The sequence below is a fragment of the Pelophylax lessonae genome (genome assembly GCF_965119305.1).
Source record: "Pelophylax lessonae genome assembly, chromosome: 3".
In the NCBI taxonomy this organism is placed as follows: domain Eukaryota; kingdom Metazoa; phylum Chordata; class Amphibia; order Anura; family Ranidae; genus Pelophylax; species Pelophylax lessonae.
In genome coordinates this window covers 48089541-48230038 of record NC_138770.1, presented here as the reverse complement: position 1 = coordinate 48230038, position 140498 = coordinate 48089541, and the positions used below count along the sequence as shown (strand labels likewise).

General features: G+C 41.9%; 1 protein-coding gene across 1 annotated transcript; it reads right to left on the bottom strand.

Moving 5' to 3' along the window:
- Positions 1 to 34088: 34088 nt before the first annotated feature.
- On the bottom strand, positions 34089 to 77697 carry LOC309550304 (WAP four-disulfide core domain protein 12-like; the record flags this gene model as incomplete). The annotated part of the gene is made up of 3 exons (XM_082250706.1): positions 34089 to 34093; positions 39416 to 39571; positions 77592 to 77697. The coding sequence occupies 3 exons, from the start codon at positions 77695 to 77697 to the stop codon at positions 34089 to 34091; spliced, it is 267 nt and encodes an 88-aa protein (XP_082106832.1).
- Between the last annotated feature and the right edge of the window lie 62801 nt (positions 77698 to 140498).

Below are 140498 nucleotides of genomic sequence, written 5' to 3'. Positions count from 1 at the left end.
TACATCTCTATTCGCAATGTTATATTGTTGCAAACATGATACAACCTGTTTATTGTTTTGTATGCAATTTACCGCCAACCTGGCGGATTTCTTTATGACTTCACCTATGTTATACTTATTTCATGCTGATAAAAAAACTACCTTTAATAAAATTGCTTATGGAAAAAAAAAAAAAAGTGTAGTAACGCACTGAAATATACTGCAGGAAACCTGCCCTGACAAAATAAAATGACACAAAAGTAAAAATAAAAGGTCGGACTACACTCACGCTGCACTATCAGTACAGTAGATTCACAGTAAACTGACACTTAACCACTTAAGCCCCGGAAGATTTTACCCCCTTCCTGACCAGGGTTTTTTTTTGCGATTTTTTACTGCGTGACTTTAACGGGCAATTGCGGGGTCGTGCGACGCTGTACCTAAACGAATTTCACGTCCTTTTTTTCCCACAAACAGAGCTTTCTTTTGGTGGCATTTGATCACCTGTGCGATTTTTTGATCATGCGCTATAAACAAAAAAAGAGCGTAAATTTTGCAAAAATAACAATATTTTTCACTTTTTTTTATATGAAATTCCCCCCCAAAAAAATGTAAAAATCAAAATTTTTTAACATTTTCAGCCAATTTGTTTTATGCTACATATGTTTGGTAAAAAAAATTGCAAAAAGCGTATTTTGATTGGTTTGCGCAAAAGTTACCGCGGTTACTAACAAAGGGAAAGATTTTTGTCATTTTTGGTGTTTTTTTTTTAACGAGTAATGGCGGCGATCTGCGATTTTTTTGCGGTACTGCGACATTGCGACGGACAGATCAGACCCTTGACTGACATTTTTGACACTTTTGGGGGTACCAGTGACATTACTGCAGTAATCAGTGCTATAAATATGCACTGTTACTGCAAAAATGACACTGGCAGTGAAGGGGTTAACTGTATTGGACAGGGAGGGGTTAAGTGTGTCCTAGGGGCATGATTCTAACTGTAGTGGGACATGGCTACCAGTGTAAAAACAGAGATCAACGGTTCTACATAGCAGAACCGTCTGATCTCCATTTTTACACAGGGGATAATGACAGGTCGGCTTGTTTACATAAGCCGCTCTGTCTTTCTCCCGCTGTACCAGCGATCGTAGTGTGACCGGCGGACATCGGGTCCGCCGATCACACGCCCGCATTCCTCCGTGAACGAGCCTCAGCAGGCGCGCGCTCGCCCGCTATTGGCTCTAAACCTAGTGACAGGCGAGCGACGTAGACCTACGTCACTCTGCCTGGCCGGGGCTGACTGCCGCATCAAATATACTGTGCGCAGTCGGCAACCGGTTAAGTAAATATTAATGTGTATACAAAGTTAAACCAGCGCTGGTAATGAAACAAAAATGAGTAAATATCTCAAAGTGCAAAGTGATCTGTGCAAAATAGCTATTGGTATTGCATCTAAACATTAAAATAGCCACCAATATATTTAAAGTCCTTAGTCCTTAGTGCAGATGGCTGTAAACATAAAATATAAAGTGCTCAAGTGCAAGACGATCGATCCAATCAATTGGTGCAAGAGACGATCGATCCAATCAATTGGTGCTCCAGTGAGTGTCCCGACCCGCTAGGTCCCCTACTCACCACAAATATGGTCTTTAAGTGCCTGAAGGGATCAGTTATGGTCACCGAGCTCCAGTGTATGATACCATGAGAAAAGCCTTAGTGGGATCACTCCAAGAAAGTATCCGAGGTATCCAAATATATGGAAGAGAGAGAATGGGGCCAATAGTGTAGTATGTTTAAATAATTTATTCCCCCAAATCGTTAAAAGGTACTTACAAAATTGAAGTAAAAAAACGGCATGTAGATAACAATCAGGAACGCCGCATTAGCGTGCGTTCCACCAACTCCAGGAAGTAAACCGGAAGTGACGCCTCGTGGTAGTACACCGGAAATTACGTCAACGCGTTTCACCCAATCCGTGGGCGTTTTCAAAGACCTCATTTCCGGGTACGGTCGGCTTGTTTATATCCCGCTCGGATCTCATTAATATCCGGGGTAATCATGATATCCGGTTTTATAATTCTTTATTCTAATAACGTAATAATCTAAAAGCTGCCTATTAAGGCAACTTAAGAGTAATACTAACTTGTTGATGGCGCCATAATATAAATCTATCAATAGAAATATTATAACAAATCCGGTATTGCGGTATTACTTCCTGTTTACATATATGTTCATTTCATAAACAATAAACCACTAATTATATATCAAATGGTGAAAAGTGCAATAGAATTTAGTGAAGTATGTGAACGAATACGTGTCATATAAAAACTTTATTATTATGGTGTGATTTAACTTCCTCAAAGTGAGAGAAAAGAAAAGTGTTCATACATAGATGGATGGCTAAAAATATGTGATCATGAGTGCTATGAATAATAAATTTATATGTGAGTTTCCTAAATATGTTGAGTATATTGTTATTGAAACAACCCAGAATGTAAAATCGGGGGAAATGGAATTTATTATGAGTGTTACAAATATTTATTAATTCATTATTAAAACGTATGTTTAAAATAATTTATTATTTAATTAAAAATATTTTAAATGTAAATATAAATAAGTGACATTAAAAATAAAAAATAAAATCAAAATTGAAATATAAGGGGAAGGGGTATTTTTACCAATTAGTTAAAAAGCAATTCACGTCTAGATTGACGTTTAGCCCTTTGGGTTTAAAAGTATCCATCCGGTGGATCCATTGGGTCTCATTCTGCGAAATAGCCTTCTTTAAGTTACCCCCTCTCCAGTGGGGTTCAACTCGATCTATAGCGCAAAAGGTGAGGAGGCTTGGGTTTTTGTTATGTGCAATTTTGAAATGATGAGAGAGACTGTGGTTCTTAAAGCCCTTTTTAATGTTCAAGACATGTTCCCTTAGTCTCACTCTCAATTCCCTGGTGGTCCTACCAATGTATTGGAGGCCACAGGGGCATGAGAGGAGATAGGTTACATGTGTGGACGCGCATGTGATAAATTTCTGAATTTGATAAGTTTTCCCATTGAAATGGGATTTGAATTGAGTGGTTTTCCTCCTTCTGTGTTTTGAAGTCCTGCATATCATGCATTTTCCGCAGCTGAAAAACCCCACTTGGTCTAAGAATGTGCAGGTTTTTTTAGGGGGGTTCACCACATTATGGGCTAGTTGTAACCTTAAAGTTTTGGGTTTGGTGTAAATAAATTTGGGTTTAGGGGGTAAAAAAGTTTTTAAAATATCATCTTTCAACAGTAGAGGCCAATGTTTTTTAAAAATCCTTTCCAATTCTGAGTGTTGCCTAGAGAAACCGGTTAAAAACGCTACGCTGAAATCATCTTTATTTTTGGTTTTCTTAGTGAAAAGATCTTTCCTTTCCATATTTTTCACTTTATTTTTGATTTTTATCAGGTCTTTGTTCTTGTAACCCTTTTCTTTGAACTTGTCTATCAATAAATCTGCTTGCTTTTCATAATCCTGATTCCTGTTGCAGTTTCTTCTGACTCTCATCATTTGTCCTTTTGGGATGGCGTTAAGCCATTTCGGATGATGACAACTTCCTAACGGAATATAGCCATTGGCATCAACTTCTTTAAAAAATGTTTTGGTATAGAGTCTGTTTTCATTTTTAAAAATAAATAAATCTAAAAAGTTTAAACCCTCAAAATCCATGGTGTGTGTAAAAGATATGTCATATTGGTTTTGTCCAATGTAAGCTAAAAAGTCATCTAATGAGTTTTTTGTACCTCTCCATACTATAAAAACATCATCGATGTATCTCTTGTATGTGATTAGTTTGGGGGGTGTATTATTAAAAATTGCTTCATGTTCCCACTTTTGCATGAATATGTTCACTATAGAGGGGGCATATTTTGCCCCCATAGCTACTCCTTTCTTTTGGCGGTAAAATCTTTTTTCATGCCAAAAATAATTGTGGCTCATGGCCAGATCTAATCCTTGTAATAAGAACTCTTTCTGCTTAGTTTTTATTTCAGTTTTATCCAATGCCCATTTTGCTGCCTCCAGGGCATGTTTTTGTTTAATGTTGGTGTAGAGGGAGTTGACATCCACACTGACAAGGATGTCACTCTCCTCTACCTCTAAATCCATGAGGATTTCCATCATGTGTTTGCTATCTTTCAGGTATGCCTTCCCTTCCTGTGCTAGGGGCTGAAAGAAGCAGTCGAGGTATTCTCCCAACCTGGATAGGAGGGAGTCTACTCCACTAATGATCGGCCTTCCAGGTGGGTGTTCCCTATTTTTTTGGATTTTTGGCAATTGGTATATAACTGGTAGTCTTGGTGCATCTGGAATTAAATATCTACTTTCTTTTTTATTTAGTATGCCCTCTCTACTGGCCCATTTGATTAGTTTGGTCGCAATATTAATGGTCGCACTACACTCATGCAGCACTATCACTAGATTTACATTAAACTTATACTTTACACTCACAATAGAATCAGAATAGCACACTATAGCACACTAACTCACAAGTAGCACTGATAAGAGCCCTGTTCTATCTCTCTTCACGCCAATATCACGCTACAAATGGCCGCAATGGGAAGATTATTTTTATAGTGTGGGGTGGGACTAAGAGCAATGAGCCATAATCAGATAGAGTCATCGTCACAGTGTCCAGTCATGGCTCTGACAGTGCTCTGTGCCCTGATTGGGCAAAGCTTTGATTGCTTTAGCCAATCAGGGCTTCCAATGCACTGTGTAGGGGCGCAGTGCATGACTGCTGAGGCGCATATGCCGAAGAAAAAATGACTATAATGAAATAACCCTGAATAGACCCCCCCCCCCCCACCCAATCGGTGTGTGTTCCAAACGCCGACATGCGCTCCAATTACCGTAAGCACATCAACTAGAAGGACTGGACCAATGAGGCAGAAAGTACCCAAAATAGCGGCAGTGCCCTCCTGCCACCGGATATATGCCCTGGACACAAGAAACCAGCTCTAGCATGATCACAAACAGTTCGATCAGCAAATAGATAAAGCAGCCTAAATCATTTTTCATAAAACTTGAAAAATAAAAATAGGAAAAATGTTTTATTAATATACACCTATTATAAGAAACATCCCATAAAAGCAGACTGCGCATATCAGACAGCACCATGTCATGGTTGGTTAACAAAAATGCTTCCTAACTCTAAATAAATTACATAAAACAAGATACAAATAAAAGTTAAAAAAATGTTTCATGCATATGATGATAAATACCCAGAGCCGGGACAAGGTCATCCAGCGCCCAGCGCAAAGATGCCAAACTGCGCCCCCCCCCCCCCTTTCCCTTAGGGTTAGGGTCAAGGCGCCCCCCCCCCATCCCTGCAATAAATAATTGTGCCCAGGGCAACCTCCCCTCCTGCCCACCCCTTGCCCTGGCCCTGTAAGTACCTCTTAAAACCTAAAATTTCATCACAAAATGCCTATTAAAAATTTATATTGGTAGACTCGTTAACTATTGTTAATAAAGGCGTTCACATCCCATTCTGTATTAAGTCCATATGGGACATACTTGGCCTATTCTCGGAAGATGTCTTGGTAATGATGAAATGCATCAGGGAGTGGCCTACCAGTAACGACATCTTGTCCGCCTTACCAGCAGTAGTGTTTGAAGCTGACAGCCTACTGCTCTTCTGTTATACAAAACAAATGCCTTTTATGTTTTGTATAAAGTTAATTGAATTGTAGCCATCTTTTAAAATAAATCCTTTTTATATCATGATGGGCTTCACTATGGGAGTTTTCCTTTTTTTTATCATTGTGAGTCTCCCCTATATGATCTGTGATCCATATGATGGTTACCCTCCTAAATTACCCTCCTAAATTTAAATTTATGGTCCTGGACATCTGGTAAGAAGCTTGAGTGTGAGGATGCTGCTGATGAAGGATCCCTTTACTTTCACTCTGCACGGATCATTCCTTCATTGGATTGTTTTGCACTTATGGACTGTTTTTGATTTTTGGTGTTGCATTATTAAAATTGAGTTCTATTTTGCACATGGAAACTTTTTCACTTTTTATTTACAACTGAATGTTATATATTGTTGCACTATGTGGACCGCTGCTTTTTTTCCCTTTATAATTTACTAACTGGTATCACAGTTTGCTAAATGGCTGCTAGTTTTCCCTATTTACACCGAGCGCATGCTTTACATGCTTTTATCATATGGGACATACATTTTCAATAAATAAATCCATCTGGTCTCTAATCTTGAAATGTATGCCTAGTGCGGTTACCTCTCCAATTAGGGGTGAACTTATCTATAGTTAGGAATAAGGTCCCTTCCGGGTTTTTATTGTGGTGTAACACATACTTTTTTCACATACTGTGGCTAGGAAACCCCCTATGTGTGTTTATTAAATCTGGTTTGCAACATGCGTACTGTGCGTCTGACATAATGAAGGCTGCATGGACATGGTATTAGGTAAACTATATTACGTGTGGTACATATAATAAAGGGTTTTATTGAGTATGATCTGGAAGTACATTCAGATTGAAAGGTATCAAATTTCTTACACATGGTTAGTATCCTCTAAGCTCCTGAAAATATACAATTTTTGTAGGGGGTTCCACTTCATTGGGGGCTACAGTAAGCCCCAATGGGGGAACCCCTCTATATACAAATGCTTGGACCTCAGGCAACAGAGGGCCAAAAACATTGTCATTTTTAAGAATTCCCCAATGTTAACGCAAAATCCTCTTAATGGCAAAATGTTGCGTTGAGAAAATAGTAAAAATGCATGGTTGAAATTAGAATTGGGATCAGTCTCCACCGCTGGCTTGGCCTGTAACATATCCACCCTATTCTTACTATCAATTGCCAAAAAAGCCTCATCTAGATCTTTGTCCCAGTAGCCCCTATCTACGACTCTCTGTCTCAAGTGGCCAGCTTCCCAAAGGAAGTCATTACGGTTTCATTAAAAACCTAAAAAATTGGCTTTTTAGTACAGATTTAAGCCAAGCGGAATGGTGACAGCTTTTAATAGCAATGAACCCATTCTGGTCCATTTCTTTGAAGAACATAGACGTCACTATATATTTGGCCATCTAAGATTCTAATATTCAGATCCAAAAAATGGATCTCTTCCCTGCTTGACTCATGTTGCAAGGAGATTTCTCGATCATTACCATTAAAGAGTTCCAAAAAATCATTCAGAGTCGAGGTCACTCTCCCACAGGAGGAGGATGTCATCTACATACCTTTTCTAGAGCACCAGCTCAGGCCTGTTCACCTTTTAGATGACATCCTACTCCCACTTAGCCATAAACAGGTTGGCCATACTGGGCGCAAACTTGGCCACCATGGCAACAACTTTGTCCTGAAGATAGCCATTAAACCAAAAGTAATTATGTCTCATAGCAAAGTCCAACAACGAGAGAACTCCCGCTGTGGACCATGCAATGTGGCAGCTGATTATTATTTACGAGGGGATGCCACATGTGGAGAAACCTTTGCACATCCACATAGCAGCAAGCCTTACCAGATATGTAATTATGTGAACTGTAATACTGAATATTGTGTATACCTTTTGAAATGCCCATGTTCACTGTTATATGTTATTTAGACGATTGGCCCCTTTAAGCAGAGATTGCAGAGACACAGGAGTGACATCAGGACAGCCTTGGCTAAGACAGCCATGATGCTTCTATTGACCTCACCAAACCAGTGGCTGTACATTTTGTGACAAAAAAACAAAAGGTACACAAACTAAGGGGCATGGTAATTGAACATGTCGATCACCTGGTAAGAGGGAGTGACCATAAATGCCACCTCTACGGCAGGGAGGCTTACTGGATTTACATGTTAAATACTGTACAGCCCAGTGGCCTTAACTCTAACTTATCCTTCACCTGTTTCCTTGATTGGAGATGATCTGTTGTTGGATGAGTTCAAGACAAAACTTTGTAAATAGTAATTTACAATTTAGTAATTGTAAATAGTGTTTATTCTTCAGATTTTTCCACTTCTCAACCTTTGATTCCTTTTTGTTTCCTACTCCTTCTTTATTTCCCTCCCCTTTCTAATTTCTCTTCCCACTTTTTCTTTTCCTGTTCTCTTCCTGGTTCTGTTCTCTCTCTACCTCACTGATGGCAGTACTGATGGTGGTTCTGATGGCCTGTGTGACAGGCCACTGATGGCGGTACTGATTGCCTGTCTGACAGGTCACTGATGGGAGTACTGATTGCGGTATTGATGGCCTATGTGACAGGTCACTGATGACGGTACTGATGGCCTGTGTTACAGGTCACTAAAGGCAGGGCCATCTTACCGAAAGGACACGCTGGTCAGTTGCCCGGGGGGCCCACCTGCCGAGTGACCCAGCCCCAGCCAAGCATTAGTCCTGATTCCCGTGTGTATCCCGCCGCCGAACGTAACACAGGACAGTCGAGTCTGACTCCCAGCCGCCGAACTTGGAAGCTGTCATTAGCCTGGCACTGCTGTACCAATAAATATTGCCTTATCGATAATTTGCATTTTTTTTCTCGTGGGTGATTGTGTAGGCAGGGCCCCAGTGCACTGCATTGCCGGGGCCCTTTAATGCTCTTAGGATGGCACTGACTAAAGGCGGTACTGATGGCCTGTGTAACAGGTCACTGATAGCAATACTGATGGCCTGTGTGACAGGTCACTGATGGTGGTACTGATGGCCTGTGTGACAGATGGGCTGTGTGACAGATCCAGATGGCCTGTGTGACAGGTTCTCTTTATTGGGGGGGAGCATGTTGTGCACAGTAATGTGTGTAGTAATTGAAAAAAGTCAAACACTCACTGATCCCTGCTCTCCTCCTCCTCACACGATTGGCGTGTGAGAAAAAGCTAGGATCTCCTGGTAACGGCTCTTCAGTTGTGACCGGTTGTGATTGGACACAGCCGATCATGTGGTAAACAGCCAATTTCATTGGCTGTTTACTATGATCAGGAAGGGCTGTGTCCGGGAGACATGCGTCACCCCCAATCGCCACGGGCCGTGCCCCCGGGGGCGCGCATCAGCAGCGCATCCTGCTGGATGTCACATGACACCTAGTCAGGATAACTTACCCCTTTTGCGGCTGTCATTTTGCTATATGAAGAATGGGAAGTGGTTAAAGGGAGTCTAATGCCCATACTAACGCTATAGGAGTGTTTGTTAAGCGTTAGAAATTTAGTCAAGTGTGAACAAGCCCTAACACAAATTAATTTTAAACTTTAAAAAATTACCAGCATCTTTCTTCATAGGTTCATTGCCTACTGTAGTTTTTGATTGCTATTAATTTACTGATTACAGCTTTGCTTTTGGCAGTTACTATATGTCATATATCTAAACTGAGTGTAATGCTGGGTTTATGACTTCATGTTGATGTCAGCGGGCAGGGTTGGGCCGCAATTGTTTGCACAGATTGGTGGATTATCTGTTAAATACTTGGTGATCGGTACTACTTTGTCAGACCCTGTGTGGCTCCGATATGTTGCTGTATGTGTACCGCGTGACCATGTGAATAAAGCTTTGGACCCTTTTGAGGAATCCTTGGTGTGCTGATGAAATTTCTTCACTCTGATTATCTACGGTTTCCAGCTGGTGGTCACTGCAGCACCCAACATTACTACAGCCATTTTCAGGAACGTGTGCCAGGGGAATATTGCAGGGTGGTTGTAAGTGTAGTGTTACCCCCGTAGGAGTCGCTTGAGTATATTTGGTTCTGTACTCTGCCTCTCCACAGTGTCTCTGTATCTCTGTAAAATGGGCAGGTGCCTGCTCACCAATCCTGCGATCAAGGTCCAAGCAAAGTGGCCTGGATCAGGCAGGTTCTTCAGGTAGCCCCACCGGCTATCTCACAATTGGAATGCTTCACGCCGTCTATAGAGGTGCCAAGAGAATGCACCAGGGATCCCCTTCTCAGGCAGGATGTCCCTGACCGGCCGTGGATCTGTGGGAGGATTGGCACGCCAACCCGGGAGGCAGCACCTCTCCTTGTGTCCAGTCTTCCCTCTTCCAGGCAGCCTCTGGTGTAAGATTCCTCTTTTCCCTAAAAGCATGCTGGGGTGTGCAGTCCTGTCCCCATAGAAGGCTATGGGGCTGTTTTGTGATGGGGACTATATATCCCAAGATTAATTTCTGCTCTTTCAGCTTTTTAGCTTTGGCTCCTGATTGTGTGTGTGTCTCTCGCTCCCTGCCAACATGAAAACAGGGGAGGGAGCAAGGCAGACATACTGTAAATGTTCAGTGAGGAGTGCTAATAAATATATATGTTAAATAATATCAAAAAGTATCCTATATTCAGTGTCCTTTCAATCCAATGGTCTGTGTCAGTGAAAACACTTGACGAAACCCACAGTGCTCTACATAAACTCCTCTAATGGTGCTTATCCTCCACCAGGGGAAAAATCTTCTCACCCAAAACCAAAAAAGGAAGCGGATATATCTTAATGTGTCCTTGGTACTTCTTCGGCATAGACCAGCTCCCTCCTATTCCCGATAACTTTTTCAGCTGCCTTGTCCTCTGCTCTACCAGTGTGATTATATACTCTCTACAGGTATAATAGAAGACATAAGCGGCAAAGACATAGTGCACTCCCATTTTAAAATATATTCACACAAAGAAAATGGTACTTGCAAAAAACTAAGATGTTAAAAGAATTCAGAATCATATTTCAAATGCCGGCACAGCTCCCAGGTAAAGGCGCAGTGTGACATCACAGGCTTGGCTTCTCCTTATACATGTAGAAAGAGGGTAGTAACCGCGCTGAAGGTGAAATAAATATAGAGCAGCGACTTCAAGTGTGACCACACCCTTAAACAATATCATTACAATAAGTCGCGCTGAGTGATAAAGAACAAATAAATGTCCAACAAAAATAAAAACAAATGTCCCAATAGTGAACGTGAATAAATAAATATGTGGAAAACGTTGAAAATCTTGAACAGTCTCCAAGGTCCCTTAGGAAATGTGCTTACCAGAAAGACAATCTGAATCTGCTCGATACAAATGCTGAGGTAAGATTCACAAGCCAAGGAGATTGCGTGAAGTTCTTGCGTTGGATACTCGATGTGTAATGTATTGAACCATATAAAAAAGAAAATATTCCATAGTGTGATACCGTACAGAAAAAATAAGTTATTTTCAGATCTTATTCCACCACATAATGTGTGAATATCCTTCACCGATTGTGAGGCAGCTTACCAGACATTAAACACAACGTGAATCACGTGAATAACTGTCCCAGTGATAAATTAGAAGGGGAAACCACCACCAACGTATAGCCTCTTACAAGATTGGAAAAGAAAACAGCAGAGTTCAGGTATTCAAACCACCTATGCCAACGAGACACCCAAAGACACTTAAGCCTCTTACCAGACCACAGATGAATTGTGCAGTATAGTCACTGGATGCACTCCCCCAGCGTATAAGCAGACAGCCTCAGGGACCCGATGACACCAATAGGTAAACCACAATGGGTACTCTGTGGCCAAGATGTAACAGCAGACCAGCCCATATAAAAAGAAAGCCGCCAATAGTGTAAAATCCTTGACACACTTTATTGTTAAAAGAAAGGCACTTACAGACAAGCAGTAGATGTATCACGAAAGGGATGTGAAGCCGCCGGCCGGACGGCAAACGCATCCGTTCCCTCGATAAGCTTCCGGGTGATGACGTCAGCACGCCGTGACCTAATGGCGTTTCGTCCGAGGAGACGTTATCATGTTATACATGTTGCACCCTATGGTCCTACTGAAAAATCCCAATAATAGAGCATAACATGTATAGGGAGGAGCCGAGCCTGGGACGTCATGTCGTGCCTTTACCCGGAAGCTGTACCAGTGTTTGACATATGATTCTGAATGCTTTTAACATCTTGGTTTTGTGTAAGTACAATTCTGTTTGCATGAATACATTTTAAAACGGTAGTGCACTTTTTTCCTCTTATGTCTTCTATTGTACCTGTGGAGAGTATATAACTCACGTTGGTGGAGAGGAGGATAAGGTGGCTGAAAAAGTTATCGGGAATAGGGATGATCGAACTTTTGAAAAGTTTGGTTCGACCAGAACACCCGAACTTCCCGAAAGTTCGGCCTGGATTTCAGAACCCCATTGAAATCAATGGGACCCGAACTTCGGTAATCAAAAAACACAATTTTGAAGCCCTAAAACCCAATAAATGCCCCTAAAAAGTGCCTAGGGTTCTGGGTCATCCCCCAGAGACTATTAATCACACAAAAAAAAGTTCTTAAAAATTGTCATTTTTGATAGAGAGACAATTATTGAAAAAAATATTGAAAAAAAAAAAAAAGAGATTTCTTTGGATTTAGTGTCTGGGGGGACTAAAAAGTGTACCTGTGAAGTTTCATCTCTGTAGCATGTCCATAACCAGAAAAAAAAGTTTGTTTGTATTAGAATTAATATAGAACAGGCATATGGCTCCGCTAATTTTACACCCGGCTTTTTGTTGCAGACGTTTTATTGGGCTTTTTTGAGGACATGTTTGGAGTCAGAAATGACATCAGAACTTATGTGTAGGGGTATATATACACACACACATGTATGTATACATACATACACATATATAGGTGTGAAAGGAGCAGAAACATATGCTTGCGCTAAGGAAAAATTAACACCCATATGGCTTCTCTCCTATCACACCTATATATGTGTAAGTGTATAAATACATATAAGTATGTGTGTATATATACCCCTATACACAAGTTCAGAAGTTATGCCTGCCTCCAAAGACCCCCAAAAAATGCCTGCAACAACACACCTGGGGTTTTTTTTTTTTTGGCGCTAGCGTTTTTTTGGGCATTTTCTTTGGCATCTTTGGAGGCAGGCATAACATCTGAACTTCTGTGTAGGGGTATATATACACACATACTTATATGTATATATACACCTACATATATATAGGTGTGAAAGTAGCAGAAATCTATGCTTGCGCTAATGAAATAATGAACACCCATATGGCTTCTCTCCTATCACACCTATATATGTGTAAGTGTATAAATACATATAAGTATGTGTGTATATATATATATATCCCTATACACAAGTTCAGATGTTATGCCTGCCTCCAAAGACCCCAAAAAAATGCCTGCAACAACACACCTGGGCGTTTTTTTTTTGGCGCTAGCGTTTTTTTGGGCATTTTCTTTGGCGTCTTTGGAGGCAGATATAACATCTGAACTTCTGTGTAGGGTTTTATATACACACATACTTATATGTATATATACACCTACATATATATAGGTGTGAAAGTAGCAGAAATCTATGCTTGCGCTAATGAAATAATGAACACCCATATGGCTCCGCTCCTATCACACTTATATATGTGTAAGTGTATAAATACATATAAGTAAGTGTGTATATATACCCCTATACACAAGTTCAGATGTTATGCCTGCCTCCAAAGACCCCAAAAAAATGCCTGCAACAACACACCTGGGCGTTTTTTTTTTGGCGCTAGCTTTTTTTGGGCTTTTTTTTTTTCAGCCTGCTTTTTGCTGCAGGTGTTTATAGGGCTTTTTTGAGGACATGTTTGGAGTCAGGCATGACATCTGAACTTGTGTGTAGGGGTATATATACACACACACATGTATATAAGGTGCAATAGAGCAGCGCTAAAAACAAACAAATAATCCATTGGATTATGCATATATTTGTTTTTAGATGTCATGCCTGACTCCAAACATGTCCTCAAAAAAGCCCTATAAACACCTGCAGCAAAAAGCAGGCTGACAGATGAGAAGCCATATCCCTGTTCTATAAGTGACCTAAGAGAAACAATCTTTTCTCTATAGCGGTCACCCTGACATGGAAGGGTTTGGTCACCCTGCCATAGCAGTCAGAGTCAGTTCACCCTACACTACACTACAGTCACCCTGGCACTTAACACTTTCCCTACAGAAACTAGATTTTTGAATCTAACTAAAGTGTAAAGGAGCACTCTAACTACACTAGATATCCCTTTCCTCACACTAATAAATGCTAAATGACACTTTGAAGCAGAAGTAACAGAACTGCTTCCACTCTCTTCCATGTCCCTTTATTACAATGCTAGGAATTTGGCGGGGCTATCTAATATACTGGGGGGCGTATTCACTAATGATTGGCCTCTGGACCCCCTAGTCACTCCAATCACATTCCTAGCATTCTCCTGCCCCCTCAATTGGCTTTTACTGATGATTCTGGTCCAATCACTGACTTTTCAAGCCCATTTCTTGTCCCATTGCATTTTGGTCGGTTTTGGTTGCCGAATTCCGAACTTTTTCAGCAAAAAGTTCGGAATTCGGCCGAACCTCGTTCGATCATCCCTAATCGGGATTAGGAGAGAGCTGGTCTCTGCAGGTGAAGTACCGAGGAAACATTAAGATACATGGGCTTTTTCTTTGGTTTGGGGTGAGCAGGTTTTTCCCCTTGTGGAGGATAAGCACCATTAGAGGAGTTTAGAGCACTGTGGGTTTGTTCAAGTGTTTTCACTGACATAGACCATTGGTTTAAAAGGATACTGAAAATAAGAGACTTTTTTATATTACTTAATATATAATATAATATATTATAATGTGAAGGTTGCGCTACACTTTATTATATGTTTACAAAAACTTGAGTTTCTGATACCCACTTCCAGAGTACATTGGAGTATCCCTCTCGCATTTTGACACAAAGTCTACCAGGGCCGCGAAGAACTCTGCCCCAATCTTGGCCAAGGAAGTCGTGGAAGGGACTGCGCCTAAGTAGCCTCAGCTTGGCTAGAACCTGCTGGACACATGTCTGGCGTACTTGACTGACCCAGACAAGACTCAGTCTTGTCAGCCAACCGCATACTGGTTCCTTGTAAACTGTCAGGGATTCCTAGATTCCATTCCAGAAGTGAATAGGTGTGGGAGGTCTCTGGGTCTGGTCTGACATCAATCACCCACGCCTTTCTGTCTAGGATCAACGTTTTCACTGCCTGGCTGATCTACTTTTCAGTTCCGGCCTCCCCAGGGAACTCGATTACTACGCTTGACTCTGGGCCGTCGCCTTCTTCACCACACCACTGGGTCACAGTAGCAGGGTAAATATTGGTGCTTGCAAGGGTGCTGTCTTGAGGAGTTTATTGCAGAGTAAGATATCCCAGACGAGCCTCCACATGTAGCACTACCACTGCAGGAGTCGTTTGAGTCTATTTGGTTCTTTACTCCGCCTTTCAACCCCAAGAACAGTCTCAGCCCCTCTGGCACACCTGGCGTAAGTGTTAGTGCGAACACCACCAATAAAAGACACAAATTATAGTAAAACACAGAAATGGTCTTTACTGTGAATTTTCTTAGAAATAGAAACAAACAGAAGCAATATAGCTCAAAAAAATCAACTGTGTAATACTGACTGAAATCAGGAGCAATAGATCTCAATAGTACTGAAAGCTGCTTTCAGGGGACTCCTCAAGGCGAGTAACCCAGAGAGCAGAGGCAAAACACTTTAACAATTGATAAGTCACAAAATGGCAAACTCTGTAATGGATTGGTCACCACTCTACTTAAATTGGGCTTTATGAATCCAGGCAGGAGGAGAGCAGAGGAATGACCCTCTCTTATGTCAGACTTCTCCCTTCTCTGACACCACATATTGACACCACAGGCCCACAAAATTATAAACACTGCACCACTTCAGGAGTCAATAGCCTAACTCCCAAGACTACCCCGTTCATGCACTACATATACTGAGCCCTGGGTATGTGTGTGTGTGTGTGTGTCCGTACGGCATCGGTAACTTCAGTCCCTTGGAAGAAGAAGGCCTTGGATCTTCTGCTAGCCACTAGTTGGTGCACTTGCATGTCCTGTTTGGTAGGAGTGATGCAAAGTGTACTGTGTAACTCTTGGAGCAGAAAGTACACATTTACTGCCTGGCTGAGGATGAGTGCAGCATAGTGCTCTTTTAGTGTAGGTAACCACAGGCAACGCTGTCTGCATGCAGTGTCTCTGTATCTCTGTAAAATAGGCAAGTGCCTGCTCACCAATCCTGTGATCCAGGCCCTAGCAAAGTGTCCTGGATCAGGCAGGTTCTTCAGGTAGACTGACTGGCTACCTCACAACTGGAATGATTCACGCTGCCTGTACAGGTGCCCCTAGAGAATGCACCTGGGATCCCCCTCTCAGGCAGGATGTCCCCGGCTGGCCGTGGATCTGTAGGAGGAAAGGCACACCGACCCAGGAGGTAGCACCTCTCCCCTGGGTCCAGTCTTCTCCCTTGCCTCGTGGCATCTGCCCTCTCCCAGGCAGCCTCTTGTGTAATATTCTGCTTTTCCTCAGATCATTCTGGGGTTTGCAGTTCTGTCTCCATAGAAGGCTATGGGGCCGTTTGATGATGGGGACCACGTGTCTCAAGATGCATTTCAGCTCTTGCAGCTTTGTAGCTTTGGCTCCTGATTTTCTCTCTCTTTCTCTCCCTGCCAAGAAAACAGGGAGGGAGCAAGGCATAGTTCTTGTGTGAGTGCTGCTTACACACAGAAATGTTCAGTAAGGAGAGGGAGAGGGGAATTCCTCCACAGCTGCTGATATGCATGCACCCCCTTCTGAGAGCCAATCCGTGCCTGTGTCAACCCGGCGACGACCAGCGAGAAGAGTGGGGGCCGCAGAGCACCCGCTACGTAAGTGCCTGTATGATGGCAAGTTTTTCTCTCTGATCAGAGCTTGGATGTGGCTATTCCATGAGCAATTAGTGGTTAGTCTGGCCTTCCTCCCGATAGGAGGTTGGTGCTTTGGTGTGTTCTCTCTTGTAGTTTGGCAAAATCTACATTCCGGGACTCTAAATCATTTTGCTAGAAAGGAAAAGTTCAAGAGTGGATGAAAGGGTGTGCAGAGGCACCTTTCTGAAGAATGCATATCCATGGTCCTTTATGGTCCTTTCATCCATTACTGCTTGGATGGTAGTCTACTGTTAGCCTAGAGTGCAGATCCCCTACTAGTTAAAAAGGGAGATTCTTCTGGCCAGTCTGAAAAGTTTTGGTTGAACAGGAGGTGTCAAGACAGTTGGATCCGACATGGCTAGTCATCAATATGGGGGCCTAGTTTGATGCTCAAGCGAGTACATTTCTCCTCCTCTTCCAAATGGGCCAAACAGCAAGGAGAGTCTTTAAAATGTGGTGTCTCGGTCAGAAGAAATGGAATATACCCTCTGTGAATGCTGCTATTTCTTCGGTTAATAAGAGTTTAACCTGCCTTGTGGATAAATTGAAAATCGCCTTTGCTGTGGCAGGATCTGCAATACAACCAGCAGTAGCGGATATAGGAGTTTGTTAGTCTACCTCGTATTTTATGTTTCGTAGTGGATGCTCTTTCGGACCCCATAAGGCAAATATCACGGGTTGCTCTGATGACAGTGTATATGCACAGAATCCTTTGGTTAAAGAGCTGGTCTGCGGAGTTACCATGTAAAAGGTTGCTGGCTGGTTTCCCTTTACAGGGAGAACGCCTTTTTGGTGACGATATGGATAAGTATATCCAAAAGATCTTGGGGGGAGGAGTACGCTGCTACCTGTAAAAAGAAAGAGAAAGCGTCCTTCTTTTAAGATCCCAGCACTCATACTACCAGTGCTTCTAATTCCAGATGGGGGGCGATGGCCTCATCCATCTGGATCCAGAACCAAGCCTTCAGGGCAGGGTCAGAAAAACCCTGGGCCCAGAAATCAGTCAAGTCTTCCTCTAAGCCTACTCTGTGAAGGGGCACCCCCAATCACTTTGGTGGGGGGAAGGCTGCTTCGGTTCTCGAAGGTTTGGGTGGATACGATCCAAGACAACTGGGTTATCTCCAACATCTTGCATGGGTACAAACTGGAATTTCAGGTGTTTCTGCATACCTCGGTTTGTAAAGTCAAGTATACCAACAGATCCCTAAAAAGAAGGTCTCTCTTTCTGGCGTTGGACCAGCTGAGGGCCCAAAGAGTGAAAACAGAGGTTCCGGAGAACGAAAGGTTCAGGGGTTTTTACTCAAACCTGTTAATGATCCCCAAATCAAGCGGGGATGTGAGACCTATCCTGGATCCCAAAGGTCTAAACCAGTTTTTGAACGTGCATACTTCTATATGGAGTCAATTAGTTCAGTCATAGCCTCCTTGCAGGGAGAGGAATTTCTAGCATCCATAGACATCAAGGATGCATATCTTCACGTGCCTATATTCCAGGCTCATCAAAGGTTTGTACGCTTTGCAATAGAAAACCATCATTTTCAGTTTGTGGCCTAGCCCTTCGGGGTAGCCACAGCTCCTAGAGTGTTCACAAAGATCCTAGCTCCAGTATTGGCTGTTTGAAGGTCCTGAGGGATATCTGTAATAGGATATCTGGACGATTTATTACTGATAATCTTGAAGGAGCAGGGTGTATCTGGCCCTGCAGTTTATACCCTGATAAATGCTAGGAAACCAGTCTCTAAGAAACATATATTACAGGGTCTGGAAATCCTATTTTACCTAGTGCGAAGCCAGGAAATGGCATCCCCGCAGATATATTATCAAAATTCTAGCCTTCCTTTAAGCAGGGGTAGATATAAAATTAGCCTTGAGCACTATTAAAGGGCAAATTTCAGCCTTATCGATTTTCTTCCAAGAGCCGATCGCCTCCCATTCATTGGTTCAGACCTTTGTCTGGGGAATGTTACGTTTGCATCCACCTGTGAATCCACCATTATGTCCTTATGATTTAAATTTGGTCTTGGCAGTTTTACAAAAACAGCCTTTCTGAACCCATGGGGCAGGTTCCCCTGGTTCTTCTGACCAAGAAGTTGGTCTTTTTGATTGCGATAACTTTGGCTAGAAGGGTATCGGAACTAGCAGCTCTTTCTTGTAAAGAGCCATTCTTGATTTTTCATCAAGATAGGGTGATTTTACGTCCACACCCAGGTTTTTTTCCCAAGGTGGTGTCTGCCTTTCATTTGAATCAGAACATTATACTACCTTCCTTTTTTCCAGATCCTCACTCAAATGAGGGAAAGTTGTTGCATTCTCTTGATTTAATGCGTGCACTTAAATTTTTAATGGAGAGATCAGCTCGGATTCGTAAAAACTGAAAGATTGTTGGTGCTGATAGACGGGCCCAGGAAGAGGTTGGCAGCATCTAAGTCTACCATTTCTCTTTGGATTTGCCAGGTTATTACCCAGGCGTATGTTTTAGAAGGGAAGGTTCCACCTTTTCCTGTAAAGGCACATTCTACCAGAGGAGTTGGTGCCTCTAGGGCACTTCGCCATCAAGCCTCTATCACTCAGATTTGCAAGGCCGCGACCTGGTTGTCAGTGCATACGTTCACTCGTTTCTATCAAGTGGATGTTGGGACCTAGGAAAAATCTACAGTTGGCTGCAGTATTCTACAGGCAGCAGTGTAATCCTTTTTGTGGTTTGATGGCGGTATTTTTTTTGTGTCCCCCCTCCCCTCAGATGCATTGCTTTGGGACATCCCATATGTTATGATTTATGGCTCTGTGTCCCGTGATGTACAAAAAGAAACATGGATTTTTTAATACAGACTTACCTGTAAAATCCATTTCTTGAAGTACATCACGGGACACCGAGGTCCCTTCCTGCTTTTATGGCGCCTTTATTGCTTGCTACATAACTGAGGTCTTTCCTGTGTGGGAGGGGTTATATAGGGGGACATCCTATATACATATGTTATGATTTATGGCTCTGTGTCCTGTGATGTACTTCAAGAAATTGATTTTACAGGTAAGTCTGTATTAAATAATCAATTTTTTTTAATTAGGTTATATATTGTGCGTTTTTTTTAATTCATTAAAATGTTTTTTCCTAAAAAATTGCCTTTAAAAGACTGCTGCGCAAATACCAGATGACATACAATTGCAAAAATCACCATTTTATTCTCTAGGGTCTCTGCTAAAAAATATAAATATAATATTTGGGGGTTCTAAAAATTTTCTAGCAAAAAAATATAAATTTTTACTTGTAAACAAAAAGTGTCAGAATAGGGCTGGTCCTCAAGTGGATAGCACACTACAAATTCCATAGTCCATCTCAAGCAAGAGGATGGCTACCTTCCTACATAAAGTGGGACCATGGAGATTGAATGTAGCCAGCCACCCTTTAACAGTAAGTCAAATTACAGCAGCAAAAAAAAATGGAGATTTGGAGGAGACTGATAGCAATAAAAGAGACTTTCTGAGTTAAAACGCAACTCCACCCAAAAAGGGGAAGCTCCACTTGTTCACACCCTCCCCCACTCCACTGCCACATTTGGCATCTTTTGAGGGAGAGAGGGGAGCGGATACCTGTCAAAATCAGGTACCCGCTCCCACTTCCAGGTAATATCGCTACATTGCAATCTACAAAAATTCCAGCCCCTCCTCCTTCCCCTGCTGTCTTCTGGGAGACACACAGGTCCAAGAAGACAGTGGGATCATTCAAAAAAAGCGCAGTGCGACTCGCGCATGCGAAGTAGAAAACAGGCTCTAAAACCACAAGGCTTAATTTCCTGTTTCCCTTAGTGAAGATTCCGGCTCCTGCACCCAAAGCCAATTGACGAATCGGCTAGGGATGCCGACATTGTGGGATCCCTGGACAGGTAAGTGTCTTATATGAAAAGTCAGCAGCTATAGTATTTGTAGCTACTGATTTTTTATTTTTTATTTTTTTTTACAGGCTGGAATTTTGCTTTAAGTGTAAATACTCCAATAGAATGTTCTCCTAAAATACAGTTACCACTATTTTGAAACCTCTACCCATACCTTTCCCTAACACTTTATCCTTGGATGAAGCCAAACCCAGACTTAGAGTTAAAGGGAAACCATATTGGTCTGGGGTTCCATTTAATTTCAAATTCTCTTAAAGAATATACACTTATAAGCGGATGGGTTTTCTTGGTGATCTGTTGTAAGTAAACATTTAAGCAGGCTGCAGGCATGATGCTACAGGATGCAGCCATGGTATGTAGACGTTCTCTAATGAGAGAGTACAGGCAGAAACTGTTTGTTTTTCAGACTGTCCCTCTCTAATTGAATCTCCATACTGTCACATAAAATATGAACAGAACAAGAAACATATAAGGTCTGCTTGACTCCTGGAGGTACTGGACAGGATTTTGGTTTCTCAGGATGGATGTGTCTGAGTGTGTTGTAAGGAACGCCTTTCACGAAAGTCATACACCTACTTGGGGGACCTTTTAGGGTGTCTTCATGGAAAGGATACACATACCACAACGAGGGGGGGATTGGAATAAAAGACTTCTACAGATGGAAATGAGGTGGATTAGACGCCTCCGGGCTACACAACCACCTGGGCTGAATGAAAACGAAAGTTTTCGCCCATTTCTCGAAGGCTTTGCATCCGGCAAAACAGATTAATAAATACAAAATTTACTCTCCAAATATCCCTCCCCCGTTTAAGGATTCTTCATCTGCACCAACCTCGCACCTTAAGGATCTACTCCTTGTAACCTACCCACAAGTAATATTTATAAATCCATCTATAAAACATCAAACATGTTGCTCCTAATCTTTCTAGTAATTAATTAATTAACTCTCTAATGTTTTAAAATGCCCGATACCGTGCAGAATTGTATTCTGTGACCCCAAAGAAATCTCTGGCATGATCCAGAAATCGGGACTATGCATCAATATCTCCTGTATTCCATATACCTGTGGATGTTATCAATATACACTGCTGTTAAATGTCTAAATATTGCAAACAATTAGGCCCCTTTCACACATGCTGTCCGTTTGTCCGTTTTTCATCCATCCGTTGACGGATGAAAAACGGACATCAATGTATCTCTATGTAAAAACGGATGACAACGGATGAAAGATGGATAACAACTGACGAAAAATGGATAACAACTGACGAAAAACGGATGACAACTGACGTAGTGTGAAAGGGGCCTTATGTATCCCAAAAACTACCCCTTTTTTTACCTTTGAAACAATGTATCAGTTTCACAGATTACTGCTGGTAACACATTGCAACTATTATGATACTTTGGTATATGCCGTACCTCTGCCTGTCATCACTCAAATGCCCCGTATTCACACCCGGCACGGTAAGCCCCTGCCAATGCAGGGGTTAATTGGGACCATTAAGGTTTTTTTCATCTGCCCTCCCATAGGAGACAATAGCCCCTCCCTCCTGTGTCGGTGGCCGCAGAGTGTTCACAGACGGGCTTGCACCTGCGCGCGCATCACTGAGACGCAGGCGCAGCCAGAGACGCCACGTCACGAACACAGGAAGCCCATGTACATTCAGCGTACTATGCCCATGTGCGAAGGGCTTTTTAAGGCCGGGGAATCGGCATTTATCCTCACTTCCCTCGCCGAGAGGGGAGAGGACGGACGGTAATAGCGCTAGCCGGGAGGACACTATTTACAGCCCCGGAAACCGAACTGGAACCTTGTTGCTGACAAATGTAAGTGGAAGTGGATGACTGCATCCACATACTCCAGAAATAAGTCACCTACTATTGTAAAAAACACTAAAAGTCACTTAACCTCTTTCTGGAAACACACCAATAAAAATTGTACCTACTTACATATACTGCAGATAAACAGCCAGCCCGAGGGACAGTTCCCAGGGAGGCACTCTGGAGAAAGCCCACTCCACCATACATTTTGTAAGTGAAGTTTTTCTTGATGTAAATTAATAAGATTTTTGAAGACAATAGTACCCATCTATCTATATATATATACAATTTCAGGCTATACGCAATACATGATTCCCGCTGTGATTACAAATGGACATAAGAATGAGCCCATACATATACCCATGTATGTATTTTTACTACAATATCACCTTGCTTTACTTAAATTTATTTTGGGGAAAAATTTGCAATAACCAAGATGTTATTGTTATAGATCACAGACTGAGTGACTAACTCTTTGAAAAAGGCCTACATCAGAGCCGAAACGCGTCAGTGAAACTGTGGATGATCTCTGGAAACAATTTTCCTAGGAACACCAACAGGAAATACAGAGATTCAAAGATCCATATTTTATGTCACCAGATTCACATCTGTCACAGATTCACTTGAATCTTCTTTATTTTCCCTCACCCTTGGGTACCTTACCCAAGCACCTATATCACTCACTGTTCATATTGTCAATGTAATTCAATTATATATTATGTAAATAAATTATTTTATATATACTTTCATGTACATATCTACTTGCCCACAAAGTCCCACTTCTCTGGTTTGAGGCACCAACAACCCCCACAAGGGTGTCTTCATATATTCCCTAGATTAGGGCTATAAACAAATGGTATTAAAAAACAATATCAGAGAACTTGGAAGGTATGGTGTGGGGCTGTGTTTGCCCTTCTTTGTCTGCAATGCAAAGGAATCTCAATAGGATGTACTGCATCCAGAAGCACAAAGCAGGTCAAACACAGCCCCAGAACTGCCAACCATATCGCACCATTGAAGTAAATGGGAGATCTGCTGATTTGGGTTTAATGTTCAGTAGGAACACCAGGTCTGTCTAGACGAGCACTTAAAGGGGTCATCTTTCTGGAGAACCTCTATTCCACATCCGGACAGAAACCCCACAGCAGAGAAGAACTTGATGGCCAGGGACCATTCTAAAGACCTAATTTTAATATTACCTGCTTTTAAAAAATAAAAAGCATCCTCCATAAATGTTCAGCATTTTTGGAGGTTGTTTCCTGGACCTAGAACAAATAATAACACTACATAAAAATGTGACCATTCAAGTTAACTTTATTAAGTAGCAGCAGTTGTATTGCTGACATGAATACAACTTCAGACATTTGCATGGAATCCATTATGGCAGTAGTTGAAGTGTCTCTGGTGTGCAGCATGATAGACTTCAGGATCTCTCCAATCTTCAGACTTCTTTTACAGATCCATCATCCTTTAAAAACATTTAAAAGTTATTGCAGTGTGGTGAGGCAGCGCTTGAGAAGTAGGAAAAGGAAAAGTAAAGGACCTTCATTTGGCTGGGCTGGATTTTCCTTGCTGGAAGTTCTTTGTTCTAATTCTGTGTGTTACATGTGTATGGGTTGTTTAGTTGAACTGCATTTTACTTTTTTCATATTTTATTTTTGGCTCCCCTGTGAAAGGTTTTTGTCCTGGTACGGTAACTCTCACCAAGAACTATCTTGCTGTACTGCAAATCAGCGGGCAGAATAAGTGATCGGTAGATGTTTATGGAAATAAACAACAACGACACCAACAACAAGCTCTTTTCTATCTTTCTGATTCCATCTTTGACAGAAGATGACTTGTATCTGAATGTAGAGGTGGAAGTTGGTGATTCACCAGTCTTCTAATGTTCCAGAGCCAAATGGTCTAATATTGGAATTCTACAAAATTCTTTCTGAAGACCTACTGTAAATGCTCCCTTGCGTTCACTGTTTAATCAGATTCTTACAAAAGACATGTAGCCACCTATTGGTAGTGAAACTTATATCAGCCTTTTGCCTAGACTATGCTGATATTACTGAGATATAAGGATATTCAAAGACAAATTAGGCTTTTTCAGTTCATAAGAGCTAATTAAGCAGTTTTTTATATAGTGGTTCTGATGGTGGTGCTGGTGCTTTCCTTCCCCTCCTTGTTGGTATGGTTTCCCTCTGCCCCTTGTGCTAGAAATATATTAACGGGGAGGAGCTATGCTTCCCAGAGTGGGAGGTTGCAGTTCCAGTGTCCACCAGCGGGTGACTCCTAGCAGCCAGCAGATTCCAGCAATCAATCTACACCTAATGCTAGCTGCTGGGAGGGTATTTAGTCTCTTCTCCACTATCACACTTGAAGTCAGTGTTTTGCTTTGCTGAGCTGTCAGATACTGCTGCCATTTATCCTGCTCCTAATCTTGTTCTTGCCCTTCATCCTGTACCCTGCTACCTTACAGCATGGCCTATAGTACAACAATGGATGCTTGATTTGGGGCAATGCAGCCAGCTCATGACAGCAACAATGGTGACCCAATGGTCGTGGGCCCTGTTGGAGAGGAGGTTTGTATGATGCTTGAAACATCTCCCCTGGGTGGCTGGGCTAATGTTACTAATCCTCAGCCACAGCCCAGGGCCCTATCTAAGGACCCAGTCTGTATCCAAGAGATTAGCAAGGCCTTGCAAATACTCATGTTAAATTTTTGGCTCCTGCCCTTTCCCTAGGGTTAAGTGTGTTGTAGACCCTGTGCTTGTAACTGATTGCTGGTGGAATGGCTGAAGGTCTACATTTTCCTACCTGAAATGCAATAAAGAAAGGGGTCAGATACCTGCTTTGCAGCTTGGCAGGCTATTATATTAAATTTAAGTAGTCTGGGTAAGACCACTAGCCAGAGCATGTGACAATAACCTCTGGTAAGTAGGGGGTGGTTACAGGTTATTATATGGAGAGACAGGAGGCCAAGAATTGCATTGAGAAGATTACAACTACCCAAAATATACTTAGGGGCCAATTTACCCAATCCCAACTTTTATACCTAGCCAGCCTGGATCAACATGGCTCTTGAGTCATGGATGGTGGGGTCATGGTCCTTTTTGGGATTATCACACACACACCTCTTGATGCTCTCCCCATTAAACTCATTATGCTTTTACGAGACACACTGATCTTTTGGAATGAGAGGGGAACGATACTAAGAATATTTAAGATCTCAGACTTAATATTTCTGTTAATGCCCCTAACATCCTCTCCTGCCTTCCCTCAAGGGGCCCAGTCTCCAGCTTTTAATCTGTGATGTCAAATGGATAAAGGTAACCCCCAAAGAGTTTGAACCTGCATGCTTCATTGTTGCCTTTCTCTATGCACCAACAGATTTATGGCATCCTCGGGTCACACTTTTACAATATGCACAAATGTTGACATCTTCATACTTTTATGCTGGGCTCCAATCCTACAGCACAATCACAACCAGCCCTGGCATTGATACTAGGGAAACCAACTGAAAAGTGTGAATTGGGTTTACCAAATTCTACAGGAGGCTACCTATGCCGACCCTCTGTTGTCAGCCAATTTGTTTGGCAAAATTTTTTTACAGCTGCAACCAGCACATGCCTGGCTCTGCATTCAACAAGGTTGGATGTACACCAAACAGCAACTCTAAGTGAAGCTTGGAGGGAGATCCACTTTAGAGTTATAAATCAAGCCTACCAGGCCTTTAATGTCCTCCCTAAAGTTTTTCACCCACAAGGTTCTCCCCTTGTCCTAAATGTCATAGAAGGTCCTAACCTTAAACCTGTGATGGCAATGCCAAATTATAAAAGCCCACTGGCAGGTGACTATTTCCTACATGAAAAAAAAAAAAATGACTGGGCTCACAAGGCGGCTATACCCATCCATTTGTCTGCTGCATCACATTCCAGAGCGTGTAGAGACATGACTAGATAGGAGATCATCGGTTTATTAGGGGTGGAGAAAAACATATTAACCTGATGGATGCAACCAAATTCTCCCAATCTAGAGGAGTTGAAGGCAATATTGTGTGGATTGATGCCATTAGATATGACAAAATACATAAGAAATCAGAAAATCCATTCTAAAAGGTTTTTTAAAAGTTAGTCTTGTTTGTAAGTGGAGTTGTCTGAGGACCAGCTCAGAGAAGTAATGGCCACCTTCATGTACACAACATGGCATAATAGAAACAAACCAAGGGGTACGCTAGGATGACTAGAAATGTTCTCAAAAATGATATTTGCCATCAAAACACAAAAAAAGATTCCAGCAATTGTCCAGCATGGGGATCGCCAATCTTTTTAGATTCTTACAATAGTAGGATGTGATGAGTGGTGATTGCTGTTGTTGATTGTTGTTTTATGTGTATGTAGTGCTCTTAGCTCACCATGTTTAGCCTACTGTCATTTTGAAAAGGTAAAAAAGCTGAAACATCAACCTGTTCTTACAAGCTGTATGCCATCTGACTCTCAGAATTAATTTAAAAAATATATGCTGGAATGAATATCACGAGCGTTCTCCCAGCTGTCATGAATTCTCAGCCGATTTTGCACAATACATTTATTATGATTGTGAGATCCATCTAGTGGCCACAATGCAGTATTTTCCTGTATATATCAAGAAAATACCACAATATGGTCACTAGATGGAGCTGGTGGTGAGAATCTGTGACAGTTGGGCGAAAGCTTGTGTCATTCGGCCAGCAATTTTTTTCCCTAAATAGACCCCCTATTGACCTCTTAGAAACCTCTCTATAAAAACCTGCATAACATCTGTAATTCCATCTTGATGCGCAACACAATAAGGACATACCTGCTTTAAAAAAGATAGATAGATAGATAGATAGATAGATAGATAGATAGATAGATAGATAGATAGATAGATAGATAGATAGATAGATAGATAGATAGATAGATAGATCTCCAAAGCCTCTGGTGTTGCTTGGAAATCGATTGGCAGCTGTTGCTTACATGGCGAGGGATCGGCACACTCCTGATAGCACCGTAGGGTGCAGCACTTCTTATTCCCAGGACAGTTACTGTCACTTGCACACTCTGGTGGCGGTGTGGGAAAAATACATTTTGTAAAAGCAGTTGGGCATGTTCCAGATTTTACTGCAATATAAAACACAGCCAGATTAAATAATACTTTACCCCTGAGTTTCAAGATCTACAAGAAACTGCAAGAATATTAAGGCTGCCTTAGCCTTGCAAAAACAACTGCTTGCCTGCCTTCAAGGTATATTTAAGACTTTAACACTTCCTAAGTCACTGCAGGTTGATGGCTCAGACAGGAGGTCAACTATGGCATGTTCTGTATTTTTCTCCACATGGAATGGAAACAGGATACAGATGCAGAAAATAAAGCTCTTTATGTAGACAAATATTGGACCTGATTTGGTAAAGCACATGCTCGTAGGTTGATCCTCCATACCGCCCATGGATCCTGTTCTTCTCTTACTCTCACCTCCGGGCTCATCACTTTCCTTTCTAATTCCACATACGAAAAATGTGTGGCTGCACATCACTTTGCACATGGAGCTTGAACTATTTTATTGGTCTGGCAGCAACCAACTTTTGATCACTGCTAGGTCAATAAAGTTGGCCAAGCTCCACAGGCTTGGCGATGTGTTGCTTCCCGCTTTTTCGTACATGCCCAAATGCCGGCACATTATTTGCATTCAGAGAAGCAAATCATATCCTTGTGGACTTTACCATGTGGATGCACACATGTAGGCTAGAGCTTGTATATACACAGATCAGCCATATCATTATGACCACTGACAGGTGAAGTGAATAACAATGATTATCTTGTTACAATGGCATCTGAAAGTGGGTGGGGGGGTATATTAGGCAGCACGTGAACACATTGTCCATGAAGTTGATGTATTAAAAGCAGAATAAAATGGGCATGCATAAAATTTTGAGCGACTTTGACAAAGGACAAATTATATTGGCTAGAAGACTGGGTTCAGAGCAACTCCAAAACTACAGCTCTTGTGGGATGTTCCCGGTCTGTAGTGATCAGGACTGACCAAAATTGATCCAAGGAAGGAAAACTGGGAAACTGGCAACAAGGTCATAAGTGGCCAAGTGTGGACAAGGACAATTTTTTCCCCTCCATTATAATGGATTGTAACCTACATGTGTTGGAATGTCTACTCCTGAGTAAGATAGAACTGTAGTGCACCACAGCAAAGAAAGTTAATGCCTGCACTTTTCAGCCTTATTCTGTGTCCCCCATAGTAATAGACTAGGAGCTACAGCATGGTCTACTGTACAATAATGGATGTTTGATGGGGACAATTCAGACAGCTCAGGACAGAAGCAGTGGTGACCCAATGGTGGTGGGTTCTGTCGGAGAACTGGATTCTATGGTCCTAGACACATCTCTCTTGGGTGGCTGGGTTACTGTTACTAGTCCTCAGCTGCAGCCCGGGGACCCACCTAAGGACCCAGCCTGTATCCACAAAATTAGCAGGGCCTTGCAAATACTCATGTTAAAAGTTTGTCTCCTGTCCTTTCTGCGAACCTTGGCACCCCAGATGTTTTGGAACTATATTTCCCATGATGCTCAACTACACTGCAGAGTGCATGAGCATCATGGGAAATGTTGTTCCAAAACATCTGGGGTGCCAAGGTTCGCCACCACTGCCCTAGGGTGAAGTGTGTTGTGGACCCTGTACTTGTAACTGATTGCTGGTGGGATGGCTGAAAGTCTACTCCCCCCGAAATACAATAAAGAAAGGGGTCAGATCCCTGCTTTGCAGCTTGGCCGGCTATTATATTAAATTCAAGTATTCTAGGTAAGGTCCCTAGCCAGAGCAATGTCTAGGGACCTTACCTAGAGAAGTTAAATTTAATTTACAAGCTGTTACATGGAGAGACAGGAGGCCCCAAATTGTATTGGGAAAGTTACAAATACCCAAAATATACTTAGAGGCCAATTTACCCAACCTCAGCTTACATAATATAGCCAGCCTGGCACATCATGAAGGACATTGGACTAAGAGCACTTCTAACTACAGCAACATGGCTCCTGAGTCATGGATGGTGGGGCCATGGTACATTATAGGATTATTACACACAACTCTCAATGCTCTTTCTCTATGCTCAGAGCTTTGGCATCCCCGGGTCACACTTTTTGCAATATGCACAAATCTGATATTTTCTTACTTTCTATGTTGGGCTCCAACCCTACAGCACAATCACAACTAGGCCTGGCTTTGATACTAGGGAAACCCTCTGAAAAAACATGAATTGTTCTGAGATTACCAGATCTTACGAGGGCTACCTATACAGACCCTCCGTTGTCGGCCAGAAACCTTTTACAGCTGCAGCCAGCATATACCTGGATCTGCATTCAACAAGGTTGGATTTGCATCAGTACATCAACTCTATGTGAAAATTGGAGGGACATCCACTTTTTTAAGTTACACATCAAGCACACAAGGTCCTTAAAGCGGTAGATGGCTGGAGCTTGCGAACCGGGAAGGAAGACTGGGTGAAGATGGAAGCCCTGTCAGCCGAGACAGCGCCGCTAAAGGGTAAGTCCTTCATAATATCCTAGTATGCGGTGCAAACTAGCACATTATGACATTGCCTTGCAGGGGGAAAACAAGCACTTTGTTATTACAGATTGGGACACGTTTTATTGGACATTTCTCACTTTTTTTTTTTCATATTAATAAATGAATCACATCACAAGCACTTTATTTTGAAATATAATAATTTGTTTGTATTGAAATATTTCTTGAGTGGTTATAGCACTTTATGTATTATTTTACCACTTAGGCACCTTTTATGAGTTTGATATGTAGATAGGTGCAGTCTGTTGTCTCCACTGCAGGTGGTATTTAACAGCAGTGGCAATGCAGAGGGAAAGGAAGTCATGGGGAACAGGGTTCCTCTATGGTTTCCTGAATCACTGGGGCAGCGATCAAATAGGATACTGGCCGCCTATGTGACTCTGGCATCCATCTTAGGTGTGGCGGAGTCTATTTAAGACCCTGGCCCCTGGGTTTGGTGCGCTTTATGGAGTGGGTAGTGTAGGGATAGCTACCCTGTCTGTTTCGGACAGAGTGATACGGAAAGGTTCCTAACTAGGAGGGAAAGAGTTGGGTCGCATTTCTCTGGATACCTCCCTGATTGTAAAGGAGACAGCAAGGCCACATTCCATCCCCTCTCAACAGATGCTGTTCGCCTAGCACCTTCTTCTTCACATCATTGGAAATTGTGAGTGTGCCCGGCTGGGTAGCTGTCCCACCTGGTCTGTTGTGAACTGTTGCTGTATTACTTCAATACTCGTTTTATATTGCATTTATAATGAATTATTGCTTCCACACCACACTGCACCCCACCTACAGACATATTTTTCTGTTTTTTTTGCACAGATTATGAGACTTCAATTCAAATAGTATATTGACCCATTGTGGGATTTCTGTGAATAATATTGCACAGCACTATTAGCACTTTTTTGCAGAGGATAGCAGCTTAATTTTCTTTATATTTCAGGAGCACGTGTTGTTCGGCCAGCAATTCCCTCTCTATATAGACCCCTATTGGCCATCCAGAGATCTCTCTGTAAAAACCTGCATAACAACTGTGATAGATAGATAGATAGATAGATAGATAGATAGATAGATAGATAGATAGATAGATAGATAGATAGATAGATAGATAGATAGATAGATAGATAGATAGATAGATAGATAGATAGATAGATAGATAGATAGATAGATAGATAGATAGATAGATAGATAGATAGATAGATAGATAGATCTCTCAAGCCTATGGTGTTAATTGGAGATTTATTGGTAGATGTAACTTACATGGTATGGGATCGGTACACTCCTGACGGCACTTTGGGGTGCAGCACTTCTTCTCTCCAGGACAGTCACTGTCACTCGTACACAGTGGTTTCAGTGGCTGTGACGATGGTAAAATGGCACATGTTGTAGAAGGAGCTGGGCATGTTCCAGATTTTACTGCAATACAAAACACAACCAGATGAAATAATACCTTACCCCAGGTTTTTAAGATCTACAGGGAACTGCAAGAAGGATGGAAACTGAATACAGACGTAGAAAATAAAGCCCTTTATCTAGACAAATATTGGACCTTATTTGGTAAAGCACATGCTCGTAGGTTGATCCTCCATACCACTCATGGATCCTGTGCTTCTCTCACTCTCACTTCCGGTCTCATCACTTTCCTTCTTAATTCCACATGTTAATCGGTTGGTCCTCCATACCACCCATGGATCCTGTGCTTCTCTCACTCTCACCTCCAAGCTCATAATTTTCTTCAATATTTCTTTGCTAATAATTCAAGAGGTCGACGTGTTTTGCAAACATTGCTTCCTCAGGATCTTAATATCGTTATTGCAAAGAAAATCAGCATACAACAATTTGAGCACCAACAAAAGCCCAAGGTATTCTGTGCGGCGCGACAATGCGGTAGGCCATGTGAAGTAGATCAGCCAAATCTAATGCCAACTAGGGATGATCGAACGGTTCGGGTCGACCATCGGTTCGGCCCGAACATTGGGTGTTCGAGGTTTCTGCCGAATTTGGAACTTTTTGCCCAAAAAGTTCGGAATTCGGCAACCAGAACCGACCAAAATGCAATGGGACAGGAAATGGGCTTTAAAAGCCTGTGATTGGACCAGAACCATCAGTAAAAGCCAATTGAGGGGGCAGGAGAATGCTAGGAATGTGATTGGAGTGACTAGGGGGTCCATAGTCCAATCATTAGTGAATACGCCCCCCAGTATATAAGATAGCCCTCGCCAAATTCCTAGCATTCTTATACGGGACATGAAAGAGAGTGGAATGCTGTTCTGTTCTAATGTGTTACAAAGTGTCATTTAGCTATTTTTAGTGTGAGGAAAGGGATATCTAGTGTTGTTAGGTGCTCTTTTTCACTATTAGTTAGCTTTAATTTATTCAGTTTCTGTAGGGAAAGTGTTAAGTGTAAGGGGACCGTAGTGTAGTGTAGGGTAAACTGACAGTGACTGCTATGGAAGGGTGACAAAACCCTTCCATAGCAGGGTGACCGCTATAGAGAAATGATCATTTCTCTGAGTTGTTTCGGCACAGGGATATGGCTTCTCACCAACCAAGCATTTTTTATGCTGCAGGGGTTGCCACTGCCAGTGCTTTTTTGAGGACATGTTTGATATCAGACATAACATCTGAACATGTGTATAGGGGGTATATATACACAACTATGTCTGTATATATACCCCTAGATATATATAGGTGTGATAGTAGCAGAAATATATGCTTGCGCTAATGAAATCATTTACAGTAATATATTTCTGCTACTATCATACCTATATATGGCTAGGTGTCTATATACATATAAGTATGTGTGTATATATACCACTATACACAAGTTCAGATGTTTTGCCTGCCTCAAAAGAACCCAAAAAAAATGCCAAAAAAAACGCTAGCGTCAAAAAAAAAATGCCCAGGTTCTTTTGAGGCAGGCAAAACCTTGCCGGTTTAATAGCAGGCATTTTTTTGGGTTCTTTGCAGTCAGGAAAAACATCTGAACTTGTGTATAGTGGTATATATACACACATACTTATATGTATATAGACACCTAGCCATATATAGGTGTGATAGTAGCAGAAATATATTACTGTAAATGATTTCATTAGCGCAAGCATATATTTCTGCTACTATCACACCTATATATGGCTAGGTGTCTATATACATATAAGTATGTGTGTATATACACCACTATACACAAGTTCAGATGTTTTGCCTGCCTCAAAAGAACCCAAAAAAATGCCAAAAAAACGGTAGCGTCAAAAAAAAAATGCCCAGGTGTGTTTTTGCTGGCATTTTTTGGGAGTTTTTGGAGGCAGGCAAAACATCAGAACTTGTGCACAGTACCACTATACACAAGTTCAGATGTTTTTCCTGACTGCAAAGAACCCAAAAAAATGCCTGCTATTAAACCGGCAAGGTGTGAAAACCGAGAAGCCATACTCCTGTGCTGAAAGTGTTCTAATACAATCAATCTTTTTTTTTTTTTTATGGTTCTGGACATGCTACAGAGCTGAAACTTCACATGTACACTTCTTAGACCCCCCCAGATACGAAATCTCTTTTTTTTTTTTTTTTTTAATTTTTTCAATAATTGGCTTTTTTATCAAAAATGACAATTTTTAAGAACTTTTTTGTGTGATTTTGTGTCTGGTGGGTCTAAAAGGTGTACCTGTGAAGTTTCAGCTCTGTAGCATGTCCAGAACCATAAAAAAAAGATCATATAGGTGTAAAAGGAGGGTCCCACCATCCCTGTTCTACTGAAAAATTATCTTTTTTTTTTCTGGTTCTGGACATGCTACAGAGCTGAAACTTCACATGTACACTTTTTAGACCCCCCAGATACTAAATCCAAAGTCAAAATCAAAAAATCTCTCTTTTTTTTTTAATTTTTTCAATAATTGGCTTTTTTATCAAAAATGACAATTTTTAAGAACTTTTTTTTGTGTGATTAATAGTTAATGGGGCATGACCCAGAACCCTAGGCACTTTTTAGGGGCATTTATTGGGTTTTAGGGCTTAAAAATTGTGTTTTTTGATTACCGAAGTTCGGGTCCCATTGATTTCAATGGGGTTCTGAAATCCGGGCCGAACTTTCGGGAAGTTCGGATGTTCTGGCCGAACCGAACTTTTCAAAAGTTCGATCATCCCTAATGCCAACTAATCTGTCAAACATGAGAAGAGTCACAGCCATAAGTATTAAGCTTGTTTGGAAGACTTATTGCTGTGGGCCAATATAACATATGAAGAGATACCTATACATTAGGCGTTGAATACTTATGGTTGCGACTCTACTGATGTTGTTCATCCTCACACTAGCTCGTTGAATATTGTAACGCTCCTGCGTTTTCTGATCAATGTGGATTTGCAGCTGCAGAAATATTCCACTCAGTAGTCATGTAGAGAAACGCTGAGATACCAATCCCAACTCCCAAGACTCATCATATGTGGATAGTCTCTAATTCAGCATACAAATATACACACTCAATGAGATGTTCCTGGAGTGATCTATGTATATAGTAGTATAGTGGTGATAGGCTGAAGAGACAGGTTTGAGTAGAGACAATAGGTGACAGACACTTGAGAGGAATGTTCTTGAGAATGAGATGGTAACAGATAGGATGCAGGTAGGTTAGCAATCATGTATGGTAGTAGATGATAGGATAGCAGATGACATACAGGAGAGACTAACCCAGTGCAAGAGCAGATGATAGTAGGCTCAAGAGCTAGCAATCTAGATAGTGCAGATGATAGTAACAGTCCTTAGTATGCAGAGCTAGATAGTGTAAGCTTTAGTATGAAGGTTATGGAGGATTCCCCTGTGGGGTACTTATCACTAGTAGCAAGTAGTAGAGGAGAGGTTCGGTATGAGCGGATGATCCGGTAGCGGGATACAGGGATCAGCAGCGAGGTTCCGACAGCGAGGTATACTTGCAAGCATGCGAGCTTCAAGGCAGGTTGTGCGGCGTTGAACGAACAATGCTAGTGAGACCGCCGGCGGTTGAAATAGCCGCTCCTGCAGCGCTCAATGATGACAGCATCGGTCTTAAAGGTGTATGCGCACCTTACCAAAAGAGAATGGTGGGGCGCATACACTGAGGAAAGTGGAATTAGGGTACCAAAGGTACCAGAACATTACAAATATGCACTTATAGAACTAAGTTGTATCCAGAATTGATTAATAGTGTCCGTTATGTCATATGTAACCAATGATAATATAAAAGTGCAGTTCTCATTGGATTGAACTTCGGATCTTATGATCCTCTCTAATATGCTGATTCATTCATTCTGAGGACTAGCTATCAAGATATCACAATCATATTTGTTGGCATTAGATTTTGCTGATGTGCACCACACGACATACCACATGGCATACCTTGGGCTTTTGTTGGTGCTCGAATTGGTGCATGCTAGTTTTCGTTGCAATCACGATATTGAGGTCTTGAGGAAGCAATGTTTGCGAAACGCGTCAACTTCTTGAATTATTAGCAAATAAATATTGAAGAAGTCTTACATTTATGGCCTGTGTTATCTAAATAAGCACCGATTTGTATGCTTTTATAAATTTAAGTCAATGATTTTTTAACTTTTTATAATAAAAACATTCTTTTATGAAATTTTGTTTCACTGTCCTTCTTTGGTACCAGTAAATTCTGCAAGGTTCTAATATATATATATTTTTTAAGTTAATTATGGATAAGGTACCAATATATAGCCTATATTTAATTTTTTTTAATCAATATTCAACCCTACAGAATAAGACTGGGATGCAATTAGTTCATGCGCATGGAAAGGCAGGCGTCCCACTACTTTTGGTAATATAGCGTATATTTTGCTTTGTAAATTGCACCAAAAAGCACACCACTGTTTGTCCCTTTATTACTGAACTGGTAACTGTGCCTGAAAAGGTTGCTCACCTCAGAAAGCATTATACCCTCTGCGTACCCCCAGCTCACATATGGTGGAGGACTGTGGGCAGTTTTAGCAAGAAACTGCTATTTAACCCCCTCATTTTACAATAGGCTGGGCGGAGCCCTGCTTTTTGGCCCAGATTTGCTGACAGGAACCCGCTGTGTACAATCAAAGCAAGAGCCAGACGGCAGGGGGTGTGCATCCTATACCCTAGCCCTTAGCTTGCCATGTTTAGCCTGTGGATGTGGTGTATCTGGACTTTGCAAAGGCTTTTGACACCGTTCCCCACAAACGTTTACTGTACAAACTAAGGAAGGTAGGTATGGACCATAAGGTGAGTACCTGGATAGAGAACTGGCTCCAGGGGAGAGTTCAGAGGGTGGTGATTAATGGGGAGTACTCGGATTGGGCGGGTGTGGAAAGTGGGGTCCCCCAGGTTTCTGTCCTGGGACCAATCCTGTTTAATTAATTCATAAATGATCTAGAGGAGGGGATATCTAGTACAATCTCAGTATTTGCAGATGATACTAAACTAAGCATGCCATTATCTTCTATGCAGGATGTGGAAACCTTACAAGCGGACCTGAACAAAATAACGGGGTGGGCAACTACATGGCAGATGAGGTTTAATGTTGAGAAATGTAAAGTAATGCACTTGGGGGCCAAAAACCAGAAAGCAAGCTACTCACTAGGGGGGGGGGCCTCTGGGTGAGTCTAGGATGGAAAAGGACTTGGGGGTACTGGTAGACAACAGGCTTGGTGGTGGCATGCAATGCCAAGCCGCTGCAAGTAAAGCCAACAGAATACTGGGATATATAAAAAAGGGGATTCACTCCAGAAATAAAGAGATTATTCTCCCACTCTACAAGACTCTGGTCCGGCCACATCTGGAGTATGCTGTCCAGTTCTGGGCACCGGTCCTCAGGAAGAATGTGCTGGAACTGGAAAGAGTCCAGAGAAGGGCAACAAAAATAATTAGGGGAATGGAGGACATCAGCTATGAGGAAAGACTACAAGCACTGAACCTATTCTCTCAGGAGAAGAGACGACTGAGGGGGGATATGATATCAATGTACAAATACTGTACTGGTGACCCTAGCATAAGGAACAAACTTTTCAGAGAAAGGGAATACAATAAGACACGTGGCCACTCACTAAAACTAGAAGAAAGGCGGTTTAACCTTAAAATGCGTAAGGGGTTCTTCACTGTAAGAGCAGTAAGGATGTGGAATTCTCTTCCACAAGCAGTCGTATCAGCAGGGAGCATTGATAGTTTCAAAAAACTGTTAGATGGGCACCTTAGAGACCACAACATACAGGGGTATACAATGTACGGTTAAAAGCAAACACACACACACATCATAGGTTGAACTGGATGGACTGGTGTCTTTTTTCAACCTCACTAACTATGTAACTATGTAACTATGTAACTATGTAAGCTAGTTCACCATGTTAAGCCTATTATCCTTTCAAAAAGGTGAAAAGTTGACACATCAACCATTTCTTTTAAGCTGTATGCCATCTGACTCTTAGGGGTTTATACCCCTTCTGACCTCCCGGAGATCTCTCTGTAAAAACCTGTATAACAACTGTAATTTCATCTTAATGCTCAACACAAAAAGGACGCACTGCTTTAAAAAATAATAGATAGATAGATAGATAGATAGATAGATAGATAGATAGATAGATAGATAGATAGATAGATAGATAGATAGATAGATAGATAGATAGATAGATAGATAGATAGATAGATAGATAGATAGATAGATAGATAGATAGATAGATAGACTGAACAAAATTATAGACCTAACACTTCTATCTAAGAAAACCGGGATTCATTTGTGAAGAGAACAGCTCTCCAAAATGCCAGACTCCTTTAAATTTGAGCATTTGCCCACTCCTGTCGGTTACAAGGAGGAACTGCAGTTAGGTGGAGACCCTGACGAGGACGACGAACATGCAGATGAGCTTCCCTGAGACGGTTTCTGACAGTTTGTACAGAAATTCTTTGGTTATGCAATCAGATTGTTGCAGCAGCTGTCCGGCTGGCTTGTCTCAGACAATCTTGGAGGTGAACAGTGGCGGCCGGTGCATTGGGTGCACAGGGGCGCCGCCCCCCCCCCCCTATCCATGTGTCCGGCACCCTAATCTGCATGTGGGGCGCCGGACGCATGGAGTTCAATGGGGCTTTTTTTTCTTTAATCACCTGGTTAGAGCCAGAGGCTCTAATAGGCTTCAGCTAAGGGTGGACCCGGGGCGCTGAGCAGTGCGCCCCGAGCCCACCCATTGTGTGACAAAAGCGAATGAAAATTCGCTATTGTCACATGGATCCTCCTCCTGGCCAATCCGGAAGCGGGTCCTCCAGCTTTCTGATTGACCGAAAAGCAAACCCCATGCCATTGGCCGAGGAGGAGGCGGGAGGACTGAGGACTTGAGGAGACGCCGGGTAACTGAGGAGAAGCCGCCGCTACAGGTAAGTGCACTGGTCTCGATGGAGGGGCATGCTTATGCTGTTCACTCTGCATTAAAAGGGAGCACAATGATCTCTGCATTGAAAGGGGCACACTGGCATCTCTGCATTGAAAAGGGGCACACTGGTCTCTCTGCATTGAAAGGGGGCACACTGGTCTCATTGCATTGAAAGGGGTTACACTGATCTCTGTGCATTAAAAGGGGGCAAGCTGGCATCTCTGCATTGAAAGAGGGCATGCTAGCATCTCTGCATTGAAAGGGGGCACAATGATCTCTGTGCATTGAAAGGGGGCACGCTGGTCTCTGTGCATTGAAAGGGGCCCGATGGTCTCTGTGCATTGAAAGGGGGCACGCTGGTCTCTGTGCATTGAAAGGGGGCACGCTGGTCTCTCTGCATTGAAAGGGGGCACGCTATATCTTAATTACTGAAGGCCCCTTTCACACTTTTGTGACCTCAAAGTCACGCAATTTTTTACAGTGTTTTTTGCCGCAAAGCAATGACTATTAAATTTTTCTGTTTGCGCCCCCCCCCCCCAAAAAAATTTTTGAGCACCATCGGCTGGTGTGGTTACACGTGGTCTGCGTTTGTGAGCCCGGTTGGATGTACGGCCAAATTCTCTGAAACGTCTTTGGAGATGGCTTATGGTAGAAAAATTAACATTCAATTCACGGGCAACAGCTCTGGTGGACATTCCTGCAGTCAGCATGCCAATTGCACGCTCCCTCAAATTTTGCGACATCTGTGGCATTGTGCTGTGTGATAAAACTGCACATTTTAGAGTGCCCTTTTATTGTGGCCAGCCTAAGGTACACCTGTTCAATAATCATGCCATCTAATCAGCATCTTGATATGCCACACCTGTGAGGTGGATGGATTATCTCGGCAAAGGGGAAGTGCTCACTAACACAGATTTAGACAGATTTGTGAACAATATTTAGGAGAAATAGGCCTTTTGTGTACATAGAAAAAGTCTTATATCTTTGAGTTCAGCTCATGAAAAATGGGGGCAAAAACAAGTGTTGTGCTTATTATTTTGTTCAGTGTAGATAGACATTCCAAGCTTATGGTGTTGATTAGAGATTGATTGGTAGATGTAACTTACATGGAATGGGATCAGTACACTCCTGACGGCACTTTGGGGTGCAGCACTTCTTCTCTCCAGGACAGTCACTGTCACTCGTACAAAGTGGTTTCAGTGGCTGTGACGATGGTAAAATGGCACATGTTGTAACAGGAGCTGGGCATGTTCCAGATTTTACTGCAATACAAAACACAACCAGATAAAATAATACCTTACCCCAGGATTTCCAGATCTACAGGGAACAGCAAGAAGGATGGAAACAGGATACAGATGCAGAAAATAAAGCTCTTTATGTAGACAAATATTGGACCTGATTTGGTAAAGCACATGTTCGTAGATTGATTCTCCATACCACTCATGGATCCTGTGCTTCTCTCACTTTCACCTCCGGTCTCTTCACTTTCCCTCCTAATTCCACATATGAAAAATGTGTAGCTGCACACAGACCCTTTGTTATCGCAATTTTATTAACAAAAACTTTTTACAGCTGCAACCAGCACATGCCTGGCTCTGCATTCAACAAGGTTGGATGTGCACCAATACAGCAACTCTAAGTGAAGCTTGGAGGGAGATCCACTTCATAGTTATACATCAAGCCCACCAGGCCTTTAATGTCCTCTCTAAAGTTCTCCTCTTGTCCTAAATGTCACAGAACGTCCTAACCTTAGAAGCCCACTGGCAGGACACTATTCCCTACATGAATAAATTAACTGGGTTCAGAAGGCCACTATGTCCATCCATTTGTCTGCTGCATCACGTTCCAGAGCATTTAGAGACCTGACTAGATAGGGGATCATCAGTTTATTGGGCACGGAGAAAAACCATGCTAAGCAGATAAATCCAACTAGATTCTCCCAATTTAGAGAAGTTGAAGACAATATTGTTTAGATTGATGCCATCAGATAAAATAAAAACATAAGAAATCAATAACTAAAAAGGTTTTCAAAAATTGGTCCTGTTGTTTGTAAATAGAGTTGTCTGAGCCCCCGTTCACACTGGGGCAACCTGGTCGCCTGACAGGTTGCCATAGGTTGCCTGGCATAGAGAAGCTATGGACCCGTTCTAATAGGAGTGACACAAGTCGCTCCGACTTAGAAAAAGGGTCCGGAGCTTCTTTGGGGCGACCTGGATTGACCTGCATTGACTTCAATGTTATGAAGTCCGTGCCGGCCGCTCCGAGGTCGCGGTGCGAGCAGCGCGCCGCGACCTGTGAGGTCGCCCCGGGAAGTCGGATCGCCCCAGTGTGAACGGGGCCGAAGGACCAGCTCAGAGAAGTAATTACCACCTTCAGATACACAAGATGACATAATAGAAACAAACCAAGGGGTACACTAGGACAACTAGCAATGTTCTCAAAAACTATATTAGCCCTCAAAATGCATAGAAAGATTCCAGCAATTGTCTAGCATGGGGATCACCAATATCTTTAGGTTTTTGCAATATCATGAGGTGATGTGATTGCTTAGAGGTGATTGTTGTTGTTGAAAAGGGCAATAGTGCTCTTAGCTCTCTATGTTTAGCCAGTTCACCATGCTTAGCCTATTATCATTTCAAAAAGGTGAAAAGTTGAAACATCAACCTGTTCTTTGAAGTTGTATACCATCTGACTCTAATGGTTTATTCAAAAAAATACTCATCCGACGCACCCCTACCATATTCGACATACATGCAGTTGCGTGATTTTATTACTCGCAACAAACACAAGAATCTGATGTGCAGACCATTGACTGATTTTGAGGAACAATGCATACGCGGAGACCGAATTGAAGGGGCTACATCCCAATCCTACAAAAGGCTCATTGAAGCTCTTCCAGATTTTATAGATCCATATAAAAACATATGGGAAAAAGAGTTGTGATGCTCCTTCTCTTCGGCTCAGTGGGAGAAGGCTTGTTACTTTTCACATAAGTGCTCGTTAAGCACCAAGCTACAAGAAACCTCGTACAAGATCAGGACATAGTGGTATCGCACTCCTGTCGATATACATCAATGGTCCAAACAATCATCAGATACCTGTTGGAGATGTGGTTCCGATCGAGGCACCTTTCTCCACATGTGGTGGGATTGCGTGGTACTAAAGAGCTTCTGGAAGGAAGTTCTTAAATGGGTGCGTCATATTACGGAAACCACATTAAACCTAGATGCAGCATGCTGCCTTTTACATATAAATCGATACCCCTACAGAAAATATAAAAGATCGCTGACACGACACCTCCTAAACGCAGCCAAGTCCCTGATACCCTTATTCTGGAATTCCAAAAAGGTTCCTGCCATCACTGATTGGCTCACTAAGGTGGGCTACATCTAGGAAATGGAAGAGACATTTGCCATCAGAATGGAAAGAAATGACTTATTTCAAAAATTATAGTCCCCTTGGCAAGTTTTTACAGTTTCGAAAGAATATAGCGAACTTATTAACAAATAAATAAAAGCCTAACAGCTGTTCTCACCAGATCGGACTAAGCAGAAGCCCCCCTCCTTACCCCCCCTACCTCACCCATCTTCCCCTTCCTACCCTTTCATCCTCCTTCTCTCCACTCTCTTCCCTCCCCTCTTTTTTTGACTTTTCTCTTTCTCTATTGTTTCTCTTCATATTATGGATGAACTGACACATAGGTTCATCCCACTGGTTTCTTTAATGGCAGTAACTATATTACCTGACGTTTACACATTTCATGCTACTGGAAGTATATACTATGATATGGACTTAGTACTGTAATCGTCTTTTCCACTTAATAAGTTTCTCTTTTTCAGAATGTATTGTACTATGCAATTGTCTATCTTCATTGTTAATTGTTACTGGAAACTATTGCTTTAAATCCAAGGCACTTTACCATTGTTTTGCATACTGTATGACTTTTCTATTTTTGAATAAAGTTTAAAATTGTGAAAAAAAATAAATAAATAAATACGCCGCAATGAAAATCACGAGTGTTCTCCCAGCTGTCATGAATTCTCAGCCTATTTTGTCCAATACATTTATTTCCTATGATAGTAAGCTCCATCTAGTGGTCACAATGCAGTATTTTCCTAATTGAGGTATGTCAGGAAAATACCACTTTATGGTCACTAGATAGAGCTGGTGTGGAGAATTTGTGACAGCTGGGTGAAAGCTTGTGTCATTCGGCCAGCACTTTTTTTCTATAAAAAGACCCTATGAGGCCAATTAGAGAATTCTTTGGAAAATCCTGCATTACAACTGAAATGTAATCTTTATGCTCAATACAATAAGGGAACACCTGCTTTAAAGAGATGGATAGATAGATAGATAGATAGATAGATAGATAGATAGATAGATAGATAGATAGATAGATAGATAGATAGATAGATAGATAGATAGATAGATAGATAGATAGATAGATAGATAGATAGATAGATAGATAGATAGATAGATAGATAGATAGATAGATAGATAGATAGATAGATAGATAGATAGATAGATAGATAGATAGATAGATAGATAGATAGACCTCCCAATTCTGTGGTGTTAATTGTAAATTGATTGGCAGAAGTAACTTACATGGCACAGGATCAGTACACTCCAGACCACACAGTGGGGTGCAGCACTTCTTCTTTCCAAGACAGTCACTGTCACTATTACACTTCGGTGGCGGTAGGGGAAAAGAACATCTTGTAATAGGAATTGGGCACGTTCCAGGTTTTGCTGCAATACAAAACACAGCCAGATGAAATTATACCTTACCCCAGGATCTCCAGATCTACAGGAAACTGCAAGAAGGATGGAAACAGGATACAGATTCAGAAAATAAAGCTCTTTATGTAGTCAAATATTGGATCTAATTTGGTAAAGCTCCATACCACCTATGGATCCTTTGCTTCTCTCACTCTCACCTCCGGGCTCATCACTTTCCCTCCTTATTCCACATATGAAAAATGTGTGGCTGCACACTGCTTTGTGCATGGAGCTTGCAAAATGTGATGGTCTGGCAGCAACCAAGTTTTGACCACTGCTAGATCAATAAAGTTGACCAAGCTCCACTGGCATGGCAATGTGTGGCTTCCCACTTTCTCATATAAGCCCAAACACTGGCCCGCCAATTGCAATCAGATAGGCAAATCATATCCTTGTAGGCTCTACTATGTGGATGCACACATGTAGACTACAGCTTTTATATACACCGATCAGCCATATCGTTAGACCACTGACAAGTAAAGTAAATATCATTGATTTTCTGGTTACAATTGCACCTAAAAGTGGGTGGAATATATTAGACAGCAAGTGAACATGTTGTTTATGAAATTGATATGTTGTGACCTTGCCTATGATAGCAATTCTGCAAAAATGGGTGAGTCAAAGGGACCCCAAGTCAGCTGATAATTTGTGGGGCTTGTTGAAAGGTTCTTTGCAGCTGAGTACTTGGTCATCTCTGCTACAGCCCCAAGGACTTTCCACCCAAATCCATGGTCTTCCTTCCGCAACTGGTATGACTGTGCCAGGGGACAAGGATGGTAAGCATTATATAGAGGCGTGGGAAACTGTTGGTGTCAGGTCTGGAGATTGGTGTCCCAAACCATGGAAGTCATTGCCTGTCATCAGATGTGACTGGGGAAATATTAAGCATTTCCGTTGCCAGGAACTTGGACATGTGGCAGCAAACTGTTCATTGACTGATGAGCTAAGGCTGGCCATACATGGGTCGAATTACGAAAGAATGTTCTTTTTCGAAAATCTTATCTAAGATTTTTTGTTTGAATTTCGCACAGTAGTGGGCCGCAGCAATGCCCAATTTTCGTGCAGTCATCGAATTTGCATGTTGGAATTTTTTTAAAAATGAACGATTTTCTAATCAATGATGGGAGAAATATAATTGAAAAAGAAATGTGCATGAGTGCAAGAAAAGAAAACTCCTGGAAAGAAAAGAAGATTCCCAGCCAAGAAAATTATTTTCTGTAGCAACATGAGTTGGAATTGAAGACATGGTTGGTCGAATTTTGAAATCAATGGTGGCATCATCGTATCACAAAACGCATGAAAGTTCTGATTTTTTAAAGAATATTCTTTCGAAATTCGACCCATGTATGGCCAGCCTTAGGCAATAAGACTTCTCTTTAAGGAAGGATTTGAAGACCTGGTTGGTCGAATTCCGAAATCAATGGTGGCATCATCGTATCACAAAACGCACGAAAGTTCTGATTTTTGAAAGAACATTCTTTCAAAATTCGACCCATGTATGGCCAGCCTTAGGCAATGTGACTTCTCTTTAACCACTTAAGCCCCGGAGGATTTGGCTGCTAAAAGACCAGGGTTTTTTTTGCGATTTTTTACTGCGTGACTTTAACGGACAATTGCGCGGTCGTGCGACGCTGTACCTAAACGAATTTGACGTCCTTTTTTGCCCACAAACAGAGCTTTCTTTTGGTGGTATTTGATCACCTGTGCGATTTTTTGATCATGCGCTATAAACAAAAAAAGAGCGTAAATTTTGCAAAAATAACAATATTTTTCACATTTTTTTATATGAAATTCCCCCCCAAAAAAATGTAAAAATCTAAATTTTTTAACATTTTTGGCCAATTTGTTTTATGCTACATATGTTTGGTAAAAAAAATCGCAAAAAGGGTATTTTGATTGGTTTGGGCAAAAGTTATCGCGTTTACTAACAAAGGGAAAGATTTTTGTCATTTTTGGTGTTTTTTTTTTTTAACGCGTAATGGCGGCGATCTGCGATTTTTTTTTCGGTACTGCGACATTGCGGCGGACAGATCGGACCCTTGACTGACATTTTTGACACTTTTGGGGGTACCAGTGACATTACTGCAGTAATCAGTGCTATACATATGCACTGTTACTGCAAAAATGACACTGGCAGGGAAGGGGTTAACTGTATTGGAGAGGGAGGGGTTAAGTGTGTCCTAGGGGCGTGCTTCTAACTGTATAGGGACATGGCTATTGGTGTAAAAACAAAGATCAACGGTCCTACATAGTAGAACCGTCTGATCTTCATTTCTACACCAGGGAGAATGACGGGCGGCTTGTTTACATAAGCCGCTCCGCCTTTCTCCCTTCACCGGAGCGATCGTAGTGTGACCGGCGGACATCGGGTCCACCGGTCACACGCACTGACTTGTCAGTGAACGAGCCGCGGCGGGCGCGCGCCTCGGCGGGCGCGCGCCCGCCCACAATTGGCTCGCAAGTCAGTGACAGGCGAGTGATGTACCCATACGTCACTCTGCCTGGCCGGGGCTGACCGCCGCAGTATATAGTCGTGCGGCGGTCGGCAACCGGTTAAGGAAGGATTTGAAAACATGGTTGGTCGTATTCCGAAATCAATGGTGGCATCATCGTATCACAAAGCGCACGAAAGTTCTGATTTTTGAAAGAAGATTGTTTCGAAATTCGACCCATGTATGGCCAGCCTTATGCAATGTGACTTCTCTTTAAGGAATAGACGGCAGTCTTTGTTTGTCACTGTTTCAAGCACTGCCGTGCCAGTAATAGAAAATCACATGTGCCTTGTGGTGGTAAATTATATGCCTTTTTATGGCCTTGCTGGACTCTGAAAGCTGGGTTATTCTGACTATGCTAGACAGATTGCTATAATCTGTGTATATGGGAATACTTGAGAGTATCCTAAAGCAACTGTAATGTTTGAAATAGACCTGGGTACTGTGATTCATCTGGTCAGAGTTGTACCCCACTTGGTTCATAATGCAATAATTGTCAGGGATTTCCCTAAATTTTGGAAACTTAGGCATTATCCAGACTTGGTCACAATATCTGAATCAGAGGCAAACCCAGAATCCTTGGCCTGTGCAGAAAATCTGCCTTCAGAGCACTCCTCCCAGATTTTCCCTACTCTGTTGTGGCAGGAGAACTGGAGGAGTCTGGAGAAGTCCCCTCTGCTGACAGCCCTCTGCTGACACAGGGTTTACGATGGAGTTTGCCACTCCTACCCATAAGGAAAACATTAGTACTGAGCAAAGAAAAGACCCTACCCTTGTCAGGGCCTGGGAAATGTGGTGATGGTCAATGATGTATCTGTCGCACCAGGGGATAGGCTGGGTTTTCCTTATTTCCATATCAATGAGGATTTGTTGTATTCATTGTATAAAAAGGATGAAATGATTGAGCAGCTGGTGGTCACTAGGCCATACAGAAGGGTGGTACTGGAGCTCGCCCATGGACACCTGCTGGGAGGTTATTTGGGTTTTGAAAAAATCACTGAAAGAGTGTTATACAGGTTTTATTGGGGCACAATACAACATTGAGATTTATTGTAAATCCTGTGCAGTATGTCAAATGTCTGCACCCCTGTACTATTAACCCTAACTCTAAGTCTCCCAGTGTTGTTACCAATTATTGCAGTTGCATTTGGAAGAAATGCCTTGAACCTTGTGGGTTCCACTGCCTCGTTACTCTGAGGCAATTCCTCTGCATAATACGTCTGACAAGAACATTGCCAAGGAATTGTTCCAGGTGTTCAGATGTGTCAGTGTCCCTAGAGAGGTCCTTACAGACCAAGCCACCCCATTCCTGTTATGGGCAACCAAAGAACTGTGCAAATGGTTTAAGGTGTCACATTTGCAATCCTCCATGTGCCACCCTCAAATTGATGGATTGGTTGAAAGATTTAATACATCATTGAAGAGTATATTGAAAAAGGTTGTTGACAAGGATGGAAAAAGCTGGGACTTTTTACTTCCATACTTGATGTTTGCCATCAGGGAAGGTCTTCAGGGAGACACCCAAGGGGGCTTCTAGATGTAGCCAAGGAAACCTGGGAAGGGGAGAAAACATCCCACAAAAGTGTAATTAAGCATATCGCTCAAATGCAGGGTAGAATTGCAGTGGTGATGCCAGCGGTAAAAAGTAATTCAGCTGGAATCAGGCAGCCCAACAAATAATGTATAATAGGGGGGCCAAAGTCCACATTTTGTTACCTGGCAAAGGTTCATCAACCGATGAAGAGAAAATTTGAACAAAAAAAACAATGTAAACCTTCTAAAGCCTTTGAAGGGTAGAGTGGCACTAGCAGCAGAGTCCACCCCTGTGGCCTTTCCCGTGATTTCTGAATCCCCTCAGGTTCCTGAAGTGAAAGTCATAGATATGCTATCCCATTCACAAAAGAAGGAAAATAGTTCTTGATAAGGCACTAAGACAAGTTTTGAGTGTTACCTGGTCAGAGTCCAATGATTCAACATGACATTAAAACTGAACCTGGGGTGCAGGTCAAACCCAAACCCTACAGGATTCCTGATGTAAGGAGAAAAGACATCAGTGACGAAGTTAGGAGAATGTTTGATCAGGACATAATGGAAGAGTCCAATAGTGACTGGTCTAGTCCAAATGTTTTAGTTTCTCCAGGTAGCTGGAGGTTTTGTAACAACTTTAAAAATTTAGTGACAGAATTTGACTCTTACCCCATGTTGAGTTGATGAGCTCATAGACAGACTTGAGAAGGCCCATTATCTGACAATTCTGGATGTGACAAAAGGATATTGGCAAATCCCCCTGACCGAAAGAGCCAAGAAAAAGACTTGCATTTGAAACCCCCAAGGGGATCATCTCAATATAAAAAATATGCCTTTTGGGTTAGAAAATAACGCCTGCAACATTTCAGAGGGCGATAGACAGAACCCTAAGACCTCACCAGCAGTATGCAGCGGTATATCTGGATGATATAGTGATACATGATACTGACTGGGAATCTCCCTTGCCTAATGTACAGGCTGTATTGATGCTCTCTTCAAGGCAAATTCAAAGAACATTTGCCATTGGTTTTTGAGCAGGGGTCTCCAAACTTTCTAAACAAAGGGCCAGTTTACTGTCCTTCAGACTTTTGGGGACTGGACTGTGGCCACTGGTAAGAAAAAATGCCCCAACATCATTGGGAAAAAAAACAACGCCCCATCGTTGGTGTTATTGGGAGGAATTGTGTCCAATCATTGGTGTCATCGGGCCAAATTGTTGGTGTCATTGGGAGAAAGTGTGCCCCATCATTGGTGTCATTAGGAGGAAGACCCTTCTCTGTTCCAGCATGACTGTACCCCTGTGTACAAGGGCAGCTCCACAAAGACATGGAGTGACCAGTTTTGTTTGGAGGAACTGGAGTGGTCTGTACAGAGAACTGACCTCAACCCTACTGAACACCTTTGGACTTCAACCCTATTGAACACTGTTGGAATTAAACCTTTTTGAACACTGTTGGACTTCAACCCTTTTGAACACCTTTGGATTTCAACCCTACTGAACACCTTTGGACCTCAATCCTACTGAACACTGTTGGAATTAAACCTTTCTAAACACCATTGGACTTCAACCCTTCTGAACACCTTTGGACCTCAATCCTACTGAACACCTTTGGACCTCAATTCTACTGAACACTGTTGGAATTAAACCTTTATGAACACCATTGGACTTCAACCCTTCTGAACACCTTTGGACCTCAACCCTACTGAACACCTTTGGGATAAATTGAAACACTGATTGTGAGCCAGGTCTTCTCATCCAACATCAGTACCTGACCTCACAGATGGGCACAATTTCCCACAGACCTATCCAAAAATTTTGAGGTGTGATAGTTAGTGGACCATACAGTTTGGCCATATAGTGTGGGTCTCTGTGGAGCGCAGTGCCAAACTGAAAGTGACATCATGTGTTAGTGGGATGCAAAGGGGGCATGGCTACACATTTCCACACTGCCCAGCTTGTCAGGCTTGACAAAGTACCCAGGCAGCCCTAAAACTTGTAGCCACATCCCCGTTGTGGTCCAGCGGCATATAACAGGATTTCCGGTCTGGTGCTGCACTCAACAGAAGCCCACACTTCCTTGTTACAGCTGCTTCCTGATTTTTCCATACGACTTAGCTTGCAGCAGTGATCTAGCTTCCTGTTCTTGAATGAGGGATACCCTGAGACTATAGAGCTGGCGGTTCCATAAATTCTGATATTTACCTTTGTTATGTGAGTTGCCACTTGTCTTCTTATTCAATAAAGGTCTCACATTGCTACACTTAGTCTGACGCCCTCTTGTGTTCCCTTGCCTTTACAGAGATTTCTTCTGTCTTTGAGGTGCTGTAGCTAGTGTATCAGGATCAGCTTGGGGTCCACCCTTGATGAATTATGATGGACTATACTATCTTTACTGATAAAAGGTTGAGTGTTTCTGAAAAATTATACTGTTGGCGTAAAATATGACATCTCAGGTATTAGTTCATGCAGACTTGTAAGGCTACAGAAAGTAGGCCGCCATTAATGACATTTTTCTGGAAATGCCAGTTTCCTGGCTGTCATGTCAATTCAATAGAATTTATTTTTACTAAGTCACAGAAGAGACAGAGAAGGCAAGAAAGGAGGAGGAGTGGCCCTGTATGTGAAAGATAGCATTAAATCTAACCTAATACAAGTTGGTGAGGCCAACATAGAGTCAGTTTGGGTTACGTTGCAGTTTGCTAATCATGCAGTAACTTGTGTAGGTGTGATATATAGACCACCTGGTCAAGTTAAAGAACTAGATGATCTACTAGTTGAAGAAATAGCTAAAATGACAATGAAGGGAGAAGTTATCATTATGGGAGATTTCAATCTTCCAGATATAAACTGGAAAACCAAAATAGCAAGTTCTACCAGGAGTACAGATATTCTAAATTCCCTACTGGGGTTGTCTCTGCAACAAATGGTTGAGGAGCCAACCCGGAGGGAGGCCATTTTGGATTTGTTATTCACAAATGGGGATTCGGGATATGATGTCATTGTAGGTGAAACCTTGGGATCCAGTGATCACCAGTCAGTGTGGTTTAATATAAGAACTGTGAAAGAGTCACACCACACAAAAACAAAAGTTTTAGATTTTAGAAAAACAGACTTTTCAAAAATGAAATTAGTCATAAATGAGTCCTTATCAGACTGGAACGGATTACATGGAGTCCAGGAGAAATGAGATTACTTAAAAGGTGCATTATTGAAGGCAACAGAAAATTGCATTAGACTTGTCAGTAAAAGAAAAAAAAGGAAGAGACCACTGTGGTACTCAGCAGAAGTGGCCCAAATCATTAAAAATAAAAAGCTAGCATTTTGTAATTATAAAAAAACCCAGAGCAATGAAGATAAGGAAATCTACAAGATTAGGCAGAAAGAGGCCAAGCAAGTTATAAGAACTTCTAAAGCGCAGGCAGAAGAAAAACTAGCTCAGTCTATGAAAAAGGGGGACAAGACATTCTTCAGATATATAAATGAAAAAAGGAAATGAAAACAAGGAATAACTAAATTAAAAACAAAGGATGGAAGGTATGTAGAAGAGAATAAAGGGCTAGCCGACTGCCTTAATGAATACTTCTGTTCAGTTTTTACAGAAGAAAAAGAAGGAGAAGGACCTCCACTTGAAAGGATGACTAATGAATCGTTTGATGCATGTGTCTTTACAGAGGAAGACGTTCTAAGATTGCTGTCTAAAGTGAAGACAAATAAGTCACAGGGTCCTGATGAGATACACCCAAAATTATTAAAAGAGCTTAGTGGTGAGCTGGCAAAACCATTAACAGATTTATTTAACCAATCATTAGTAACAGGAGTCGTCCCGGAAGATTGGAAATTGGCAAATGTCGTGCCCATTCACAAGAAAGGTAGTAGGGAGGAATCGAGCACCTATAGACCAGTGAGTCTGACATCAATAGTAGGCAAATTAATGGAAACCCTATTAAAGGATAGGATTGTGGAACATCTTAAATCCCATGGTTTGCAAGATGAAAAACAACATGGGTTTACTTCAGGGAGATCATGTTTAACCGCTTGCCGCCCGCCCGCCGTCATATGACGGCGGAGCGGAGCGACCATTATCCTGGGCCGCCGTCATATGACGGCGGCACTTTAAGCAGGGCAGGCGCGCGATCGCGTGCGCGCCGCCCTGCACTGCCGGTGTCGGGGTGTCCCCGGGACACCCCCCGTCACCGGCAGGGGGGAAACAGCCAATGGGCGTGGCTGTTTCCCACGTGATCGGCTGTGTTCCAATGACACAGCCGATCACAATGAAGGCGCCCACTAGATGACCGCGCATGCGCGATCGGGAGCGCGCAGCGCGGTCATGTCGGTGGCACTGTGTTCCGTAGGAACACAGCTGTCACCGGCGGTAGTAAACAGTCACTGACAGTGACTGTTTACTATGTGATCGGCTGTGAATCCATTCACAGCCGATCAGAAAATGTAAACAAAGAGCAGTAACTCAGTGTTACTAGCTCTTCTCCCCTCATACAGTTTCCAGTATGAGGGGAGAAGAGCTAGAAATAGTGAGTTATTGCTCTGTACACCTGTAAAAAGTAAAATCACACTAATAAATGTCCCCACACAGTCCTCAGCCCCCCCCAATGTCACCTGTCACCCAACAGTCACCTCATCAGTGCCCAGAAATTGACACCCATAACGTTCACATGTGAGCGCAGCGATCGCAGGCAGAATCACAGCGATTCTGCCCACGATCCGGAAATCATTGCAAATCGCAGGACGCCTGTGCGTTGCCCTTGATTTGCAATAGCACCCCAAACGCTGTGCGATGTTGCCGCCATTTCCGCCTGCCGAATCGCGGTAACATCGCGCAAACATCGCATGACGCCCAAAAAAGGTACAAGAGTTTCTTTGGAGCGTCATGCGTTGTTTGCGCAATGTTACCGCGATTCGGCAGGCGGAAATCGCAGCAACATCGCACAGCATTTGGGGTGCTATTGCAAATCACGGGCAACGCACAGGCGTCCCGCAATTTGCAATGATTTCTGGATCACGGGCAGAATCGCAGTGATTCTGACCGTGATCGCTACGCTCACATGTGAACGTAGCCTAAAGTTCACCGGTCACCAGAGACTGCCATCAGCAATGCACCATCGCCCGTCACCTGTCACCCATCAGTGACCATCGCCCGTCACCTGTCACCCCATCAATCACCGTCACCTGTCACCCCATCAGTCATCGTCACCTGTCACCCCATCAGTCATCGTCACTTGACACCCCATCAGTGATCGTCACTTGTCACCCCATCAATCATCGTCACATGTCACCCCGTCAGTGACTGTCATCTGTCACCCCATCAATCATCGTCATCTGTCACCCCATCAATCATCGTCACCTGTCACCCCATCAATCATCGTCACCTGTCACCCCATCAATCATCGTCACCTGTCACCTCATCAATCATCATCACCTGTCACCTCATCAATCATCGTCACCTGTCACCCCATCAGTCATCGTCACCTGTCACCCCATCAGTCATCGTCACCTGTCACCCCGTCAGTCATCGTCACCTGTTTGCCATATACATGCAATCACTTACTGACCGCCTAACGACTATATACGTCGGCCATTAAAAGCTAAATACTGGAGTTATGGCAGCAGATAGCCCCCATAACCCCGGTATTTTTTGAAACGGCGGGCGGTCGGCTTTCAGATAAGGGTGGTCCCAGTGGCGGATTCACCGCGGAATTACCCTTACGGTGCAGGGGAAGAGGTGCCCCCCCCCCCCTCCTGCCGCGTCCCAGACGTTTTCCCAGCTTACCGGACCCGCCGGCAGCGGAGAAAACTATCCGGTCCCGGATCCTCAGAGACAGGAAGTCGAGTGAGGGCAAGATGGCCCTCACTCAACTCTATGGTCTTGGAGGACCGGAGCTACGTCAAAAGACGTTGCCTAGCAACCGGTTTAAAGGGCCGCTTTTTTTTTTTGCTTTTTTTTTTTCCCTCTTTCAACAATTTTTTTTTTTTTTTTTCTTTTTTAGTGTAGTTGTGAGGTGTGAGGTCTTTTTGACCCCAGATCTCACAATAAAGAGGACCTGTCATGCCTATTTCTATTACAAGGGATGTTTACATTCCTTGTAATAGGAATAAAAATGATCAAAACATTTTTTTTTTTAAACTGTGTAAAAATAAAAAAATAATAAATAAAATAAATAGGAAAAAAAAAAATAAAAAAAAATTAAAGCGCCCTGTCCCCGTTAGCTCGCGCGCAGAAGCAAACGCATACGCAAGTCCCGCCCACATATGTAAACGGTGTTCAAACCATACATGTGAGGTATCGCCGCGATCGTTAGAGCGAGTGCAATAATTTAAGCCCTAGACCTCCTCTGTAACTCTAAGCTAGTAACCTGCAGAAATTTTTAAAATGTTGCCTATGGGGATTTTTAAGTACCAATGTTTGGCGCCATTCTGTGAGCATGCGCAATTTTGAAGCATGACATGTTTGGTATCTAATTACTCGGCGTAACATTATCTTTCATATTATGGAAAAAAATTGGGCTAAATTTACTGTTTTCTTATTTTTTAGTTCAAAAAAGTGAATTTTTTTCAAAAAAATCGCATTTGGAAGACTGCTGCGCAAATATGGTGTGATAAAAAATATTGCAACGATCTCCATTTTATTCTCTAGGGTCTCTGCTAAAAAAAAATATATAATGTTTGGGGAATCAAATGAGTTTTCTAGCAAAAAAAATTATTTTAGCTTGTAAACACCAAGTGTCAAAAATAGGCCCAGTCTTAAAGTGGATAAATGGACAACTTTGTGTAAAGCGCTACTTGGATGTGAGGCCTATGTATGTGGCCAGGCTGTGAAAAAGTGTTACACATGTGGTATCGCCATACTCAGGAGGAATAGCAGAATGTATTTTGGGGTGCAAGTTTTGCTATGTACATGCGATGTGTTAGAAATATTGCATAAATGGACAGCTTTGTGTAAAAAAAAAATGTGTTTTCATTTTCTTTCCACATTTTCCAAAAACTTGTGGAAAAAAATGACATATTCAAAAGACTCATTATGCCTCAAAAATTATACGTTGGGCTGTTTGCTTTCCAAAATGGGGTCATTTTATGGGGGTTTCCATTGTCCTGGTGCTCCAGGGCCTTCAAAAGTGCGATAGGTTGTCAGGAAATGATATGTGTAATTTGTGCTCCTAGAATGCCGGACGCTGCTTCTCGGATGTTAGGCCTCTGTATGTGGCCAGGCTGTGAAAAAGTCTCACACATGTGGTATCGCCATACTCAGGCAGAGTAGTAGAATGTGTTTTGGGGTGTAGTTGCAAGTATACATGTGCTGTGTGAGAGAAATAACCTGTTAATACGGCAATTTGTAAAAAAAAAAAAAAATAAAAAAAAAAATCTTCATTTTGCAAAGCATTGTGGGAAAAAATTACAACTTCAAAAAACTCATCATGCCCCTTATTAAATACCTTGGAATGTCTACTTTCCAAAAAGGGGTCATTTGGGGGGTATTTGTACTTTCCTGACCTTTTAGTGTCTCAAGAAATGAGATAGGCCTTCAGTACATCAGGTGTGATCAAGTGTGATCAATTTTCAATGAATAGCACCATAACTTGTGGACTCTATAACTTTCACAAAGACCAAATAATATACACTTACTTGGGTTATTTTTACCAAAGATAAGTAGCAGTATAAATTTTGGCCAAAATTTGTGAAGAAAAATGACTAATTTGCAAAATTTTATGACAGAAACAAAGAAAAATGCGTTTTTTCATGATATTTTCAGTCTTTTTTTATTTATAGCACAAAAAATAAAAAACCCAGTATTGATCAAATACCATCAAAAGAAAGCTCTATTTGTGTGAAAAAAAGGACACAATTTTTGTATGGGTACAGTGTTGCATGACTGAGTAATTCTCAGTCAAAGTGTGCGAGCGCTGAAAGCTGAAAATCAGTCTGGGCAGGAAGGGGGTGAAAGTGCACTGTAGGCAAGTGGTTAAACAAATCTTATAGATTTTTTTTGACTGGGTGACTAAAATAATAGACGGTGGAGGTGCAGTAGACATTGCATATCTAGATTTTAGTAAGGCTTTTGACACTGTCCCACATAGAAGACTTATCAATAAACTGCAGTCATTGAGCATGGACTCCTATATTGTTGAGTGGATTAGGCAGTGGCTGAGTGACAGACAACAGAGGGTTGTAGTCAATGGAGAACATTCAGAACAAGGTCATGTTACCAGTAGGGTACCTCAGGGATCTGTACTGGGACCAATTTTGTTTAATATCTTATATCTCATAAGTGATATTGCAAAAGGCCTCGATGGTAAGGTTTGTCTTTTTGCTGATGACACAAAGATATGTAACAGGGTTGATGTTCCTGGAGGGAAACGCCAAATGGAAAAGGATCTAGAAAAACTAGAAGAATGGTGAGAACTCTGGCAACTGAAATTTAATGTGGATAAGTGCAAGATAATGCACCTGGGGCGTAAAAACCGAAGGGCAGAATATAGAATATTTGACACAGTCCTGACCTCAGTATCTGAGGAAAGGGATTTAGGAGTAATTATTTCAGAAGACTTAAAGGTGGGAAGACAATGTAATAGAGCAGCACGAAATGCCAGCAGAATGCTTGGATGTATAGGGAGAGGTATAAGCAGTAGAAAGAGAGAAGTGCTTATGCCGCTGTACAGAACACTGGTGAGACCTCACTTGGAGTATTGTGCGCAGTACTGGAGGCCATATCTCCAGAAGGATATAGATACTCTAGAGAGAGTTCAGAGAAGAGCTACTAAACTAGTACATGGATTGCAGGAAAAAACTTACCAGGAAAGGTTAAAGGACCTTAACATGTATAGCTTGGAAGAAAGAAGAGACAGAGGGGATATGATAGAAACTTTTAAATACATAAGATAGGGCCAGGGACTATTCATAGGATTCAGATATATTGGGCAGACTAGATGGGCCAAATGGTTCTTATCTGCCGACACATTCTATGTTTCTATGTTTCTATGTCACTATTATGCAACAAGCATGGGGCAAGTGGACTCAGATGGCAGTAAATTTGTCTGATCTGTACACCTGTTCTAGTTCAATGACACCAAAAGTATACAATCCAAGACAGGCAGGCAATTAATAGGTTTCTTTTCAACAACTACAATTTCTAAAACTGATCCTATGCAGATCAGATGCTGTCCTAAACCTGAAACCCAGAATCTGTTGTCTGACCTTCCCCTTTGAAGTCCATGGAAAGCGTGTCTCCTGCTCCTCTGCCATGGTTGATCAATAAGACAATAAGAAAGGGAGAAGGGGCGTCTAGTTTATCCATTTCATCTGTGGGCATGTGATTGTTCAGCTGGCTGTACATCTTTCTGTCTGATTGTACAAGCCCCTTTAGATCCTCCAACCATTATGTTGTATGATAGTCCACCTGACTAGGTAAACACTTAGAACCGTTTGGCGTTTGGGAGTTTATTTATTTCATTGGCCAGAATTTTTATTTATTCTGGCCATTGAAATGAATAAATGGTGTAGCGCTAAACACGCCTAGCATTTAGGCACATTTAGACACATTTATGCGTGTTTCTTTTGTGTTCAAGAGAGGAGCTTTGACTGCCTTTAAACTCTGCTGCTAAACTAAACTCTGATAATAGCCTACGTGTACATGGGCACATAGACTTTTATTGAGTTGAGTTTAGGGGCTTTGGCAAAAAAAAAAAAAAAAACGCCAAAAGCTCCTAAACATGAATTCAGGAGCAGCAGTGTGCATGAGGCTAGAGATGTCCCGAACTGTTCGCCGGCGAACAGTTCCCGGCGAACTTCACATGTTCGCGTTCGCCTCGGCGGGCGAACATATGCGATGTTGGGTCCGCCTCCTATACATCATCATTGAGCAAACTTTGACCCTGTACCTCACAGTCAGCAGACACATTCCAGCCAATCAGCATACCCTCCCTCCCAGACCCTCCCACCTCCTATAAAAAAGCAAGGGCAGCATCCATCTTAGATTCATTCTGAAGCTGCAGAGTTAGTTTAGTTAGTAGGGAGTTAGTAGGGAGAGTGCTGCTGTTGCTGCTGAATTGATAGGGAAATCATTAGCTAGGCCAGTGTTCTGTGTCCATTCCTGCTGTAAGGACAGCATCCTGACAGCACCCCAAAAAGCCCTTTTTAGGGCTGGTATTTCAGTCTGCTTTTATTTATTTTTTTTATATATATTTATCAGGCATTTTTGGAGGCAGGCATGACTTTTTTGGGATTAGTGTACCTGTGAAGTTTCAGCTCTGTAGCATGCCCAGAACCAGAAAAAAAAAGATAATGTAGGTGTAAAAGGAGGGTTCCCACCATCCCTGCTCTACTGAAAAATTATCTTTTTTTCTGGTTCTGGACATGCTACAGAGCAGAAACTTCACAGGTACACTTTTTAGACCCCCCCAGACACTAAATCACACACAAAAAAAAGTTCGTAAAAATTGTCATTTTTGATAGAGAGCCAATTATTGAAAAAAAAAAAAAACTTAAAAAAAAAAAATTCTTTGGATTTATTGTCTGGGGGGTCTAAAAAGTGTACCTGTGAAGTTTCAGCTCTGTAGCATGTCCAGAACCAGAAAAAAAATTAGAATTAGGGTTAGGGCTAGGGTTAGGGTTAGGGCTAGAGTTAGGGTCAGGGCTAAGGTTAGGGTTATTTTTAGTGCTTAGGGTTAGGGTTAGAGGGGTAGGGGTAGGGTTACTAACTCTAACCCTAAGTATCTCACCGTACCCCTATCCCCTAACACTTAACCTAACCCTAACCCTCTAACCATAACCCTAACCCTCTAACCTTAACCCTAACCCTCTAAGCCTAGCCATAAAATAACCCTAACCCTAAACCTAGCCCTAGCCCTAACCCTAATCCTAACCCTAACCCTCTAACCTTAACCCCCTAACCCTAGTCCTAACCCTAGCCCTAACCCTAACCCTAGCCCTAACCCTAATTCATATTTTTTTTCTGGTTTCCGGACATGCTACAGATCTGAAACTTCACAGATACACTTTTTAGACCCCCCCAGACACTAAATCCAAAGAAATCTCTTTTTTTTTTTCAATAATTTCTTCAATAATTGGCTCTCTTTTAAAAATGACAATTTTTAAGAACTTTTTTTGTGTGATTTGGTGTCTGGTGGGTCTAAAAAGTGTACATGTGAAGTTTCAGCTCTGTAGCATGTCCAGAACCAGAAAAAAAAATAGAATTAGGGTTAGGGCTAGGGTTAGGGTCAGGGCTAAGGTTAGGGTTATTTTTAGTGCTTAGGGTTTGAGGGTTAGGGTTAGAGGCGTAGGGGTAGGGTTACTAACTCTAACCCTAAGTATCTCACCATAACCCTAACCCTATCCCCTAACACTAAACCTAACCCTAACCCTTAAAGCCCAGTTCCTGTCCCATTTTGGTCGGTTCTGGTCTGTTTGCGGATGTTTGCGGTGCGTTAAACGGGGAGTTTGGTCTGTCACTGTGAAGCGGGCGTAACCCTTACACTACCTGATCGATACAACATCATACCTGATCGTATACACACACTGGATGTTTTAAAGCACGTTATTCCAAACAATTTAGGAATGTTAGGTGATTTATGCCCTTTATGGATTAAAACCCAATTTTCCATGGGAGTTTTGCCATGGATCCCCCTCCGGCATGCCACAGTCCAGGCGTTAGTCCCCTTGAAAAAACTTTTCCATCACTATTGTGGCCAGAAAGAGTCCCTGTGGGTTTTAAAATTCGCCTGCCTATTGAAGTCTATGGCGGTTCGCAATGTTCGCCGGTTCGCGAACATTTGCAGAAGTTTGCGTTCGCCGTTCGCGAACATTAAATTTTATGTTCGCGACATCACTACATGAGGCCTAACTCTCACACAATAGTGTCACATATATGACATCACTTTGGGATTCAAGAAATCACTTACGCGAATGATACCATTAAAAGCAATTTCTGCACTCTCCACATATCCAAATGCATAAAAAGGCATTTCTTTTAATTTTGTGCATGTTTTTGTTATGTGACACTGAAAAAAGTAATAAAGAAAATGAATACAAAAATAATAATGGTAGAAATCCAAAAATAATAATAAAAAAAGAAAAAATCTGGTAGCTTCAGGGAGGGTGGAGTTAGGTCTGATTAGGGTTAACTAAGAGTTATTAAGGCACTTAACAATACATTTCTCTTATTTTCTCTCTCTTGTTCTGTCAAATATACAATTGAGAGTGTTTTATTATATCTGTTCAACAAGTGCAAAAAAAATAAAACAGCTGTTGACCATCTATTATAGCACGGTCTTAGACTCTGGCCATCTTCTGTAGCATGTCAGCAGCCTTTGACCATCTATTAAAGTTGGGGTAATGAATTAAAATTCACCGAGGTCCGGCCAGTAAAATTTTCTTTCAGCGGTTCAAGTATCATTTAATTTTCACGTGCGCCAAATTGCATGTTTCTGCAACGCCATGCGGCTTGGTTGGCACGACTTGGAAAAAAAAGGTCGGGGACTTCTTTCTCTGTGTTTCTCGCAGGTAGTGCAGCCAATTAAAAAGAATGGGCTGATCTACCCACGACGTGTGCACCAAATGCACATCAACCCACCCAACAGTACTGTCCTCCTCTCCCCTTCACTGCAGAGTACTCTGCCCCTTTTTACATCATCCTCCCACATTACTGTCCTCAGCCCCCCCCCCATTTTACTGCCCTTGCCCCCCGACATCACTGTTCTCAGACCCCCCCAACATTACTGTCCTCAGCCCCCACACATTACAATCCTCAGCTTCCCCACTTTACAGTCATCAGCCTCCCCCCACTTTACCTTCCTCAGCCCCCCTCCCCCACTTTACTGTCCTCAGCCCCACACATTACAGTCCTCAGCCCCTCCATATTACTGTCCTCACATTGAGCTCCTTTTCACATTAGCCCCTTCACACTTGTGTCCATAGCTCCCTAAACTTCACCCCCCCTCCCTCACTGTCCTACCTTGAATAGACAAATGAGAGGACCGAAGGCACAACAGGTCTAGATGGAGGGCGGGAGCTGCAACATAGTGATTTAGTTGATATTTTACAGAAGATATATGGACAATGTGATTATCTTATAGATTGTGTGTAAAACTGACAGGCTGACTCCTATCTTTCAGGTGAAAGCATTCAGGCGGCTGCGCTGCCACCCGATTGCTCACACACACCCCTGGTACCGGTGCCCCCCCCACATGTTTTCCAGGCTCTGTTTGCCCATCTGCAGTTCTGGGGCTGACGTAATAATGGGTGCTACCGGGTGGAGGGGAGGGAGAAAAGCAGACACACATCCGCTCTCCTCTCCTTCTTGTTGTGACTCGGAAAGCAATGTGGGTCAGCATCTTAGTGTCCCCAGCTAGCATAGCCAGGAAGTAATGTTTTGCAATGCAATCTGCATTGGAAAACATTTAGTGGAGCCCAGAGGAGTCATGCAGGGTCTTTTAAAGAGAACCTATCACCTAAAAATCATCACTTTTTTTTTCAGAAAAAAAAGAGTTACACACATGTAGGAATGTAAACGTATATGTCGGGGGCACCTACATGTGAAAACGTTGATTGCGATACACGTTACATATAACTGTGCACGCTGGAGTGAGAGCAATATTTTTAGCACCAGACCTCATTTGTAACACTAAACTAATGACCTATAGGGGACTTTTGAAGTGTCACCTGTAACAAAAAAATAGGGTACTGAAGTATGTTGCCATTTCAGGGGCGCACACAAATTTAAGGTTTGACATGTTGGGTATCTGTTTACTCGATGCAATCTCATTTTTATGTTTCATCAAAAATTTGGGTAGTTTGTTGTGTTTGTTTGCCCTGATATTCACTTTTGTGTGATTTTTACTGAAATGATGCGTTTCCTAGACCTTTGCAGTAATATCATGTGTCATAAAAGAATGGAACTGGCACTATTTTATTCTCTAGGGTGTCTGATTTCAGAAAATATATATCATGTTTTGGGGTTTTATGTATTCTTCAGGCCTAAAATGATTTTTTAAACATGTGTGCAAAAATGCAAAAGAGGCTCTGGCAGCCAAAAGGTTAAAAGTAAGAATCAAAGAACATGTGCAAAATATTTTGAAGTGGTATGATAAACATAGTGTTTTAAAGATCCATAGCAGAGACCCCACTTGTCTTAAAATTTGGGTCATCGAACCCTACAAGAAACATTGGAGAGGCAAACACAACATTAGTATCCATTAAGCCAATTAGAATATAAATGGATCTTTACAATGAATACCTTAACTCATAATGGACTAAACATAGAATTCAATATAAAGTGCTTTATAATTTTAATGGCTCTAGTTTTTTGGCTTGGTTTAATTTTTAGCTTGGATTATAAAACATGTTAGCAAAGGGAGTTAATTAGGCCCTATACATCCTACTAGTTTACCCATCTCAAGCTAATTACTTGCAATGTGTGTTTTTTACTTCTTAAACATGCTCCATTAATAACATAACCTTCAAAGTCTTCATTTTAATTTTGAAGTGCATGTCCCCTTCAAATACAGTTATGAGATTAGTGGTCCCTCTAAATATTGATTTATCCATACATGATACACATAATCCCATATGGAGACATCTATTAAGACATAAAAGTGTATACAGTAAGTCTATGTAATCGTTTTAACATTAAGACACCCTGGCCCTTTAATACCCATGTGCGTGGATTATGATTATCAATTATCAATAGCAAATATTTAATTTTAATTTGTGGTCTATTTTTTATATTTTATCTACAGTAATTTTATATCTTAGGTTTTAAAAAATAAGTTTTAGCATATTTTAATTTTAGTTTATTTATAACTTGTGAAATTGGATGTATGGATGTCCGTGGTCAACATAAAGTATATTGTGTTATTATTTTATGTTGTTATTGTAAATGAGGGACACTTCAAGGGAATGGTGACCAGTGGTGGTGCGCAGTGCGCTGCGCAAAAATGTGGCCAAACTGTTAACAGTTGGAGGGGCTTAAGCAATAAAAACAATATTGGTTAACAATACCTGGGCTTTTTTGTACCTATAAACTATGCCCAGTACAATTATTATGATTATTATTATTATTATACAGGATTTATATAGCTTGCACAATGCTTTACAATATAAAGGGAGACAGAACAGCGACAACACAATTCAATACAAGAGGGTTAGGAGGACCTTGCCCCCTGCAAGCTTACAATCGAAGAGAATAAAAAAAAAATGCTCGCTTTACAGATGCAATCCTCCAAACATTTTGAGATGGGAGCAAGGGACACCTATTAGCAAAAGTATGTAGGTATAGAGAATGAAGTGTGTGCAAAGGATTGGTACGGCGCTACCTCATAGGTGATAAAGTGCTCAATGTGCAATATAAATAAATATATATATATATATATATATATTTTTTTTTTTTTTGAAAGTGCACTGATTGTGAAGTTAATTTTGTGACCAGATATCAACTACCAAGGGATGTGCATAAACATATAAAAAAGGGCTGGTGTGAAATAAATTCAATTGAGAAATAACCAAATATAAGTAGTGGATTTTATTTTTAAATAACAAACATAGGTAGTGAATTTTATTCTTTTGGATAACAAATAAAAAGTAAAAAGATAAAGGATCTGTGCTATAGTATCCTCGGTGTAGCAGCACCAGTGAAAAAGTTGTAATAAGTTCTTATCCAGTGCAGAAAACATAAACTTCCACCAAATTAATGAGCGGGTGAATGAATCAGTGGAAAATGTAAAATTTCTTAGGTTGCAACCATCCGTGTGCCCACTAGATGTCGCACCTCTCATACAACCTGTAATAGATGAATCCCGTGGGACAGATATGTTGGGGGTCTCTCCGGTGAATTCCCCCCTTAAAAGTCTCGAAGATAAGAAGGGGGAGAAGGAGGACCTCTTGGTGTAGTATAAATGGCGATTACAGGAAATGATAGTAGTGACTTACAGTTTGAGCTGTCTACGATCAGCACGAAAGGAGACCGGGAAGCTTCCGCGTTCCACGGCCCTGTCTCCGACAACCGGAAATGACGCAATGACGTAGTGACTCCACCCTACACGTTTCGTCAGAGGACGTCTGCTGGAGTGGCGTCAACATGTCGGACTCCCGGTCAATAAATAGCAATGTCATCTCCTAGCAACCAAACGGCCACCCCTGCCGCCATATTGGTACTCTCAATCAACAAGCCGGACGAGGGCCATATTAAGCCTCATGCAATGCCCGCCTGATTGAGAAGATCGGAGAGACAGCCATAATGCTCATCATTTCGTGACAGCTGATATTGATCGTTTCTTTGAACCAACGTTTTTTGTACAAATAGTGAAAATTCCTTTATTAAACAAACGAAAAAATGAAAAATAAGAAAAAAATATAAAAAAATCATAATGACTAATTTAAAAACGTTTCCATAGACTCTGTAAAAAAATTTTTTTTATAAATATCTTTTAAAGAGCCATTCCCTTGTATTGGCGTCTTTAGACAAAAAGAGTAAAAGACTAAAAAATACTAAAAAAAGGGGGGGCTAAAAAAACAACACATCCCAGGTAGGGGAGCGTGTTGTTTCTTATTAGAGTCTAAAACCTAAATTGTGATTAAAATTATATGAGACACAACAAAGGTTAAAAAAGATTATAAAAAAGTTTAAAAAAAATGGGGTTTATTTGGAGATGATATTGAGCAACTTGTTTCTGTTATATCGCACTCATATTTGGAAGAAGAACTATAGTTTATTTTTAAATGAGAAGGGATGTGGGATTCCTTTGGTTTTTCTAAAGCTTTTACTTTGGATTTTTTTATTTGGAAGGAATGTACTTCCTTATTTATATATGGATAATGTAAAATTGTATGTAGATGCTGGATGAGAAGGTCCAGAAAAAACATTTGATTTATTTAATTATTTCATTCAGGTTTTATTTGGATGGAATGTATTGTGTTGTTTATATATAAATGGAGAAACCATTTTATGCAGATGCTGGATGAGAAGGTCCAGCCAAAATATTTAATTTTTTATTTCTTTTTTTATTAAAAAAAAAAAAAATTAAAGTGTTCACATGCTAGGGCTAGGACCCGAATAGTGATGGAAATATGTGTGATTTGTGATCCCATCTATAATTTGGGACATCTATGGATACATCTTTCTTATGCCCTCACATTTTGAAGTAGGTATGTCATTGATCTGTTGTTGTTGGACAAAAAAGCTAAGAGGGAGTGACTTGTATATTAAATAGGTGACGAATGGTTATAGGGGGAGAGAATTATTTAGGACCTATTTTCATAACTCTAGAGGCTTATTTGTTATATTGTATTAAAAGGCTGGGAAGATCTTATACGTGGTATAAAAAATAGGCAAAATAAATAGATTAAAGGAACGTAATAATAAAAAATAATAATAAAAAAACATGAATGGTTTTACTAGGGTAAGACCAATAAAGGGATGACCGTTCTTATGGAGATTATTGAGGTGTGTTTGGGACAACCATTAAAAAGTTTTTACGTAAAAAGCTAAAAAATATATAAAAATTGAAATATGTACTAAAAAGATAAAAGAATAAAAAAGGGGACAAAAAAAAGGATAAAAAAAAGGGTAAAAAGGATAAAAAAGGATAAAAAAGGGGAGTAAAGAGAGGAGCCTCATGTATCCGAAATGAAACAGTTCAGGTCTATATCTGCATTTAAACCGTCAGGACGGAGGGATTTCATTTAAAAAATCCACTTTGTTTCATTTCTGGATATCATTCTTGTTTTATTACCTCCTCTCCAATCCCCCTTAATCTTGTCTATTCCGTAGAAAACTAACCCAGAGGGATCCTTTGAATGTACCTCTTTGAAGTGTCTAGAGAGGTTGTGTTTATCGAAACCCTTCTTAATATTTTTTATGTGTTCCCTTATTCTTACGAATAGGGGGCGGGTGGTCCTACTGATGTACTGAAGATGACAGGGGCACTCGATGACATAAGTCACATGTGTGCTATTGCAGGTGATAGTGTCCCTTATTTTGTATTCAATCCCTGTAGTACGAGATCTAAAACTGTTGGTCCTCCTTTGCTGGTTTCTGTTGTTTCTACAGGGTAAACACTTCCTACACCTGTAGAAACCATTAATATTTGTGGGGAGAGAAATGGTTCTTGGAGGGTTAATCACATTTTGTACTACCTTATCTTTTAATGTGGGCGCTCTCCTTTATACAAAGGAGGGTTTGCTGGGTAAAATCTTTTTCAGTACTCGATCCGCCGTAAGGATATGCCAATGTTTCTTAAAGATACTTTCTAGTTCCTTGTGTTGTCTGTTATAACCTGTAATAAAAACGAACTCATGCTTGTTTTGTCTTCCTTTTTTCTTTCCATTTTCTTTTATCAGGTTTTTTCTGTCAGTGTTTTTTACTGTATTTTTTAGGGTTTCCAAGCTGCTTTTTTTGTATCCCTTTTCAACAAATCTTTGTATTAGGAGTATCTGCTTGGGTCTCAAAGTCCTGAATGTTGCTGCAGTTTCTCCTAATACGTAATAGTTGTCCCTTCGGGATGTTTCCCAGCCATTGGGGGTGGTGGCAACTCCTGATTGGAATATATCCATTTTTGTCTGTTTTTTTAAAATATGTCTTACTTGCCAACCTACCGTTTTGCTTAAAAAGTTCCAAATCTAAAAAGGCTACTTTCTGATTGTCCCAATTTCCTGTGAAGGTAATCCCATATGCATTCGTGCTGATTTCGTCAAAGAAGTTTTGTGATGATTCCATACCTCCTCTCCATATTAAAATAATGTCATCTATATATCTTTGATAACATTTTAAATTTGGTCTTTCCACAATAAAAACAATATTGGTTAACAATACCTGGGCTTTTTTGTACCTATAAACTATGCCCAGTACAATTATTATGATTATTATTATTATTATTATTATTATACAGGATTTATATAGCTTGCACAATGCTTTACAATATAAAGGGAGACAGAACAGCGACAACACAATTCAATACAAGAGGGTTAGGAAGACCTTGCCCCCTGCAAGCTTACAATCGAAGAGAATTAAAAAAAAATGCTCGCTTTACAGATGCAATCCTCCAAACATTTTGAGATGGGAGCAAGGGACACCTATTAGCAAAAGTATGTAGGTATAGGACACACACCCTGTCACACCCCCTTAGAGGAGAATTAAATACAAAAAAAATTAGTTAAAGCCACAGGTATTTTTTTTTTTTCACCACTACCTTTATATTGACTTCTGAAATTTACAAATGCAGCAATTTATAAATTGTATGCAATGTTTAGCACTGGGAAACACTTTTTGAAAAATAAAAAAGTGCATTTTATATACAACTATATAGATCAGACTAAAATGAGGGACAAATGAGGAGGAAAGAGGGACAGAGGGACTTTGTTCTAAATCAAGTGCTTTTTTAACACTACTTTTCCTTTATATTGGCTTTTGAAATTGACAAATGCAGCAATTTAGAAATTGGATGAAAGATTTAGCATTGTTTGAAAGATAAATAGTGTATTTTTATATACAACTATATAGATCAGACCAACATGAGGGACAAACGAGGAGGAAAGAGGGACAGAGGGACTTTTTGTGAATAGTCCCTTGAAATCAGGGACAGTTGGCAGCTATGGGTTTAACCAATCATTATTATTTTTTTGCACAATTCTTCTTTAAGGGGTCTACAACAAAATGGCTGCAGTTTCATTTAATTATATGAAAGTGTAGTGTATTTAAGGACAGCATATCTGTCCGCCACTATCTCCTCAGGAAGTCAGGTGATGGTGACGTAATGCGTAGGGCATGAGCGGAAGAAGACGAGGGGTGTGACGGTAGTCACCATCACTGGGAGCGAAAGACAGACACTATATGCGGGCCCTCAGGAAATATATGAAGATAAGTTGGGTTGACCTTTTCAGGCTGGTTGTAGGAGTTTATATTTCATAGACCATTGCTAGATAGTTTGAGGTGGGATGGGGTTTGTTATTGTTAAGTGCCTGTATCCCATTGTTTCTGTCTGCCTTAGGATCAACCTATTATGGGATGTATATGTGTATGTGGATTAGCTGCTAAGAGTGTACATCTCTTTGTGTAGGGTGGCTTCTACCCACCCTACACTGATGTCTCCACAAGTGACTGGGTGGATTAAGGGATCTTGGATCGTGCTGGTACCAGGCAAGGGAAGCTTATATGGCGGACAAACTCTTCTTGAGTAAGGGGTCCATCACAAGGGGGGCGGAAGAGACGTATGAGGCAGGAAAACACTGGTACTCCTGTATTTTGTTGACTTTTTACAAGTAATTAAAGTTTAAGTGCAGTTTTAATATTTCAATAAACCATTGACATCACTAACACTACACTATGAGGAGCATTTCTGTACTTTTTCCTTAACCACTTGCCGACCACCTACCGGGGTTATGGCTGCAGCTATAACCCTGATATTTTCTTTTTCCTTAGGTGCCGGACTTTCAGATAAAAGTGATCCCGGTGGTGGATTCGCCACAGGATCATTTTTAAAAGCAGCAAGATGAGTCCCCCCCTCCTGGTGGTGGTTCCTGGGCTTATGTTACCAATCCCTGAGCCTGGGAATCTATCTGGCACCTGTGGTGCCTTGCCATAGATGGCCACTGGTCATCTCTATGCCATTGGAGGACCGGAGTGACGTCATGATGTCACTTGCCAGTTCTCAAGCATTAGCTGTTTGGTTTTTTGCTTTTAAGGGTAGAGGAGAGATTTGGGGTCTTTTAGACCCCAGATCTCTCCATAAAGAGGACCTGTCATGCTGTATTGTTATCGCAAGGGATGTCTACATTCCTTGCGATAACAATAAAAGCTATTCAACTTTTTTTTAAGAAAGGGATAGTGTAAACATTTAACCACCTCTTTCTCAAGTCTATTCTGACACTTCGCTTCTACATGTAAAAATCTTTTTTGCTAGAAAATTACTTAGAATACTCCCAAATGTTATTTTTTTTTTTGTTTATTACCAGAGACCCTATAGCATTGATGGCAACCCAGATGTTTTGGAACTACATTTCCCATGATGCTCATGCATTCTGCAGTGTAGTTGAGCATCATGGGAAATGTAGTTAATGAATGCGCGCGGGAGCCGACGGTCACGGCACGGAGCTCTGAAGGAACATCACCAGCGGCCGTTCCTTCAGAGCGCATGCGCCAGTGATGTCACTGGCTGCATTTAAGGTAAATATCTCCTAAACGGTACAAGTTTAGGAGATATTTACAGTACCTATAGGTAAGCCTTATCATAGGCTTACCTATAGGTAAAAGTTGCTTTTACTTCCCCTTTAAGCTTTAAAATTGTGCCTGCCCGTGGAATGACGGGAAACTACAGTGCTTAAAATTCTCCATAGGCGACGCTTTAAACTCCTTTACAGGTTACCGGTTTAGAGTTGCACAGGAGACCTGGTGCTAGAATTATTGTTCTCATTTTGACATTCGCGACAATACCTCACATGTGTGGTGCGATCACCGTTTACATATGCATGCGTGAGTAACGTATGCGTTCGTGTATTTGCGTGTAGACACGGTGGGACGGGGGTGCTTTAATTTTTTTTTTTAATATTTATTAATTTTATAGATTTTTTTTAACACTTTTTTTTAAATGTTTTTTTTTTTTTTGTACAAACTTTTTTTCTATCACAAGGGATGAACAACATCCCTTGTGACAGCATGAGCCGTGAAGGTCGTCTTTATGGAGAGATTTGGGGTCTATTAGACCCCAAATCTCTTCTCTGACCCCCCATGCACCCGAACAGACTGAGATTGGTCGGATCGGCTGCTTCTCTGGCCGCTGGTAGCCAAGTAGACAAAAGGGTGGAACCAAAAGTGAGGAATACTCGTTGCTCCCAGTTTCCAGAGTTACAGAGAGAGGGGAGTGACGTCAGTTCCTCTCTTTGTGTACAGGGCAGCCATCGCTTCCGGCCTCTGTGATGGGACCGGAAGCCCAGGAGAGGCGGTGGCCATTGCGGGAGGGAGGTGGGACCCCCTTGTGACACCCACAGAAGTGATCGAGTGGCTAATTAGTCACTGGATCACTTCTGCCATGCAAACAATGATACCGGGATGATGCCTGTAGGTGCACCCACCATCCCGGTATAACCACTGAACCCCAGGCGTACAGTTGCCTCCTTAGTTGGGAAGTGCTTAAAAAATGTAATAAAAAACACACATTTTTAAAGCGCCCTCATCCCCGTGTGCTCACGCACAGTAGTGAAGGCATACATAGGTCACGCCCACATATGTAAACTGTATTTGCAGCTCACATGTGAGGTCTGGACAGGAGCAATAATTCTAGCACAAGACTTGGTAACCTGTAGAACCTATCGCCTATGGAGATTTAGAAGTTCCATAGTTTGGCGCTATTCCACGAGTGCACGCACTTTTAAAGCATGACATGTTAGGTATCTATTTACTCAGCGTAACACCATCTTTCATATTACATAAATAAATCGGGGTATATATAATGTTTTTGTTTTTTTAATTCATTAAAATTTATTTTTTCAAAAACAATTACGTTTGAAAAACCGCTGTGCAAAAACTGTGTGATATAAGAAGCCCGCCGGCTCCCCGCAGTCCCAAACAAAGCAGGATTTGGCTCTGATCGGGTCTCCGATGTAGTAACCAGGAATGTCATGACATCACTTCCAGGTACTGGATCCTTAAAGGCGCCAGATTTAAAAAAAATTACAGCATTTAAAACAGCCAAACTTGGGGTTTTAAATGCTTTTAAGTGCAGAGGAGGGGTTTGGGGTCTTATAGACCCCCGATCCCTACATAAAGAGTACCTGTCACTGCATATTACTGTCACAAGGGATGTTTACATTCCTTGTGACAGCAATAAAAGTGATCAAATTTTATTAAAACATTGTTAAAAATTAAAAAAAAAAATAGGAAAAAAAAAAGTTAAAGAGCCCTCGTCGCCATGAGCTCGCGCACCAAAGAAAATGCATATGTAAGTCACGCCCACCAATGTAAATGGTGTTCAAACCACACATGTGAGGTATTGCCGCGATCGCCAGAGCGAGAGAAATAATTCTAGCCCTGGACCTCCTCTATAACTCTAAACAAGTAACCGGTAAAAACAATTTAAAGCATTGCCTATGGAGATTTTTAAGTACCGTAGTTTGACGGCATACCACGGGTGTGCGCAATTTAAACCATCCATGACATGTTAGGTATCTATTTACTCAGCGTAACATCATTTTTCACATTATACTAAAAAATTAGGCTAACTTAACTGTTTTTTTTTTTTTTTTAATTCATGAAAATATATTTAATTTCAATTGCATTTGAAAGACCGCTGCGCAAATACAGTGTGACATCAAATATTGCAACAATCCCCATTTTATTCTCTAGGGTCTCTGCTAAAAAATATATATATATATATGTATCAATATAATGGCGCTCCCTTAATAGAATACTTATTTAGAATTGTGTGCTCAACTGCTGCCATTCATTTTGGTTATCCCAAACTTTATATAATGTTTAATGTTGAGGAGCTAGCAACATACTAAATATGTGTCTAAACCAATGAGCACACCATTCAACATACAAAAATAATGTGCAAGAATAATACGCAGGAGCTGTCAATAATACAATTCTGTTATGAAAACAAAAATTGTGACACAACATATATGTGTATAAAAAGCCCACATAGAAAATAATATTGAAAAAAAGAAGGGGATTAGAAGATTACCTACATCCTTATATTATCCTATTTTTTATTTTTTCAATAATATTTTCTACATGGACTTTTTATACACAAGTATGTTGTGAATTGTAAAAATGCACATAAAAACTAGACAAAAGGCCTTCAAAAAATACAAGGCTGAGGGGTCATTGGCAGCATTCCAACATTACAAAGAATGCAATGTAAGAGCGCAATCAAGGTGGCTAAAATAGAACATGAAAGGCACATAGTGGAAGAGAGTAAAAAAAAAAAAAAAATTCTTTAAGTATATAAATAGTAAGAAAGTGAGGCCAGAAAACATTGGCCCCATAAAGGATAACGAAGGGAATCTGGCTACAAAGGACAGACAGAACACGAAGGTGCTAAATAAATTAATCTCCTCAGTCTTCACCAAAGAATCAGGGGGATACAGTACCCTAGACTGTAATGTTAAAGGTAATAACATGTCACAGGAATGGTTAACAGAAGACAGACTCAGAACTAGACTTGAAAAACTTAACACAAATAAGTCACCGGGACCAGATGGCTTACACCCGAGGGTCCTTGAAGAGCTCAGCCAGGCGATAGCCAGATCATTGTTCTTAATTTTTATGGATAGTCTACTGATGGGAATGGTACCAGCTGGTTGGAAAAAAAGCCAATGTGGTACCAATATTTAAAAAAAGGCCGAGATATATTCCTGGGAACTACAGGCCGGTCAGCCTAACATCAATAGTCGGTGGGATATTGGAGGGGATGATAAGGGACTATATACAAGACTTTGTCAGGCTTATTTGGGGAGGTTAAATTTAAAAATAGAAATGAAATGTTATATTTTGTTCTGTATAGAAATATGAAGCAATGACATCCATGTTTGTTAGGTTACTGAAAGGTTAAATATCCTTTAACAAGAAGTGCCTATTCAACAGGTTTATACAGACATGCTGTGTTGACCTAAGGTAATAAATAAATAGCCTGTTGATTGTCTTTAGATAAAGTCTAAGACACTATACCAGGATAATCTTGTCTGTGTGGTAGTCATAAACCCTGGTCAGTATTTTTTTTTTGTGTTTAGACCCATTTAAAAAAATAAGATTTAAAGATATATTATAATCCTATGTAAAAGAATATTAACAATGAAGTATATATATATGAATAACATACATAGATGTGTAGGAAAACGTTAAATATGATATTTTGTTTCATTAACTTATTTTGATGACTCATCATTGCAGGTTAGAAAGATTTCAGTAAATTTTCGTAATTGGTATAATATCATAAAACTGTTTTTGGCCTTGCCTGAAGTCTGGTCTAGAAGGTCGGGGATTATAGGCTCTTTGTCAACATAAGGTTCAAAGTTTAATTGTTATATTCTATATACTGAATATAAGAGTAATACAATACTGCCCCTAGTGATTGTTTCATTTTAATTGCAGTCATTGATTATAGAAATCAGATCCTTCTAGTGACGTAGAATTTATATGATAATGAGATCCCCACCCACACTGCTGGGGGCATAAAAGGTTCTTGTCAACTAGAGGGGGGAGGAAGGACAGAGGACTGGAGAGATCGTAAGAAAAGTCAGATGCTCTGAGACACTGAGGGTGACATTTGACCCTGTAAGCCAAGACAGCATGACATCTCAGATAATAGATTTGGCTGGTAAAGTATATTCCTATTTTTACTACAAACAGTTTGATCTGCTTTAATTAGATACACCTAACTGATCCATCATTGAAACTGTTAGTATCAAGATTTGAATTTGGGACCATTCTAACTGCAGTATGATTGGTTTAATTTTCTTTTCTTGAAATTGCAAGCAATTTTGGCTTTAGTATATGGTTCAGTTGTGATGTATTCTTTATGGTAGATTAACTAAATAGAAACATATTTTACAACAAACTAATCTGGATTTTTTGAGGCGTGGTGCAACAATGTTGATCCATGCAACTTTATTTAAAACATAGGAATTGAACATCTGTTAGATGAGAGAAAAATCACGTGTCACATCTGTCATGTTGGTTGCCATATTTTATGTCTTTCTGGTAGACTATTAATCATCCTCTAAAAAGTCTTTGGTTATGATCATTTTATCATTCTAAGACAAAATTCTTTGATTTCATTCTCATATTACCTGTGTGATTTGTTTCATTGTATTTTATTCTAACTTCGTGTTTATCACCAATTATATTTTCTTGACATTTTATCTTGCACTTAAGTATTCAATAAATATATATATTTTTGCACAGAAATTGTATGATCCTTATCTTCAGTTTAGTGTCACTTAAAACGATCTTGCATTTTGTTGATTTATGGAAATAAGTTCAGAATCTCCTACTTGCAGATCTTTGCTTATTTGCATAGATAGACACTGTTATATCAGAGCAGTATAAACATTCTGACAACTTTAGTAGTGAGAATGGTATTATTAGTAGTAATCAGCATGGATTCGTGAAAAATCGTTCTTGCCAAACCAATCTTTTAACCTTCTATGAAGAAGCGAGATGCCATATAGATAAAAGAAGGCCAGTGGATGTGGTGTATCTGGATTTTGCAAAAGCATTTGATACAATTTCCCCACAAAAGTTTACTGTACAAACTAAGGTTTGTAGGTATGGACCATAGAGTGGGTACCTGGATAAAAAACTGTCTTCTGGGGGCGAATCCAAAGGGTGGCTCGCTGCCGATACCATGTGGCCCCCATGACAAATCACAGCAGGTCACAGTTGCACATAATGATAGGCTTCCTTTCATGCCATCCATTGTGTACAATTGTGTTGCTAGCTGTGATTGGTCGATTTGATCACATGGTACAAACAGGGCCAATAAAAGCATATCTGTACCATATGATAAGCATTGACCAATCACAGCTAATGACAACAAAGCAGACTGAATGATTCAGTTTCATTCAGGAAAATGCTCGTTTATAGCAATGTAATTCATTGCTATAAGCAAACATAATGTGTTAAAAAAAAAAAAAAAATCCCGATTACTTCCCCAGAGTAGCACAATCTTACTATGGTAACATTTTATTGCTCTGGTCACAGTGTGTTTAAAAAAAAAAAAATAAAATGTAAAAAAAAATAAAAAAATTTAATAAAAAATTAAAAAAATAATAATAACTTTTTATTTTTCTGTCACCAGTCAGTGTCCCTGATCACCACCACACCAGTTATATAATTATACTGTACTGCACTGGTGACAGTATGTAAAAAAAAAAAAAAAAGTGAATTTTTGTTTTAACTTCTCAATTTTCCAAAACAATGATAACAAAAAATCCCAACTGGAAAAAAAAACCTGCCTTGCCTCCTATTAAATACCCTGGACTTTCCAAAAAGATGTAATTTGGGGGGTATTTGTACTGTCCTGGCATTTCAGGATCGATCGATTTTCAGATATATACCATAGTTTGTGGACTGTCTAACTTTCACACAGACTAAATAATATACATTTGTTTCATCATTTATAATCACCATTATTTCACTCTTCTAACATTTTCACATGGTGTTCACTCTTTTAATCACCCTTCACACCATCCAGGTTTTTCTTTTAGACCTGGGTGTTTCCATTGGTTCTTTTTCCAATCCTCATTCATTTCATATGGTAACCCCTAATCTTCTTACAATTGATCTAGGTGGTTCTAGATTATACATATCTCCTGATCCCCCTCCTCCCACTCACCAGCATAACCTCCCCCGTTAGCCTTCTGGTTTGGACGGACTATGAGATTATATATGCGGTAAGATTTTCCTACCCATACTCCTTTCTTTTCTTTTGATACATAGTGAATAATTACGCTATTATCACTACCCACAATATTTGGCCTTCCTTAGGATTGGACCGCTCCCATGTCCGCCAGGGGGGATACTTACTCTAATTGCGATCCTGGGTCTGTCCTTTTTGGTTCAGGATTGGTCCAGTTGTAGGTGGGTGTTATGGCTTCTGATGTGCCTCCCCTTTTGACCCCTACATCTCAAATGAATATGTATGCATTAAATGTACTATGTTGTATGTGCCATTTTGTTTTATTCATAATCTTTTTTCTGTTTTATTTTTTGGTAGCATTTGTGATGTCCCTTATCTGTGTATATGCCCCTGAAGAAGCGGTTACCCGCGAAACATGTTGGGCCAGTGTATGGACATCAATGTTCATCACCACATCAAACCTATGTTACCCCCTGGGTTACTGTGCATGCTACCTTCAATATTGTCATACAGTATTTATGGTTTTTTATACAGTATTTGTTTATATGTTATGGTTTCTTTCAATAAAGAAATAAATAAATGTTTTTACTTCATATGTACTTTGATTATTGGTCCAATGACGGTATCCCATTTAAAAGTCCCCCTGCCCCTCCTTGTTCAATTTTTTATTTATTCAAAATTGGGACGTGGATACCTTTATTCTAATATCCATCTAGGATATACTTCCATGTTGGAGCTTGTCTTATTTATACATTTGTTTGAGTTATTTTCACCAAAGAAATTTAGCAGAATACATTTTGGGCTAAATTCACGAAGAACAGTTATTTATTTGCAAAATTTTATAACAGAAACAAATAATTTTTTTTTCAAAATTTTCAGTCTTTTTTTGTTTATTTTGCGAAAAAATAAAAAAAAAACCCAGTGGGGATTATATAAAACCGAAAAAAAAAATCTCTATTTGTGCGAACAAAATGATCAACATTTAGTTTGGGTACAGTGTTGTATGACCGCGCAATTGTCATTCATAGTGTGACAGCACCAAAAGCTGAAAATGGGCCTAGGCAGGAAGGGGAGTAAAAGTGCCCAATATTGAAGTGGTTAAGTGTGGCCCTTGATGGTGTCGATGGGTAGTTAAGACCCCTTATATCAAGTAAGGTGACCCTCACTGTTCTAAATCTTTCCCATCTCTATCAAGAACAAAATAAAAAAATACTGGAAGAGGTTTTGCACCCGTTCTCATTGATGATTGATGAGTATATAAATTGCACAACTCTCTTTAGAAAAATAATAGGTTTGTTTACATTTTAATTGCTATATTAACCACTTGACCTCCAGAAGGTTTTACCCCCTTCATGACCAGACCATTTTTGGCTATTCAGTATGTGCTATTTTAAGAGGCAATTGCACGGTCATCCAACACTGTACTTGTACCCAAATTAAATTTATATCATTTTTTTCACACAAATAAAGCTTTCTTTTGGTGGTATTTTATCACCACGGGATTTTATAGTTTTTATAATATATAAACAAAAAAAGACCGAAAATTTAAAAAAAAAAAGATATTTTCTACTTTCTGGTATAAAAAACAATCAAAAAAAAAATCCAATAAAAAAAATCTAATTTTCTTCATGCATTTAGGAAATGTCTTTGGTAAAAAAAAAAAAATAGAATATTAATTGGTTTGTGTGGAAGTTATAGTGTCTACAAACTACATTGATGATTGATGATTGATGAGTATATAAATTGCACAACTCTCTTTAGAAATATAATAGGTTTGTTTACATTTCAATTGCTATATTAACCACTTGACCTCCAGAAGGTTTTACCCCCTTCATGACCAGACCATTTTTGGCTATTCAGTATGTGCTACTTTAATAGGCAATTGCACAGTCATCAAAAACCATACCCAAATTAAGTTTATATCATTTTCTTTCACACAAATAAAGATTTTTTTTTGTTGGTATTTTATCACCACGGGATTTTATAGTTTTTATAATACAGGTATATAAACAAAAAAAAAAAAAAGACTGAAAATGAAAAAAAAAAAAAAAAGATATTTTCTACTTTCTGGTATAAAAAACAAAATAAAAAAACAAAATTAAATATTCAATAAAAAACAAACAAAAAAAAATAGAATTTCTTTATGCATTTAGGTCATAATCTATTCCCCTACAGGTCTTTGCTAAAAAAAAAAAAAAAAAATTATATATATATATATATATATATATATATATATATATATATATATATATATATAAATTGGTTTGTAAAGAAGTTGTAGTGTCTACAAACTATGGTATATTAATTGGTTTGTAAAGCAGTTATAGTGTCTACAAACTATGGTATATATACTGGAAATTATGCTGATTATATAATGGCGGTGATCAGCGGCTTATAGTGAGACTGTGATAGTGTAGAGGGCAATTGGGTGCTAACTCATGCTAGCTGGGAGGGTCGCTAACTGACGCTGACATCGCTAGCGACACTAATACAGTGATCAGTGATAATATTGCACACTGACACTGTACTAATGACACTGGCTGGAAATGGGTTAACATCAAGGGGCAATCAAGGGGTTACAAAGTGTAATGTGTGCTGCTTTTATTATTAATTAATATTATTATTATTAATATTATTCAGGAATCAGGATTTATATAGTGCCAACAGTTTGTTCAGCGCTTTACAACGTTAGTGCAAACACTGCAGTTACGATACAATTTAATACAGAAGGAATCAGAGGGCTCTGCTTGTTAGAGCTTACAATCTAGAAGATTACTAACTTCTACTAACAGATCTGGCTGATTTTTTCCAGGGAGAAGAAACAAGCAGATCCCTGTTCAGTCAGTATACACAGAGTTCTGTGTGTTTGTAAACACAGATTTCTGGCCGTGATTGGACACAGCTGATCAGCAGGTTTCAACCAAAATGACTGGCTGAAACCTGATGCCTAACTCATGGTGTGTCCAATCACAGCACGGGTCACCAGTGAAAACCAGGAAGCACAGTGCGGTGTACGGGTACATTGCTGTGCCGCCCGCTCGCAGTACATCTACTGTGAGGGAGTCAGCAAGAGATTAATCTATCCAAGAAGTCTACATCACCTGTATTTTACAATATTTTGAATACTTACCCAAAGCTTGTTTATCCACGGCGGGGTCTACAGTGGTTAGATTGACGGCAGTGGCTCCTGCACAGAACAGGAGGAGTAGCAGGAGGGATCCGGTCTCTGGAGACATCTTCAATTTCTAGATATCTCTCTGAGAAGTCAATGAGATGAGGAGGCTTTTATATAGATCGAATGAGGAAGAATGGTGGGAGGCACTAGAAACAGGGAAGAACCTTACACAATGGATGATTGCAAAAGACGCCACTTAGAAACATTCTGATTGCAAAACTGGGTGTCTATATAGATATAGGTGAATTTAATTGGCCTTGGACTTTTATATGGAAGAATGAAGGGAGACACTGAGAACAGGGAAGAACCTGCTCCTATACAATAGATGATTGCAAAAGAAGACTCTTCTTAAGAACTTTACCATGGTGGAACATACAGTACTTGGCCTTGGGGCTTTTATATAGACTGAATGAGGTAGAAGGAAGGGAGGCACCAGGGACAGGGAAGAACCTTACACAATGGATGATTGCAAAAGAAAAAGCTTCACACATACTTTGCCACTTGGAAAAATTCTGATTGCATAACTGGGTCTCTATAGTGACATAGGCAAATTTATTTGGCCTTGGGCTTTTATATGGAATAAGGAACGGAGGCACTGAGAATGGGGAAGAACCTGCTTCTATGCAATAGAAGATTGCAAAAGAAGACTCTTCTTATGCACTTTACCATGGTGGAACATATAGTACTTGGCCTTAGGCTTTTATATAGACCGAATGAGGTAGAAGGAAGGGAGGCACCAGGGACAGGGTAGAACCTGCCTCCATACAAAGGATGAGTGAAAAGAAAAAGCTCCTTACAGAGTTTGCCAATTGGAAAAAGTCTTATTGCATAACTGGGTCCCTATGACCACTTAAGGACTGAGCACATTTCCGACACATGTTGTTTATTAATTAAAATCAGTATTTTTTGCTAGAAATTTACTTAAAACACCCAAAAATTATATATATATTTTTTTTAGCAAAGACTCTGGAGAATAAAATGGCATTCATTGCAATATTTTTTGTCACGCGGTATTTGCGCAGTGGTCTTTCAAACGTCATTTTTCTGGAAAAATTATATTTCACTGCATTTAGAAAAAACTAAACAGTAAAGTTAGCCCATTTTTTTTGTATAATGTGAAAGATGATGTAACGTCGAGTAAATAGATACCCAACATGTTATGGTTTAAAATTGCGCACACCCGCTGAATAGCAAAAAACTACAGTCAATGAAAATCTCCATAGGTGACGCTTTAACATTTTTTTATCGGTTACCAGTTTAGAGTAACAGAGTACCTCTATTTTTTTAAATGTTTGCTCTCGTTCTGGCCATCGCAGCGATACCTCACATGTGTGGTTTGAACAGCGATTTAATTTGCCGGTGCGACTTCTGTATACGTTTTCTTTCATGCGTGAGCTCACGGCGACGGGGGGCGGTTACATTTTTTTTTCCTATTTATTTATTTTTACATTTTTTTCATTTTAGCACAGTTTTTAACCACTTTACCACCGCTTACATGGACACTACTGCGGCAGTGTGGCACGATCCCGTCCAGCGACGTAGACCTACGTCGGGCGCGATCACGGCTCCCATAATGCGCTCCTGCGCACTGCGGGAGCCGATTCTGGTCGGATTCGGTAGGGAACCGATCAATCACTAGAAACTGACCAATGATTTTTGGTCAGTATCTGGTGATCGGTTCCAGCCAATGGTAGTCTGTCCCCTGCCTGTGTAATGTAAACACAGGCAGGGGAAGTGATGTCACTGTCCCTTCTGGAGCCCTTTCGGTTTCAGGAGAAGACAGAGACACATCAAAAACGTGAGCTTCCACCAACACTACACTGACACACCTCACATAGGCACATTTAACCCCTTGATCACCTCTGATCACCCCCAAACCCCTCACAGTGAACACTATATACAGTGGTATACAGATATTTTACTGATCACTGTATAAGTGTCACTTGTGAGCCTAATTTGCTCTTGCGCTAGGCCCAAATAGGGTTAGGGCACCCGCCACCTATCCCCTAATAAAGTTTTAACCCCTTGATCACCCCCAGTTAACCCCTTTACTCCCTATTACTCTGTGCACTAAATACAGTATATAGGTAAATACTGATCACTGTATTTAGTGTCACTAGTGACCCTAATTTGCGCTTGCGCTAAGCCCAGATAGGGTTAGGGCACCTGCCACCTATCCCCTAATAAACTTTTAACCCCTTCACTCCCTATCACACATTGCACTAATATATACAGTATATCAGATAACTACTGATCACTGTATTAGTGTCACTTGTGACCCTAATTTGCGCTTGCGCTAAGCCCAAATAGGTTTAGGCCACCCGCTATCTATCCCCTATAAAGGTTTAACCCCTTGATCTCCCCCAGTTAACCCCTTCACTCCCTATCACACAGTGCACTAATATATACAGTATATCAGATAACTACTGATCACTGTATTTAGTGTCACTTGTGACCCTAATTTGCGCTAAGCCCAAATAGGTTTAGGCCGCCCGCCATCTATCCCCTATAAAGGTTTAACCCCTTGATCTCCCCCAGTTAACTCCTTCACTCCCTATGACACAGTGCACTAATATATACAGTATATCAGATAACTACTGATCACTGTATTTAGTGTCACTTGTGACCATAATTTGCGCTTGCGCTAAGTCCAAATAGGTTTAGGCCACCCGCCATCTATCCCCTATAAAGGTTTAACCCCTTGATCTCCCCCAGTTAACCCCTTCACTGCCCTGTCACAGTGTTCACTATATACAGTGATTACCGATCACTGTATTAGCGTCACGGGTGACACAACTTAAGCTAGTTAGCGTCAGGGTCCCACTACACCACCGTTACTTAGCGTCAGTTAGAGTCAAGTACACTAACACACATACACACACACACACACCTCTCTTACTAGTATAGTGTTTGAACAGATCAATATCTGATCTGATCAGAACTATACTAGCGTCCCCATAATTTAGTGTTCCCAAAACGCAGTGTTTGCACAATCAGCACTGATTCCTGCTAGCACCTGCTTTTAGCCCCCTTGCCCAGACCACCTTACACAGGCAAGTGTAGTAATCAATAGATTACTGACACTTCCAAAAAACACAAATCACACAAAACCGCTGTGTTAGCAGAGTCAGGCCTGATCTCTGCTAGCACTAGCAGGTTTTTTTTGTAGAGACCTCGACAACCAGGTGCTTTTATTACCTAGTAGTCACACTACTGTACCGGTAAATTTAGTTGCTAAAATGACAAAACGTTGGTACAGTGGTGAAGAGGTCTAAAGTATGCTGACCATGTCAGATGGGAGCGATGGGGAAGCCTCACTGGCAGAATCAGGGTCAATATACGAACCAGATGACAACAGCGGCTCCCTGACAGATAGCTCCGGCGACAGAGGGGTCCCTGCTAAGGTCAGGCATACCGACCCCATTCTGGAGTTGCTGAGTTGCAAGAACCGGGATTTTCACGTATGCAGAGTGCCAGTACTAGTGCCGCTCACACTTCTCGTGATCTGGCAAGAACGAGCGGCCTAGTACACCCTGGACCTACAACCAGCATTGCAGTATCACCTGATGACGTGGCGAGTCACCTAAGTGCAGTTAAAGCTGGTGCGGTGGCTAGCACGAGTAGTGGCCCGCAGCCACCGCGTATCTGAAGACAGGCCCGTAGAGCCCATAGTGTCCTCCCTGAAGCGCTGGCATATCCTAATTGGCAGCCCACAGATTCCACAGCGCCAGTACTTCCCCCATTCACCGCCCAACCCGGAATCCAAGTGGAAACAGCTGGTTTTAATCCCATAAACTTTTTTTGAGCTGTTTTTCACTGAAGATCTTTTCAGATCTATTGTGTACCAATCAAATTTATACGCTCAACAATTCATCGCCGCCAACCCAAATTCACCCCTTGCCAGACCATTCGCCTGGAATCCTTTCACGATTCCTGAGTTTAAAACCTTTCTGGGCCTTTCCTTCAACACGGGTATTACAAGAAAGAATGAAATGCGGTTATATTGGTCCACTGACCCAATTCATCAAATGCACGTGTTCTCTGCTGTTATGTCCAGGATTCGATACGAACAAATATTTTGGTTCATGCATTTCAACGACAATGTACTCTGTCGTCCTCAGGGAGACCCTGAATATGATCGGCTCCACAAAATTCGGGCCCTCGTAGACCACTTCAATCAGCAGTTCGCAGCCTTGTTTACCCCCTAAAAAAGATTTGTCTGCGTTGACGAGTCCCTGATTAAGTTTACTGGCCGCCTTGCTATCAAACAGTACCTCCCCAGCAAGCGTGCCAGATACGGGGTCAAGTTGTATAAATTGTGTGACAGAGCCACAGGTTATACAGTTAATTTCCATGTCTACGAGGGAAAAGATAGCACTGTGGAGCCCCCGACTGCCCAGGCTACATAGGGAGCAGCGGCAAGATAGTTTGCGACTTGGTGTCACCCTTATTCGGAAAGGGGTACCACTTGTACGTGGACAACTTCTTTACAAGAGTGCCACTTTTTAGACACCTCTTTCAATTGCAAATTGGCGCTTGTGGCACCGTGCGATCTTATCGCCGGGGCTTCCCCCAACGGCTAGTAAATGCCCCACTGAGCTCGGGGGAGAGAGCCTGCTTGAGGTGCGAGGAATTGCTTGCAGTGAAGTGGAGGGACAAACGGAACGTTTTCGTTCTGTCCTCCATTCACCCAGACACGGCAGTACAAATTACTACGGTCACCGGTGTTGTTGTTGAAAAGCCCCTCTGTGTCCACGACTATAACCGTAAAATGGGAGGGGTGGACTTCAATGACCAGATGATGGGACCGTACTTAATTGCCCATAAGGCCAGACGCTGGTACAAAAAAGTGTCTGTATACCTATTTCAATTGGCTATTTGCAATGTTTTTGTCTTATACAAAGCGTCTGCCGGAACATTATCCTTCTTTCAATTCCAAGAAGAGATAATCAGAGCCCTTCTGTATCCAGCTGGTGCTCCTGCCCCAATTCCCCAACCAGATGCAGTGAGCCGGCTGCATGAGAATTCCTCCCGAGTACCCCTACCCAACAATACCCCCAAAAAAGATGCCGTGTCTGCAGCAAGCGCGGATTTAGGCGTGACACCCGGAATTATTGTCCCGACTGTCCTGACCGACCTGGTCTTTGCCACGGTTATTGTTTCCGTCGCTACCACACACTACTGGATTATTAGCGTAGGGTACAGATGGCACAGTTTAGGGCACATTTACACAGGGTCTCAAAAGATGTTCGATGGCTATCGTCATTTTGAGAGACCCGAACCTGGAACCTGGAACTCGACGTTTGAAGAAAAAAAAAAAATACATAAAAAAGCCAAAAATAGTTGTCGTCTCAGTAATTTTTTATGTTCTTCTACACTTCCTACTGTACTTTTACTGTACTTTGTTTGTTTTTCATTCTTTTGTGACCTGTATCTCTTGCAGGTACTCGTCGGCTGCCACGGCATTGATTTTATATATTCTGACACAAACAGCGTTTGCGCTCAGCATATATGGATACCTTTGCTGGCAGCAGCTGTGGTGATTTTCTGATTTCAGCACTGCAGTTAAAATCCTATTTTGGTATACGTGGATAGTGTCGTGTATATCCATCATTAAATTAAATGGGTGGATGTTTGGGCGGTTAATGATGAGTAATACTACGCATTATTCCTGTGCTGATTTCTAATAGGTTCTCTTTTTTTTCGTTCAGCCCACAGGCTGCATGAAAAAAAAAAAAAAACCTACACTATATGCCAAACAAGGACCAGCAAAGTACTGGTACGTTGCTGGACTTTGAGTGGTTATAAATAAATAGCGCCATTGGGAAATTGGGAAAGTATTTTATCACACCAATTTTGATGTGGTCAGATGCGTTAAGGTCAGAGGAAAGATCTAGAGTCTAAAAGACCCCAATTTTTTTTAAAAAGAGTACTGTCACTACAGATTGCTATCATATCAATGCGCACACAAGCGTTGGTCTAGTGTCATATGTAAACCGCAATTGCATCATGCATGTGAGGTATCGCCGCAAACGCCAGGTCGAGGGCAGTAATTCTTGCAGTAGACCTCCTCTGTAGGTCCAAAGTGGTAAACTGTAAAGACTTTTAAAGGCTTTTAAAACTGTACGTAGTTTGTTGCCGCTGCACGGGCGTGTGCAATTTTTAAAGCATGTAATGTTTTGTGTCTATGTACTTGGCATAAGATCATATTTTAAATTTTACCAAGCAATTAGGAATTATATAGTGTATTTCTGCATTAAATATAAACAACGTGTTTTTTTTACTCAAAAGTTGAGTTTGGAAAATGTGTGTGCAAATACCGTGTGACAAAAAAAATTTGCAACATCCACCATTTTGTTCTGTAGGGCCTCTACTTTAAAAAAATATACAATGTTTGGGGGTTCAAAGTAATTTTCTTGTAAAAAAAAAAATATATTTTTCATGTAAACAAAAAGTCAGAAAAGGCTTGGTTTTCAAGTGGTTAGAAGAGTGGGTGATGTGTTGCTAAAATTGAGCATAAAATGCCAGGACTGTTCAAACACCCCCCCAAATGACCCCTTTTTGGAAAGTAGACACCCAAAGCTATTTGCTGAGAGGGATATTGAGTTAATGGAGTATTTTACATTTTGCCCTAAGTTTCATGAATATTACAATTTGTTTTTTTTTTTTTTTTACACAAAGTTGTCACTAAATAATATATTGCTCACGCAAGCCATGGGTATCTTCAAGTTTTCTAATGGCGTAAATTGCTTATTTTACCTCTGCACTACCTGTCACAGTTTCAGAGGCCCTGACATTTCAAGATAGCACAAAACCCCCCTAAATTACCCCATTTTGCAAAGTAGACACTCCAAGATATTAGCTGAGAGGCATGATGAGTCCAGGGAATAGTTTATATTTTGCCACAAGTTTCGGGAAATGTTTTTTTTTTTTTTTTTACACAAAGTTGTCAGTAAATGATATAATGCTCACACATGCCATGGGTATTTGTGAAATGACACCCCAAAATACATTCTGCTGCTTCTCCTGAGTACAGGGATACCCCATGTGTGAGACTTTTTGCCAGTCTAGCCGCGTACAGGACCCGGAAAACCAACCCCCACTTTCAGGCTTTCTAAGGGCATGTTGATCTCACTCCTTACTACCTATCACATTTTTGAAGGCCATGAAATGCCAAGATGGCACAAACCCCCCCCCCCCCTAAATGACCCATTTTGCAAAGTAGACACTCCAATCTATTTGCTGAGAGGCATGGTGAGTATTTTGCCTCTCTCATTTTTTTTTGGAAAGTGAAGAAAAAACAGGAAAATGCATTTTTCTTCCTCTTTTTTCAATTTCCAAAACTTTGTGACAAAAAGTGAGATCTGCAAAACACTCAACATGCCTCTCTGCAAATAGCTTAGGGTGTCTACTTTCCGAAAAAGGGTAATTTAGGGAGGGGGGGTGTGCTGTCTTGGCATTTCATGGCCTCCGAAACTGTGATAGGTAGTCAGGAGTGAAATCAACAATTTACGCCCTTGGAAAGCCTGAAAGTGGTGATTGATTTTCGGGGGCCTGTACTCGGCTAGACTGCAGAAAAGTCTCACACATGGGGTATCCCTGTACTCAGGAGAAGCAGCAGAATGTATTTTGGGGTGTCATTTCACATATACCCATGGCATGTGTGAGAAATATATCATTTAGTGACAACTTTGTGTAAAAAAACAAAACAAAAAAATAATAATAATATATTTCCCGGAACTTGTGGCAAAATATAAAATATTCCATGGACTCACCATACTTCTCAGCAAATAGCTTGGGGTGTCTACTTTGCAAAATGGGGTCATTTGGGGGGGTTTTGTGCTATCTTGAAATTTCAGGGCCTCCGAAACTGTGATGGGTAGTGAGGAGTAAAATCAAAAATTTACGCCATTAGAAAACCTAAAGATGGTGATTGGATTTCGGGGTCCCGTACACAGCTAGGCTCCCAAAAAGTCTCACACATGGGGTATCCCCATACTCAGGAGATGCGGCAGAATGTATTTTGGGGTGTCATTCCACATATACCCATGTCATGTGTGAGAAATTTATCTTTTAGTGACAACTTTGTGTTAAAAAATAAATAAATTGTAATTTACCCAAAATATTAAATATTCCATGGACTCACCATGCCTCTCAGCAAACAGCTAGGGGTGTCTACTTTCCAAAATGGGGTCATTTGGGGGGGTTTTGTGGTATCTTGAAATTTCAGGGCCTCCTAAACCGTTATAGGTAGTGAGAAAATGCAATTAAAAATGTACGCCCTTTGAAATTCTGATGGAGGGGATTGGTTTTTGAGGTCCCGTACACAGCTAGGCTCCCTAAAAAGTCTCACATATGTGGTATCCCTGTACTCAGGAGAAGCAGCAGAATATATTTTGGGGTGTAATTACACATATACCCATGGCATGTGTGAGCAATATTTGTGTATTTTTTTTAGTCATTTTTCAAACACCTGTGACAAAAAAATTAAATATTCAATGAGCTCAACATGCCTCTCAGGACATTCCTTAGGATGTCTACTTTCCAAAAGTTTTGTACTGCCCTGCCATTTTAGCACTTCATGAAATGAGCTAAGCAGTCAGAAATTAAAGCTGCGTAAATTTCAGTATTTACACCATAGTTTGTAGACGCTATAACTTTTGCGCAAACCAATAAAAATACGCTCATTGAGATTTTTTTTGTCAAAGACATGTAGCTAAATACATTTTGGCCAAAAAATATGACATAAATTGAGTATATTGGATATTTTCTAAAAGACAAAGTTGAAAATGTCATTTTTTCTCAAAAATTTCGCACTTTTTTATTATTATAGCAAAAAATAAAAAGCGCAGAGGTGATCAAATACCACCAAAAGAAAGCTCTGTTTATGGGGAAAAAAAGGACGTAAATTTAGTTTGGGTTCCACATTGCATGACCGCACAATTGTCAGTTAAAGTCGCACAGTGCCGAAGCACAAAAAGTGGCCTGGACGTAAGACAGCAAAATCCTCCGGTGGTAAAGTGGTTAAAGCATGACATGTTAGGTATCTTTTTACTTGGCGTAACATTATCTTTCATATTTTACAAAAAAATTGGGTTATATATTGTATTTTTTTTTTTTTTAATTCATTAAAGTGTATTTTCTTTTCGTACATCAGGAGACACGGAGCCATAAATCATAACATATGGGTTATATAGCCACCCACAGGTGAAGAACACTGGCAACCAATCAGAAAGTATGTCCTCCTATATAACCTCTCCTACACAGGAAGTACCTCAGTTTTTTCGCCAGTGTCTAGAGGTGATGGTCACGGTGGAGAGTGTTTGGTTAAAGAGCTGGTCTGCGGAGTTACCATGTAAAAGTTTGCTGGCTGGCTTCCCTTTACAGGGAGAACGCCTTTTTGGTGACGATCTGGATAAGTATATCCAAAAGATCTTGGGGGGAAGAGTATGCTGCTACCTGTAAAAAGAAAGAGAAAGCGTCCTTCTTTTAAGATCCCCAGCACTCATACTACCAGTGCTTCTAATTCCAGACGGGGGCAACGGCCTCATCCATCTGGGTCCAGATTTAAGCCTTCAGGGCAGGGTCAGAAAAAGGCCTGGGCCCAGAAATCAGTCAAGTCTTCCTCTAAGCCTACTCTGTGAAGGGGCACCCCCAATGACTTTGGTGGGGGGAAGGCTGCTTTGGTTCTCGAAGGTTTGGGTGGATCCAAGACAACTGGGTTATCTCCACCATCTTGCAGGGGTAAAAACTGGAATTTCAGGTGTTCCTGCATACCTCGGTTTGTAAAGTCAAGTATAACAATAGATCCCTAAAAAGAAGGTCTCTCTTTCTGGCGTTGGACCAGCTGAGGGCCCAAAGAGTGATAACAGAGGTTCCGGAGAACGAAAGGTTCAGGGGTTTTTACTCAAACCTGTTCATGATCCCCAAATCAAGCGGGGATGTGAGACCTATCCTGGATCCCAAAGGTCTAAACCAGTTTCTGAACATTCATACTTCCATATGGAGTCAATTAGTTCAGTCATAGCCTCCTTGCAGGGAGAGGAATTTCTAGCATCCATAGACATCAAGGATGCATATCTTCACGTGCCTATATTCCAGGCTCATCAAAGGTTTCTACGCTTTGCAATACAAAACCATAATTTTCCGTTTGTGGCCCTGCCCTTCGGGTTAGCCACAGCTCCTAAAGTGTTCACAAAGATCCTAGCTCCAGTATTGGCTGTTTGAAGGTCCTGAGGGATATCTGTAATAGGATATCTGGACGATTTATTACTGATAATCTTGAAGGAGCAGGGTGTATCTGGCCCTGCAGTTTATACCCTGATAAATGCTAGGAAACCAGTCTCTAGAAACATATATTACAGGGTCAGCAAATCCTATTTTACCTGGTGCGAAGCCAGGAAATGGCATCCCCGCAAATATATAATCAGAATTCTAGCCTTCCTTTAAGCAGGGGTAGACATAAAATTAGCCTTGAGCACTATTAAACGGCAAATTTCAGCCTTATCGATTTTCTTCCAAGAGCCGATTGCCTCCTATTCATTGGTTCAGACCTTTGTCTGGGGAATGTTACATTTGCTTCCACCTGTGAAGCCACCATTATATCCTTATGATTTAAATTTGGTCTTGGCAGTTTTACAAAAACAGCCTTTCTGAGCCCATAGGGCAGGTTCCCCTGGTTCTCCAAGAAGTTGGTCTTTTTGATTGCGATAACTTTGGCTAGAAGGGTATCGGAACTAGCAGCTCTTTCTTGTAAAGAGCCATTCTTGATTTTTCATCAAGATAGGGTGATTTTACGTCCACACCCAGGTTTTTTGCCCAAGGTGGTGTCTGCCTTTCCTTTGAATCAGAACATTATACTACCTTCCTTTTTTCCAGATCCTCACTCAAATGAGGGAAAGTTGTTGCATGTAATACGTGCAGTTTTTCGTGGAGAGATCAGCTCGGATTCGTAAAAACTGAAAGATTGTTGGTGCTGACAGACGGGCCCAGGAAGAGGTTGGCAGCATCTAAGTCTACGATTTCTCTTTGGATTTGCCAGGTTATTACCCAGGCGTATGTTTTAGAAGGGAAGGTTCCACCTTTTCCTGTAAAGGCACATTCTACCAGAGGAGTAGGTGCCTCTAGGGCACTTCGCCATCAAGCCTCTATCACTCAGATTTGCAAGGCCGTGACCTGGTTGTCAGTGCATACGTTCACTCGTTTCTATCAAGTGGATGTTGGGACCTAGGAAGAATCTACAGTTGGCTGCAGTGTTCTAGAGGCAGCAGTGTAATCCTTTTTTTTGGTCTGATGCCGGTATTTTTTCATGTTCCCCTCCCCTCAGATGCATTGCTTTGGGAAATCCCATATATTATGATTTATGGTTCTGTGTCCCGTGATGTACAAAAAGAAACATGGATTTTTTAACAAAGACTTACCTGTAAAATCCATTTCTTGGAGTACATCACGGGACACAGAGGTCCCTTCCCTCTTTTATGGCGCCTTTATTGCTTGCTACATAACTGAGGTCTTTCCTGTGTGGGAGGGGTTATATAGGGGGACATCCTATATACATATGTTATGATTTATGGCTCTGTGTCCCGTGATGTACTTCAAGAAATTGATTTTACAGGTAAGTCTGTATTAAATAATCAATTTTTTTTTAATTGGGTTATATATTGTGCGTTTTTTTTTAATTCATTAAAGTGTTTTTTTTTCTAAAAAATTGCCTTTAAAAGACTGCTGCACAAATACCAGATGACATACAATTGCAAAGATCACCATTTTATTTTCTAGGGTCTCTGCTAAAAAATATAAATATAATATTTGGGGGTTCTAAGTAATTTTCTAGCAAAAAAATATAAATTTTTACTTGTAAACAAAAAGTGTCAGAATAGGCCTGTTCCTCAAGTGGATAGCACACTACAAATTCCATAGTCCATCTCAAGCAAGAGGTAGCCACCTTCCTACATAAAGTGGGACCATGGAGATTGAATGTAGCCAGTCACCCTCTAACAGTAAGTCAAATTACAGCAGCAAAAAAGAAAATGGAGATTTGGAGGAGACTGATAGCAATAAAAGGGACTTTCTGAGTTAAAACGCAACTCCACCTAAAAAGGGGAAGCTCCACTTGTTCACACCCTCCCCCACTCCACTGCCACATTTTGGCATCTTTTGGGGGAAAGAGGGGAGCGGATACCTGTCAAAATCAGGTACCCGCTCCCACTTCCAGGTAATATCGCTACATGGCAATCTACAAAAATTCCGGCCCCTCCTCCTTCCCCTGCTGTCTTCTGGGAGACACACAGGTCCTTGAAGACAGTGAGATCATTCAAAAAAAGCGCAGTGCGACTCACGCATGCGAAGTAGAAAACAGGCTGTAAAACCACAAGGCTTCATTTCTGGTTTCCCTTAGTGAAGATTCCGGCTCCTGCACCCAAAGCCAATTGACAAATTGGCTAGGGGTGCCGACATTGTGGGATCCCTGGACAGGCAAGTGTCTTATATGAAAAGTCAGCAGCTATAGTATTTGTAGCTACTGATTTTTTATTTTTTATTTTTTTTTACAGGCTGGAATTCCGCTTTTAGTATAAATACTCCAATAGAATGTTTAAAAAAAAAAAAAAAACAGAATTAGGTTCTCCTAAAATACAGCTGCCACTATTTTGAAACCTCTACCCATACCTTTCCCTAACACATTATCCTTGGATGAAGCCAAACCCAGACTTAGAGTTAAAGGGAAACCATGTTGGTCTGGGGTTCCATTTAATTTAAAATTCTCTTAAAGAATATACACTTATAAACGGATGGGTTTTCTTGGTGATCTGTTGTAAGTAAACATTTAAGCAGGCTGCAGGCATGAGGCTACAGGATGCAGCCATGGTATGTAGACATTCTCTAATGAGAGAGTACAGGCAGAGACTGTTTGTTTTCAGGCTGTCCCTCTCTAATTGAATCTCCCTACTGTCACATACAATATGAACAGAGCAAGAAACATATGAGGTCTGCTTGACTCCTGAAGGTACTGGACAGGATTTTGGTTTCTCAGGATGGATGTGTCTGAGGAATGCCTCGCACGAAAAGTCATACACCTACTTGGGGGACCTTTTAGGGGGTCTTCATATATTCTCTAGATCTGGGCTATAAAGAAATGGTATTTAAAAACAATATCAAAGAACTTGGAATGTATGGCATGGGGCTGTGTTTGCCCTTCTTTGTCTGCAATGCAAATTAATCTCAATAGGATGTACTTCATCCAGAAGCGCAAAGCAGGTCAAACACAGCCCCAGAACTGCCAACCAAATTACACCATTGAAGTAAATGGGGGATCTGCTGATTTGGGTTTAATTTGCAGTAGGGACACCAGGTCTTTCTAGACGAGCACTTAAAGGGGTCATCTTTCTGGAGAACCTCTATTCCACATCCGGACAGAAACCCCACAGCAGAGAAGAACTTGATGGCCAGGGACCATTCTAAAGACCTAATTTTCATATTACCTGCTTTTAAAAAAGAGAAAACATCCTCCATAAATGTTCTGCATTTTTGGAGTTTGTTTTCTGGACCTAGAACAAATAATAACACTACATAAAAATGTGAACATTCAAGTTAACTTTATTAAGTAGCAGCAGTTGTATTACTAACATGAATAAAACTTCAGACATTTGCATGTATCCATTATGGCAGTAGTTGAAGTGTCTCTGGTGTGCAGCATTATAGATTCCAGAATCTCTACAATCTTCAGACTTCTTCTACAGGTCCATCATCCTTTAAAAACATTTAAAAGTTATTGCAGTGAGGTGAGTCAGCGCTTGAGAAGAAGGAAAAGGAAAAGTAAAGGACCTTCCTTGCTGGAAGTTCTTTGTTCTAATTCTGTGTGTTACATGTGTATGGGGTGTTTAGTTGAACTGCATTTTACTTTTTTCATATTTTATTTTTGGTTTCCATTTGGAAGGTTTTAGTCCTGGAACGGTAAGAGCCGGTTCACATACAGGCGACCCGACTTCCCGGGGTGACCTGTGAAGTTGCAGGTGCACAGCTCGCACCGCGACCTCGGAGCGGCATGCAGGGACTTCATATCATTGAAGTCAATGCAGGTCGCTCCAGGTCGCCCCAAAGTAGTACAGGACCCTTTTTCTAAGTCGGAGCGACTTGTGTCGCTCCTATTAGAATGGGTCCTGTGCTACTCTATGGCAGGCAACCCACGGCGACTTGTCATGCGACCAGGTCACCTGACATGTCGCCCCAGTGTGAACGGGGTCTTACTCTCACCAACAACTATCTTGCTGTACTGTAAATCAGCGGGCAGAATAAGTGATTGGTAGATGTTTATGGAACTAAACAACAACACCAACAACAAGCTCTTTTCTAACTTTCTGATTCCATCTTTGACAGAAGATGACTTGTATCTGAACGTAGAGGTGGAAGTTGGTGATTCACCAGTCTTCTAATGTCCCAGAGCCAGATGGTCTAATACTGGAATTCTACAAAATTCTTTCTGAAGACCTACTGTAAATCAGTGGCGTAGCGTGGGTTGTCAGCACCCGGGGCAAGGCAAGTAATTTGCGCCCCCTAACCCGCGGGATTTTAGCACTCGAGTCTCTTCCACTAGATTAGTTAAAGAAACCCTTACCCCTTAAGCACATGTATTGTTTGTTATGAAAATACTGATGTAATTAAAGTAAAATGCATCTAAATACAAGTTTGAATGACCAGCGTGCCCCCTTTTATTGCAGTGAGACCAGCGTGCCCCCTTTCAATGCAGTGAGACCAGCGTGCCCCCTTTCAATGCAGAGTGACCAGCGTGCCGTGCCCCCTTTCAATGCAGAATGACCAACGTGCCCCCTTTCAATGCAGAGAGACTAGCGTGCTGTGCCCCCTTTCAATGCAGAATGACCAGCGTGCCCCCTTTCAATGCAGAATGACCAGCGTGCCCCCTTTCAATGCAGAGAGACCAGCGTGACCCCTTTCAATGCAGAATGACCAGCGTGCCCCCTTTCAATGCAGAATGACCAACGTGCCCCCTTTCAACGCAGAGAGACTAGCGTGCTGTGCCCCCTTTCAATGCAGAATGACCAGCGTGCCCCCTTTCAATGCAGAATGACCAGCGTGCCCCCTTTCAATGCAGAGAGACCAGCGTGACCCCTTTCAATGCAGAGAGACCAGTGTGCCCCCTTTCAATGCAGAATGACCAGTGTGCCCCCTTTCAATGCAGAATGACCAGCCTGCCCCCTTTTAATGCAGAATGACCAGCGTGCCCCCATTCAATGCAGAGAGACCAGCGTGCCCTTATTAAATGCAGAATGACCAGTGTGCCCCCTTTTAATGCAGAGAGACCAGCGTGCCCCCTTTCAATGCAGAATGACCAGCATGTCCCCTTTCATTGCAGAGACCAGCGTGACCCCTTTCAATGCAGAATGACTAGCGTGCCTCTTTTCAATGCAGAATGACCAGCATGCCCCCTTTCAATGCAGAGAGACCAACGTGCCCCTGTTCCATGCAGAATGACCAGCGTGCCCCCTTTCAATGCAGAATGACCAGCGTGCCCCCTTTCAATGCAAAGAGATCGTCGTGTCCCCTTTAAATGCAGAGAAACTTACCTGCAGCGGCGGCTTCTCCTCTGTTGCCCGCATTTCCTCGAGTCCTCCCGCCTCCTCCTTGGCCAATGGCATGCGTTTGCCTTTCGGCCAATCAGGAAGCGGGTCTCGGACCCGCTCCCTGATTGGCCAGGAGGAGGATCCGTGTGACAATAGCGAGTTTTCATTCGCTATTGTCACACAATGGGTGGGCTTAGGCGCACTGCTCTGCGCCCTGGGTCCACCATTTTTTGAAGCCTATTAGAGCCTCTGGCTCTGATCAGGTGATTGAGGTGAATCAGGTGAAAAACCCACTCTGACAGCGCCAGGCTGCTGACTCACTCGCTGCTAAACTGACTGAGCAGTGAGGAGAGGCGGTATAGGCGTGGCTTGGCTTGCAACGCCACCCCACCCTACACCAATGGACAGGTGAGGCACAGTCCAGCCCCGACCCGCCATTTTTAGCCATAGGGCGGTTGCGCTGGACATCTCCCAGCCTAAAGATGGAGGCAGCCGCAGACATTATGTGAACTGTGTATGTCAGAGTCAGACAGACAGAGTGACACTGCGGATGCGCCCCCCCAGATGTTGCGCCCGGTGCGGCCCGCCCCCCCTGCACCCCCCACGCTACGCCACTGCTGTAAATGCTCCCTTGCGTTCCCTGTTTAATCAGATTCTTACAAAAGAAATGTAGCCAACTATTGGTACTGAAACTTATACTATGCTACATTTTCCTTAGACTATGCTGATATTACTGAGATATAAGGATATTCAAAAACAAATGAGGCTTTTTCAGTTCATAAGAGTTGGTTAAGTTGTTTTTATATAGTGGTTCTGATGGTGGTGCTGGTGCTTTCCTTCCTCTCCTTGTTGGTATGGTCCCCTCTGCCCCTTGTGCTAAAAATATATTAACAGGGAGGAGCTGTGCTTCCCAGAGTGGGAGGTTGCAGTTCCAGTGTCCACCAGCGGGTGACTCCTAGCAGCCAGCAGATTCCAGTGATCAGTCTATACCTAATGCTAGCTGCTGGGAGGGTATTTAGTCTCTCCTCCACTATGACACTTGAAGTCAGTGTTTTGCTTTGCTGAGCTTTCAGATACTGCTGCCATTTATCCTGCTCCTAATCTTGCTCTTGCCCTTCATCCTGTACCCTGCTACCTTACAGCATAGCCTATAGTACAACAACGGATGCTTGATTGGGGCAATGCAGCCAGCTCAGGACAGCAGCAATGGTGACCCAATGGTGGTGGGCCCTGTTGGAGAGGTGGTTTGTATGATAATTGACACATCTCTCCTGGGTGGCTGGGCTACTGTTACTAATCCTCAGCCACAGCCCATGGCCCTATCTAAGGACCCAGCCTGTATCCAAGAGATTAGCAAGGCCTTGCAAATACTCATGTTAAATTCTTGGCTCCTGCCCTTTCCCTAGGGTGAAGCGTGTTGTGGACCATGTGCTTGTAACTGATTGATGGTGGAATGGCTGAAGGTCTACATTTTCCCTCCTGAAATGCAATAAAGAAAGGGGTCAGATACCTGCTTTGCAGCTTGGCAGGCTATTATATTAAATTTAAGTAGTCAGGGTAAGACCACTATCCAGAGCATGTGACAATAACTTGTGGCAAGTAGGGGGTGCTTACAGGTTATTATATGGAGAGACAGGAGGCCAAGAATTGCATTGAGAAGATTACAACTACCCAAAATATACTTAGGGGCCAATTTACCTAACCCCAACTTTTATACCTAGCCAGCCTGGATCAACATGGCTCTTGAGTCATGGATGGTGGGGTCATGGTCCTTTTTGGGATTATCACACACACCTCTTGATGCTCTCCCCATTAAACTCATTATGCTTTTACGAGACACACTGTCACTGATCTCTTGGAATGAGAGGGGAACGATACTAAGAATATTTAAGATCTCAGATTTAATATTTCTGTTAATGCCCCTAAAATCCTCTCCTGCTTTGCCTCAAGGGGCCCAGTCTCCAGCTTTTAGTCTGTGGTGTCAAATGGATAAAGGTAACCCCCAAAGAGTTTGGACCTGCATACTTCATTGTTGCCTTTCTCTATGCACCAACAGATTTATGGCATCCTCAGGTCACACTTTTACAATATGCACAAATGTTGACATTTTCATACTTCTATGCTGGGCTCCAATCCTACAGCACAATCACAACCAGCCCTGGCATTGATACTAGGGAAACCAACTGAAAAGTGTGAATTGAGTTTACCAGATCCTACAGGGGGCTACCTATGCAGACCCTCGGTTGTCATCCAATTTTTTTGGCAAAAACTTTTTACAGCTGCTACCAGCACATGCCTGGCTCTGCATTCAACAAGGTTGAATGTACACCAATATAGCAACTCTAAGTGAAGCTTGAAGGGAGATCCACTTTAGAATTATAAATCAAGCCTACCAGGCCTTTAATGTCCTCCCTTAAGTTTTTCACCCACAAGGTTCTCCTCTTGTCCTAAATGTCATAGAACGTCCTAACCGTAAACCCGTGTGGCATTGCCCAATTATAAAAGCCCACTGGCAGGTTTTTGTTTCCTACATTAATAAAATTACTGGGCTCACAAGGCTGCTATGCCCATCCATTTGTCTACTGCATCACATTCCAGAGCGTGTAGAGACATGACTAGATAGGAGATCATCGGTTTATTAGGGGTGGAGAAAAACATATTAACCTGATGGATGCAACCAAATTCTCCCAATCTAGAGAAGTTCAAGGCAATATTGTGTGGATTGATGCCATTAGATATGACAAAAAACATAAGAAATCAGAAACTCCATGCTAACAGGTTTTTCAAAAGTAAGTCTTGGTATTTGTAAGTGGAGTTGTCTGAGGACCAGCTCAGAGAAGTAATTGCCACCTTCATATACACAACATGGCATAACAGAAACAACCAAGAGGTAAGCTAGAATGACAAGAAATGTTCTCAAAAACAATATTTGCCATCAAAACACATAAAAAGATTCAAGCAATTGTCCAGCATGAGGATCGTCAATCTTTTTAGGTTCTTGCAATAGTAGGATGTGATGAGTGGTGATTTTTGTTGTTGATTGTTGTTTTATGTGTACGTAGTGCTCTTAGCTCACCATGTTTAGCCTATTGTCATTTTGAAAAGGTAAAAAAGCTGAAACATCAACCTGTTCTTATAAGCTATATGCCATCTGACTCTTAGAATTTATTTAAAAAATATATGCTGGAATGAATATCGCAAGTGTTCTCCCAGCTGTCATGAATTTTCAGCCGATTTTGCATAATACATTTATTATGATCGTGAGCTCCATCTAGTGGCCACGATGCAGTATTTTCCTAATTGAGGTATGTCAAGAAAATACCACAATATGGTCACTAGATGGAGCTGGTGGTGAGAATTTGTGACAGTTGGGCGAAAGCTTGTGTCATTCGGCCAGCAATTTTTTTTCCTAAATAGACCCCTATTGACCTCTCAGAGACCTCTCTATAAAAACCTTCATAACAACTGTAATGTCATCCTGATGCTCAGCACATTAAGGACATACCTACTTAAAAAATAGATAGTGGGATTGATAGATAGATAGATAGATAGATAGATAGATAGATAGATAGATAGATAGATAGATAGATAGATAGATAGATAGATAGATAGATAGATAGATAGATAGATAGATAGATAGATAGATAGATAGATAGATAGATAGATAGATAGATAGATAGACAGATAGACAGACAGACAGACAGACAGACAGACAGACAGACAGACAGACAGACAGACAGACAGATAGATAGATAGATAGATAGATAGATAGATAGATAGATAGATAGATAGATAGATAGATAGATAGATAGATAGATAGATAGATCTCCAAAGCCTATGGTGTTGCTTGGAAATCGATTGGCAGCTGTTGCTTACATAGCGAGGGATCGGCACACTCCTGATAGCACCGTAGGGTGCAGCACTTCTTCTTCCCAGGACAGTTACTGTCACTTGCACACTCTGGTGGCGGTGTGGGAAAAATACATTTTGTAAAAGCAGTTGGGCATGTTCCAGATTTTACTGCAATATAAAACACAGCCAGATTAAATAATACCTTACCCCTGAGTTTCAAGATCTACAGGAAACTGCAAGAATATTAAGGCTGCCTTAGCCTTGCAAAAACAACTGCTTGTCTGCCTTCAAGGTGAATTTAAGACTTTAACACTTCCTAAGTCACTGCAGGTTGATGGCTCAGACAGCCAGGCACCTATCATTTTCAGCAAGAGGTCAACTATGGCATGTTCTGTATTTTTCTCCATATGGAATGGAAACAGGATACAGATGCAGAAAATAAAGCTCTTTATGTAGACAAATATTGGACCTGATTTGGTAAAGCACATTCTCGTAGGTTGATCCTCCATAACGCCCATGGATCCTGTTCTTCTCTTACTCTCACCCAGTGGTGTATTTTGGTTTTGTGCTGCCCTAGGCAAGACTAAAATTGGGCGCCCTGCTCCCCCCCTATGTAAATTTGCCCCACTCCTTTTTTAACGGATGTGACTCCCTCCAAAATTGAAGGACTACAAGTCCCATGAACCCCTGAGATCTCACGAGAGGGGGGTTGGGTGATGGAGGGAGGGAGAGAGGGGGGGGAGAGAGCGAGAGGGGGAGAGAGAGAGGGGGAGAGAGAGGAGGGGTTGAAAGAGAGGGGGTTGAGAGGGGGGGGAATCAAAGAGTGAGAGAGAGAGGGGATGAGAGAGAGGGGGGGATGATAGAGAGAGGGGGGGATGATAGAGAGAGGGGATGAGAGGGGGGATGAGAGAGAGAGGGGATGAGAGGGGGGGTGAGAGAGAGAGAGGGGGGATGAGAGTGAGAGAAAGGGGTGAGAGAAAGAGAGAGAAGGGGATGAGAGAGAGGAGGGGGTGATAGAGAGGGGGTAAATGAGAGAGAGGGGGTGAGAGAGGCAGCTCTAGCAACCAGTGGCCAATAGAGTCCAAGGTAGAGAGGGGCGACTTTTTTGCTGCCCCCCTGCAAAGTGCCGCCCTAGGCCTGGGCCTTGTTGGCCTAGGCCAAAATACAGCACTGCTCTCACCTCCAGGCTCATCACTTTCATTTCTAATTCCACATACGAAAAATATGTGGCTGCACATCACTTTGCACATGGATCTTGAACTATTTTTTTGGTCTGGCAGCAACCAAGTTTTGATCACTGCTACCGTAGGTCAATAAAGTTGGCCAAGCTCCACAGGCTTGGCGATGTGTGGCTTCCCGCTTTTTTCGTGCATGCCCAAATGCCAGCACATTAATTGCATTCAGAGAAGCAAATCATATCCTTGTGGACTTTACTATGTGGATGCACACATGTAGGCTAGAGCTTGTATATACACAGATCAGCTATATAATTATGACCACTGACAGGTGAAGTGAATAACAATGATTATCTTGTTACAATGACATCTGAAAGTGGGTGGGATATATTAGGCAGCAAGTGAACAAATTGTCCATGACGTTGATGAATTAAAAGCAGAAGAAAATGGGCATGCATAAAAATTTGAACAACTTTGATAAAGGAAAAATTATATTGGCTAGAAGACTGGGTTCAGAACAACTCCAAAACTACAGCTCTTGTGGGATGTTCCCGGTCTGTAGAGATCAGGACCGACCAAAAGTGATCCAAGGAAGGAAAACTGGGAAACTGGCAACAAGGTCATGAGCGGCCAAGTGTGGACAAGGACAATTTTTTCCCCTCCATTATAATGGATTGTAACCTACATGTGTTGGAATGTCTACTCCTGAGTAAGATAGAACTGTAGTGCACCACAGCAACCCCTCTCCGGAAGTAAGCTAGAGCACCCTGGGGATTTGTTTTGCGCCATTGCACTATGTTAATGCTATAATTCAAAATTGTTCTTTCCATCACTTGAAAGTCAAAGAAAGTTAATGCCTGCACTTTTCAGCCTTATTCTGTGTCCCCCAGAGTAATAGACTAGGAGCTACAGCATGGTCTACAGTACAATAATGGATGTTTGATGGGGGCAATGCAGACAGCTCAGGACAGAAGCAGTGGTGACCCAATGGTGGTGGGCCCTGTCGGAGAAGTGGATTCTATGGTCCTAGATGCATCTCTCTAGGGTGGCTGGGTTACTGTTACTAGTCCTCAGCTGCAGCCCAGGGCCCTACCTAAGGACCCAGCCTGTATCCACAAGATTAGCAAGGCCTTGCAAATACTCATGTTAAAAGTTTGGCTCCTGTCCTTTCCCTAGGGTAAAGTGTGTTGTGGACCCTGTGCTTGTAACTGATTGCTGGTGGGATGACTGAAGGTCTACATCCCCCCCAAAATACAATAAAGAAAGGGGTCAGATCCGTGCTTTGCAGCTTGGCCGGCTATTATATTAAATTCAAGTATTCTAAGTAAGGTCCCTAGCCAGAGCAATGTCTAGGGACCTTACCTAGAGCACTTTCATTTACAAGCTGTTATATGGAGAGACAGGAGGCCCAGAATTGTATTGAGAAAGTTACAACTACCCAAAATATACTTAGAGGCCAATTTACCCAATCTCAGCTTATATAATATAGCCAGCTTGGCACATCATGAAGGACATTGGACTAAGAGCACTTCTAACTACAGCAACATGGCTCCTAGGTCATGGATGGTGGGGCCATCGTCCATTATAGGATTATTACACACAACTCGCAATGCTCTTTCTCTATGCTCAGAGCTTTGGTATCCCCGGGTCACACTTTTTACAATATGCACAAATCTGATATTTTCTTACTTTCTATGTTGGGCTCCAACCCTACAGCACAATCACAACTAGGCCTGGCTTTGATACTAGGGAAACCCTTTGAAAAAACATGAGTTGTTCTAAGATTACCAGATCCTACGAGGGCTACCTATACAGACCCTCCGTTGTCGGCCAAAAACCTTTTACAGCGGCAGCCAGCATATACCTGGATCTGCATTCAACAAGGTTGGATTTGCATCAGTACATCAACTCTATGTGAAAATTGGAGGGACATCCACTTTTTTAAGTTACACATCAAGCACACAAGGTCCTTAAAGCGGTAGTAATCCCCTTTGTTTATGTTGTATCTACAGGTAAGCCAAGGCTTACTGTAAATACTGTATCTCCTGAACGTATCTCCTAAACGTGCACCATTTAGGAGACATTTACTTGTGTGGCAGCTGTTGATGTCACTGGCGCATGTGAACCATGCTTTCAATGGACGACATGCTGTCAATTGAGAGAGCTGTGCCGCAGCCGTGACTCCCTCGCTTATGCCTGGGAGTGATGTTATCGCGGCTCGGCCATTCAGACGGCTGGAGCTTGCGAACCGGGAAGGAAGACTGGGTGAAGATGGAAGCCCTGTCAGCCGAGACAGCGCCGCTAAAGGGTAAGTCCTTCATAATATCCTAGTATGCGGTGCAAACTAGCACATTATGACATTGCCTTGCAGGAGGAAAACAAGCACTTTGTTATCACAGACTGGGACACGTTTTTTGGACATTTCTCACTTTTTTTTTTCATATTAATAAATGAATCACAAGCACTTTATTTTGAAATATAATCATTTGTTTGTATTGAAATATTTCTTGAGTGGTTATAGCACTTTATGTATTATTTTACCACTTAGGCACCTTTTTTGAGTTTGATATGTAGATAGGTGCAGTCTGTTGTCTCCACTGCAGGTGGTGCTTAACAGCAGTGGCAATGCCGAGGGAAAGGAAGTCATGGGGAATAGGGTTCCTCTATGGTTTCCTGAGTCACTGGGGCAGCGATCAAATTGGATGCTGGCTGACTCTGGCATCCATCTTAGGTGTGGCGGAGTCTATTTAAGACCCTGGCCCCTGGGTTTGGTGCACTTTATGGAGAGGGTAGTGTAGGGATAGGTACCCTGTCTGTTTGGGAGTGATAGGGAAAGGTTCCTAATGAGAAGGGAAAGAGTTGGGTTGCATCTCTCTGGATACCTCCCTGATTGGAAAGGAGACAGCAAGGCCACATTCCATCCCCTCTCAACAGATGCTGTTCGACTAGCACCTGCTTCTTCACATCATTGGAAATTGTGAGTGTGCCCGGCTGGGTAGCTGTTCCACCTGGTCTGTTGTGAACTATTGCTGCATTACCTAAAATACACATTTTATATTGCATTTATATTGAATTATTGCCTCCGCACCACGCTGCACCCCACCTACAGACATATTTTTCCGGTTTTTGCACAGAGTATGAGACTTCAATTCAAATAGTATATTGACCCCTTGTGGGATTTCTGGGAATAATATTGCACAGCACTATTAGCACTTTTTTGCAGAGGATAGCAGCTTCATTTTCCTTATATTTCAGGAGCACGTGTTGTTCGGCCAGCAATTTCCTCTCTATATAGACCCCTATTGGCCATCCAGAGACCTCTCTATAAAAACCTGCATAACAACTGTGATAGATAGATAGATAGATAGATAGATAGATAGATAGATAGATAGATAGATAGATAGATAGATAGATAGATAGATAGATAGATAGATAGATAGATAGATCTCCCAAGCCTATGGTGTTAATTGGAGATTGATTGGTAGATGCAACTTACATGGTATAGGATCGGTACACTCCTGACGGCACTTTGGGGTGCAGCACTTCTTCTCTCCAGGACAGTCACTGTCAGTCGTACACAGTGGTTTCAGTGGCTGTGACGATGGTAAAATGGCACATGTTGTAACAGGAGCTGGGCATGTTCCAGATTTTACTGCAATACAAAACACAACCAGATGAAATAATACCTTACCCCAGGTTTTTAAGATCTACAGGGAACTGCAAGAAGGATGGAAACAGGATACAGATGTAGAAAATAAAGCCCTTTATCTAGACAAATATTGGACCTTATTTGGTAAAGCACATGTTCATAGGTTGATCTTCCATGCCACTCATGGATCCTGTGCTTCTCTCGCTCTCACCTCCGGTCTCATCACTTTCCTTCCTAATTCCAAATGTTAATCGGTTGGTCCTCCATACCACCCATGGATCCTGTGCTTCTCTCGCTCTCACCTCCGTCCGGTCTCATCACTTTCCTTCCTAATTCCAAATGTTAATCGGTTGGTCCTCCATACCACCCATGGATCCTGTGCTTCTCTCACTCTCACCTCCAAGCTCATAATTTTCCTCAATATTTCTTTGCTAATAATTCAAGAGGTCGACGTGTTTTGCAAACATTGCTTCCTCAGGATCTTAATATCGCGATTGCAAAGAAAATTAGCATGCACCAATTTGAGCACCAACAAAAGCCCAAGGTATTCTGTGTGGCGCGACAATGCGGTAGGCCACCTGACGCAGATCAGCCAAATCTAATGCCAACTAATCTGTCAAACATCAGAAGAGTCACAGCCATAAGTATTCAACATCTAATGTATAGGTGGATGGTGCTATGTGGCTGTTTAAGCTTGTTGGAAGACTTATTGCTGTGGGCCAATATAACATATGAAGAGATACCTATACATTAGACGTTGAATACTTATGGTTGCGACTCTACTGATGTTGTTCATCCTCACACTAGCTCGTTGAATATACACTTATAGAACTAAGTTGTATCCAGAATTGATTAATAGTGTCTGTTATGTCATATGTAACCAATGATAATATAAAAGTGCAGTTCTCATTGGATTGAACTTCGGATCTTATGATCCTCTCTAATATGCTGATTCATTAATTCTGAGGACTAGCTATCAAGATATCACAATCAGATTTGTTGGAATTAGATTTTGCTGATGTGCGCCACACGATATACCACAAGGCATACCTTGGGCTTTTGTTGGTTGGTGCTCGAATTGGCGCATGCTAGTTTTCTTTGCAATCACGATATTGAGGTCTTGAGTAAGCAATGTTTGAAAAATGCGTAGACTTCTTGAATTATTAGCAAAAAAATATTGAAGAAGTCTTACATTTGTGGCCTGTGTTATCTAAATAAGCACCGATTTGTATGGTTTTATGAATATAAGTCAATGATTTTTTAACTTTTTGTAATAAAAACTTTATTTTATGAAATTTTGTTTCACTGTCTTTCTTTGGTACTAGTAAAGTCTGCAAGGTTCTAATATATATATATATATATATATATATATATATATATATGCTAATTATGGATAAGGTACCAATATATAGCCTATATTTAATTTATTTTAATCAATATTCAACCCTACAGACTAAGACTGGGATGCCATTAGTTAATGCGCGTGTAAAGGCAGGCGTCCCAATACTTTTGGTAATATAGCGTATATTTTGCCTTGTAAATTGCACCAAAAAACACACCACTGCTTGTCCCTTTATTACTGGACTGGTAACTGTGCCTGAAAAGGTTGCTCACCTCAGGAAGCATTATACCCTCTGCGTACCCCCAGCTCACATATGGTGGAGGACTGTGGGCAGTTTTAGCAAGAAACTGCTATTTAACCCCCTCATTTTACAATAGGCTGGGCGGAGCCCTGTTACTTGGCCCAGACTTGCTGACAGGCTCCCGCTGTGTGCAATCAAAGCAGGAGCCAGGCGGCAGGGGGTGTGCATCCTATACCCGGAAGTAGGCAGTGAATACAGTGGTTGTTTGTCCACAGTACATTACGGGCAGGCGCCTAGCTTGCCATGTTTAGCTAGTTCACCATGTTAAGCCTATTATCCTTTCAAAAGGTGAAAAGTTGAGACATCAACCATTTCTTTTAAGCTGTATACCATCTGACTCTTAGGGGTTTATACCCCTTCTGACCTCCCAGAGATCTCTCTGTAAAAACCTGTGTAACAACTGTAATGTCATTTTAATGCTCAAAACAAAAAGGACACACCTGCTTTAAAAGATAATAGATAGATAGATAGATAGATAGATAGATAGATAGATAGATAGATAGATAGATAGATAGATAGATAGATAGATAGATAGATAGATAGATAGATAGATAGATAGATAGATAGATAGATAGATAGATAGATAGATAGATAGATAGATAGATAGACTGAACAAAATTATAGACCTAACACTTCTATCTAAGAAAACCGGGATTCATCTGTGAAGAGAACAGCTCTCCAAAGTGCCAGACTCCTTTAAATGTGAGCATTTGCCCACTCCTGTCGGTTACAAGGAGGAATTGCAGTTAGGTGGAGACCCCGACGAGGACGACGAGCATGCAAATGAGCTTCCCTGAGACAGTTTCTGACGGTTTGTACAGAAATTCTTTGGTTATGCAATCCGATTGTTGCAGCAGCTGTCAGGCTGGCTGGTCTCAGACGATCTTGGAGGTGAACAGTGGCGGCCGGTGCATTGGGGGCACAGGGGTGCCGCCCCCCCCCCTCTCCATGCGTACGGCCCCCTTATTTGCATGTGGGGCACCAGACGCATGGAGTTCAAAGGGGCTTTTTTTTTAATCACCTGGTTAGAGCCAGAGGCTCTAATAGGCTTCAGCTAAGGGTGGACCTGGGGCGCAGAGCAGTGCGCCCCGAGCCCACCCATTGTGTGACAATAGCGAATGAAAATTCGCTATTGTCACATGGATCCTCCTCCTGTCCAATCAGGAAGCGGGTCCTCCCGCTTTCTGATTGACCAAAAGGCAAACCCCATGCCATTGGCCGAGGAGGAGGCGGGAGGACTGAGGACTTGAGGAGATGCCGGGGGACTGAGGAGAAGCCGCCGCTACAGGTAAGTGCACTGGTCTCGATGGGAGGGGGCACGCTTATGCTGTTCACTCTGCATTGAAAGGGGGCATGATGATCTCTGCATTGAAAGGGGGACTCTGGCATCTCTGCATTGAAAGGGGGCACAATGATCTCTTCATTGAAAGGGGACACACTGGTCTCTCTGCATTGAAAGGGGGCACACTGGTCTCTCTGCATTGAAAGGGGTTACGCTGATCTCTGTGCATTAAAAGGGGGCAAGCTGGCATCTCTGGATTGAAAGAGGGAATGCTGGCATCTCTGCATTGAAAGGGGGCACGATGATCTCTGTGCATTGAAAGGGGGCACACTCTGTGCATTGAAAGGGGGCACGCTGGTCTCTGTGCATTGAAAGGGGGCATGCTGATCTCTGTGCATTGAAATGGGGGGCGCTGGTCTCTGTGCATTGAAAGGGGGCACGCTGGTCTCTCTGCATTGAAAGGGGGCACGCTATATCTTAATTACTGAAGGCCCCTTTCACACTTTTGTGACCTCAAAGTCACGCAATTTTTTACAGCGTTTTTTGCCGCAAAGCAATGCCTATTTCATTTTTCAGTTTGCGCCCCCCAAAAAATTTTGAGCACCAGCCACCACTGGAGGTGAAGATGCTGAATGTGGAGGTCCTCGGCTGGTGTGGTTACACGTGGTCTGCGATTGTGAGGCCGGTTGGATGTACGGCCAAATTCTCTGAAATGTCTTTGGAAACGGCTTATGGTAGAGAAATTAACATTCAATTCACGGGCAACAGCTCTGGTGGACATTCCTGCAGTCAGCATGCCAATTGCACGCTCCCTCAAAACTTGCAACATCTTTGGCTTTGTACTGTGTGATAAAACTGCACATTTTAGAGTGGCCTTTTATTGTGGCCAGCCTAAGGCACACTTGTTCAATAATCATGCTGTCTAATCAGCATCTTGATATGCCACACCTGTTGGATTATCTCGGCAAAGGAGAAGTGCTCACTAACACAGATTTAGACAGATTTGTGAACAATATTTGAGAGAAATAGGCCTTTTGTGTACATAGAAAAAGTCTTCGATCTTTGAGTTCAGCTCATGAAAAATGGGGGCAAAAACAAAAGTGTTGTGTTTATAATTTTGCTCAGTGTAGATAGACATTCCAAGCTTATGGTGTTGATTAGAGATTGATTGGCAGATGTAACTTACATACTTGCCAACTGTCCAGTTTTTGCCGGGACAGTCCCGGCAAATAGGAGACTGTCCCGGGTTATTTACATTGTCCCTGGAAGCACCCGTTACTCGGACTGCCCGTAAATGTTACGCAGAAGTAGTGCAGCTGAATGGGAGAATTATTCCAACTCTTCTACTTTGGCCTTAAGTTTGAAATTCCCTTTTTAATTTCCTGTAATTCTCAGTATATTGAGTAGACCCTATAATTGGATAAGTAGGCGGAGATTAATTATATAGAGTGGGAGGGGCTTTGGGGGGAGTGGGTGTGGTAAATAATTGATAGCTGTGCTGCAAAGTGTCCCTGGAATTCTTTTTCAAATGTTGGCAACTATGAACTTACATGGTATAGGATCGGTACACTCCTGACGGCACTTTGGGGTGCAGCACTTCTTCTCTCCAGGACAGTCACTGTCACTCGTACACAGTGGTCTCAGTGACTCTGACAATGGGGAAATGGCACATGTTGTAGAAGGAGCTGGGCATGTTCCAGATTTTACTGCAATACAAAACACAGCCAGATTAAATAATGCCTTACCCCAGGATTTCCAGATCTACAGGGAACTGCAAGAAGGATGGAAACAGGATACAGATGCAGAAAATAAAGCTCTTTATGTAGACAAATATTGGACCTGATTTGGTAAAGCACATGTTCGTAGATTGATTCTCCATGCCACTCATGGATCCTGTGCTTCTCTCGCTCTCACCTCCGGTCTCTTCACTTTCCCTCCTAATTCCACATATGAAAAATGTGTGGCTGACCCTCTGTTATCGGGCAATTTTATTAACAAAAACTTTTTACAGCTGCAACCAGCACATGCCTGGCTCTGCATTCAACAAGGTTGGATGTGCACCAATAAAGCAACTCTAATGCCTCGTTTCCACTGAGTGGATCGGTTCGGGTCAGTTCGGTACGGTACACTATTTTGAGTGTTTCCATTATGAAAGTGGCCCATACAACCGAACCAAACCGCACCATTCCTGGTCCTCCTTCAGATGTTGGGCCATAGGAAATGGTACGGTACGGTTATGGCGGAGATACTGGCGTCACACGTCTCCTCTTGTCCTAAATGTCATAGAACGTCCTAACCTTAGAAGCCCACTGGCAGGACACTATTTCCTACATGAATAAATGAACTGGGTTCCAAGGCCACTATGTCCATCCATTTGCATCACGTTCCGAAGAGTGTAGAGACCTGACTAGATAGGGGATCATTAGTTTATTGGGGACGGAGAAAAACCATGCTAAGCAGATAAATCCAACCAGACTCTCCCAATTTAGAGAAGTTAAAGACAAGATTGTTTAGATTGATGCCATCCGATAAAACAAAAACATAAGAAATCAATAACTAAAAAGGTTTTCAAAAGTTGATCCTGTTGTTTGTAAATGGAGTTGTCTGAGGACCAGCTCAGAGAAGTAATGGCCACCTTCAGATATACAAGATGACATAATAGAAACAAACCAAGGGATACACTAGGACAACTAGAAATGTTCTCAAAAACTATATTAGCCCTCAAAATACATAGAAGGATTCCAGCAATTGTCTAGCATGGGGATCACCAATATCTTTAGGTTTTTGCAATATCAGGAGGTGATGTGTTTGCTTAGAGGTGATTGTTGTTGTTGATTGACGTTTTATGTGTTTAACCACTACAACGTCCACTCGCTCGCAGTACATTACGGGAGAGCGGCAAAGGGCAATAGTGCTCTTAGCTCTCTATGTTTAGCCAGTTCACCATGCTTAGCCTATTATCATTTCAAAAAGGTGAAAAGTTGAAACATACATCAACCTGTTCTTTAAAGTTGTATACCGTCTGACTCTAATGGTTTATTGAAAAAAATACGCCGGAATGAAAATCACGAGTGTTCTCCCAGCCGTCATGAATCCTCAGCCTATTTTGTCCAATACATTTATTTCCTATGATAGTAAGCTCCATCTAGTGGTCACAATGCAGTATTTTCCTAATTGAGGTATGTCAGGAAAATACCACATTACGGTCACTAGATAGAAGTGGTGGTGAGAATTCGTGACAGCTGGGTGAAAGCTTGTGTCATTCGGCCAGCAATTTTTTTCTCTAAATTGACCCCTATTGGGCCAATTAGAGAATTTTCTGGAAAATCCTGCATTACAACTGAAATTTCATCTTTATGCTCAATACAATAAGAACACACCTGCTTTAAAGAGATAGATAGATAGATAGATAGATAGATAGATAGATAGATAGATAGATAGATAGATAGATAGATAGATAGATAGATAGATAGATAGATAGATAGATAGATAGATAGATAGATAGATAGATAGATAGATAGATAGATAGATTAGATAGATAGATAGATAGATAGATAGATAGATAGATAGATAGATAGATAGATAGATAGATAGATAGATAGATAGATAGATAGATAGATAGATAGATAGATAGATAGATAGATAGATAGATAGATAGATAGATAGATAAATAGATTAGATAGATAGATAGATAGATCGATAGATAAATAGATTAGATAGATAGATTAGATAGATAGACCTCCCAAGCCCATTTTGTTGATTGCAGATTGATTGGCAGATGTAACTTACATGGAATGGGATCGGTACACTCCATTCGGCACAGTGGGGCACAGCACTTCTTCTTTCCAGGACATTCGCTGTCACTCGTACACTTTGGTGGTGGACGAGGAGAAACACAATCCGTAGTAGGAATTGGGCACGTTCCAGATTTGACTGCAATATAAAAACACAGCCAGATGAAATAATATTTTACCCCAGGATCTCCAGATCTACAAGAAACTGCAAGAAGGATGGAAATAGGATACAGATGTAGAAAATAAAGCTCTTTGTAGACAAATATTGGACCTGATTTGGTAAAGCACATGCTCATAGGTTGGTCCCCCATACCACCCATGGATCCTGGGCTTCTCTCACTCTCACTTCCGAGTTCATCATTTTCGCTCCTTCGTATTCTACATACGAAAAATGTGTGGCTGCACGCCGCTTTGTACGCAGAGCTTGAACAACTTTTTTTAGCCTAGGAGAAAACAAGTTTTGACCACTGCTAGATCAATATTGTTGGCCAAGCTCCACTAGCTTGGTGATGTGTGGCTTCCCGCTTTTTTGTACATACCCAAACACCAGCACATCAATTGCTTTCACATAAGCAAATTATATCCTTGTGGACTCTACTAATGTGGATGCACACATGTAGGCTACAGCTTATATATACATACACTGATCAGCCAAATCATTATGACCACTGACAGGTAGAGTCAGAGGAGTATCTAGAACCTTCAGGGCCCTGGTGCAAGAAACCATGAAGTCCCCCCCCCGGACCCCTGGCCGGGGCCCTTTGCTTCAAGCCTGGGGCTCTTCCCACTTATCCTGGGGCAATGGGCATCCGCAGAACTTTTTTCAGGGGGGCATCATTTTAGGGTCACCCATGCTCCACCCCATTTTACCCCCATAGATCCCCCTTTAGAGCAGGCCAGGGTCCCCCATAGATCCCCTTTTAGAGCAGGCCAGGATCCCCATAGATCCCTCTTTAGTCTTACCTTTTCACCTATATTCCTCGTGCTACCAGGTTTTCCTGCACCACCAGGTACTCCAGGCTCTCCCTTCAAAGAATATATATATATATATTTAGCTAATATGACCACCTTTAGAGCAGGCCAGGATCACCATAGATCCCCCTTTAGAGAAGGCCAGGGTCCCCCATAGATCCCCCTTTAGAGCAGGGTTCCCATAGATTCCCCTTTTTGAGCAGGCCAGGAAATTTCCAGGGAGGGGGCATTTTCATCCCCCTTGCCCACCCCTTGCGGACGCCCATGCCTGGACCCCTTTACACTGGTTGCGGAGCTCTTTATTATGGTCCCGCAGTGGGACTCCTTCACAAGTTCTGCAGTGGGCCTCCTTCCTGCCATCTTGGGGCCTCCCCACGGTGGTGGAATGCCAGGGCCCGGTCGCAAGTGTGACCTTTGCGATCCTGGAAGTTCACCTACTGGTGTCATTAGTTTTTATTCTTTTGTATTTTAATTGTATTATTTTTTTATCCTTTTTATTTTATTTTTTCACAATGTCACTGACTATGACTCTGTCCATTCAGAAAAGGAACGAGCTGGTAAATTACATATTTACTGACCCCTTCCTTTCTCTATTGTGACACATCCTTTGCAGCACCTGGCAGGAGAGGGGAGGGGGAAGCCAGAAGCGCAATGAGGGGGGGACTAGGGGAGCACACAGGGGCCCAGAGACAGCAGAACACAAGTGAACTGGATAGGAGGAGTGGCGGGGGCAGCATACAGAGGAACCAATCTCCTCCATTTTCCTCCTGCAGCTACAGGAGGAAAAAGGAGGACAGTGATTTCTCTACATGCTGCCAGTGCCGCCCCTCCTATCCAGGTGTACAGGGGAGCCGCACAGGCCCACTGGAGCATGGGGCCAGGATGAAATTGCGACCCCTGCAACCCCTGTAGTTACGCCCCTGGGTAGAGTGAATATCATCGATTATCTCATTAGAATGGCACCTGAAAGTGGGTGGAATATATATAAAATCCCTACAATGGGCACATGAGCATCAGAACTGGACTGCGGAGCTAGGAAGACGGAGGCCTGGTCTAATGAATTCAGGAATGGTTTGAAGAACACAACAAGTTTGAATTGCTGACTTAGCCCTCAAATTCTCCAGATCTCAATTCAAACAAGCATCTGTGGAACGTGCTGCAAAAACAAGCCTGGTCCATGGAGGTTTGGAAACCGTGGAGGCTGAGTAATAGTAGGTATGGTCAGCCCGACAGTTAGGATTGCTGTTTGGGTAGTTAGTCTCAGGACACGGCTAGGATTAGGATTTTGTATTTTTTTTTTAACTGTTTATTTTCGGAGTAATGTACGGCACCTACACTATGTTACCAAAAGTATTGGGACGCCTGCCTTTACACACACATGAACTTTAATGGTATCCCAGTCTTAGTCCGTAAGGTTCAATATTGAGTTGGCCCACCCCATTATTTTATGACATTTTGTTTCACTGTTCTTCTCTGGTATCAGTAAAGTCTACAAGGTTCTAATATTTATTTTTTGGGTTCAATATTGAGTTGGCCCACCCTTTGCAGCTATAACAGCTTCAACTCTTCTGGGAAGGCTGTCCACAAGGTTTAGGAGTGTGTCAATTGGAACGTTTGACCATTCTTCTAGAAGTGCATTTGTGAGGTCAGGCACTGATGTTGGACGAGAAGGCCTGGCTCACAGTCTCCACTCTAATTTATCCCAAAGGTGTTCTATCAGGTGGAGGTCAGGACTCTGTGCTGGCCAGTCAAGTTCCTCCAACCCAAACTCACTCATCCAGGTCTTTATGGAACTTGCTTTGTGCACTGATCCAAATCATTTGGTGGAGGGGGGATTATAGTTTGGGGTTGTTTTTCAGGGGTTGAGCTTAGCCCCTTAGTTCCAGTGAAGGGAACTCTTAAGGCATCAGCATACCAAGACATTTTGGACAATTTCATGCTCCCAAATTTGTGGGAACAGTTTGGGGATGGCCCCTTCCTGTTCCAACATGACTGCACACCGGTGCACAAAGCAAGTTCCATAAAGACATGGATGAGCAAGTTTGGGGTGGAGGAACTTGACTAGCTTGAACAGAGTCCTGACCTCAACCCGTAGAACACCTTTGGGATAAAGAAGAGCGGAGACTGTGAGTCATGCCTTCTTGTCCAACATCAGTGCCTGACCTCACAAATGCACTTCTGGAAGAATGGTCAAACATTCCCATAGACACACTCCTAAACCTTGTGGACAGCCTTCCCAGAAGAGTTGAAACTGTTATAGCTGCAAAGGGTGGGCCAACTATATTGAACCCAAAAAATAAATATTAGAGCCTTGTAGACTTTACTGATACCAGAGAAGGACAGTGAAACAAAATGTCATACAATAATGTTTTCATTACAAAGAGTTAATAAATCATTGACTTATATTCATCAAACTATACAAATCAGTGATTATTTGGATAATATCGGCCATAAATGATCAGTCCTTCCACACATGCCAGGGTGCTAGGGGTAACCCTGGACTCTGCACTGTCTTTTCAGGCTCACATCCAATCCCTGTCCACATCATGCCGCCTTAACCTCCGCAACATCGCTATAATACACCCCTTTTTAACCAACTACACCATCAAGCTTCTAATTCACGCCCAGGTTATCTCTCGCCTCGACTACTGCAACTCCCTCCTCATTGGATTACCCTTACATAGATTATCCCCACCTTCAGTCCATAATGAACGCTGCTGCAAGACTCATCCATCTTACCAACCGTTCAATGTCCTCCACCCCTCTCTGCCAATCCCTTCACTGGCTTCCACTCACCCAACAAATAAAATTTAAAGTGCTAACAATAGTTTACAAAGCCATCCACAACTCTGCCCCCAGCTACATCACTAACCTGATCTCAAAATATCAACCAAGCCGCTCTCTTCGGTCCTCCCAAGACGTCCTGCTCTCTAGCTCCCTTGTCACTTCTTCCCATGCTCGGCTCCAGGATTTCTCCAGAGCTTCTCCCATTCTTTGGAACTCTCTACCCCAATCTGTCCGACTGTCCCCTAATCTATCCATCTTCAGATGATCCCTTCTCTTTAAAGAAGCCTATCCGGCTACTAACTAATACACTGTTTCACTTTCTCCATCAGCTCATCCCCCACAGCTATTACCTTTTGTATCAATTGACCCTCCCTTTTAGGTTGTAAGCTCTAACGAGCAGGGCCCTCGGATTCCTTTTATACCAATATGTATTGTAACTGTAACGTCTGCCTTAATTTTGTTAAGCGCTGCGCAAACTGTTGGCGCTATATAAATCCTGTATAATAATAATAAAAATTTAATAAAAAAATGTAAGACTTCTTCAATTTTTCTTTGCTAATAATTCAAGAGGTTGACGCGTTTCACAAACATTGCTTCCTCAGGATCTTAATATCGTGATTGCAAAAAAAAAATTAGCATACGCCACTTTGAGCACCAACAAAAGCCCAAGGTATGCCGGGTGGCACAGATCAGCCAAATCTAATAGATAGATAGATAGATAGATAGACAGACAGACAGACAGACAGACAGACAGACAGACAGATAGACAGATAGACAGATAGATAGATAGATAGATAGATAGATAGATAGATAGATAGATAGATAGATAGATAGATAGATAGATAGATAGATAGATAGATAGATAGATAGATAGATAGATAGATAGATAGATAGATAGATAGATAGATAGATAGATAGATAGATAGATAGATAGATAGATAGACAGATTGGCAGAAGTAACTTACATGGCACGGGATCGGTACACTCCAGACCACATAGTGGGGTGCAGCACTTCTTCTTTCCAAGACAGTCACTGTCACTCGTACACTTCGGTGGCGGTAGGGGAAAAGAACATCTTGTAATAGGAATTGGACACGTTCCAGGTTTTGCTGCAACACAAAACACAGCCAGATGAAATGATACCTTACCCAAGAATCTCCAGATCTACAGGAAACTGCAAGAAGGATGGAAATAGGATACAGATGTACAAAATAAAGCTCTTTATGTAGACAAATATTGGACCTGATTTGGTAAAGCTCCATACCACCTATGGATCCTTTGCTTCTCTCACTCTCACCTCCGGGCTCCTCACTTTCCCTCCTTATTCCACGTTCGAAAAATGGTTGGTTGCACAACGCTTTGCGCATGGAGCTTGAAAAAAATGTGATGGTCTGGCAGCAACCAAATTTTGACCACTGCTAGATCTATAAAGTTGGCCAAGCTCCACTGGCATGGCGATGTGTGGCTTCGCACTTTTTCATATATGCCCAAACACCGGCACACCAATTGCAATCAGATAGGCAAACCATATCATTGCAGGCTCTACTATGTGGATGCACACATGTAGGCTAAAGCTTTTATATACACCGATCAGCCATATTGTTAGACCACTGACAAGTAAAGTAAATATCATTGATTATCTGGTTACAATTGCACCTAAAAGTGGGTTGGGATATATTATGGTGCTTTTCCACTGCATGGAACCGAACGGTTCGGCTCGCTTTTGTGCTTTTCCACTGCTGGTACCACATGGTACGGTGTAGGAACGGTTCGGTACGGTACGGTACAGTGGCGCTTTTCCACTACATGGAACCGAACGGTACGGCTCTCTAAAACAGTACCACCTCGATTGTGGTTCCAAGAAGTACCATACCGGTACCATATCGCACAATCCTTTGCATGCAGCTGACTGTTTGTCACTACTAGCCACTGATTGGTCAGAGAATCATTGTTATCCCACCCACTATCCCACCCACTTACTTTAGTACTACTTTAGTGGAAAAGCAAACCATACCAAACCGTTCCAACACCGTACCATGCGGTACCATGCAGTGGAAAACCAAGCAGGGCCAAGTAGAGCCGAGCCGGTACTTGCAGTGGAAAAGTGCCATTAGACAGCAAGTGAACATGTTGTTTATGAAGTTAATGTGTTGTGCCCTTGCCTATGATAGCGATCCTGCAAAAATGGGTGAGTCAAAGGGACCCCAAGTCAGCTGATAATTTGTGGGGCTTGTTGAAAGGTTCTTTGCAGCTGAGAACTTGGTCATCTCTGCTACAGCCCCAAGGACTTTCCAGCCAAATCCATGGTCTTCCTCTCGCAACTGGTATGACTGTGCCAGGGGACGAGGATGTTAAGCATTAAATAGAGGCGTGGGAAACTGTTGGTGTCAGGTCTGGAGATTGGTGTCCCAAACCAGGGAAGTCATTGCCTGTCATCAGACGTGACTGGGGAAACATTAAGCATTTCTGTTGCCAGGAACTTGGACATGTGGCAGCAAACTGTTCATTGACTGATGAGCTAAGGCTGGTCATACATGGGTCAAATTGTTGTGCAACTGAGTGTCAAGTGAGTGAAGCGGAACACCAGAGGGTGAGAAGGTAGCGTTAGGAAGCCAGGAAATAGCCACATAGGATAGACTTAAATTACTGAATCCCCATTAGATTAGATAGTAGGTGCAATGCCCGGCGGGTGTGGAGATGCGACTCGGTGTACATCTTGTGGTATGTATGCGTTCCTCAGACATGTGATCGAGGGCGAATACGAATGCGCAAAATGTAAGCACGTTGCTTCCCTGGAAGCTCAGGTCCTGAATCTAGGGAAGCAGCTGGCAACACTGAGACGAATGTCCATACCGGAGGAGAGCCAGGATCGTACCAGTCAGGTGCAGGCAGGGGTCTGCACAGAGGTGGGCGGAGTATTGGAGGTGCAGGCATCAGAGCAGTTTAGAGGGGTGACAGTTAGGAGGGGTAGAAGGGAACAAGGCATGTATGCGTTCCTCAGACATGTGATCGAGGGCGAATACGAATGCGCAAAATGTAAGCACGTTGCTTCCCTGGAAGCTCAGGTCCTGAATCTAGGGAAGCAGCTGGCAACACTGAGACGAATGTCCATACCGGAGGAGAGCCAGGATCGTACCAGTCAGGTGCAGGCAGGGGTCTGCACAGAGGTGGGCGGAGTATTGCAGGTGCAGGCATCAGAGCAGTTTAGAGGGGTGACAGTTAGGAGGGGTAGAAGGGAACAAGGCAAGGAGGCTGATCCTGGGCTGGAGCACCCCAATAGATACGCCCCGTTGTGTGATGTTGGGGAAACCAGTCAGGGACCAGTAGTGCTGGAGCAGAGTGACGCCCCTAGCAGCCAGGGGAAGAACTCCTCCAGTGAGGCCGGGAGAAAGGGAAAGGAAAGACAGGTGCTGGTGGTAGGGGACTCAATTATTAGAAGGACAGACAGTGTAATCTGTGACAAAGACCGAGTGTGCCGAACAGTCTGTTGTTTGCCGGGCGCTCGGGTTCGGCACATCGCGGATCGGATGGACAGATTATTGGGTGGGCCTGGGGAAGACCCAGCTGTCATGGTACACGTGGGTACCAATGACATAGGCAGAGGAAGACGGAGAGTCCTAAACGATTTCAGGGACTTAGGCGCTAAGTTGAGGACTAGGACCTCCAAGGTAGTATTTTCCGAAATACTACCTGTACCTCGAGTCACACCAGAGAGGCAGCGGGAGATTAGGGAAGTTAACGAATGGCTGAGGAGCTGGTGTAGTAAGGAGGGTTTCGGGTTCCTGGAGAACTGGGCCGACTTCTCAGTCGGTCACCGGCTCTTTGGTAGGGACGGATTGCACCTAAATGGGGTGGGTGCAGCCGTACTGGGTGAGAGGATGGCCAAAAAGTTAGAGGGGCTTTTAAACTAGGGAATGGGGGGGAGGGTACAGATGTAGAATTAGCCAGTGGAAAGCAAGTTTCAGAGGGCAGAAATGGGGGCATTAGCGGTAGGGTGTTCGGAGCTCCTATACCCAGGGTGGGTATGGGGAAAATTCAAGAGAGCAGCCTAAAAACATCAAATGAGGATATTTGTAACCGATCAAAATTAAGAGGTTTGTATACCAATGCCAGAAGCCTGGCCAACAAGATGGGAGAGCTGGAGCTACTGATGTTTGAGGAGGACTTAGATTTTGTGGGGATAACTGAGACTTGGTTTGACAGCTCTCATGACTGGATGGCGACCATTCAGGGGTATTCCCTTTATCGCAGAGATAGAGAGGGTAAAAAAGGGGGAGGGGTATGTCTGTATATTAAGAACAGCATACAGGTAAATATGAGGGATGATATTAATAATGGAGCTAAGGACGAGGCAGAATCCCTATGGGTAGAGCTTCAAAGGGATGGCACGGCGGGGAAGGTAATATTGGGCGTATGCTATAGGCCCCCCAACCAGAGGGAGGAGGGTGAGGCGGACCTCCTTTTACAGATAGGATTGGCAGCAAGGATGGGAAATGTCATTATAATGGGGGACTTCAATTATCCAGATATAGACTGGGCAGAAGGAACCGCGCACTCAGCCAAGGCTAGGCAGTTCCTAAATGTTTTGCAGGACAATTTCATGGGTCAGATGGTGAATGCACCGACAAGAAACAATGCGGTACTTGACCTACTGATTACCAACGATACAGACCTGATCACGGATATAGAAATACGGGACAACTTGGGAAACAGTGACCATAGGTCAATAAGTTTCAGTATTAATTACAGTAATAGGAAGCAGAGGGGTAATATAAGGACACTGAATTTCAAAAGAGCCAATTTCCCTAAACTGCGCTTGCTGCTAGAAAATATCAATTGGGATAGAACCCTGGGAACAAAGAACACGGAGGAAAAATGGGAGTGCTTCAAGAGTATACTAAACAGGGGGATTGACCAGTGCATTCCAAAGGGAAATAAATTTAAAAGAGCAAAAATAAACCCTGGATGGCTAAACTCCAACATAAAAATGCATATTAGTGCTAAGGAAAAGGCCTTCAAAAAATACAAGACTGAGGGGTCATTGGCAGCATTTAAGCACTACAAAGAGTGTAATAAGAAATGTAAAGACAAAATCAGGGCGGCTAAAATACAACACGAGAGACATATAGCGGAGGAGAGCAAAAAGAACCCCAAGAAGTTCTTTAAGTATATAAACAGTAAGAAAGCGAGGCCAGAACACATTGGCCCCATAAAAGATGACAAAGGAAATATGGCCACTGAGGACAGAGAAAAGGCGGAAGTGTTAAATCATTTCTTCTCTTCAGTCTTCACAAAAGAATCGGGGGGCTACACGAACCCAGCTTGTAAGGCCGAACTAAATAATACACCTCAGGAAGTGCCGCCATGGCTAACAGAAGATAGACTTAGAGCCAAACTAGAGAAACTTAACATAAATAAATCCCCGGGACCGGATGGCTTGCACCCGAGGGTTCTTAATGAGCTCAGCCAGGTGATTGCCAGACCATTATTCTTGATCTTTAAGGATAGTTTACAGACGGGTATGGTGCCAGCTGATTGGAAAAAAGCCAACGTGGTACCAATATTTAAGAAGGGGCCGAGATATATCCCGGGTAACTATAGGCCGGTCAGCCTAACATCTGTAGTCTGCAAAATTTTGGAGGGGATGTTAAGGGACCACATACAAGACTTTAGTAATGAAAACGGTATTATAAGTAGTAATCAGCATGGATTCATGAAAAATCGATCGTGCCAAACCAATCTATTAACCTTCTACGATGAAGTGAGCAGCCACCTAGATAAAGGTAAGCCTGTGGATGTGGTGTATCTGGACTTTGCAAAGGCCTTTGACACCGTTCCCCACAAACGATTACTGTACAAACTAAGGAAGGTAGGTATGGATCAGAAGGTGAGTACCTGGATAGAGAACTGGCTCCAGGGGAGAGTACAGAGGGTGGTGATTAATGGGGAGTACTCGGATTGGGTGGGTGTGGAAAGTGGGGTCCCCCAGGGTTCTGTCCTGGGACCAATCCTGTTTAATTTGTTCATAAATGATCTAGAGGAGGGGATATCTAGCACAATCTCAGTATTTGCAGATGATACTAAACTAGGCATGCCAATATCTTCTATGCAGGATGTGGAAACCTTGCAAGCAGACCTGAACAAAATAACGGGGTGGGCAACTACATGGCAGATGAGGTTTAAAGAGGAAGTAAACCCTCCTCTACAACTTGTACCTATAGGTAAGCCTATGATAAGGCTTACCTATAGGTACTGTAAATATCTCCTAAACATGTACCGTTTAGGAGATATTTACCTTACATGTCGCCAGTGACGTCACTGGCGCATGCGCTCTGAAGGAACGGCCGATCGTGCCGTTCCTTCAGAGCCCCGTGCCGTGACTGTCGGCTCTAGCGCGCGTGCGCGGGAGTGACGTCACCGCGGCTCCGGCCAATCAGATGGCCGGATGCCGCGATCCCGGAAGACGGGCGACTAGACATGTCGCCCGTCATAGAGGTGAGTGAGCGGCACGGCGGGGGCTCGTTCTGAGGTAAGTATTGCATAATGAGCTAATATGCGATGCATACTAGCTCATTATGTCTTTCTTTTGCAGGGTGTAAAAAAAAAAAAAAAAAAACTCAAACGAGTTTACAACCTCTTTAATGTTGATAAATGTAAAGTAATGCACTTGGGGGCCAGAAACCAGAAAGCAAGCTACTCACTAGGGGGGGAACCTCTGGGTGAGTCTAGGATGGAAAAGGACTTGGGGGTACTGGTAGACAACAAGCTTGGCAGTGGCATGCAATGCCAAGCCTCTGCAAGCAAAGCCAACAGAATACTGGGATGTATAAAAAAGGGGATTCACTCCAGAAATAAAGAGATTATTCTCCCACTCTACAAGACTCTGGTCCGGCCACATCTGGAGTATGCTGTCCAGTTCTGGGCACCGGTCCTCAGGAAGGATGTGCTGGAACTGGAGAAAGTCCAGAGAAGGGCAACAAAAATAATTAGGGGAATGGAGGACATCAGCTATGAGGAAAGACTACAAGCCCTGAACCTTTTCTCTCTGGAGAAAAGACGATTGAGGGGGGATATGATATCAATGTACAAATACTGTACTGGTGACCCGAGCATAAGGAACAAACTATTCAGAGAAAGGAGATACAATAAGACACGTGGCCACTCACTAAAACTAGAGGAAAGGCAGTTTAACCTTAAAGTGCGTAAGGGGTTCTTCACTGTGAGAGCGGTAAGGATGTGGAATTCTCTTCCACAAGCAGTCGTATCAGCAGGGAGCATTGATAGTTTCAAAAAACTATTAGATGGACACCTTAAAGACCACAACATACAGGGGTATACAATGTACAGTTAAAAGCAAACACACACACACGCATCATAGGTTGAACTGGATGGACTGATGTCTTTTTTCAACCTCACTAACTATGTAACTATGTAACTATGTAACTAAATTTTGAAAGAATTTTCTATCGAAAATCTTATCTAAGAATTTGTGTACGAATTTCGCACCATTAGTGAGCCGCAGCAATGCCCGATTTTCGTGCAGTCATCGAATTTGAGTGATCGGGCATGTTGGAATTTTTTTTAAAAATGAACGATTTTCTAATTAATGATGGGAGAATCATGCGAGAAATATAATTGAAAAAGAAATGTGCATGAGTGTAAGAAAAGAAAACTCCTGGAAAGAAAAGAAGATTCCCAGCCAAGAAAAATATTTTCTGTAGCAACATGAGTTGGAATTGAAGACATGGTTGGTCAAATTTTGAAATCAATGGTGGCATCATCGTATCACAAAACGCATAAAAATTCTGATTTTTGAAAGAATATTCTTTCGAAATTCGACCCATGTATGGCCAGCCTTAGACAATGTGACTTCTCTTTAAGGAAGGATTTGAAGACATGGTTGGTCGAATTCCGAAATCAATGGTGGCATCATTGTATCACAAAGCGCACGAAAGTTCTGATTTTTGAAAGAATATTCTTTCGAAATTCGACCCATGTATGGCCAGCCTTATGCAATGTGACTTCTCAATAAGGAATAGACGGCAGTCCTTTTTTGTCACTGTTTCAAGCACTGCCGTGCCAGTAATGGGAAGCACATGTGCCTTGTGGTGGTAAATGATATGCCTTTTTATGGCCTTGCTGGACTCTGGAAGCTGGGTTATTCTGACTAAAGCTGAGATGATTGCACCTGTGGACTCCTATGCTAGATAGACTGCTATAATCAGTGTACATGGGGATACTTGAGAGTATCCTAAAGCAACTGTAATGTTTGAAATAGACCTGGGCACTGTGATTCATCTGGTCAGAGTTGTACCCCACTTGGTTCATAATGCAATAATTGTCAGGGATTTCCCTAAATTTTGGGAACTTAGTATTGATCCAGACTTAAGCCCCGTACACACGTAGCTATTGTCGGCCGAACGATCGGCCGTCTTTTGTCTGGTGCTGTCCTGTCGGCTGAAAAGTGCTAAAGACTGCACACGAATTTTGTCGGCCAACAACAGCCGACTGCAGAAGTGATGTCATGTGATGGTTAACTTTCCGTGCATTTTTTCTTTTCTGAGTATGCCCAGTCTTGCTAATCTGCTGTTTGTCGGCCGAATTCTGTACTGACTGGCGAACAATCGGCCGTTCTGGTGACGGCCAACAAAAATTTTAAAGTCTGCACGCCAGATTCTGTTCGGCCGAAAATTCGCTGTCAGTTGTCGGAAGCATCATACTAGCAAGCCGACAATCGGACGGCGGCCGAATATTTACGGCCGACAATCGCTACGTGTGTACGGGCCTTTAGTCACAGTATCTGAATCAGAGGCAAACCCAGAATCCTTGGCCTGTGCAGAACATTTGGCTTCAGAGCACTCCTCCCAGATTTTCCCTACTCTGTTGTGGCAGGAGAACTGTAGGGGTCTGGAGAAGTCCCCTCTGCTGACACAGGGTTTACGATGGAGTTTGCCAATCCTACCCATAAGGAAAACTTTAGTACTGAGCATAGAAAAGACCCTACCCTTGTCAGGGCCTGGGAAAATGTGGTGATGGTCAATGATGTATGTGAAAAGGTAAATAATCAGCGCAATCAATGTTATAAAGTGACACAGTGCTAAAAAAGGAGGGGGTGCAAATCCAGTAAAAACCTGTGTAAATGAACAGTATACAGCAGCTATATGAAACTTCCTCACTAATGGAAGTAAATGAATCAAAATGATAGAAAAAATACAGCGCTATATAAAATCAAATAAAGTGACAAAGTGCTTAAGGATAAAATATAACAATTATCTTAAGGTGCATATAGTGTCCATAAAATATATTCCACAATTAAGGTGCAGTAGAAAAATAAATCCAATCCTCAGAATATCCAAAAAGTGAGAAGTATATAAGGTGCTTGATAGGTGTCTCAATACTATAATAGTGCTCAACAAGACCACCACCATATAGCCACAAGATGGCCTCTCACCTCATTGAGATGATTTAAATGCAGTAAATCCCCAATGCAGAAAGATTCAGATCTATGGAAACCATTTGACTTTTGAGGGCTGGACTGTGGCCACTGGTAAGAAAAAAATGCCCCAACATCATTGGGAAAAAAACAACGCCCTATCGTTGGTGTCATTGGGAGGAATTGTGTCCAATCGTTGGTGTCATTAGGAGGAATTATGCTCCTTCATTGGGATCAGTGTGTGTGTGTGTGGTTGGGGAGTTGAAAAAATTCAGGTGAACAATAGAAGCCATCCAGGAATGGCCAAGTCCAACAAACAAGAAACAGATCAGAGCTTTCCTTGGCATAACAGAATACTATAGGAGATTTATCCCTAATTTTGCAACTCTAGTAGCACCTTTGACAGACCTTACAAAAAGTTAAAACTCGGTTATGGTAAAATGGTCCCCAGAAGTGGAAGAGTCTTTCCAAGTCCTGAAGAAAGCACTCTGTGCACATCCAGTTCTGTACTACCTGGATTTTTCCAAGGACTTTGTGGTTGAGATGGATGCATCCAATGCTGGTCTTGTACCAGTGTTGTCACAGGTGGGGAGGAACACCATGTAGTGTATCTGAGCAGAAAGCTCAGTGTTTTTTTTTTTTTTAGCAAACCTTTCATATCACTTTAATGAACTTGCAAAGAAATATGCAGTGATTACACTCACAGCCCAAGGAAACCACCAGGGCTAGACCCAAGAAGTTAGTCTTGATTGACCAATCCGAGGACATCAGACTTAACACCCCCTCTTGGGTCTAGCCCTGGTGGTTTCCTTGGGCTGTGAGCCCCCTCTACGTGGTTCCCTTTGGTCGCTTGTGGTTGTGCGTGTATGGTCAGTGACCGAATTTCACAGTGGTCCTCTACTACCAGTTTTTGTAACTTGGTGAGCGTAATAAAACTTTTCTATATTGTTATGTGTAAACACGTTTAATGTTTGTTTAGAAATGATATAAATAATGTTGTATGAATTGCATTCTAATGGTGTATCTCTCTTTTTGTAATAGTCCGCCTGTGATACTACATGGTCTTTGAGAAAGCCTCCGGACGAAACACGTCAGACCCGTCCCTTCTGGCTGAGACTACAACAGTTACATTACATGTATATTTTGAAAATGTATTGTGAGAATTATTCTCTTTTAATATAAAATGCTCTTTTGATCTCTTTAATAAACTTATTACATTTTTGAATACGTATTTTGTTATTTGAGTTTACGCTCACCTATCAGGAGTCCTCCTCAAACAATCCATTTCCTTTTATTTAGAGGAACCGGTGCCCTATCCCCTTGAGGGGTTGAATCTGGCTCCTCTGATAACATTTTATTTATTACATATCAGGATTGGAGGTCTCCTGAGTCAATTGACATATCCAACAATTGAGTCCCCGTTCACACTAAGGTGACCTGTGAGGCGACCTGGTCACCTCACAGGTCGCCGTAGGTCGCCTTCCATAGGGAAGCTGCAGACCCATTCTAATAGGAGCGACACAAGTCGCTCCGACTTAGAAAAAGGGTCCGGAGCTTCTTTGGGGCGACCCGGAGGCGACCGCCATAGACTTCAATGTTATGAAGTCCGTGGCGGCCGCTCCGAGGTCGCCCCCCCGAGTCGGATCGCCCCTATGTGAACGGGGCCTTAATCTCTCTATTATTAATTAGGAATATATACAGTATTTATAATAAAACGCAGGACAGGTACTAAGATGGGAAATGTAGGCATCCTGTCCAAAGTTCATTCTTGCTGGGCCACAGTTGTCCAAACCCTGGGGTTGAAACAAGGTGGGGGGTTTGTTGCAGAATGTCTCGCAGGGAGCCGAGGAAAGTCCTCTGTGTGATATACACATCTCCTAAGCTTCTTTCATATACCTTTCGGGACCTCTGATCTTTTGACCTTCTCCAGGTGTTGCACCTCTCCCTTGCAGGCCATTTAGACTCATCTGGGCAGACAGTGAGTGCTTTGCAGCCTGAGGAGCAGACAGGCCATGTCTGTTAAAGCTAAAAGGTTGGTGAGAACTGTGTTTGTGGAGACTGACTAATGATAGGCTCAGACAGCCTGATAGATGGATTGTCTTTTGTCTACTTAATGCCAGGACATGGCTATGATTTTTTTTTTTTAACTCTATTTTTGTAGTACTGTACAGTACCTGTATATAGCCTGTAAATAGCACCAATAATAACACCACTGCTTGTCATTATATCACTGGGCAGTTATCTGTCCCTGAAAAGGTTGCTCACCCCAGGGAGTATTATACATGCTATTTATCCCCAGCTCACTTAATAAATTATGTATTTTACAGTATAAAGCCCAATGGTGGGCACCCCACTCAGATAAGACCAAAAACTCGCGGGTCCTGTATTATTGGGAGAACACTATAGAGTTGCATTACTCAGTAAAGCCTCTTCTCTGAACATAACAGCTGGGAGCAAGGCATGTCTGTGTATGAGGAACTACAGCTGCCCATGTACATATATAATTTCAAGCTAAAATGGTAATACGGTTTATATTTATGAACTCTGAAAATACTGGATTATGCTGCAATGCCTTCATAAGGTTCAGGAATAATATTTTTGGGTATACAGCAATTTTCAATTCACAAGAGACATTCCATTACCTTTCACTGTTGGCCTGCACTGGAACCTGCACCCGTAATAACAGCATCGGTCGGTGCCTTGGCATTGGTCATCACTGTGGCACTCGGCGGGTGCTGGTTTGATAAATATACAACTTGACTCATTGAAGTATGGGCAGGCATTTTCCTTGGCTGCAGAGAGAGAAAACTGTTGTGAGAAAGATGAAAGGAAGTAGAGACGGTCTATGAGGGGTGATGAAGGGAGTGCAGGCCAGGACTATGAAGGGTGATGAGTGCAGGCCAGGACTATGAAGGGTGATGAGTGCAGGCCAGGACTACAGTATGAAGGGTTATGAGTGAAGGCCGGGACTATGAAGGGTGATGAGTGAAGGCTGGAACTATGAAGGGTGATGAATGCAGGCTGGGACTATGAAGGGTGATGAGTGTTCACCGGTACTATTAAAGGTGATGAGTTCAGGCCGGGACTATGAAGGGTGATGAGAGCAGGCCGGGACTTCTAAGGCTGATGAGAGCAAGCTAGAACTATGAAGGATGATGAGTGAAGGCTGGGACTGGACTATGAAGGGTGATGAGAGCAGGCCAGGACTATGAAGGGTGATGAGGGCACTCTGGGACTATGAAGGGTGATGAGGGCACTCGAGGACTATGAAGGGTGATGAGTGCACACTGGGACTGTGAAGGATAATGAGCGCAGGCCGGGACTATGAAGGATGTTGAGTGAAGGCTGGGACTATGAAGGGTGATGAGTGCAGGCCGGGACTATGAAGGATGTTGAGTGAAGGCTAGGACTATGAAGGGTGATGAGTGTACGCCGGGACTATGAAGGGTGATGAGGGCAGGCCGGGCACAATATTTAAGTTTGTGTATGAAATTAAATAAGTGCGCAGGATCAGTAGTGTGAATAGCTGCAACCTTCGAACCAAATGGTGATAAAAATGTGTAGAAAAGAAATCAGGTGCGCTAAAATTCACTGGTGTCACAAATCAGGAAAAGGTGTGACACTATAATGAGTGTCCCCCATATACCTGTGATGTGTTTCCAAAATTGATGTGCACTTGAACGGGTGTACAGTAAATACTATACACCCTGGTGCATATACTTGGGTGTGTTATGGTGAATAGGTGATGATAAATGGATAATGTGATACCAACATAAACCAACAAAGTGCACAAGTAATTCAAAGAAAAAGTGTCCAATATTTCAATGGTTGCCACCTCAGTGTATAGTCCATATAAATATAAAAGTGCATAAAGTCCCAATCGTCCCCTCACAGGCTAAAGTAAAATCTACTCTGTGGGTTCCTCTAGATCCATGGGGTGCAGATGGGTTCCACCACCTTTGTGGGGATTAGCCCCTTACCATAGAGAAAAGAGGTTAAGAACGGATAATCAGCCCAGTAGTGTCTTGGGAATTCAGGGAGGTCACCGTGAAATAATCAGATAGTAAGTGTGGCCTCTTACCAGATCACTCAAACCAAAAGGCGACTGTCTCACTGATCTTTCGGTGTCTCAACCCAATCCCGGTCCACTCTTGTTCTGGGTGTTACTCTCCGCACAGGTGAGGGCTTCCACGTGTATCTCACAGAAACAGAATCAGACCATAGCGCAGTACCTTTGACAATTTATTATCTATAGAGGAGCGCCGCATCGTCATCGCAAGTTGCCGAGGACCGCACTGCAGGCGGCCACGGCCTCTCCAATATCGGTATCGGTTTCTTGTGTGCATTAGTTAACATCTAACTGTAAGTGCACTGAATACTTTTGTTTTAATAAATTGTCAAAGGTACTGCGCTATGGTCTGATTCTGTTTCTGTGAGATACATGTGGAAGCCCTCACCTGTGCGGAGAGTAACACCCAGAACAAGAGTGGACCGGGATTGGGTTGAGACACCGAAAGATCAGTGAGACAGTCGCCTTTTGGTTTGAGTGATCTGGTAAGAGGCCACACTTACTATCTGATTATTTCACAGTGACCTCCCTGAATTCCCAAGACACTACTGGGCTGATTATCCGTTCTTAACCTCTTTTCTCTATGGTAAGGGGCTAATCCCCACAAAGGTGGTGGAACCCATCTGCACCCCACGGATCTAGAGGAACCCACAGAGTGGATTTTACTTTAGCCTGTGAGGGGACGATTGGGACTTTATGCACTTTTATATGTATATAGACTATACACTGAGGTGGCAACCATTGAAATATTGGACACTTTTTCTTTGAATTACTTGTGCACTTTGTTGGTTTATGTTGGTATCACATTATCCATTTATCATCACCTATTCACCATAACACACCCAAGTATATGCACCAGGGTGTATAGTATTTACTGTACACCCGTTCAAGTGCACATCAATTTTGCAAACACATCACAGGTATATGGGGGACACTCATTATAGTGTCACACCTTTTCCTGATTTGTGACACCAGTGAATTTTAGCGCACCTGATTTCTTTTCTACACAATATTTAAGTTTACATATTTATATCTGTGTGTACTACATTTAATTTAATACATTACAAAGGATTCCCATAAAGAGACAACAGAGTATTAGTTGCCTCCTTTTGGGATGGGGGGTGGGGGGTTAGAGAGGGATTACTACCTTGGAGGAGGAGCCTCTGCTCTGACTCATTTATATGTGTAAATTTCAGCTTGGGCTACTTATCTCTGTAAACAGCATTGGAAGCATGGAGAAAGTGGAGATATGTCTGAGGAATAGCCCAAATCTCTGTCTCTCTCTGTCTTTCACACAAAGCAGAGCAGGTCGTGTTGTTATGATTTCATTGCATTCCCAGAGAGATTGTAAATATTTACCATCCAATGGCAGCAGACATCGTCTTCTACCCCCCGAGAAGCAGCACTTCATCTTCCCTTTGCAGTCTCGGTCTCTCTTACATTCATGCTGTAACCCGGAGCCATTAACCGGGTAATCCACATTTGCAGGACACGTTCCTCGTTTCTGAGGGCGGAGTATATCTGAGGGGGTTAGGAGATGAACCACAGTTATTTGCTTAGAACTCCATTTTAGAGCGGACCAGTACATGGTGAAAAGTTTGTAAACACCTGCCCATCACATCGCTATAAAAGCTTTTTGTACATCCAAAACCAGGTGCATAAAATCAAGCATATGGCCGTGCAATGTTCTTTGACAGACATTACCATATACAGACAACTGTGCTTCCAACCTTGTGGTAACGGTCCGGGGAAGACCCTTCTCTGTTCCAGCATGACTGTGCCCCTGTGTACAAAGCCAGCTCCATAAAGATATGGTTTGACCAGTTTAGTGTGGAGGAACTGGAGTGGTCTGTACAGAGAACTGACCTCAACCCTACTGAACACCTTTGGACTTCAACCCTATTGAACACTGTTGGAATTAAACCTTTTTGAACACCGTTGGACTTCAACCCTTTTGAACACCTTTGGATTTCAACCCTACTGAACACCTTTGGACCTCAATCCTACTGAACACCTTTGGACCTTAACCCTACTGAACACCTTTGGACCTCAATCCTACTGAACACCTTTGGACCTCAACCCTACTGAACACTGTTGGAATTAAAGCTTTCTGAACACCATTGGACTTCAACCCTTCTGAACACCTTTGGACCTCAACCCTACTGAACACCTTTGGGATGAATTGAAACACTGATTGTGAGCCAGATCTCCTCATCCAACATCAGTACCTGACCTCACAGATGGGCCCAATTTCCCACAGATAAAACGAGGGAAAGGGGGGGAACCAGCGCTATGGATAAGAACTTCCGAGCCTTTAAAGTGATTAGGTTGCAGCCACCAACCGACCCCTAAGAAACTTAGGGGTTGAAATGTGATGTGGGGGGGAGAGTTGGAAACGGCGATACCTGAGGTATGTACAAATGTGAATGGGGTAGAGGAAAAAGTGCTTAATGCATAAATAAATAGTGCAGATATAAATATGTGCAGATGCTATACCTGTGAAAAAAGGGGGTTCAAACCACTGGCCGAATATAGGTAATAGCAGACTTCAGCCATTGGTCGAGTAAAAATAAATATAAATAGGTGGCAAGATATGGTGTGAATAAATAGTGCAGTGAAATAAATCCCAATAAATAGATATATGGTGAAAATGGATAAAAGATATTGATAAGGTGATCAGTAGTAATAGGCAAAAGCAGTGGAAATACTCTTGAGTACCTTTTGTATGGTATTCCTCCGATATGACCACTAGAGGTTGCACTTACCCTGTAGCCAGATAGTGTTCATGAAAACGTATAGGGTATGAAAAAAACTCTCAGACCTGTCCCCAATCTGTCCTTACGGACCGATGGATCCCATCTGAGTGCAAGGGAGAAACAGACCTCTTAGTGTGGCATACAATATAGAGTTTACAAAAGGCTAGTAGTGACGGATGCAGCAGATCGTGTCAGAAAGGTGCAGACAGCGCCGGAGAAGCTTCCGCGTTCCACACTCGGCGAGCTGCGGACCGGAAGTGACGTTTACGCTAGGTTCCGCCCTACGCGTTTCGTCATTGGACGTCTACGACCGCTCCCGTAGACGTCCAATGGCGAAACGCGTAGGGCGGAACCTAACGTCAACGTCACTTCCGGTCAGCAGCTCGCCGAGTGTGGAACGCGGAAGCTTCTCCGGCGCTGTCTGCACCTGTCTGACACGATCTGCTGCATCCGTTGCTTAAGCGTGAGTCACTACTAGCCTTTTGTAAACTCTATATTGTATGCCACACTAAGAGGTCTGTTTCTCCCTTGCACTCAGATGGGATCCATCGGTCCGTAAGGACAGATTGGGGACAGGTCTGAGAGTTTTTTTCATACCCTATACGTTTTTCATGAACACTATCTGGCTACAGGGTAAGTGCGACCTCTAGTGGTCATATCGGAGGAATACCATACAAAAGGTACTCAAGAGTATTTCCACTGCTTTTGCCTATTACTACTGATCACCTTATCAATATCTTTTATCCATTTTCACCATATATCTATTTATTGGGATTTATTTCACTGCACTATTTATTCACACCATATCTTGCCACCTATTTATATTTATATTTATTTTTACTCGACCAGTGGCTGAAGTCTGCTATTACCTATATTCGGCCAGTGGTTTGAACCCCCTTTTTTTCACAGGTATAGCATCTGCACATATTTATATCTGCACTATTTATTTATGCATTAAGCACTTTTTCCTCTACCCCATTCACATTTGTACATACCTCAGGTAGCGTCGTTTCCAACTCTCCCCCCCACATCCCAATTTCCCACAGACCTATCCAAGAATTTTGAGGTGTGATAGTTAGTGGACCATACAGTTTGGCCATATAGTGTGGGTCTCTGTGGAGTGCCAAACTGAAAGTGACGTCATATGGTAGTGGGATGCAAAGGGGGCATGGCTACACATTTCCACACTGCCCAGCTCGTCAGGCCTGACAAAGTACCCGGGCAGCCCTAAAACTTGTAGCCACATCCCCTTTGTGGTCCACCGGCATATGACATGATTTCCGGTCTGGTGCTGCACTCAACAGAAGCCCACACTTCCTTGTTCCAGCTGCTTCCTGATTTTTCCATACGACCTAGCTTGCAGCAGTGATATAGCTTCCTGTTCTTGAATGAGGGATACCCTGAGACTATAGAGCTGGTGGTTCCATAAATTCTGATATTTAACTGTGTTATGTGAGTGGCCACTTGTCTTCTTATTCAATAAAGGTCTCACATTGCTACACTTAGTCTGACGCCCTCTTGTGTTCCCTTGCCTTTACAGAGATTTCTTCTGTCTTTGAGGTGCTTCAGCTAGTGAATCGGGATCAGCTTGGGGTTCTTCCTTGATGAATTATGATGGACTATACTATCTTTACTGTTAAAAGGTGGAGCGTTTCTGAAAACGATACAGTTGGCGTAAAATGTGACATCTCAGGTATTAGTTCATGCAGACTTGTAAGCAGGGCTTTTTTTCTCCGAGAATAGGTGAAGGTACTCCCCTCTTCTGAGTCACCCTTTGACTCTGCCCCCTACCCACCTCCGAGAGCTGTCCTTTGGTTCAACCCTCTACCTACCTCCCAGTACCACCCCTTTTAGAGAATACAGAACCAAGTATCATGTTGTGGCTCTAGGTAATTTGTATAGAATTTGTTAATGATAATTAAAAAAGCAGTAAAATAGATGCCCTGGAATCAGCAACAATAGACCCCCACACCAAACAATAGATCCCCCAGCAACAATAAATCTTCCCCTGCAACAACAGAAAAAACAGTAAAAGAGATCCCCTGCAATCAGCAACAATAGACCCCCCCCCCAACAATAGATCCCCCAGCAACAATAAATCTTCCCCTACAACAATAGAAAAAACAGTAAAATAGATCCCCTGCAATCAGCAACAATAGACCCCCCCTCAACAATAGATCCCCCCAGCAACAATAAATCTTCCCCTGCGACAATAGAAAAAAACAGTAAAATAGATCCCCTGCAAAATGCAACAATAACCCCCCCCCCCAACAATAGATCCCCCAGCAACAATAAATCTTCCCCTGCAACAATAGAAAAGACAGTAAAATAGATCCCCTGCAATCAGCAACAATAGACCCCCAACAACAGTAGCCCCCCAGCAACAATAAATCCTCCCCTGTAAAAATGCCCCCCCCCTAATAAATCCTCCGCTGCAACAATAGACCCCCCAACAACAATAGCCCCCCAGCAACAATAGTTCCCCAAGCAGCAATAAATCCTCCACTGCAACAATACCCCCCCCCCCCCCAAAACAAAATGCCCCCAAGAAACTATAGATTCACCCCAGCAACAATAGATCCCCCAGCTGCCAGCATCAATAGGCCATTCAGCTCACCCCACTTACCCCAGCACCCCTTTGCCATTGCATACATTCAGACTGGAGGTGCCGGAAATGCGTTCCGCCGCGTTCCCGCTTAGAAAAATCCCTGCTTGTAAGGCTACAGAAAGTAGACCGCCAATAATGACATTTTTTTGGAAATGCCAGTTTCCTGGCTGTCATGTCAATTCAATAGCATTTATTTTTACTATTTGTCACTATTATGCAACAAGCATGGGGCAAGTGGACTCAGATGGCAGTAAATTTGTCTGATCTGTACACCTGTTCTAGTTCAATGGCACCGAAAGTATACAATCCAAGACAGCCAGGCAATTAATAGGTTTCTTTTCAACAACTACAATTTCTAAAACTGATCCTATGCAGATCAGATGCTGTCCTAAACCTGAAACCCAGAATCTGTTGTCTGACCTTCCCATTTGAAGTCCATGGAAAGCGTGTCTCCTGCTCCTCTCCCATGGTTGATCAATAAGACAATAAGAAAGGGAGACGGGGCTTTTAGTTTATCCATTTCATCTGTAGGCATGTAATTGTTCAGCTGGCTGTACATCTTTCTGTCTGATTGTACAAGCCCCTTTAGATCCTCCAACCATTATGTCGTATGATAGTCCACCTGACTAGGTAAACACTTGGAAGCGTTTGGCGTTTGGGAGTTTATTTATTTCATTGGCCAGAATTTTTATTTATTCTGGCCATTGAAATGAATAAATGCTGTAGCGTAGCGTTTAGGCACATTTATGCGCGTTTCTTCTGTGTTCAGGAGAGGAGCTTTGACTGCCTTTAAACTCTGCTGCTCCTAAACTCTGAAAAAAGCCTATGTGTATATGGACACACAGACTTTTATTGAGTTGGGTTTAGGGGCTTTGGCAAAAAAAAAAAAACGCCAAAAGCTCCTAAACATGAATTCAGGAGCAGCAGTGTGCATGAGGCCTAACTCTCACACAATAGTGTCACGTATCTGAAATCGCTTTGGGATTCAAGAAATCACTTAGGATGCGAATGATACCATTAAAAGCAATTTCTGCACTTTCCACATATCCAAATGCATAAAAGGCATTTCTTTTAATTTTGTGCATGTTTTTGTTATGGGACACTGAAAAAAGTAATAAAGAAAATGAATACAAAAAATAATAATGGTAGAAATCGAAAAATAATAATAATAAAAAAAAAAAAAATCTGGTAGCTTCAGGGAGGGTGGAGTTAGGTCTGATTAGGGTTAACTAAGAGCCATTAAGGCACTTAAAAATACATTTCTCTTATTTGCTCCCTCTTGTTCTGTCAAATATACAGTTGAGAGTGTTTTATTATAAGTGCAAAAAAATAAAACAGCTGTTGACCATCTATTATAGCACGGTCTTAGACTCTGGCCATCTCCTGTAGCATGTCAGCAGCCTTTGGCCATCTATTAAAGTTGGGGTAAATTGCATGTTTCTGCAACGCCATGTGGCTTGGTTGGCACGACTTGGAAAAAAAAGGTCTGGGACTTCTTTCTCTGTGTTTCTCGCAGGTAGTGCAGCCAATTAAAAAGAATGGGCTGACCTACCCACGACATGTGCACCAAATGCACATCAACCCACCCAACAGTACTGTCCTCCTCTCCCCTTCACTTCAAAGTACTCTGCCCCTTTTTACATCATCCCCCCACATTACTGTCCTAAGCCCCCCCATGTTACTGTCCTTGCCCCCCCCCACATCACTGTCCTCAGCCCCCCCCCCCCCACATTACTGTCCTCAGCCCCCACACATTACAATCCTCAGCTTCCCCACTTTACAGTCATCAGCCTCCCCCCACTTTACCTTCCTCAGCGCCCCCCCCACCACTTTACTGTCCTCAGCCCCCACTCATTACAGTCATCAGCCCCTCCACATTACTGTCCTCACATTGAGCTCCTTTTCACAATAGCCCCTTAACACTTGTGTCCTTAGCTCCCTAAATGTCACCCCTCCCTCACCGTCCTACCTTGCATAGACAGATCAGAGGACGGGAGGCACAACAGGTCTAGATGGAGGGCGGGAGCTGCAACATAGTGATTTAGTTGATATTTTACAGAAGATATATAGACGATGTGATTGTCTTATAGATTGTGTGTAAAACTGACAGGCAGACTCCTATATTTCAGGTGAAAGCATTCATGGGGCTGCGCTGCCACCCGATTGCTCACACACACTCCCAGTACGGGTGCCCCCCCGCGTGCACCCCACCATATTTTCCAGGCTCTGCTTGCCCATTTGCAGGCCTGGGACTGACGTGACAGATGACGCCGGGTGGAGGGGAGGGAGAAAAGCGGACACACATTCGCTCTCCTTCTTGCTGTGACTCGGAAAGCAACGTGTCTGAAGTCACTTCCAGGTCAGCCTTTTCGTGTCCCCGGCTAGCATAGCCAGGAAGCAATGTTTTGCAATGCAATCTGCATTGAAAAACATTCAATGGAGCCCAGAGGAGACATGCAGAGTCTTTTAGACCCCGCATGTCTCATTAAAGAAAACCTATCACATAAATATCATTAGAAAGGAATCATTCAGAAAAAAAAAAGTTACACGCATGTAAGAACGTAAATGTATGTGTCGGGGGGCACCTACATGTGAAAACGTTGATTGCGTTACACATGTTACATATAGCTGTGCACGCTGGAGTGAGAGCAATATTTCTAGCACCAGGCCTAATTTGTAACACTAAACTGATGACCTATAGGGTACTTTTGAAGCCTGTCACCTATAAAAAAAAATTAGGGTACTGAAGTTTGTTGCCATTTCAGGGGCGCACGCAAAATTAAGGTTTGAAATGTTGGGTATCTGTTTACTCGGTGCAATCTCCTCATTATGTTTTTACCAAAAATGTGGGTAGTTTATTGTGTTTGTTTGCCCTGAAATTCACTTTTGTGTGATTTTTACTGAAATGATGCGTTTCCTAGACCTTTGCAGTAATATCATGTGTCATAAAAAATTGGAGCTGGCACTATTTTATTCTCTAGGGTGTCTGCTTTCAGAAAATATATATGATGTTTTGGGGTTTTATGTATTCTTCAGGCCTAAAATTATTTTTTAAACATGTGTGCAAAAATGCAAAATAGGCTCTGGTAGCCAAAAGGTTAAAAGTAAGAATCAAAGAACATGTGCAAAATATCTTGAAGGGGTATGATAAACATAGTTTTTAAAAGGTCCATAACAGAGACCTCACTTTTCTGAAATTTTGGGGAATCGAACCCTACAAGAAACATTGGCGAGGCAAACACAACATTAGTATCCATTAAGCCAATTAGAATATAAATGGATCTTTAAGATGAATACCTTAACTAATAATGGACTAAACATAGAATTCGATAAAAAGTGCTTTATGATTTTAATGGCTCTAGTTTTTGGCTTGGTTTATAAAAAACATGTTAGCAAAGGGAGTTAATTAGGTCCTATAAACATCCTACTAGTTTACTCATCTCAAGATAATTACTAGCAATTGGTGTTATTTGACTTAAACATGCTCCATTAATAACATAACCTTTAAAGTCTTCATTTTAATTTTGAAGTGCATGGTCCTTCAAATACAGTTATGAGATTAGTGGTCCCTCTAAATATTGATTTATCCATACATGATATACATGATCCCATATGGAGACATCTATTAAGACCTAAAAGTATATACAGTAAGTCTATGTAATGGTTTTAACATTAAGACACCCTGGCCCTTTAATACCCACGTGTGTGGATTATGATTATCAATTATCAATAGCAAATTTTTAATTTTAATTTGTGGTCTATTTTTTATATTTTATCTACAGTAATTTTATATCTTAGGATTTAAAAAATAAGTTTTAGCATTTTTTAATTTTAGTTTATTTATAACTTGTGAAATTGGATGTATGGATGTCCGTGGTCAACATAAAGTATATTGTGTTATTATTTTATGTTGTTATTGTAAATGAGGGACACTTCAAGGGAATGGTGACCAGTGGTGGCGCGCAGTGCGCTGCGGCAAAGATGTGGCCGAACTGTTAAAAGTGGGAGGGGCTTAAGCAATAAAAACAATATTGGTTAAACAATACCTGGGCTTTTTTGTACCTATAAACTATGCCCAGCACAATTATTATGATTATTATTATTATACAGGATTTATATAGCTTGCGCAACGCTTTACAATATAAAGGGAGACAGAACAGCGACAACACAATTCAATACAAGAGGGTTGGAGGACCTTGCCCCCTGCTCGCTTTACAGATGCAATCCTCCAAACATTTTGAGATGGGAGCGAGGGACACCTATTAGCAAAAGTATGTAGGTATAGGACACACACACTGTCACACCCCCTTAAAGGAGAATTAAATACAAAAAAAATATTAGTTAAAGCCACAGGTATTTTTTTTACCACTACCTTTATATTGACTTCTGAAATTTACAAATGCAGCAATTTATAAATTGTATGCAATGTTTAGCACTGGGAAACACTTTTTGAAAAATAAAAAGTGCATTTTATACACAACTATATAGATCAGACCAAAATGAGGGACAAATGAGGAGGAAAGAGGGACAGAGGGACTTTGTTCTAAATCAGGGACAGTCCCTCCAAATCAGAGACAGTTGGGAGCTATTGTTAAACCCACAAGTGCTTTTTTACCACTACTTTTCCTTTATATTGGCTTTGGAAATTGACAAATGCAGTAATTTAGATAATTGGATGAAAGATTTAGCTCTGGGAAACATTATTTGAAAGATAAATAGTATCTTTTTATACACAACTATATAGATCAGACCAAAAGGGGGACAGAGGGACTTTTTTTTGAATGGTCCCTTGAAATCAGGGACAGTTGGCAGCTATGGGTTTAACCAATCATTATTATTTTTTTGCACAATTCTTCTTTAAGGGGTATGGGGAGTGAAGGGGGTCTACAACATAATGGCTGCGGTTTCATTTAATTACATGAGTGTATGTAAGGACAGCATATCAGTCCGCCACTATCTCCTGAGGAAGTCAGGTGACGTTGATGTAATGCGTAGGTAGTCACTGTCACTGGTGATGAAAGACAGACACTACATGTGGGGCCCTCAGGAAATATATGAAGACAAATTGGGTTGACCTTTTCAGACTGCTTGTAGGAGTTTATATTTCATAGAGGGGGGTTTGTTATTGTTAAGTGCCTGTATCCCATTGTTTCCGTCTGCCTTGGGATCAACCTATTATGGGATGTATAGGTGTATGTGGATTAGCTGCTAAAGGGAAGGGGGGATTGTCCCAGAGTGTATATCTCTTTATGCCTGTGTTTGAATAAACAGTATTATGCTTCTACCCACCCTACACTGAGGTCTCCACAAGTGACTGGGTGGATTAAGGGATCTTGGATCATGCTGGTACCAGTCAAGGGAAGCTTATATGGCGGACATACTCTTCTTGAGTAAGGGGTCCGTCACAAGGGGGGCGGAAGAGATGTATGCGGAAGGAAAACTCTGGTACTCGTGTATTTTGTTGGCTTTTTACAAGTAATTAACGTTTAAGTGCAGTTTTAATATTTCAATAAACCATTGACATCACTAACACTACACTATGAGGAGCGTTTCTGTACTTTTCCTTAACCACTTGCCGACCACCTACCGGGGTTATGGCTGCAGCTATAACCCTGATATTTTCTTTTCCCTTAGGTGCCGGACTTTCAGATAAAAGTGACCCCGGCGGCGGATTCGCCACAGGATCATTTTTAAAAGCAGCAAGAGGAGTGCCCCCGTCCTGGTGGTGGTTCCTGGGCTTATGTTACCGATCACTGAGCCTGGGAATCTATCTGGCACTTGTGGTGCCTTGACATAGATGGCCACTGCTCATCTCTATGCCACTGGAGGACCGGAGTGACATCATGATGTCACTTTCCGGTTCTCAAGCATTAGCTGTTTGGTTTTTTGCTTTTAAGGGTAGATGAGAGATTTGGGGTCTTTTAGACCCCAGATCTCTCTATAAAGAGGACCTATCATGCTGTATTGTTATCGCAAGGGATGTCTACATTCCTTGTGATAGCAATAAAAGTGATTCAACTTTTTTTATGAAAGGGACAGTGTAAACATTTAACCACCTCTTTCTCAAGCCTATTCTGACACTTCGCTTCTATGTGTAAAAATCTTTTTTGCTAGAAAATTACTTAGAATCCTCCGAAATATTATTTTGTTTTGTTTATTAGCAGAGACCCTATAGCATTGATGGCAACCCAGATGTTTTGGAACTACATTTCCCATGATGCTCATGCACTCTGCAGTGTAGTTGAGCATCATGGGAAATGTAGTTCCAAAACATCTTGGGTGCCAAGGTTTGCCATCTCTGCCCTATGGAATAAAATGTTGGGTGTTGCAATTTTTTTTTTTTTTGTCACACGGTATTTGCACAGTGCTTTTTTCAACGCAACTTTTTTGGAAAAAAAACATTAATGAATAAAAAAAAAAAAAACAATACAGTAAAGTTAACCCAATTGTTTTGTATAATGTGAAAGATGATGTTACACCAAGTAAACACATACCTAACATGGTATGCTTTAAAATTGCGTCTGCCCGTGGAATGGCGGCAAACTACAGTGCTTAAAATTCTCCATAGGCGATGCTTAAACCACCTTTACACGTTACCAGTTTAGAGTTGCACAGGAGGTTTGGTGCTAGAATTATTGTTCTCACTCTGACGTCCGCGGCAATACCTCACATGTGTGGTGTGATCACCATTTACATATGCGTGTGTGAGTAACGTATGCGTTTGCGCATTTGCGTGTAGACACGGTGGGACGGGGGCGCTTTAATTATTAATTTTTTTTATATTTATTTTATACAAATTTTTTTTTTTTTACACTTTTTTTTTTTCTTTGTACAAACTTTTTTGCAATAATAAGGGATGAACAACATATCTCTTCAACAAATCTCTTCTCTGACCCCCCATGCAGCCAGTCAGACTGAGATTGGTCGGATCGGCTGCTTCTCTGGCCGCTGGTGGCAAAGTAGACAAAGGGGTGGAACCGAAAGTGAGGAATACTCGTTGCTCCCATTTTCCAGAGTTACAGAGAGAGGGGAGTGACGTCAGTTCCTCTCTCTCTGTACAGGGCAGCCATCGCTTCCGGCCTCTGTGATGGGACCGGAGAGCCCGGGAGAGGCAGTGGCCGTGGCGGGAGGGAGGTGGGAACCCCTTGTGACACCCACAGAAGTGATCGAGTGGCTAATTAGTCACTGGATCACTTCTGCCATGCAAACAATGATACCGGGATGATGCCTGTAGGTGCACCCACCATCCCGGTATAACCACTGAACCCCAGGCGTACAGTTGCGTCCTTAGTTGGGAAGTGCTTAAAAAATGTAATAAAAAAAACCACACATTTTTAAAGTGCCCTCATCCCCGTGTGCTCACGCACAGTAGTGAAGGCATACATAGGTCACGCACACATATGTAAACTGTATTTGTACCACACATGTGAGGTATCGCCGCAAACGTCTGGACAGGAGCAATAATTCTAGCACAAGACTTGGTAACCTGTAGAACCTATTGCCTATGGAGATTTAGAAGTACCATAGTTTGGCGCTATTCCACGAGCGCGGGCATTTTTAAAGCATGACATGTTAGGTATCTATTTACTCAGCGTAACACCATCTTTCATATTACACAAACAATCTGGGGTATATATTACAGGATTTGGCTCTGATCAGGTCTCCGATGTAGCAACCCGGAATGTCATGACATCACTTCCAGGTACTGGAGCCTTAAAGGCGCCAGATTTAAAAAAAATTACAGCATTTAAAACAGCCAAACTTGGGGTTTTAAATGCTTTTAAGTGCAGAGGAGGGGTTTGGGGTCTTATAGACCACCGATCCCTCCATAAAGAGTACCCGTCACTGCATATTACTGTCACAAGGGATGTTTACATTCCTTGTGACAGCAATAAAAGTGATCAAATGTTATTAAAACATTGTTAAAAATAAAAAAAAATAAAAAAATAGGAAAAAAAAAAGTTAAAGCGCCCTCGTCGCCGTGAGCTTGCGCACCAAAGAAAATGCATACGTAAGTCACGCCCACCAATGTAAATGGTGTTCAAACCACACATGTGAGGTATTGCCGCGATCACCAGAGCGAGAGAAATAATTCTAGCCTGGGACCTCCTCTATAACTCTAAACAAGTAACCGGTAAAAAAATGTGAAGCGTCGCCTATGGAGATTTTTAAGTACCATAGTTTGACGCCATACCACGGGCGTGCGCAATTTAAACCATCCATGACATGATAGATATCTATTTACTCAGCGTAACATCATTTTTTACCTTATACTAAAAAATTAGGCTAACTTTACTGTTTTTTTTTTTTTCATGAAATGTATTTAATTTCAATTGCATTTGAAAGACCGCTGCACAAATACAGTGTGACATCAAATATTGCAACAATCCCCATTTTATTCTCTAGGGTCTCTGCTAAAAAAAAAAAAAATATATATTTATCAATATAACGGCGCTCTCTTAATAGAATACCTATTTAGAATTGTGTGCTCAACTGCTGCCATTCATTTTGGTTATCCCAAACTTGATATAATGTTTAATGTAGAGGAGCTAGCTCCATACTAAATATGTGTCTAAACCAATGACCATTCAACATACAAAAATAATGTGCAAGATCAATATGCAGGTGCTGTCAATAATACAATTCTGTTCTGAAAACAAAAATTGTGACACAACATATATGTGTATAAAAAGCCCACGTAGAAAATAATATTGAAAAAAAGAAATATATTAGAAGATTACCTACATCCTTATATTATCCTATTTTTTATTTTTTCAATAATATTTTCTACATGGACTTTTTATACACATGTATGTTGTGTCACAATTTATTTATTCTTTTCCAAACAGCATTGTATTATTGACAGCACCTGCATATTATTCTTGCACTTTTTTTTTTTTGTATATTGAATGCTCATTAGTTTAGACACATATTTAGTATAGAGCTAGCGCCTCAACATTAAAGATTATAAAAAATATATGTATAATGTTTGGGGGTTCAAAGTAATTTTCTAGCAAAAAAATACTGATTTTAAGTTGTAAAAAACAAAATAATATTGAAAAAATATTGAAAAAATATAAAAATAGGTTAATATAAGGATGTAGGTCATCTTCAAATCCACTTCTTTTTTTCAATATTATTTTCTACGTGGACTTTTTATACACATAAATGTTGTGTCACAATTTTTTTTTTTCTGAACAGCATTGTATTATTGACAGCACCTGCATATTATTCTTGTACATTATTTTTGTATATTGAATGGTTATT